This window comes from Marmota monax, unplaced genomic scaffold (assembly GCF_021218885.2).
Source record: "Marmota monax isolate L192 unplaced genomic scaffold, Marmota_monax_Labrador192_F-V1.1 WCK01_AAM20220418_F8-fsc00014, whole genome shotgun sequence".
Classification (NCBI taxonomy): domain Eukaryota; kingdom Metazoa; phylum Chordata; class Mammalia; order Rodentia; family Sciuridae; genus Marmota; species Marmota monax.
Genome location: NW_026695222.1, coordinates 15527331 through 15629270, shown reverse-complemented (window position 1 = coordinate 15629270; position 101940 = coordinate 15527331). Strand labels below are relative to the sequence as shown.

At 40.0% G+C, this 101940-nt stretch overlaps 2 protein-coding genes and 1 non-coding gene across 5 annotated transcripts; 1 reads left to right on the top strand and 2 right to left on the bottom strand.

The window, feature by feature from the left end:
- The first annotated feature begins 8651 nt into the window (after window positions 1–8651).
- Window positions 8652–99580, top strand: Pigu (phosphatidylinositol glycan anchor biosynthesis class U). 3 transcript variants are annotated; one of them, XM_058575453.1, is made up of 13 exons: window positions 8652–8795; window positions 21017–21081; window positions 25012–25071; window positions 26460–26522; window positions 31984–32093; window positions 34411–34511; window positions 49387–49484; window positions 62773–62844; window positions 73999–74153; window positions 76803–76946; window positions 78707–78831; window positions 85262–85404; window positions 99146–99580. In XM_058575453.1, exons 1-13 carry the CDS (start codon window positions 8666–8668, stop codon window positions 99257–99259), a joined length of 1380 nt encoding a protein of 459 aa, XP_058431436.1. In that variant the 5' UTR covers window positions 8652–8665; the 3' UTR covers window positions 99260–99580. The 3 variants fall into 3 exon arrangements, with proteins under 3 accessions (XP_058431436.1, XP_058431437.1, XP_046289271.1); XM_058575454.1 differs by lacking the exon at window positions 99146–99580 and adding an exon at window positions 95935–95961; XM_046433315.2 differs by lacking the exon at window positions 62773–62844.
- On the bottom strand, window positions 36767–36885 carry LOC124086015 (small Cajal body-specific RNA 21). Its single transcript, XR_006849688.1, has one exon. It is a non-coding gene; the product is annotated as a small Cajal body-specific RNA 21 (non-coding RNA).
- A 200-nt stretch (window positions 99581–99780) lies between the features above and the next one.
- Map1lc3a (microtubule associated protein 1 light chain 3 alpha) lies at window positions 99781–101368 on the bottom strand. Its single transcript, XM_046433316.1, has 5 exons — window positions 101156–101368; window positions 100804–100859; window positions 100620–100726; window positions 100209–100378; window positions 99781–99949 (listed from the first exon to the last, which is right to left on the bottom strand). Exons 1-4 carry the CDS (start codon window positions 101193–101195, stop codon window positions 100216–100218), a joined length of 366 nt encoding a protein of 121 aa, XP_046289272.1. The 5' UTR covers window positions 101196–101368; the 3' UTR covers window positions 99781–99949; window positions 100209–100215.
- Window positions 101369–101940: the final 572 nt, after the last annotated feature.

Genomic DNA, 101940 nt, shown 5'->3' with positions numbered 1-101940 from the left:
CACTCAGCTTGTTCTTGTGTTTCTTGTGCTGATTTTCTCAGGTTCTATCCTTTTCATCCAAACCATATCTGGCAAGTTTAGGTTTGAGTTGATTTCTGGAAATAAACATAATTTAAAGAGTACATTTTATCAAAGCTTGTTTTGCCACCACCAAAGTAGGTTCAAATCTAATGATCACTCTAACCACCCTGCTTCTGTTTTCTATCTGTCCCCACCTTCCCAGCTGGGCCCTCAGACCAAACCAGGCATCTTGTTCATGGAAGGTATGTGGCTTGGTCTCACTCTGTCTTTCCCAACTGCTCTAGACCTCTGAGTACACTATCAAAACAACAACAAACCTGAAGACAAAGCTAATTTCCAGTGTGTTCTTATAAATATTGATTAGTCTTTCTTAAATTTCTGGCTAGATTCTATTGCCTTCCAAGAATAAAGGTATATGGTCATATACGGTTTTAAGCCTAGTTTGTATCTTAGTCTTGTTCTTCTAAAGGATGGCTTTTGCTGTGGTTGGAATGTCATGAACTTCCTCACCTAGCTATTTATTTATGTCATTCACAATGTTGGCTAGTCACCAGGCAGCCTGGGGAAAAAAAAAGCCTCCATTTGTGTTTAAAGATTTTATATACTCATCAGTCTGAAATTTTTGCTTTAACTTGCTGTCTTTCAAATTTTTATTAATGAAAGTCACAGAGAAGGGCTGTGACTTTCCCAATCTTTTCAATCCCTAACACCTCAAAAGCAAAATAAAAATCTAAGTTGTGATCATGTTCCAATTCTACTTGGAACCTTTCAGTGGTCTTCCCATTGATTTTAGAATAAGAATTCAACTTAGTATCATGATTTATAAAGTTCATCTGGCTCCTGCCTAGTTTCTTTGTACCTCTTGCTCACATCACTAAAATGACATTGGCCTCTCACTGCAAGCTCCTCCTCATACATACCACTGCCAACTCTTGTTTTTTTGGGGGGCGGGTGGTACTGGGGATTGAACTTAGGGGCACTTGACCACTGAACCACATCTCCAGCCCTATTTTGTATTTTATTTAGAGACAGGGTCTCACTGAGTTGCTTAGTGCCTCACTTTTGTGGAGGCTGGCTTTGAACTCGTGATCTTCCTGCCTCAGTCTCCCAAACTGCTGGGATTATAGGTGTGCACAAACTGTGCCAGGTTCATTGCCAACTCTTGTCAATGTCAATGACTACTTCTCATCTCTTAGGCCTCAGGTTAAATATTACCTCCTTAAACAGGCTTTCCTTGACCACCTAATCTATAGGAAGTCTTCATTATACTTGTTCCTAGTCTGTTGCCTGCATAGGTCTAATAACAAACTCTAATAATTTGATTTGTCTGCTTACTTCTATTTAGTGTGACTCACTGCTAGACTATTAACTCTAATATGGGAGGAACTGTATCTCTTCCTTACCACCATTATTGTGTTTGCCTGAGGCAGGAGGATTGAGAGTTTAAGGCCAACCCCAGTAATTTAGCCCTGTCTCAAAATAAAAAATAAAAAGGGCTGGGGATTTGGCTCAGTAGTTAAGTACCCATGGGTTTAATCCCCAGTACCAAAAGAAAAAAAAATTGCCTTCACTGAATTGACTGCCCAGTTGCTTTTGAAGTATGTCATCTTGAGGCAAGCATGGTATATTTACTATCTAACTTCTTATTATAGATCCCTTTCTCTTGTCACCCTACACACAGGTCAGAAGGCAGGTACAGGACCTAATCTCAATCAATCTTATGCTTTCTCTTTTCTTCTTTTTTTTTTTTTTTTGTAGTAATGATGATTGAACTTAGGAGTATTTTACCACTGAGCTACATCCTTAGCCCTTTTTATTTTGAGATAGGTTCCTGCTAAATTGCTCCAAGTTGCCTTGAACTTGTGATCCTCCTGCCTCAACCTCTTGAGTAGCTGAGATTACAGGTGTGCACCACATTGCTTGGCAATCTCATGCTCTTTCCAAGAACACTGACTCTTTTTTTTTTTTGTACTGGGGATTGAACTCAGGGGCATTCGACCACTGAACCATATCCCCAGCCCGATTTTGTATCAGAGGATTTCACTGAGTTACTTAGCGCCTTGCTTTTGCTGAGGTTGCCTTTGAACTCAGGATCCTCCTATCTCAGCCTCCTGAGCCACTGGGATTACAGGCAATGTGCCACCATGCCTGGCTGAACATTGACTCTCGAATAGCATGATGCAAGTGCATTAAAACTGGTTGAAGTTCATTCATTCTGGTGGTGGAATGATTAACCTGATAGGTGGTCTCTAACAGCCCTGTGTTGATTCCTACCCCAATCTTCTCTTGACCCTGTGAGCTTCCTAATAGCCTTCTAGTTAACTGCTCTTATGTTAAAAACAGCCAGAATCAGTTTGGTATTTGGAATCAATGAAATATACTGGATAAGACCATTCATAGCTTAGCATAGAATCTGGAAATTGGTTCTCTGGTACTCAATGAATAGTTAGAAAAAATTACCCCAGTCCCAGGCGTGTGGCTTACAGTTGTTCACTTAATATCTCAGAGTCTCTTCTATTTCTTCTTCTTTAGATAACCCACAAATCACCTGGGACCTTTGGTTTCTCAGGAGAGAATTACCTTGCTTGCTCTGTCTCCTTTCTAATCTCTACCCTCCATCCTCAACTAAAACAAAACAATCCAACCCATGGGGCTGGGGATGTGGCTCAAGTGGTAGCATGCTCGCCTAGCATGCGTGAGGCACTGGGTTCGATTCTCAGCACCACATTAAAACAAATTGAAGATACTGTGTTCACCTAAAACTAAAAAATTAATATTAAAAAAAAAACCCAATCCAACTCAAATTCCTTTCATTTTCTCAGGCAGGGCAACTTAACCACAATATATGGAGTTTACCTACAGATCCTGGTTCTGGCACTGGCCATGTAATCTTAGATAAATTACTAAAACTCTTTGTTCCTCTGTTTTCTCATGTGCATGTAGTGATAGGGAAATAATAATTAATAGTACCTATAATAGTCCATGTATATGTGAAGCACTTAACATAGTACTTAACACATTGTAAAAACTCAATACTTGCTATCTCTCTTTTTTTTTTTTTTGCCAGTAGGGGTGGGTACCGGGGATTGAACTCAGGGGCACTTGACCACTGAGCCACATCCCTATCCCTATTTTGTATTTTATTTAGAGAAAGGGTCTCACTGAGTTGCTTAGTGCCTCACAGTTGCTGAGGCTGGCTTTGAACTTGCAGTCCTCCTGTCTCAGCCTCCTGAGCTGCTGGAATTACAGGCGTGTGCCACCATGCCCGGTACTTGCTATCTTATTACTATATTCATCTTTTTGTTGCTTAAGCTACAGAATACCTATATCTTCAGGGTCATGTTTTTCAAGATATGGCTTCTGAATCACTAACATCAGAATTACCCAGAGATTCAACAGAAGAATGGATAAAGAAAATGTGGTATATATACACAATGGAATATTACTCAGCCTTAAAGAATGAAATTATGGCATTTGGCAATAAATGGACGGAGCTAGAGAATATTATACTAAGTGAAATAAGCCAATTCAAAGAACCAAAGGCCGAATGTTTTCTCTGATATGTGGATGCTAGTTCACAATACGGCCGGGGTTGCGGGGAGTCTAGGGAAGAATAGAGGTATTTGGATTACACAGAGAGGGAAGAATAGAGAATGAATTAAACATTATTAACCTTTGTGCATATATGATTACATGATTAGTGTAATTCTACATCACGTACAACCAGAAGAATGAGAAGTTATAGTCCATTTATGTATGATATGTCAAAATGCATTCACTGTCATGTATAACTAATTAGAAAATTTTTTTTTAAAAAAGAATTACCTGGAAAGATAAAGAAAGAAGTTTTCTGGGAATAGTCATAGTCTCTAGGACAGAAAAAGGAAGTTTACATTTAAAAAATACATCTCCTGAGCTAGAGATGGTAGCACACACTTGTAATCCCAGGTACTAGAGAGTCTAAGGCAAGAGGATTCCAAGTTCCTTGGCAGTTTAGGGAAACATTATCTAAACAAACAAACAAACAAACAAACAGGGGCTGGGGTTGTGGCTCAGTGGTAGAGCACTTGCCTCACATATGTGAGGCACTGGGTTCGATTCTCAGCACCACATATAAATAAATGAATAAAATAAAGGTCCATCAACAACTAAAAATATATTAAAAAACAAACAAACAAACAAAAAACAGAGGGAAGGAAAAGGGGAAATTAAATAGAAACAAGGAACAACAAACCCATTTCCAGCTAAGCACAGTGGCACTTTCCTATAGACTCAGCTACTTGGGAGGCTGGGCTGGAAGATCACTGGAATCCAGGAGTTCTGTGGTTAACATAATAAGACCCCTTCTCAAAATAAAAATGACAACAACAAAAATACATCTGCCAACTGATTCTGATGCTATTTTAAAAAAATGATATTGATGATATAATACACATCATAAAATTAATGAATTTAAGGTGTATAATTCAATGTTTTTGAGTATATTGACTGAAAAATTCAACCATCCAGATCTAATTTTAAAACACATTCAGCAGTTCAAAAAGAAACTCTGGGCCAGGCATGGTGACCTATTCCTGTAATCCCAGTGGCTCAGGAGGCTAAAACAGGAGGACTGCAAGTTCAAAGCCAGCTTCAGCAATTTAGAGGCCCTAAGTAACTTAGCGAGACCTGTCTGAAAATAAAAATAAAAGGACTGGGGATGTGGCTCAGTGGTTAAGTGCTTCTGGGTTCAAGCCTCAGTACCTAAAAAAACCAAATAACCCCTCTATAACCAGTAGCAGTCATTTCCCATTTTCTATTCCCCTAACCGCCTCCAGCCTTAGGCAATCACTAATCTATTTTCTCTTCTATAGATCTGTCTATTCTGTACATTTTACATAAATGAAATCATATAATTAGTGGTGTGTGGCTTATTTCACTTAGCATCATGTTTTCAAATTTCATGCATGTTGTAGCATGTATCAGTACTTCTGTTTAAGTTTTTTTTTTTTTTTTTTTTTTGGGAGGGAGGAGGTGGCAATGCCGGGGATTGAACCAAAGGCTTCATGTATGTTAGGTGAGTGCTGTATCATTGAACCACATCCCCAGCTCTATGTTTAACAATTTTTATAGAACTTTTTGTAGTTGTAGATGGACAGAATGAATGCCTTTATTTTATTTTTTATATGGTGCTTAGGATCGAACTCAGTGTCTCACACATGCTAGGCAAGTGCTTTGCCACCAAGTGCTTTGCCACTGAGCTACAGCCCCAGCCCCTATGTTTAACATTTTAAGGGACTTCGAAACCATTTCCAAAGGAATTATAGTACTTTATGTCCTACATGCAGTGTAAGAGGATTCCAATTTCTCCACTTCCTTGTTATCATATTATTATTTATTATACCTATCATAGAGAGTATGAAGTGATATTTTGTGGTTTTGATTTGCATTTTGCCACTTTTCAATGACGTTGAACATCTTTTCATGTGTTTTTAATTTTTAGTTGTAGATGGACATACCTTTATTTTATTCATTTATTTTTATGTGGTGCTGAGGATTGAACCCAGGGCCTCACATGTGTTGGCAAGCACTCTACCACTGAGCTACAGCCCCAGTCCTTCTTCTCTATGTTTATGGGTCATTTGTTTATCTTGTTTGCTGATGGGTCTATTCAAATCCTTTGCTCATTTGGGTATTTGTCTTTTTACAACTGAGTTGTCAGAGTTCTTTATATATTTGAATAAGTCCTAATATATAATTTGCAGATATTGTCTCCCATTCTGTGTGCACTCTTATTTTTTGGTGTTGTCCTTTGGAGCCCAAGTTTTCAATTTTGATGAAGTTCCAATTTATTTATTTCTTCATTTTTTGCCTGTACATTTAGTGTTGTATCTAAGAAACCATTGCCTATTTCAGAGTTATTAAGATTTACTTGTTTTTTTTTCAATATTTATTTTTTAGTTGTAGTTGAACACAATACCTTTATTTTATTTATTCATTTTTATGTGGTGCTGAGGATCGAACCCAGGGCCTCACACATGCTAGGCAAGAATTCTCCCACTGAACCACAACCCCAGCCCCAAGATTTACTTGTTTTCTTGTATGAGTTTTATAATTTAACTCTTACATTTAGGTCTCATTTTTAAAAGGTCTCATTTTTAAAATATTGAGATACAACACACTCATATTTGGGAACTGCTGGCTTGATGGACATTCTGTGTACACTTAAGACTGGGAACTGGTGGTTTGGGTCTCACCTGCAATGGCCAATCACTGTTTTTCCCAAACAGAGATAATACTACAAGAATTTTTAAGCCATCTGTTAGGATGATCTAATGTATATGGAGCCCTGGGTATGTGCTAAGCATTTTACATTGCATAATCTTGTTCTATCTTCCCTTTGAGGATGGTGTTTTAATCACTTCTGCTTCTCATGATGTAATACATATATCTTCCCCTTTTAAGTAACATTTACATCTTTAGGAAGGAATGTGTACAGATTAAATAAATTTATGTGCATTAAGAGTACAGTATAGCTGGTATGGTGGCGCACACCTGTAATTACACCTGTAATCAGCCCATCTAGGGAGGCTGAGGCAGGAGGATTGCAAGTTTGAGACCAATCTCAGCAAATTAGCCAGGACTTAAGCAACTTAATGAGTCTTTATCTCAAAATAAAAAATGAAATGGTTAAGGGATATGGTTCATTGTTTGAGTGCTGCTGGGTTCAATTCCGGCGGGACGGGGGGGAAAAGAAAAGGAAAGGAAAAATCTGTGGTATGCTTGGCACTTTTGAGCAAGGGCTCAAATAGTAGTTATATACATATATATTCCTTCATAATCCCTTCCCCCAAAGGGGGCCTGTTCCTCTCAGTGGTTCAGAAAGGCCAATATTTTCCTTCTCCTAGTATCCTGCTTCCCTACTTTCTCTCTCTTCATTCATGGCTTGTAATTTTACTTTTATTTCTTATTCTTTTTTTAATATTTTATTTTAGTTGTAGTTGGACACAATACCTTTATTTTATTTTTATATGGTGCTGAGGATCGAACCCAGAGTCTGGCACGCGCTAGATGAGCGCTCTATAACCGAGCCACAACTCCAGCCCCTTATTTGTTATTCTTAAGATTCTCATATCTTTCAACTACTCCCCAAGCTCCATAAAGGCAGGAGTGCAAATTTTGTCACTATAATAATCTCCAACATCCCAAGGTTTGGAGAAACAAAGATATTTTAAAATGTATACCTGACCATAGTTATTCCCCATCATGCTTTGTTTCTTTTTTAAAATATATTTTTGTTTTTATTTGACACATAGTAATTTACATATTTATGAATTAGAATGACAACTCAATACATGTACCCAATGTTATGATCAAATCATGGCAAATGGCAAATCCATTACCTCAGACATTTATTATTTCTTTATGTTAGAAACATTCAAAATTCTACTAGTTATTTTGAAATATTCAACCACAATTACCCAATGATGCAGTTTCATTTTCTTCACAGATCTGAAATTTCCTCACATACTTATTTAATATTAGGTATAAAGTTAATATTTAAGCACTTATCATAGCACTTTTCATACATTAATTAATGAAGTGGTAAGCTGTTAATGCTTATCAATGTGCTCTTCAAATCTCAAATCCCTGATTTGTAGTATTTGCTGATTTCCTTGGTGTAAACACTCCCACCTGGAGGGATTTCAAACTAACAACCTGAAGTAACTCACCTGATTTGAGAAGAGTAGTAGCACTTCACTATAGCACCCATACAGTAGTGTTAAGTAACCTCAAGAACATCAACGAGGTTGGAGGTTTTGGCTCAGTGGTAGAGCTCTTGTCTTGCACGTGTGAGGCAGTGGATTTGATACCCAGCACCATATAAAAATAAATCAATAAAATAAAGTTTTGTGTCCATCTATAACTAAAATAAAAAAATCTTGAAAAAGAACGCGGATGAAAAAGTATGTAGTAAAAACTATTCGGAAGTAACGAGTTAAGACTATTTATTCCCTTGTTTTCAATGTGATTTAGTTTACTAAGTTTATACCATTTCATTTTCAATAATGGCTGTGTTTTAAAAAGCAACTGGCAAATTTTCTAAACATTCTTCAGCCGTCTCTAGTGAGCCTACAACCAGCAGAGTTTTCAGATGAGGGTTCTGAGGCACAGAAAGGTGAAGCAAGGTCGTGCAGAATGTTGTCCGCTACTATCAATGCTACTACTCATACAGCGACTGGCTGATAGCTGGCGTTCAATAAGCAATTGCAGAATAAGTAAAATAAATTTTAACATTCTTGTAAAACAAAAAAAGTAGATGTTTTAACATGAAAACATACACACAAGGGTAAAATTAACATCTCTTCAAAACTTGTTCACAATCCCAGGACGATAACTTTCCCTTTGGCCTGCGAAGTTTTACAATTCACCTGTGATCGTAGGGAGTCGGTCAAACACTTGCTCCAAATTTGATACGCCCCGCTGTCCGTCGCCCGGCCCTTCCCACCGCAGGGCTTCCTGGGAGTCGTAGTTCCTAGGTCTGGACGCTCCCGCAGAAGCAGCGGCGCGCTCCCAATCGCGGAACTACAGACGGTGGTGCGCAGATCGCCAGGCTCTTCCGCCCCTCCTTTTCCTTCCCGCCTGCGCGCCCGCCCCAGATATCATGGCGGCTCCCTTGGCCCTGGTGCTGGTGGTGGCCGTGACTGTGCGGGCGGCCTTGTTCCGCTCCAGTCTGGCCGAGTTCATTTCCGAGCGGGTGGAGGTGGTATCCCCACTGAGCTCTTGGAAGAGAGGTGAGACCGCCGGCTCGAATGGGCGGCCAGACCCGGCCCGAGCTTATCACGGCCTCTGTGAATGGGAGGCGGGTGGGAAGTGGCCGCACGGTTCTCAGGAAATTGACCTGCTCAGGGGGTCTTTGGAGATGTGAGGGCGCTCCTGAGGAGCGGAGGGGATGTGCAGGAGGTGGTATAAGGTTTGGGCTCAAGAGGCTGGACCACCCTAGAGGTGGGTATCTGAGGGGGCGTGCCCTACTCGCTGTTCTGAGCCCAAGGACGTGATCCGTAGAAGGGTTGGGATAAGAGAAGAGGATTCTGTGTGGAGCATAATTTGTGAAAAGCGTCCGAGTTTGGAGCAGGATCACTAGTAGTGACCCAGTGTAGCGGAGGGGACGGGGGACCCGAATGAGGGGACCAGTCTCTTAGTGGGAAGAGCGTCTGTAGATGTCCTTAGTCGTCTCTGACCAGTCAAGGACCTTAGTGCAGTTTTTCCTACTGTTTCTTCTTATTTCTGTAAGTTATTCATCAAACTTTGTTTTATACTAGTGGCTACAAGGAGACTCAGAAATTGGGCTGAAGGAGCCACAGGCAAAGTGTTCATCCTGTGTCTTCCCATTTCTTTACTTAGTGTTCTAGCCTTGAATAAACTGCCCCTCCTTTTCCAATTTCCTAAGGATGGAGGATTTGCGTTGACTCTTGAAGGACGTAGGGTTTGCCAAAGATTAGAGAAAAAGAGAGTTCCAGGTAGCAGAATTTAAACAAAATCAAGAAATGTTCAAGGATGTGAAATGTCCAAAATGGGAAAGTAAGAGGGGAAAGTAAGTAAGAAAGTAAGTAAGGTTGGGTCCAGAGTTTGATAATTAAAAAGGTAAAGATTTTTTTTTTTTAACTAAAGTAAAATAAACATACAGCATACAAATTATAAGTGTAGATAGAGCTCAGTGAATTTTTATGACCGTGTACAGCATGTAGCCAGCACTCCAGAATTCCCTTCCTCTCCTAGAATTTTATTTTTTTAAAATTTTTTTCTTATATTTATTTTTTAGGTGTAGATGGACACAACACAATGCCTTTATTTTTATGTGGTGCTGAGGATCGAACTGGTTCTTGCCGGTGCTAGGCAAGCGCTCTACCGCCGAGCCACAATCTCAGCCGCAATGCCTTTATTTTATTTGTTGATTTTTATGTGATGCTGAGGATTGAACCCAGTGCCTCATGCATGCTAGGCAAGTGCTCTGCTGCTGAGCTACAGCCCCAGCCCTAGAATTTTAAGATATAGAGTTTTGATGTTTTGATGTTACACCATAGACATTTTGGAATGGAGAATGGTAAAATGAACCAGTGTTTTAGGAATAGCATTGAAGTTCCTAAAAATACTTAGTATGTATCAAGGACTATGGTAAGCCTTTTATGTGCCTTTTCTCATTTAGTCTTCACAGTAATTCTATGGTGTAGATGGTATTATTTCCCCCATTTACATACGAGGAAACTTGAAATTGAAAGAAGTAATCTGCCTAAGTTTCCCAGTCGGTGAATGGTGATAAAGATGGTTATAGTTCATACCTGAGATGGAAAAAACTTGGGTTTGTTATCTTTGCATGTAATTTTTGTTGAACTGAATTGAATCCTGCTTTCTTGTGGATACCAGACACTCTTCTTCTGCAATCTTTTTTTTTTTTTTTAATATTTATTTTTTAGGTGAAGATGGACACAACACAATGCCTTTTATTTTTATGTGGTGCTGAGGATCGAACCCGGGTCCCTGCCCGTGCTAGGGAGCACTCTACTGCTGAGCCACAATCCCAGCCCCTCTTCTGCAATCTTAACCCTTTAGACATATTCTTATTAAGAGTATTTCTCATCTTATGTTATAATTATTTGTTTCTTTTTGATTTTTCCCTCCACTGTGAGCTTCTTCAACGACATTGTTTTATTCCTGCCTAAGTTCATTGGTGTCTGGCCTAGAGCAGGTGCATAGTTAATGTTGAATAAGTATGGAAGAAAAGATAGCATTAAATTTGTTATTTTATAGGATAGGCAGATTAAAGGATCCAAAGATGAGGCATTGTTGTGTGGTGCTTAAAAGCATAGGTTCTGAAATCTCGGGAAGGGTCTTTCTCTGGCTTGCCACTTACTAGCCATGTGATTTCCTTCTTTTCCTGTCTCTCCTTCCTTCCTTCCTTCCTTCCTGGGGGTTGAACCCAGAGGTGCTATACCACTGAACCATATCCCCAGCTCTTTTTATATATTTTTAAAAAATTTGAAACAGGATTTAAGTTGCCCAGGCTATCCTGGTTTTTCCTACATTGGTCTCTTGAGTAGCTGGGTTTATAGGCATCGGTCACCACACCCCAACTAGCTCTATAAAATAGGAAATTAAATGAAATAATCCATGTTGAAATTCAGCATGATGATGAAAGCCAAAAAGTTTAATTCTGAGCTTTTAAGTTTAGATACTATGAAGAATCAGTGCTGACACTGGCAGAAAGGAAAGAGCAGTTAAGTGTTTGATGTGTAAAATTCAGAGGTTAGGTCTGGAGCTTGTGGCCAGTGGCAGGGCTAGAGGACGAAAGATTTAGTAATCACCCATCATTTAGATCTGATTAAGTCAGGATTATTATTTGTCTTATTTTAGGGGAGGGTACAATATCTGTAAGTATCATTTGTCTTCAAAGTATACTTTAAATGGGATAGCTTAAGCCCTAAAAGGCAGGCATTTCAAAATACCAAAGCCCTTTCGGTTTCACCATGTCTTTGACCAGTTCTTTGAAAGGGCCTTGGATCCAAATAGATTTTGGTTGGCTGTAATATGGGCTAATTTTTTAAAATGAGAACAAGTGAGAAGTTGTATACTTGGAGGGGATGATTGTTATCTTTAAGTCAGTATATTATTAATTCTTTCACATGCAGATGACAGAATCCCAACGCAAACTGGCCAGATTGCAATAAAAAAGGAATTTATTGGCCTTCATAACTGAACAGCCCAAGGATAGACCTGACTTCAGGCCTAACTGGATCCAGCATTGGCTACATTCAGACAGGTTCTTCCAAGGTGTTGGCAAGAGTGGCCACTGACTTTATATCCTCTCAGTTTCAAGTCAAGTGAAAAGAGAGTGACTCTTCATTGAACACAACAAAAGCCTTGGAATTAAATCGCATTGAACTGATTTGGGTCATATACCCATCCTTCAACCAGTTGCTGTGGTCAGCCTGATTCATGGAAAGGAGGCAGTGCTGGCAGCTGGTACACCCAAAACAGGGAGTACCCTATAAGGAAAATTAGGGTGCTGTTTCCAGAAGAGGGGAAAATTGAGACTAGGCAGGCAAAGATAACAGATATTTATTAAAATAGAAAAGAGATCTTTTCTCTTACCCATTTCTATAAACTCATCAGTTTGATAGTATAACTAAACAAAAAATGTATATATGAATTTCCTTTTTTATGAAATATAAGCACTAGCTTCTCAGTCTAATACAAATAATAAAGATTTACATTGATATAATGCCTCCTGCATGTCAGGCAGTGTTCTAAGCATGTTAGTTATATTAATAAACAACTCTAAAATCGCCCATGATGCCAATACTGTTATTCAGCCCATTTTATAGATGAGAAAATTTATTTATTTTTAATATTTATTGGCGGACACAGCATCTTTGTTTTTGTATGTGGTGCTGAGGATCGAACCCGGGCCGCATGCATGCCAGGCAAGTGTGCTTCCACTTGAGCCACATCCCCAGTCCTAGATGAGAAAATTTAGGCACAGATTAAATCACTCGCCTAAGATCATATAGCTAATAATATGTGCCCCCATCACCAGCCCCCACAACTGTTATTGAACCCAGGGGTGCTTTACCACTGAGCCACATCCTTAACCCTTTCTATTTTGGGGGGTGTGTGGGGGGAGGATACTGGGGATTGAACTCAGGGGCACTTTACCACTGAGCCACATCCCCAGCCCTATTTTGTATTTTATTTTGCTACAGGGTCTCACTGAGTTGCTTAGCGCCTCGCTTTTGCTGAGGCTGGCTTTGAACTTGTGATCCTCCTGCCTCAGCCTCCTGAGCCACTAGGATTACAGGCGTGCACTATCATGCCCAGCTATCCTTTCTATTTTTTTTTTTTTTTTAAGAAAATATTGAAAATTTATTTAGGTTAAAGAAGACCTGTGTCAATGAAAAGTTGCACATGTTCACACATCAAAATGATAATAATATCGAGGAAATAATACCACATATACCCATAGATTCAAGTCATTTCATACCAAAATGTGCATACTTACAGTCAGTTGATTTTGACAAGTATCCCAGGACAATTCAGTCAGGGAAAGAGGTATCTTCCAGACATGGTGCTGGGACAAGGGAGCACTGATAGGCATACAAATGAAATGGGGCCACTTCATTATAACATACAGAAAGATTGTTTCAAAATGCACCATAGTCCTAAATGTGAAGCTAAAAATAAACCTTTGTTGTAAAATGAAAGGGTAAATACTCTTCATTGTGGGTTTGACAGACTACTTAGACATCCCAGGGCTTAAGTAACAAAGGAAATAATGTGGCTATCATCAAAATTAAACAATTTTGAGTCACAAATCCTACACTGAGAAAATGAAAATATAACCTCCAAAATTAGAGTAAATATTTGCAAATTGTATACCCAATAAGGAAATTAGAATATATTTAAATATATAATTAAAATATAAATAAAGACCTGTTATAAATCAATAATAAAAGATAACTCAGATGAAAATTTGGCAATGAGTCTACATTGACAATATTCCAAAGAAAATTAAAAAGTAGCCAATTAACATGAAAAATACTCAAATCCAATAGCAAATCAAATCACAACAAGATACTACTTTAAGTCAAAGTGAACAGTTATAATCAAGAAGAAATTGAATCTCAAGTGTTGGTGAGGATGCTGAAAAATTAAAACCCTGATACCTTACTGGTTGAAACGAGAGAATGCAATCATACTGGAAAACAGTCTATCAATTTCTCAAAATGTTAATCAAAGTAACGATGTCTTCCAAGTATTACAACCTTCTATACCTAAGAGAAATGGAAGCATATAATCCACATACACAAAAAATATCTTGTACACAAATCTTCAGGGTTATCTTACTCTTAGTGGTCAGGATTGTGTACCCAATTGATGAATTAGTGAAAAAAAATACAGCATATATATATCAATGGGCTTTGAATCAGCCATATAAAGGAATGTAGTACATGTACATGATACAACATGTATGAACCTTGAAAATATACTAGGTGAGGGGAGCCAGTGATCAAAAAACATAATGTACAATTCTCTCTTTATTTGAAGCGTTCAGACCAAGAAATCCATAGACACAGAAAGTAGCCTAGTGGGTGTGGTATTTTCTTTTAGGATACCCTTTCTATTTTTTAAAATATTTTTTTTTGGTTGTTAATGGACCTTTATTTTATTCATTTTATTTATATGTGATGCTGAGAATTGAACCCAGTGCCTCACATATGCTAGGCAAGTACTTTACCACTGAGCCACAACCCCAGTCCTCTGTTTTTTATTTTGAGACAGAATCTTGTTAAGTTGCTGAGTTTGACCTCAAACTTATTCCTCTTGGGCTGGGGATGTGGCTCAAGCGGTAACGCGCTTGCCTGGCATGTGCGGGGCGCTGGGTTTGATCCTCAGCACCACATAAAATAAAGATGTTGTGTCCACTGAAAACTGAAAAATAAATATTAAAAAATTAAAAAACAAAAACACTTACTCCTCTTGCCTCAACCTCCTGAGGTGCTTGGATTATAGGCATCTGCTGCTGCACCTGACAAAGGTTTCTTTCTCATTTATTTATTCAGTCATTCTTCATTAGTATGGACCTATGGATGTTTATTTTATAATCCATACCATTTTTATTTTATCATTTAAATTGTTTTGGTTTTGGCCTTTGGGATCTCTTTCAGATTGGCTACTTTGTCCTTTTGACATATTTCCCTCTCACTTTTTTAAATACATCATTACTTTCTAGAGCCAGAAGATGCTCCAAATTTAGCTTGTCTTTTTCTTAGTCTACTTCTGGAATTGGCTGCTTCTCCAAGGAACCCTGGCTCCTTTTATTGGAAATTTTTTTGTGTGTGTGGTGCTGGGGATTGAACTCAGGACCTGTGCATGCAAAACACTCTAGAAACTGAGTTATATCCCCATCCCTGGAAATTTTTTTTTTTAAAAAAACAAGATCTGGGGCTGGGGTTGTGGCTCAGTGGTAGAGTGCTCGCCTAGCATGTGCGAGGCCCTGGGTTCGATCCTCAGCACCACATAAAAACAAATAAAATAAAGGTATTGTGTCCAACTACAACTAAAAATAAACATTAAAAAGAAACCAAAACAACAAGATCTGGATGATAGTTGTGTTCATTGCTACTGGAACGACTGCTTCTTTAATACCCTCTCAGCTAGGAGTATAAGAATACCACTGCTTTAGAACAAGCTCAGTGTTTGCTCTTGATAGGGGAAACTCAGATATAATGTTTGAATAATTCTAAATGATATACTTTAGTTGTTATCTGTAGGAAAATTACATAAGTATATCGAGTTACTAAATAAGAATTCATGCTTCATGGGATTATTATCAGGTAAGAGTTGAGAGTCAGGGCTGGGGTTGTAGCTCAGCGGTAGTGGTACAGTGCTTGCCTAACGTGTGAGGCACTGAATTCAATCCTCAGCACTATATAAAAATAAATAAATAAAATAGAGGTATTGTATCTATCTAAAAGAAAAAAACCAAACCAAAATATTTTTTTAAAAAAGTCGAGAGTCTATCAAAAACGCAACTTTTTGAAAATAATTGGCCGTCATTAATTAGCTCTTATGGTCAACTATCCTAGTAATAATTGGATAATAATTCCATGAAGCCAGAAATGTTAGCAGTTACTCTGGTGAACTTTTCTCAGGTTTTATTTTTGGAATGTACTCCAGGAAAAAGAGTGGCTTAAAGATATGAGTTCTTGGGCTGGGGATGTGGCTCAAGCGGTAGCGCGCTCGCCTGGCATGCGTGCGGCCCGGGTTCGATCCTCAGCACCACATACAAACAAAGATGTTGTATCTGCCGAAAACTGAAAAATAAATATTAAAAAAATTCTTTCTCTCTCGCTGTCTCCCTCTCTCACTCTCTCTTTAAAAAAAAAAAAAAGGGATAAGAGTTCTTTGGGGTTTTTATTGAGTTTTTGTGTTTTTTCACAAAAAAGCTTTTTGTCAAACTGACTTTAAAATGTTCCTAGCATAATATCAGTGGAACATAGTTAAATGTGTTAGAACTTGGGAGTCCCAGTTATTCTTTTAAACGTAGAATAGATGCACTCTTATATTCTAAAGAGGATTTTGTCACTCTTTATCTCAGACCATGTCAGGGTTTTCATTCATATGCACCAAGATAAGAAAAATGACAGTGTAGGAAGCTAAATGTATTAAAAGTATTTTGAGTTTTTGCTCTTCCTGTACTTTTTTTTTTTACATAATATCTTTATTTTTTATTTTTACATGTTTCCAGGGATCGAACCCAGTGCCTCACGCATGCTAGGCAAACGCTATACCACAGAGCCACAACATCGGCCCCTACTTTTTAATATTTTAGTAAATTGTAGTGTTTTTTAACGTGTTTTTTACATGAGATTGACTCTTCCCCCCAGATGACTTATCTGTGAGTCAATTTGATGGTATATTTAATCATCAAGAGAGCTGAGCCACATTCTTTCTAGGCACTTTCTGGATAATACATTAGCAAATTTACTGATGTACAATATCTAGCAAAAGCACTGAAAGAAAAATTACATTGAGATAATTGCCTGAAAATTGTGAAGTCCTCTGGGTACATACTTGGAAATTTCCCTCTGGATTAAACAAGAATAGTAATGTTTTCAGACAACCTTATACTGGTCCCCTAAACAGTTGCTTTTACTGCTGAGTAGAAAGAAGCCATTGGCTTAGGTTGAGAGATGCCTCATGAGGTGGCCTGATGAATCATCTCCTTGGGTGTCTAGTAAAGCTGCTGGTGATTGGTTTAATACCTGTGTTACATAGCAGCCTCTTTATGTGACTCCTTAAGGGATGTTTCTTTCTGGTCCTAGCGTAGAGTACCATTTGCAATTGTCTCAAACAAAAGGCTTTGTTTTTGTTATAGGGTCACCATGAATTGTGTAACTGATTAAGTTTACTTATTTAGGGTAGGCTATAAAGTTTAAGTTGCATATGTAGCCTACTCATTACAAATATATAGTTTCTTTTTTTATAGAACCAGCTCTGTAATCTCGACTTTATTTATTTAATATTTATTCTTAAGTTTTAGGTGGACACAATATCTTTATTTTACATTTATGTGGTGCTGAGGATCGAACCCAGTGCCTCTTGCATGCTAGGCAAGCACTCTACCACTGAGCCACAACACCAGCCCCTCATTTATTTGTTTTTGAATAGGTAATTCAATCACTTGGTTCAAAAATCCCAGTTGCAAAAGGCTACATGATTAAAAGTCATCTTTCTACCACTTTCTTTTTTCTTTTCTTCCTTTCCTTGAGAGCTTGTTTAGAGGTTCCAGTAGTGAAGCACAGCTACTCATACATCCTTGACTGAAGGATAGTCCTACTGGGGAAGGTTGTCTTCTTTCACTGAGTGCACAGCTTTAGTGATCAGTACATTGAGGGATGAGGGAGGAAGGGAATACCTGCTTAGTTGACTAGATTAGCCAAACCAACCCCAGAAACCAGTGGGGTAGCAGAGGTCACAGCCAAATTGCCCTCACATCCTCTTCCTTTCCTTGAGATAGGGATCTCACTATGTTGCCCAAGCTGGTCTAGGACTACGGGCATAGGTTGCCATGCCTGGTTGTACCACTTTCTCATAGCTATTAAGTTTCATTCCTTGGAGGCAACCATTGTTATTGGCTTTTTATGTATCCTTCTGAGATATTTTATACATTTATAAGCCTATCCACTTTATAGACTTTTATAGCTCCATTTTATGTCTTTTTTAAATCTTTTGTCCCCTATTTTAAAAATGATTTTTTTTTTTTTTTTTAATTCTCTCTCTCTCCCTCCCTCTCTCACTCTATCTTTTTTTTTTTTTTTTTTTTAAGAGAGAGTGAGAGATGGATGGAGAGAGAGAGAGAGAGAATTTTTTTTTTTTTAATATTTATTTTTTAGTTTTTCGGCGGACACAACATTTTTTGTCTGTATGTGGTGCTGAGGATCGAACCCGGGCCGCACGCATGCCAGGCGAGCGCGCTACCGCTTGAGCCACATCCCCAGCCCCTTAAAAATGATTTTTCTTGATTCTTTTTAAAAATTATAAAATACTTCATGTGTATTACTGATTCAGAAAGATGAAGAAAGGATAAAAGAAACTAAACATTTTCTGTAATCTTATCATCCAAAGATCATTATTGTTAACATTTTAATATTTATTTTTCCAGACATTTCTCATCAAATATGTATTCATTCTCTCAAATAATGAAATGAATGAATGCTTATAAAAGTTTAAAATAAAAATTGTATTATATTTTACGTGCTGTTTTATGACCTACTCTTCATTTAAGACTATTCCATGGACAGCGCTCCTTCAGTAAATTTAGATCTATACTTTGTTTTTTAATTTTAACTTTTTTTTAAAACATTTTTTTTAGTTGTAGATGGACACAATATCTTTATTTATTTTTATGTGGTGCTGAGGATCAAACCCAGTGCCTCACACATGCACGGCGGGCGCCCTACCACTGAGCCCCAGCCCTTAATTTTAACTTTTAACTTTGAAATAATTTTAGATTTTTAAAACATTGGAGAAATAGTACATATGGGGCTGTTTTGTAGCTCAGTGGTAGAGCCTTTTGGCAAAGTGCACATATGAGGCACTGGGTTCAATCCTCAGCACCACATAAAAATAAATAAATAAAATAAAGGTATTGTGTCCTTTTGTAACTAAAAAAACAAAAGTATATAGACTTTCTGTTTATCCTTCACCCAGCTTCTGATGTTAACATCCTATACTGCTGTAATAAAGTGCCTACAACAAAAGTTTAACATTGATTCAGTGCTATTAACTAAAGCACAGACCTTATTACCACTTCCCTGTGAATGTTCTTTTTCTGCTACTATTCAATCTGTAATCTTATTTTGCATTTAGTTGTTTTTTCTTTAGTCTATTCCAATGTGGGACACCTGCTCAAACTTACATTTTTAAGAGTATTGACTAGTTATTTTTTTTCTCTTAATTTGGATTTGTTTGATGTTTTCTCATGAAGAAATTGGAGAAATATTTTTTTGGCATGGGTACCACATTTTTGGGATGAGGACCATATATATCTCAGTGAATCATATTAGGAAGAACTTGGTGTTAATATGGTTAACCTATTATTAATGATGTTTAACTTGGTCACATAATTAAGGAAGTGAATGTCAGGTTTATCTGTGTAAAATTATTTTTCCCTTTGCATATGCTGGTTTTTATCATATTTTTTACCCACTGATTGTAGTATCCACTGATGACAGTTATTACCCTTTAGAATTATTTCAGTGGGTCAAATAGTGATTTTTTTCTTCTGTCTTTCCTTCTACACTTGATGCTTAGAATTCTCTGTAAGGATAGCTTTCCTTTTTTGTTCCATTTATTTATTTATTTATTTATTTATTTATTTTTAAAGAGAGAGAGAGGTAGAGAGAATTTTTTTTAATATTTATTTTTTAGTTATCGGCGGGCACAACATCTTTGTTTGTATGTGGTGCTGAGGATCGAACCTGGGCCGCACGCACACCAGGCGAGTGGGCTACCGCTTGAGCCACATCCCCAGCCCCTGTTCCACTTATTATTTAAGTATTTATAACTGAAGTTTTGGGGGAGGGGGCACCAGGAATTGAACCCAGGGTCACTCGACCACTGAGCCACATCCCTATCCCTATTTTGTATTTTATTTAGATGCAGGGTCTCACTGAGTTGCTTACTTTTGTTGATGATGCCGGCTTATTGTTGTTGATGCTGGCTTTGAACTCTTGGTCCTCCTGCGTCAGCCTCCTGAGCTGCTGGGATTATAGGAGTGTGCCACTGCGCCTGGCTATAACTGCAATTTCTAAGTCTCCCATCATAAAAACATATATCAATGTATTTAGATAAATTTATATTGATAGGCATTGAGATTATTACCCAATTTTTCAGTGCTCTTGAACACTATACTGAACATATCTCTTTGGGCACTTGCCCAATATTTCCTTAGGAGAAACTGTCCTAAGAACTGTCGTCTTAGAATCAAAAGGCATATACCTAAAAGATACATATTGCCCTGTAGAAAAGCTGATAACAAATGTCACACAGTCAAGCAGAATATGAGAATGACTGCCCATTTCCCCACTCTACGGACATTTCTAATCAGCTTCTGATATGTTCTGCCCCGTTCCCCAAAACATAACAAATGTAAATGAAATAGTTTTTAGAGTGTGTGGAAGTTACAAAGAGGTAGAAGGAAATGTATAGTTTAATATAAAACCTTCTCCTAAACTAGGGGCACTGGCACACCCCTATAATCCCCGTAATTCTGGAGGCTGAGGCAGGAGGATTGTAAATTTAAGGTCAGCCTTAGCAATTTAGCAAAAACCTAAGCAACTTAGGAAGACCCTGTCTCAAAAAATAAAAAGGGCAGGGGTTGTGGCCCAATGGTAGAGTATTTGCCTAGCATGTCTGAGGCACTGGGTTTGATCATCAATACCACATAAAAATAAATAAACTAGAGATATTATGTCCGTCTAAACTAAATTTTTTTTTTTTTTTTTTTTTTTTTTAGTTTTCAGCGGACACAACATCTTTGTTTGTATGTGGTGCTGAGGATCGAACCCGGGTCGCACACATGCCAGGCGAGCGCGCTACCGCTTGAGCCACATCCCCAGCCCCTAAACTAAAAATTTTAAAATAAGTAAATAAATAAAAAGGGCTGGGAATGTGGCTAAGTGGTTGAGCACCCCTGGATTCAGTCCCCAGTAACAAGCAAAAACTTTCTCCTAACGAGTGTTGCCCCACAATGGAAAGGGATGCTGTGTATGGAAGAGAGTTCCTCATTCTCAGAAATGTTCAACTAAAAATTTGCAAACGCTTTCTGGGGATTAGATGAAAGGGATTAGATAAACTCTTAGGCCCTTCTTGGTCCCGGACATATCTAACATTTCAGTTTATGATCATCTGCTGTCTGTGAAGTCTGAGTGAACGTGGATGTCTTGCTTTTCAGTGGTCGAAGGCCTCTCACTGTTAGACTTGGGAGTATCTCCGTATTCTGGAGCAATATTTCATGAAGTAAGTGTTCTTGTTTTCTTTTCGGGGTACTAAGAGTGGTTTACCGTCATAGATACCAAAGCCTAACCTTTGTTTTGTACAAACATTTAAAAGGATCTATTTTTGAAAATCCTATTTAGAAACAACCCTTTTTTAGATGTCCTCTGGATAAAAAGGTAGTTTCATAGTTACTGTTGAAATGATCCAGATTAAGATTGTAACTTGGAGAAACAGGTGAGATTTCTGTAGAAGTGACTTTTAAATGGCAAATAAATTGTAACCATGGATAGTTGGTGTGCTGAGTAGCATGTAATTGGTTCTTTGAAACATGCTTTTCCATGAAAACTTAACATCAATGTTAGTTTCTTAAAAAGCCCACTAAAGCTTATTTAACCCATAAAATTAGTTTTTAAGATTAGTAAAAACAGTGGGCTGGGGTTGTGGCTCAGTGGTAGAGTGCTTATCTCATATGTGAGGGGCACTGTGGTCAATCCTCATCACCACATAAATAAATAAAATACAAGTATTGTGTCCATTTACAACCAAAAAAAAAAAAAGTCCTTAAAAAAAAAAAGATTAGTAAAAACACTCTTAATTAGGTCACCATAATCTCTTGTTTGGGTTACTCCAATAGCTTCCTGACAAGTCTTTCTCAGTTCAGTCTTGCTCATTTCTTCTTCTTTTTTTTTTGGCACAGTACTGGGTATTGGACTGAGTGCCTCTCTCCACTAAACTGAATTCCTAGCCCCTTTTTTACTTTTTTGTTTTGAGACAGGGTCTTGGTAAGTTTCTGAGATTTGCCTCAAACTTGTCAATCCTCCTGCCTCAGCCTGTTGGAGTAGCTTGAGATTATAGGCATGTACCACTGAGCCCAGCTTCATTTACTTTTCTTTTTCTTTTTTTTTTTTAGTTGTAAATGGACATAATACATTTATTTTATTTGGTGCTGAGAATCAAACTCAGTACCTTACACATGCTAGGCAAGCGCTCAGCCATTGAGCTATACAACCTTAGCCCCTTCACTTACTCTTTTTTTATTATTATTTTTTTTAGTTGTATATGGACACAATATCTATATTTTTATTTTTTACGTGGTGCTGAGGATTGAACCCAGTGTTTCACACATGCGAGGCAAGCACTTTGCCACTGAGCTACAGCCCCAGCCCCTACTCTCTCTTTTTTTTTTAATATTTTTTAGTTGTAAATGGATCTTTATTTATTTATTTATTTATTTATTTATATGCGGTGCTAAGGATTGAACCCAGGGCCTCACACATGCCAGGCAAGTGCTTTACCACTGAGCCACAACTCCAGCCTCTCATTTACTCTTTATTGTGCTTTCAGGGCCATTTTTCTAAAATGTAAATCTGATTTTGTCACTGTGTTACTCAGCTCCTTTAAATCCTTAACCATTGACCTCAGGATAAAATCCAAATACCTTCAAGGAGCATACAAAACCCTGTAGACCCTCCTTACTACATTAACCACATTTTTTTTCCAATATTTTTTCTATTTTTTTTGTCCATTTATTTTTTTCTTAATTTTTTTTATAGTTATAGATGGACAGAATGCCTTTATTTTATTTTTTAATTTTTATGTGGTGCTGAGGATCAAAACCAATGTCTCATGCATGCTAGGCAAGTGCTTTGCCACTGAGTTATAGCCCCAGCCCTGTCCATTTTTTTTAATTATTATTATTATTTTATTATTGTTCAAAACATTACAAAGCTCTTGACATATCATATTTCATACATTTGATTCACGCAGATTATGAACTCTCATTTTTACCCCGTATACAAATTGCAGATTCACATCAGTTACACATCCACTTTTTTACATACCATTTATTTTTAATTGGGATATTATAGTTACAAATAATGGTGGCATCGGTTGTTATATATTTGTACATGCACACAATATAATAATATATTTTGGCCAGTATCATTCCCCAGTATTTCCTATTCTATTCTTTTTTATATATATATATATATATATATATATATATATATATATATATATATATATATATATATATATATATAATTTTTTTTTTTAAGTTGTAGCTGGACACAATACTTTTATTTTTATTTATTTATTTTTATGTGGTGCTGAGGATCGAACCCGGTGCCTCACACATGCTAGGCAAGCACTGCATCACTGAGCCACACTCCAGCCCCAATTCTATTCTTTTTTTTTTTAAATAAAAAATATTTATTTTTTAGTTGTAGTTGGACACAATACCTTTATTTTAATGTGGTGCTGAGGATCGAGCCTAGGTGAGCGTTGTGCTCTACCGCTGAGCCACAACGCCAGCCTTACTATTCTATTCTTTAGCAATCATTTCTTTTTTTTTTTTTTTTTCTTTTTTCTTCTGATACCAGGTATTGAACCTGGAGCATTTAACCACTGAGCCACATCTCCAGCCCTGTTTTAGAATTACAGGCATGCACCACTGGGCCTGACTTCCCTGAGATTAATTCTAACATATATATGTTACAGAATATGATACTGTATCATATTCTCTGTTACTTGATGGTCTTTGTTCATGCTGTTGTCTCTCTATAAAGGGCCACTCTTCCCTTTTGGGGGAGTTGGCTCTACTATTCAGATATTAGCTTAGGCTTTAATGCCTCCAAAAGTCATCCTTCATCACCTTAGACCAGGCCTTGGGTTCAATTGCCTAAAACACACGCGCGCGCACACACACACACACACAAATACACCCATGCACACACACATGCACACACACATATATTTATGTGAAGAAAGCTTCCAAACATTTTGAAATTGAACATTGTACTTTTTTTGTGTGTGTGTGTGCTGGAAATTGAACCCAGGGTGTCACACATGCTAAGCATGTGCTCTACAACTGGCCTGCATCTCCAGTCTATACATTTTAAAGTAGTCTCAAAGAAGAAATGTCAGTGGAAATTAGATTATATTTTCAACTGAATAATATTGAAAAGCAAACAGCCTATCAAAAGTTGTGGACTGAGGCTATATAGCTTAGTGGCAGAGTGCTTGCCTGGCATGTGTGAGGCACTGGGTTTGATCCTTAGTACCACATAAAAATAAATAAAATAAAAGCATCCTGTTCATCTACAACTACAAAAAATAATAAAAAAAACTTGTGTGATACAGCTAAAGCCATAATCAGAAGAAAATTTATTGCCTTAAATAATAAAAACTAAAATATTATGAACAACTTTATGTCAATGAGATGAAAATATAGATGAAATGGACAGATCCTTAGAAAAACACAATTTATACTGACATAGTAAATTGGAATATTGTTTTATCTGTGAAGGAAATTAAATCTGTAACTTAAATTTCTTAAAGAACACTTGGGCAAAAATGAGTGGATTTTTTTCTCAATTTTTATGGAGGAAATAACATTTTAACACGAACTTCTCAGAGAATAGGAGGAGGAAAAGATTTCCCAGTTAATTTTGTAAGTTTAGTAATCTTGGTCCTCTAGAGTTCCCCTTGGCTGTTAGATGTGTCTTAGAACACGATTTTCATGATAACCGTAGTGTGTTATCAGTTTCTAAACAGATATTACATACTTATTTATTTTTTGAGACAGGGTTACATTACATTGCCCAGGCTGGCCTTGAAGCCCTGTGCCAGGCAGTCCTCCTGACTCAGTTTCTGTGTACTTGGGACTATAGTTGCATACCATCATGCCAAGCTAAACAGATATTTAACACATCAAAATTTTTTATTCTCTTTTGTGAAGTCAAAAAATAGTTCCAGTGGTACGAAAGGTTCAGGGTACTAAATTATTTGCTCTTATATGTACATCAGCCAATTATAATAGTACAATATTCCAAGAAGGAAACAGATAAACAGATTTTTGCTGAAGAAGTTTTTCCCCCAACTCAGGAAACTGTTATTTCATAGTGAGATTTAACTTAATTTTTTATTTGTATGTTTGTTTTTCTCCTGCAGACTCCATTAATAATATACCTCTTTCATTTCCTAATTGACTATGCTGAATTGGTATTTATGGTAAGTAGTCTTTCAGATAAATTCTATCAATCATTTATCTAATTTTGCAGTCTGTTTTTGTTTTGGTACGGGGGATTGAACCAGGGGCACTTGACCACTGAGCCATATTCCCAGCCCTGTTTTGTATTTTATTTAGTATTTTGTTTAGACTGGCTTAGAATTTGTGATCTTCCTGCTGGGATTACAGGCATGTGCCACCATGCCTGGCACAGTTTGTTATTTTTAAGGAAAAAATCTGCCTTACAAGCTTGGGAGTTTCTCAGAAATAAAAGTAAAATTTTATATTTTTAATTTGAAATCATTGAAGTGTGGCAGAATTATGGAAGTGTGAGAAGCAATCTCTGACTTCTGACTTGCTCCAATTCGTTATTCTTCTTTAGAGCTTGGTTTCTAGATTATGCAGTCTTGAATTTTCTAGCTACAAGATTCTGTGATTGGCTTTAATTGTTCCAGTATGGGGGAAATCCTAAGTGTCCTGACTGTTCTGCCAAGAGATTCTGTGAAGAGGACATAGGCCTTGATGGGACTTTTAGGAGGCAAGAATCTTGAATACTGAAATGACAGGACTGTGGTTGTTTTTTGTTTTTAAATATTTTTTAGTTGTAGATGGACATAATACCTTTATTTTATGTATTTATTATTTATGTGGTACCAAGAATCAAACCCAGTGCCTCACATGTGCTAGGCAGGTGCTCTACCACTGAGCCACAACCCTGGCCCAGGACTATGTTTTGAGAGCATAGCAGTTTGAAACATTTGTCTAGTTTAGGGTTGAAAAATCTGGGTCAACAAATTCCTCTGGAGCTGGGGGTGTGTTTCAGTGGTAGAGCAAGCCTGGCATGGGTGAGGCCCTGGGTTTGATTCCCAGTACTAAGGAAAAAAAAAAAAAAGGAAATAATACATAGGAAGTCTACTGAGGTCTTTTTTTTTGTGTGTGTGTGTGTGTGTGTGTGTTGCTGGGGATTGAACCCATGGCCTTCTGCATGCCAGCCAGGTAATCTATCAACTGAGCTAAATCCCCAGCCCTACTGAGGTCTTCTTTAATAATTATATTGGTTCCTATTTATTGAGGACTTTTATTATGTGCTAGGCACTTACATACATGAGGCTTGCAAAGCAGTGGGTATTGTTCCAATTTTGTAGAAAACTTAAGTAACTTGTACTTTTAGAGCAGACACAGTGATTCACAAGACTTAAGTGGGCCTAGATGGGTTCTAATCTTCAGGGTTTTCCAGTTAGATCTCCCTGACTGGGTCTTACCTTTTAGTAATCAGAATGAGGGTTGACATTCTGCCTGACTGATCCACCAGAACTCTAGGGCCTGGCAGTATTCCAGTATCCCTGCATAACTGAGTTTTATATTTCCTTTTATTCTTCTTTCTTGACAGATAACTGATGCACTCACTGCTGTTGCCCTGTATTTTGCAATCCAGGACTTCAATAAAGTTGTGGTAAGTAATTAGCAGATAGGAAAAACTGGTGGAATTTGGTAACCTTCTGGTCTTTGTTATTACAAAGATTCAAAGGTCCTATACTTAAGCATCTAGCTGCTTTATAAACTAAGAAGTGGAAGTGAAGCTTCTGGTTGGTTCAGCTGTACTTGGAACGACAAACCCAAATCTATGAAAGTGTTTTACTAATACATCCAGAAAGTTCAGTCTTAATCTATGTAGCTTGTTATTATCCACACACCTGTGCAAATTGAGATTTTTTAGAACAGAGTTTTGCATGACAGTTATATTAGTGAGGCCCCTAAAAAATATTCCATTCTTTTTCACCAGTTTTTCTTTTCAAAGGAAAGTGAATTCTGCTTTTAACTCACTGTTAGGACTACTGAGGTAAAATTGGATTCTAGGATTCTATTTTATTTTTTGTGGTGCTGAGAATAGAACCTGGGGCCTTGAGCATGCTAGGCAAGTGCTTTACCACTGAATCATACCACCAGCCCCCAAAGAGTAGACTTTTTTGTACTGGAGATTGAACCCAAGGGTGCTTAACCACTGAGCTTCATCCCAAGCCCTTTTTTTAAAAATTTTGAGACAAGGTCTCACTAAATTGCTTGGGGTCTTGCTTAGTTGCTGAGGCTGGTTGCAAACTTGCCATCCTCCTGCCTCAGCCTCCTGAGCCACTGGGATTATAGGTATGTGTCATACCAAGCCCCAAAGAGTAATCTTAATCAGAAAATTTAGCATGTATTAAGTGCCTCTTAAAAGTATTTTTTTTTAATATTTATTTTTTTAGGTGTAGATGGACACAACACAATGCCTTTATTTTTATGTGGTGCTGAGGATCGAACCCGGGTCCCGCCTGTGCCCGGTGAGCGCTCTAAAGCTGAGCCACAATCCCAGCCCCTATTAAAAGTATTGATGTAAACTTTAGTTTTAATCCTTATTTAATAGCCAGGAGGAATTGCATAGTAGAGACATTTTCCTTTTTCCTGGGTTCTGAGAGAGTTAACAGGTTAATCATGTATACTATCCATGTAATTACATATTTTTAAAAAGTTGGCTATAGCCTTTCTTGATTGGCTGGGAGCCATTGAGAGGATTTAGGCTGGGGTGAGATAAGGCTGCATTTCATTGGCATTGCCTGCTTGTGGTTCATTTTCACTTCTGTTAACAAGTAGTAGAACCAGAAATAGCAATTTGCCTTTCTGTGGCAATGGTCATCAGTAACAGGAAGCTGATAAATTCTAGAATTTTAGACCTCAGATTTTTAAAATATCTAGACCGAGGGTTTTTAATTTGGAGTCCATTTATAGGCTTAATAGGCCTATAAAATGCTTGAAATAGTATGAAAAATTGTATGTGTATGTGCATGTCTGATCTTTTCCGAGAGTCTGTGGCAGTTAATTGTTGCTCAGAGTTTTTGACTTCTGCTAAAGGATTAAGAACTACATTTTAGAGACTTAGTATCACTAAGGCTAATAGAGCATAACTTAAAAATTCTATAGGCTGAGCTGAAATGTGCTAACAGAATTCTCTTGAGGGTTACAGATGAAATAGCTGGGCATGAAGTTCATAAGCTGAGAAATTCAGAGATAAATTAGCACTGGCTATTTTTTTTCTCCAAGATAGGTTATATATGTACACTCCAGTCTTTATTTGAGGTTAAAAAAATGCTAAAGTCAAGTGGCATGTTATCTGTAGCTTACTTTCAAATGGTTTGATAAGAAAAAAAATTATGCCTGTGTGTATGTGTGGAGATAAAAGAAATATGGCGAAATGTTAAGCAACTGGTAGATCTAGGTTTATTATTTGTTATTATGTTTATTATTTGATACTGGGGATTAAACTCAGGGGAGTTTTTCCACTGAGCTACATCCCCAGCTCTTTTTTAACTTTTTATTTTGAGATAGGACCTTGCTAAGTTGCTGAGTCTGGCCTTGAACTTGCAATCATCCTGCCTTAGCTTCTGGAGTCATGGGGGTTACAGTCATGCACCACCATACTCAGTGGTAGCTTTCATTTAAAAGTACAATCAGCCAGATCGTTTGTTGTTGTTGTTGTTACTAGGGATTGAACCCAGGGCGCTTAACTACTGAGCCACATCTCCAGCCTGCACCCCACCCTTCCTTGTTTTTGGAGACAGGACAGGAACTCACCAAGTTGCTTAGGGCCTCAATAAATTGCTGAGGCTGGCTTGGAACTTGTGATCCTCCTGCCTCATCCTCCTGATCCACTTGGATTATAGGCGTATGCCATGCACCCAGCCAAATCTTTTCAACCAAATGTAAAACTGAAATGTGTTTTAATGAAACTTGATTAGAGATGGTAGTGTCATATGTTTATTCCTTGTTTTTCTCCCCTGTTCAACTATCATAAGAATACTACCTATTCCAATTAAAATAGGGCTTGGTGTGTGTGTTTGTGTATTTTGTGGAGTTGGGAATAGAACCCAAAGACTTATACATACTAGGCAAGCATTCTACCACTGTGAGCTATACCTCCAGCCTTCAAAACAGTTTTAATGGGGCAGGGGGAGCTTTATGGAGAAAAATAAAGTATGTTTCAGTTAGTTCCTAACAACCTGACTTCAGGTTGAGAACCTTTCATTTTAGAGTGCCAATTTTAATTACTTTGTTGTATCTCAGCTTATGTAGAGACCTAGAGTTTTTTTTTCTTTTCTTTCCATAATTTAAAAGAAAGAAAAGCAAATGAGTAATTGTCAGTATCTGTATTTTGATGCACAAAGATGTACTACTGTCATCGAGACTGAATTAAAATTTAGATTTTTTTTCCTTCATTCTGCGGCAAACAAACAAACAAACAAACAAAGGTATTATGTCCAACTACAATTACAGGAGAGATTAAAAGTAATCTGCAGGGTGGTAACCTGGGTGTGTTACCTTTGTGGTCATTAATCAGTTTGTATGCAGCTTTCCATTATCTATATATTTTTTGTGTGGTGGAGGATCAAACCCAGGGCCTCGTGCTGAGCCGTAACCCCAGCCCCTATAATTGTTTTCAGTCTCATCATTGTCAACTCTGCTGAATTGTTATAGAAATATTTGTCTTTGATTTTAAATTATACTCCCTCATTTATTTTTATATTTCTGATTTTCTTAGGGTTATATGTGCATGTATGTGTATATAATTATAAATTTCCTTAGATTCTAGCCACTTTCCTTTCTCCAGCTGAATGCAATGGAGATTTTTAAAAAAGGTGTTTTGCCTATGCTTGGGAGTCTGATAATTGGACCTCTGGGGCCAGCTATAATGGTGACCGTGGTTATGAGACTGAGGAAGAAAGTAAAGAGGGAGTGGACAACATAGGAACTATTCATCCCTCCTGGAGACTCGCATTTCAGAAGATTTTTCTGCTTTAAAGTACTGTCCTTGAGAAGATTGCATTTACAAGTCAGTCCTGCTGGCCCACCATCCCCGTTGCCCAAGGATCTACACATTCTTGGTAACTTCCATCTCTCAGTGCAGCCATGCTGGCTGGCTTCCAACCTGGGAATGGGTCTGCAGTCCCACTTGCCTCTCTGTCTGCCCCTAAATGAACTCCTATTCCTGTTCCTTCTTAATAGTTGCTTTTGTTGATCTCATCCTCTCCATGTTGTCTTCTTGCAGCAGAATGCTAGAGCTCTTAGTGGGCCTCCTTCCTTCTACACTTTTGCAGCTGTCCTCACTAAGTGCTTGGATTGCTGAGCCAACCCCCTTCTCTGATAAAAGCATATTAGTTTAAATTTTGTCCTTTTAATTAAACAACCCCAGCTGTGAATAGCACCATAAATATTATTGATGATTATCCCCACTATTTAACTTGAACTCTTGCCATAGTGAGAACAGGGAGATGATCAAAGGGATTTTTTTTGCAGGTTTTCCAACTAAGCCTTTACCTAAACCTGGGCAAGAAATATGGGGCTACCTGTATTCCTGAGATATTCTCTTGATTTTCTTTGGAATTGAAATATTTTCTTCTAAATTTTTAAAAGATTTTTAAAAAATTCTGACACATGGGGCTGGAGTTGTGGCTCAGGGGCAGAGTGCTTGCCCCTCACATGTGAGGCACTGGGTTTGATCCTCAGCACTGCATAAAAATAAATATACAAAATAAAGATATTGTGCGCATGTGTAACTAATATATATATAATATATATGTCACACACACACACATATATTCTGACACATACTTGTGAACCTATTTTCAGCTTGAAGAAAAATTATGCCTGCAGTTAGTTACCTTTCCTATCTTCATCTTCTTATTTTCCCCTTTGACATAGCATGCCCAGTAATCATTGACAACCTTGTGGTTGTCATTCCTGCACACAGCCTTAACTTTTACAACTTTTATAAACATCCCTGAATAATGTATGGTCTTATTTTACATAGTTTTAACTTTATGTAATTGGTACTATGTACTATATAGTCTATTGTGATATGCTTATTTCATCATTAAATCTTTAACCATTCTCACACAGATAGTTAAGTGCTTGCTCTTCTGAAATACTCTAATAGGTTTCAGCATTAGTTTTACTGTTTAATGATTCTCTGATCATTAAATCATCAGGGCTACCCATCTGTGGTTCAGAGATTTTTTTAATCTATATTCTGACCTGTGTTTACTTATAAGGTTGCCTGTTGTTTTTTCATTCTGGAACACACCCATGAACTTGTTGTGACACGTCAGGAAGGCAAGAGCTTTCCACCCCCATCCCATCTTAACTCACTAGCTGCCCAGCCACATCCAGCTCTCCTCTTTCTCTTCATTGTGACCTTTTCACACCTCCTCTATGGAAGTTAAAAAAAAAATGAAATAGGAGAATGAGGAAGAAAACATAAGATACTGAGACATTTGGGATCATTCCACCTGGCTTAAACATAACTGCTTTGCTGATAAAATTTTTTTTTGAGTTTTTACACCACTGATGATAACTCTTCAAAATGGCTAAAAACTGGTTTTCCATTCATTCATTCATTCAGCCATTCAACAGATCTTTATTGTTCTCCCCCTGTGCCAGCTCGTAGGCATATATGGTGATAAAATAACATGGTCCCTACCCTCATGGAACTTATACTCTAGGGAGGGAGCCAGCATTAGTCAGTTACATAAATAAATGAAATAGTTATAACTTTGAAGAATGCTGTGAAAGAATGTGTACCATAGGGTTTTTTGGTTTTTTTTTTTCTTTTCTCTGAGGAACTGATGATTTAACTGGCCTCTAAAGGCTGTGTGGGAGTTATGTAGGGAAAGAGAAGAGGTCCAATGCAAAGACTTAAGGGCAGGAGAAGTGGTGACATGTTCATGGTGCTAGGAAGTAGGGAGAATGTGTATGAAATTAGCCTGGAGAGTGGGTCCAGACCAGGCAGTGTCCTATAGGCCATGGCAAGGACTTCTTGTCTTCATCCTAAAAGCAGTGGGAAGTCATTTGTTTCATGTGTTTTGTCTTTTTTTTCCCCCCCCTAGTTTAAAAAGCAGAAACTCCTCTTAGAACTGGACCAGTATGCCCCAGATGTGGCTGAACTCATCCGAACCCCTATGGAAATGCGTTATATCCCTCTGAAAGTGGCCCTGTTGTAAGTATTCCCTGATAAATCAGGGCTCAGTGCCAGTGAATGTGAGGAAAATCTGATGAGACTTTCCCATGTTGTTTGTTGTATTTTTGGAGATTTGCAGTCTTAGTCATCAAGTATTTGCTTTAGTTCTATTGCACAACTGGGGTTCTGGCCAGCAAAAGAGACAGAGCCATTTTGTCTTTGTTGGGACAAAGACTCACACAGGGACATACACAATCAAACCCTTCACAAATGCTTTCTGATTTGGTGCTGATCTGGGCTCTAGCTTACTTGTGACCAGTGTTTCTTAAAGCGGGGGAAAAAGTTCTTTAATTGTGATGTATGAGTTGAATAAAATTCTGGTCTTTATGTGGTTATTGTTTCAAGCAGCTCCTATGTATAATTTTGTCCCCCATTTGTGGTTCAGAAAACTGAAGTAAAATGTCAAGTAAACCTTGTGCTCTACATGTGTAATATGAAATGAATTCATTCTGCCATCATGTATAACGAATTAGAATAAATAAATAATTTTTAAAAATGTCCATCCCAGTTGTGTCACTAGTGTGGAGGAGTGGAACTTATTGAGAGGCTTTATGAAAGAATTTTCTAGGAGTATTCAGTGCTGCCAGTAAGTTTAATTCTTTCATCTATTCTTATTTTCCTGAAATAGGCAAATGTGAATTATCATTCAGTCAACTAATAGTTGTCTTTTTTGGGGGGTACTTGTGATTAAACTTAAGGGTGCTTTACCACTGAGCTATATCCCCAGCCCTTTTAATTTGTTATTTGGAGTCAGGATCTTGCTAAGTTGCTGAGGCTGTCCTAGAACTTGTGATCTTCCTGCCTCAGTCTCCCAAGTCACAGTGGTGACACTATGTGCCACTACACCTGGCAACTAATAGTCATTGAATATCAATAATTGCTAGTTTCTAGGAATACACAGTAAACAAAACAGACAAGTTTCTTCATGGAAAAATCATGCCCTTAGAACTCTTCAGAATTAGAAGGGAACTTATGAGGAGATTTTACTCAACCCTCTGCTCTGTGTGAATTTCCTGTTTCATATAGGTGTCTTGATAGCTCCTTCTTGAACATCACCTGCTATTCAGAAATGACTTGATTTTCCTCCCACTGAACAATTTTGGAGTATTCAGGTCACATCTCTATATTTGAGAAATATTGTTGGGAACTCCTTTAGTAGAACCAGAGATTTAGCAACATTATGAGTCCTTATAGACTCTTGTCTCCTTGGGGTAGTTTTGTAATAGCAGCAGCCATTTGTTTAAAGGTTGTGTAACAAGCCTATCTGTAGTTGCTGGAAAAAAAAAAAAAAAACTAACAATTTCTAGGCCTTTGGCTTTAGAACTGCTAATCTTACAGTACTGGGAGGTATTGGATTTAAGGTCTTTATTTGTGAATAATAATTATAATCTCTCCCCAAGACACTGGTATGTTTCTTCCTCTCTGATAATCAGAATTATGTAACTGGCCTCCCTTTTACTTTTTCTGCCAGGAAAATCAGCCAGATTTGAAGCTGATTATTAAAATGCTTTAGAAGACCATTGGTCTTCTTTCCCTTGCTTTGTTTTCTCCTTTTATTTTTTTCCTCTGGTCTTGATCATGGCTATTTTTATTTTACTACTATTTTTGTTATCTGTTTTCATTTAGCTGCTGCAAATCCTTTGTATAAGCGGGATAGAAATATATACAAATAATGCATTATGACTGTACAAAATTTCTCAACTCACACGCATTTCAGATTAGTTTCCACAGTCCTTTCCTTCCCACCTCAGGAAAAGAATAAGTGTTTTGGCTCCCTCCCAGTGGAAGGTTAGGATGTCCTATGAAATCAGATGGCAACTGGCTTGTTGAATTCAGTGGGTACTTAATTCTCTCTTTGGAGTCTGCCTCAGTGGGAACTGCTTGACTACTAAGAAGAACGTAGTAGAAAGAACTTTGGCTTTTAAGGGCTTTGAAGCCAAAGAGACCTAATTTTGAATGTACATACTAACTTGTAAAACCTTGGACAAGTTACACATAACCACGGAATCTCACTTCCTCATTTGCAAAACGGGAGTAATGTTATTGCTTGTTTATAGGATCTCTGTAATGATTAAATATAACTGTTTTCCACATTGTACATAGCATAATTTTCTTTTTGCTTATTGACCCCTAACCTCCACTCGATTCTATTTACTTGTGAGAACACATTTCAAAGAAGTTGCCTTCCTTTTAGTGTGCTTTAAGTACACTTCTTAAACTTCCTGGCTGTGGTAGCCAGGACTCCCTGGTCCATTGACCAGGATTACTAATGCTAAATATGTGTGTTCTTCCCCAGCTATCTCTTAAATCCCTACACGATCTTGTCTTGTGTTGCCAAGTCTACCTGCGCCATCAACAACACCCTCATTGCTTTCTTCATTTTGACCACGATAAAAGGTAAGGCCCTAAAGGAGAGTATGTAAAGCTCAGTTCCTGATTTATGCAAAGCAACACTTAATATTTTTAAAAATTACGTATTTAATACAAGATTATTATAGAAAATTTATATAAACCAAGAGGAAAAAAATAATTTAGATGTCCTGAAAAGTCTACCTAAGAGGCACGCTATAAACATAGTTGTTTAAAAAAAAATTAAAAAGTTGTGGGCTAGGGATATAGCTCAGTTGGTAGAGTGCTTGCCTTGCATGCACAAAGTCCCTGGGTTTGATCCCCAGCACCAAAAAAAAAAAAAAAAAAAAGGCTTATAATGAAAATAGTAGTCTTCTGTCATTCTCCTCTCATCCCCCACCCCCCATCTTGTTGAAGCAACTGCTTTCTGATAATATTTACTTTCATATTTCTGAGTGAAAACTTATATTGCTATTTCATGTATTATAAATTTTAGACATTATTGCATTCCTGTTATAGGAAATAGTTAGTTCTATTGTACCAAAATCCCTACTTCTCTTTTGCCTGATTTTCCAACTATAGTTATATCACAGTTTTGATTAAATGAGTAGCCAGTTGCTAGAGGTGTAGTTCAGTGGTTGAGTGCCTGCTTAGCATGCACAAGGCCCTGGGTTTGATCCCCAGTGCACGTGTGAACATACACACACACACACACACACACACACACAAATCTGTAGTTAGTAACTGGTGTTTTATGATACTTTATGATACTATATATCTATGTATTTTTTTTTCACTATTGGGCAAAGTAGCAACTATGATTACTTTCTCCTTGTTATACAACCTTTTATTTTAACCTAGGATTAATGATTGTCTTTTAGTTCTTGTTCAGTTTCTTTCTTTCTTTTTTTTTTTTAACCAATCATTGTTTTTTTCCTTCTAAATCTGTCAAGTACCTACCAGTGTTTTTTTAGAACACTTAAATACATCAAGCAGTCTGTCAGTTTCATTATTTTTCTGGAGACCTCTCTCACATATCCTCCCAGTCTGGCCTGGTTATTCTCTAGTTCGGGTACAAAGCTGTCATACTGGAATTTCCCTTCATAATTCTGTGTTATATCCTTCTTTTCTGGGTTCACTTTTTCCTTTATTGTTTTGTTCCTCTGTTTTGCTGACTTGCATCCAGTAGTAGTAGTCTAAGAAAATGTGTATGAGACAGATGTTTGGAGTCATTCTGTATCTGAAAAATATATTTTTTCTAGTTTAGCACCAAATTAATAGTTGGGTAGGATAAGAATGTTAGACTGGAATAACTTTTTCTTCAGAATTTAATTTTTAAGTTTACTTTAATTTCTTTCTTTCTTTTTTTTTTTTTAACCCCTATCTAGTACTAGGGATTTAAACTAGGGCTTCACACATGCTAGGCACGTGCTGTATCACTATGCTACATCCCATCCCTTCCTTCAGAATTTTGAACACATTGCTTTACTATCTTCTAGAATCTTGATTGCTATTGGGCATTTTGATGGTATTACATATGGTCCAGTTTTTCTTTCTGAAAGATTTAGAATATTCTTTTTAACTATGGTGTTTTGAAATTTTGAGATGCTGTATCTTAATGTGAGTCTGTTTTCTTTCATTATGCCTGGGTATTTGGTTGGCCCTTTCAGTATGGAAACTAGTGTTTTTTAGTTCTATAAAGTCTTCCTGTGCTTTTTTTTTTTTTTTTTTCCAGTGGTGCCTTGAATTGAACCCAGGGCCTTGTGCATGTGAGGCAAGCACTCTACCAATTGAGCTATATCCCCAGCTGTACACTTTCTGTACACGTTCACTTCCTGTGCTGTTTTTTAAATTCTTCCCACTCTGTTTTCTCTGTCTTTTTTGTTTTGAACATCTGTGGGATGTTGGACTTTGTTGCTTGATCAAATATTCATAATTTATTTTTTCCACATTCTTTTTTCTGGGATATTTTCTTGTTTTTATCTTTCAACTCTTTTGTTGAATTTTTATTTTTGGGGGGTGGGTACTGGGGATTGAACTCAGGGGCACTCGACCACTAAGCCACATCCCTAGCCCTATTTTCTATTTTATTTAGAGACAAGATCTCACTGAGTTGTTTAGTGCCTCGTTTTTGCTGAGGCTGGCTTTGAACTTGCAATCCTCCTGCCTCAGCCTCCCGAGCTGCTGGGATTACAGGCATGCACCACTGTGCCTGGTTCTTCTGTTGAATTATTATTTTTTTCCCATTAGTCAGTTATTCATCCTTTCCACCAGCTCCTCCTGCCAGGTTATCATGGCTAAGTAAATGTGAGGCTAGGCCAGCACAGGCAAGGCTACTTCCTCAGATATCTCTTCCATGAGGGTGGGTGCCTGACCCCTCTACTCTAGGCTCAGCTGAGGGGAACTGGAGTAGGCTGAGCCCTTCTGTTGAATTTTTAATGTTATTTATTACACTTTTAAGTTTTTCTTGGTCTCTAGTTGTTTCTTTGAAACATCCTATGTTTACTTTATCATTGTAATATCTTCTTATCTCTCTGAGTATTATATATTATCTGAGTATATTTTTTAAGTTTTTGAGAATAGTTTTTCTTTCTTTCTCATGGGAGGATTTTCTCTTATGCCCAGGGATTTGGCTACTTATATTTAAGAATGAAGTAGTGACCTTTTGACTAGAGACTGTGCTTGGGCAGGGATTGTTAGATCGTTTTCACTGTATGGAGTCAGGCAGTGGGTTGACTTTGTTGTTTTATTGTTGGAGGCATCCTTTAAAGTTGTTGTCAATGGGTTTTATTTTCTCTGAAACTATCCATTTTTTCAGAGAACTCCTCCAGTTTCCTGCCTGAGGGTAGCAGAGTTGGGGTTGGGGTAGTGTAGAGGGTACATGTGACTGGCTGCTGAACCTAAGAGAGCAGAAACAAGGAGGGTGATTGATTTGAGTCTGTACACTTTCATGTAATGTTGCTTTTTTTTTTCAGCTCATACTTCTCAGTCCTTTACTGTACTGTGCGTAGTATTCCATAGACCTTCACTTTTTAAATTTCTCTATAACTGTGGCAGGTGGAATATGAAGAGGGGTGAGATATGTGAGAGTATTCACCTGGCTGCACACCTTAGTATGAGACCTATCATTTTTACTACTCAGTGCCCAAACATTAAGCATAATTTTCCCCCATTTTTTCCTTTTGTTTTATTTTTGGTGTTGCAGATTGAACCCACAGCCTTGATCCTGCTAAGCATACACTCTGAGCTACATTCCTCAGCCTTGATTTCCATCTGTGTACTTTTTTCCCACCTTTCATAATACCTGATACATTCAAGTGCTGAATGTCGTAGAAATTAAGTGGGGGTGGGACTGAGGTTGCATCTCAGTGGTAGAGCACTTGCCTCGCACATGTGAGGCCCTGGGTTCGATCTCTAACACCACATAAAAATAAATAAATAAATAAACAGGCAAACAAATAAATAAAGATTAAAAAGAATTATGTGGAGTAAATTAGCCTTATTTTAATGTGCTGCAGTTTCTTCCATATTGCTAAGTTCTTTTTCTCTCTTTCCCCTGCTTTGTATTTTCTACTGCTGTATTAAAATGTTTTTGCTATAATCTCTTCTGTTCATTGTGGTTTAATGCTAGTTTTATTCCTTTATTGTCATTCAATGAGGTTTTGGTGGGGAGAGAGGTGATCAATCTACCATTTTAAATGGAAGTCCCTCCATTATCATAATTTGGGATATATTTCCAGAATTCTGTCTCCTCCACCCCATTTTCTTCCAGACTTATAAATTTTCTATCAGTTAGCTTATGCCACAAAAATTCTATTTAATAAACCACTCCAAAAACCAAAGGCTTAAAACAGCAACAAGCATTTACTTAACTCATACCTGTAAATCAGCTGTGGATCAGCTGATCTAGGTTGGATGTTGCTAGTCAATTGGCCAGTGTCATTGGAGCCCATTCATGCATCAGTCACTGGCTGGACTTATCTAATCTAGACTGGGCTCTGCTCCATATCTCTGTCATCTTCCTGGACCAGGGGTCTAACTTAAGCATGTTCTTCTTGCAGTGATGGCAGAGGCACAATAGTGAGTAAGCCTAATCAGGCATGTGCTTTTTGTTTCTGGTTGTATCACATGCACTAATATCCCATTTACCAAAACATAAGCCGAATCCAGGGAAGATTTCTATCTTGTCCACAGTGGAAAGGCCTACAGTGTACATGGGAGGGAGAATTGGGGCCAGTAATACAGTCTGCTGTATATGATCAATAAATATCTAGTCTGTCATTTTAATGTCTGCATGCTATTCCATTGCAGTGGATAAATGTATAGAAATTCTTTAATCAATTTCATTCATGAAATACTTAGATGATTTTCTAGTTTTCAGCTATTTACATAATACTACAATTAACTTTCTAACATACAATAATTTTAATGTCTACTCTCAGTTATTTTCTTACAATAAAGTCTAGAAATAGAATTATTTTGCTACTAAATGTGTACTTTCTTTAGGATTTTTGGAATTCATCCTTAAATTTGTACTCCTATAAGAAGATTGTAGAAGTTCTTATTTCTGTTCACTGTTGCTAATTAGTTTGCCAACTCAGGAAATAGAGTCAAAGTTGTACATAGAACCTTTTACTTAAATATGTTACTTAAGAATGACTTAGGTCTTCATAAGACATTGTTTCTCCTGGATTGGTTATGGGTGGTCTTTCTATAGGTCCTTTAGTGTAACTTATCAGGTTACTTAAAATGACCAGATATTACATTACATAAATTATCTTATTCTTAAGGTTATGGTCATTATTTCAGAAACAACTCTGAAGTAGTGAAATTGCTTGGCTATCAGAGTATTCCCCATCTCCATAGTGTCAGGTCAGATACACTGTTCATCAAGGTGCTTGGCATTGTTAAAATAAGAATATAAGGTTGGGGTTGTGGCTCAGTGGTAGAGTGCTTGCTTAGTATATGTGAGGCACTGGGTTCTATCAGCACCATATAAAAATAAATCAGTAAAATAAAGGTATTGTGTCCATCTTCAACTAAAAAGAATATTTAAAAAAATAGGAATATATGCCACAGTGTGGCAGAAGGTACTGAGGATTTATGTTTGGAAATGTCATTTTTAGATTTTTGTTTGTTTGTTTGTTTTGGTGGGGGAAATTGTTGCTGGGGTTGAACCCAAGGCCTTGTGCATGCTAGGTAAGCACTCTACCAACTGAACTATATCCCCAGTTTCTTTCCCCCCACACACCTTTTTCAAAGGCAGAGGTCTCACTGTGTTGCCCAGGCTGTCCTTAATCTCCTGCCTCAGCATCCAAAGTAGCTGGTAGTGGGTATGTGCCACTATAACTGGCATTGGAAATTTCACTTCTTTTTTTTTTTTAATTTCATTTTCAACATTTTTTTTTTAGTTGTTGATAGATCTTTATTTTATTTATTTATATGTGGAGTTGAGAATCAAACCCAGTGCCTTACATATGCCAGCCAAGTGTGCTACTGCTGAGCCACAGCCCCATCCCCTTGGAAATATCACTTCTAATTTTTTTTTTTTTTTTTGGTACCAGGGGTTAAGCTAGGGGTGCTTAACTACTGAGCCACATCCCCAGCTCTTTTTATTTTTTAATTTTGAGACAGGGTCTCGCTGAGTTGCTCAGGGACTCACTCAGTTGCTGAGGCTGGCTTTGAACTTGTGATCCTACTGCCTCAGCCTCCTGATCTGCTAGGATTACAGGCATGCACTACTGCACCCATCATAAATGTCACTTTAATAGAACTGAGTGCAAAAATAAACTGAGGTGGGGCTGGGGTTGTGGTTTAGCTGTAGAGTGCTCGCCTAGCATGTGTGAGGCCCTGGGTTCGATCCTCAGCACCACATAAAACATAAATAAATAAAATAAAAAAGATATTAAAAATAATTTAAAAAAAATAAAATAAACTGAAGATATGCTCTCTGAGAGTACACATAATAGGAGTCTTACACAAAAGTGTGAAGAGTGACATTTAAAAATTTTTTTTTTTTAATTCCCTTTTGACTTGATAGAAAGGCTTTATTTTTGAGGGGAAAATATATAAATAAGTTACATGAATCTCTTTAAAAGTCACATTGTTTTCATTTCATAGAGCAATTTTTTTAATTCAAAAATTTATTTTTTAGAAGTAGTTGGACACAATACCTTAATTTTGTTTATTTATTTTTATATGTTGCTGAAGTTCGAACCCAGGGTCTTGGACGTGCTAGTCAAGCCCTCTACCCCTGAGCCACAATCCCAGCCCCCACAAAGAGCAATTTTTTTTTAAATATCTTTTTTTTGAGAGAGAGAGAGAGAATTTTTTTTTTAATATTTATTTTTCAGTTTTCGGCGGACACAACATCTTTGTTTGTATGTGGTGCTGAGGATCGAACCCGGGCCTCACGCATGCCAGGCTAGTGCGCTACCGCTTGAGCCACATCCCCAGCCAAAGAGCAATTTAAAAAAAAAAATTTATTATGTGACTCTAGATTTTGGTTGAATGAATTCATAGACATTTTTATATAATATTGTACATACAGTTTTGTTTTACTTTTTAACATTTATTTTGTATAAATAATGTTTGACATTGGATGACATGTATTTTCATTTTCTTTAAATTTAGTTTTTTTTTTCCCAAAATAAGTAGTTCAAGTACTTAGTAAAATAAAAGAAATTAAATATATCAAATGAAAAGTAATAGTCTCCTTACTGTACCTCACTTCTACCTGAGACGGTGGCTCCATTTCTCATGCACATTTGTCCTAGAGTCCCAGCTCTTTCCTTTTACTGAACATTTGTTTTCCATTGTTGGCTACTATAAATAGAGACTATCACAAACAACGTTCCTAATCTGTTAAAATATTTGAAGAGTTCTATTTTAGCTGGAACTCTGAACCACTCTGGCCTTTTGAGTTTATTAATAATTCCTACTAACAGTATATATAGTAAAACTAGTTCATTTACAAATTCTACAAATCAGATTTCTGTATTTCACATTTGTGCTTTCTCACTGGATATTTAATAAAATTAACAGAGGAATAGTTCACTATATTAAAAAGAAAACAATTGGGAAGATTCACAAGAGAAGGAATATAAAAATAACTAAAAAAAATCCTGAAAAATTTTTCAACTTCATAGAAAAGTAATAGAGAAAAGCAAATTGAAATATATATGACTTTTTTTTTTTTTCTTATGGTGCTGAGGATTGAACCCAGAGCCTCACACATGCTTAATCAAGCTCAGCCTGAACTATGCCCCTCACCTACAGGTGACTCTAAAAAAATTTTATTTTATTTTATTATTTTTTTTAATGATATACTGTAATTATTTTTTAATACCTTTATTTTTATGTATTTATTTTTATGTGGTGCTGAGGATCGAACCCAGAGCCTCACACGTGCTAGACGAGCGCTAAGCCACAATCCCAGCCCCAAAATTTTATTTTTGACCTTTGAAATTGGCAGAGATTTTAGAAGATAATTCTATCAGCTGGCAGAGGTTCTATCAAATAGGCATTCTCCCACTTGGTACATTGACTGATAAATTTGTATAACCCTCTTTGGAAGCAGTTTGGCAGTAATCTTAAAATGCTTGTACTTTTGATTTGTTATTTCTACTTTTAAGAGCCTATCCTACATTAATCCAGAAATATGTGTAAAACTTTATGGTACAAAGTCATTAGTCGACAATTATTTATGATTGAAAAAACCATAAAGTACTTCAAAGTAGAGGAATTCCTGTTTAAGTAAAATATAATTGTTTTATCCATGTAATGGGTACATAATATTAATAAATTAATTAAAATTAATTAATTAATTTTTTGGTGCTAGAGATCAATCCCAGGACCTCACACATGGTAGCCAAACACTTTACCACCAAGCCACTTCTCCAGCTCAGTGAATATTTTCAAATAATTGTAAATTGGTTGAGGCAGAGAATCACAATTTCAAGGCCAGCCTGAGCAACTTAGACCTTGTCTCAGAAGAGAATTTAGCTAGGCTGGTGGTTCATGCCTGTAATCCCAGTGACCCAGGAAGCAAAGATTGAAGGGTAGAGGCTGAGATTGTGGCTCAGTGGTAGAGTGCTTGCCTTGCGTGAGATACTGTGTTCAATCCTGGGAACCACATAAAAATAAACAAATAAAATAAATGTATTTTTAAAAAAAGATTGAAGGCTGGGGTTGTAGCTCAGCTGTAGAGTGCTCGCCTAGTATGTGTGAGGCCCTGAGTTCGATCCTCAGCACTACATAAAAATATATAAATAAAATAAAGGTATTGTAGCTAAAAGATTGAAGGATAGCAAGTTCAAAGCCTACTTAGCAACTTAGGGAGACTCTCTCAAAATAAAAAAAGATTGGTATTATAACTCAGTAGTAAAACACTCCAGGTTCAATCCCTAGTATCTTAAAAATAAACTAAGAAATAAAATTTAAAGGCTGACACAATGACACACACCTATAATCCCAGCTACTTGGGAGGCTAAGGCAGAAAGATGATAAGTTCAAGGCCAGCCTCAACAACTAAATGAAACCCTGTCTCAAAAATTAAAAGGGTTGAGGGTATAATGCAGTGGTGAAGGGCCTCAGTTTCAATCCCCAGTACCATAAAAGAAAAAAAAAAAAATTAGGACTTGGAGTGTAGTGGTAGAGTGTTTACTTAGCATGCATGAGGCTCTGGATTCAATCCCAGTATTACCAAAAAAAATTTGTGAAAATACATTTGTAGTTTAAGCAGAATACAGAGTCATATATTGTAATTAACTTCAACTATATTAAAATGATAATAAAAATACAAAATAGACCCCCAAAAGATAATAGTTGTCTTTTTTAAAAATATTTTTTTAGTTGTCAATGGACCTTTATTTAATGAATGTATTTATATGTGGTGTTGAGAATCAAATCAAAAGAGGTTCTGGGTTAGGACTTGCTTGTTAAGAAAACAGAAGGATGTACTATCAGAAGGCACACAGGTAATTAAGAACTCAGGCTGCTCTTATGTTAGACTGATCTGGTAGCTAATTGTAGCTCCATGCTAGGCGAGCACTTTACCACTGAGCCACAATCCCCAGCCCCAATACTTGTCTTTGTAAAGTAAGTTTTTAGTGGATTTTTCATTACTATTTTATTCCAAAGTTTCTTAAGTGAGCACATAATTAAAAATAAGTTAAATTTACTTGAGTGATAAGAAGATAGGAACAGTAGAAGTCCCTAGACTTCCATGAAGTAGGTGCTACACAGAAGGGAATGACCTTATTTGTTATGTCCTCTTGAATTTTACCTACTCTTCCTTGACTTACTTTGTAGTAGCCCAGGATCACCTGGGACACACAGAGAAATGAAGTCCAAGCCAAGCTCAGGCCACTGTATTATGATGTCCTTATCAGAGTGTTGGCAGGGAAACATAGGTCTGTGGGAAGGGCTGATGTTAGTTTTAGTGGAGCAGCTTGGATTTCACTTTGAAGACTGTTGCTTTGGTCAGAAAGTATTCTGCCTTTCAGTGAGCTAATTAAAATACTCCATTCCTGTGCAGAAGTCTTCATTCAGCTTTAAAAAGGAAAATACATCTTAATGGGTGCTGCTGCTTGTTCACCATTGGTGTTTTTCAACAATGAGATATTCCAGACTAGAAATTCTTAGTTTGCCACCTGAAGATCCTTTCATCTTCCCTTATTCCACCAAAAGAGGTTCTGGGTTAGGACTTGGCTTGTTAAGAAAACAGAAGGATCAGGATGTACTATCAGAAGGCAGACAGGTGATTAAGAACTCAGACTGCTCTTATGTTAGACTGATCTGATAGCTAATTGTAGCTCCACTGATTCCAAGGCTATAACACCTTGGGCAAGTCACTTTATAGTTGTGGTCCTCAGTTTCCTTATGTGTACCATGGGGATTGAAATAGCCTCTATCTACTGAGTGAATGTAAAGAATGATTCAGTCACCAGTACCACCCATCCACCCACACAAAATGAATGAGATGGTGCATGCTTTGCAAGTAGTGGCAATAGTTGGTGATATTATTGTCACTTTCTAAAGACTCTTTGAGATCTATAAAGGGTCTCAGGAAAGATAAGGAAGAAAATTAGAAGGAGAGCTTCTCTTGTTAGAGTGCAATCTTGATGATCCTGAAGCCTGTCGATCCTATCACTTCCATTTGGGATTCTTGTAGAGGAAAACCCTGCAGTGGAGTCCTAGAAGACTCAAGGACCCAAAAGAGAAGCAGCCCAAGATCAGGTTTGTCAGATTGACCGAATTTCGAAGTCTGCTTATTCTAATTACCATCTCTGTAGTCTTGTGCAGATAATGCAGCCTCAGGACTTTCCATTTGATTAAGAGATCTACTTCCTAGAGTGAGAGAAGGAGTACATGAGAAACTTGAAATGCTCAGCCTCTCTGCTTAGCAGAATCCATTCAACAAATAGTTGTTTTGTGTATTGTAATTTTTCAAAAATATTTTCAGTTATAGATGGATACAATATCTTTATTTTATTTTAATGTGGTGCTAAAGATCGAACCCAGTGCCTCACATGTGCTAGGCAAGCACTCTACCACTGAGCCACAACTCTAGCCCCTGTGTATTATAATTTTTATGGTTCAGTCAGAGATTGAAATCCAGAGGGTGGTGTAGTGATGTAGTTAAGGAATGTGAGTTCTTGCGTGAGACAATCTGGGTTCAGATCCTATTCCTGTTGTTCAGTAGCTTTGTGACCCTGGGCAAACAATTTCTGTCCTTCAGTTTCCTCATCTATAAGATGAGAATAGTAATAAGACCTAATTCCTGTAGTAATGGAAAGACTAAATGACTTAAGACATGTGAAGTGCTGACAGTTGTGGCTGGAACAGAACACCTTCATCATCAGTAGTGTGGATGGGCTTCCCTGAGAGATCCTGTTCTGTTAGAAAAGCACACTTGGCAAGGGATGTAGTACACTGGGCCCTGCCCCTGGCATCACCTCGTACTCTTGGGAAGTCTTGCTTGTTGCCTCAGACCCTGGTGCAACTTCCTTTTCTGATAGTCCTGTGGGACCTTAGCCCTTTTGATCATATTCCAGTCTGTCCCACTGCCTGCTCTGGGATGGGTCACTGGTGTTACTCAGTCTCTGATTCTCCTCTCACTCTCCTTGAAGTCCATGTCCTGAAGAGTCCCCATGGCCCTCCTTGGCTGCATTCTTGCTCTGCCCTGCAACTGTACTACCAATCCAGGCCAGATCAAGGTGCCAACTGTAGAGGTACATCGTTATCCCAGGGCTTGCTGAGGCTTGTCCTGGCCCCCATCCTAATACAGAGAGTTAGAAAACATATTAAGATCTAGATTGCGTAGATAATGACATTCCTTGATACCACAGCCAATGCACATACCCCCCTTGACTGATTTACCCTAATGTTCCTGTGGTCAGGCTAAAGGCCAAGCCTTGTTCAAAACCTACTGCCTGAACATCTGGGCTGCAGTAACAGACAATGGTAAATTGTATCATTTTTGGGTAAAACTCATAACCCTGTTGGCACAGTTCCTTCCTCACAAGGCTCCTTCTCAGGCATTATTTCGAAAGTTCTGTCTGGGCCTGTAGATAGATATTTTTGGATGATTGTGCAAACTAAGCTCTCCATGATCTGACCCCTGTCTGCTTACTGAGACTTTTTGGATGCAACTTTTTATTGAAGTATAACATTATATAGAAAATGTCCAAATCATTAGTGTAGAGGTAAATGAATTTTTACAAAATGATGAATTCCAACATTCAGATTAAGAGGCAGAATGTTACCAGCACCCACAGGATCGGATCCCCTTTTGGATCCGCTTCCAATCACTCCTCTTAGCTCTCCTTGTTTAGCCATGCTGATCTAGTTACCATTTCACCCACCCGCAGCATACCATTCTCTCTCATGCTCCTGCCCCTACACATGCTGTTTCCTTGGATGCCAGGCCTCGCCTCCTCACTGCTCAAAACTCAGGTGTCAACTTCCCCTGATGGGCTAGGTCTGCTTCCTGTACTTTCCTCCCATGTTTTGTAATTGTTTACTGGGAGATCCCTGAAGTCAGAGACTGAGTCACCAGTCTCCCTGGCACTCAGCACATGCTTGCCATAGAGCAAACTCCAGCAGTGTTTTCTTATTATACAGTTTTTCTAAAATATTTGAAGTCATATTTTACTTTTCTTTTTTATCTTCCCTGTCCCTACCTCGAGCACATGCCATTCCAACTTTCTGCCTTCCTAACCATCCTTCTTGCCTCTTCTGGCTTATCTGAAAACATATTAACTCTTTCTTTCTTAGTTGTTGTTGTTTTGAGCCAGGGACTGAACCCAGAATGAGAGAAGGAGCTACATCCCCAGCCCTTTTCATTTTTTCTTTTGAGACAGGTCTCACGAAGTTGTTGAGGCTGACCTTGAACTTGTGATCCTCGTGCCTTAGCCTCCCAAGTTACTGGGATTACAGATGTGTGCCACTATCTCCAATGAATTGTGATTTCTATCTCAGAAAAGCTGTTACAAGAAAATGAACCAAAAAAGTAAAGGTTTACCAATGTTGTGATGTTTCCTGAGGGGCTTTTTTTTTTGAGGGCACATAAGACTTTATTCAAATTTTGGTATATGAACGCAAACAAAGAGAATGACTTCAGGAGAAAAGGAAACTACATAAGAACAAACAAGAGGGCTGGGGATGTGGCTCAAGCGGTAGCACGCTCGCCTGGCATGCGTGCGGCCCGGGTTCGATCCTCAGCACCACATACAAAGATGTTGTGTCTGCCGAGAACTAAAATAAATAAATAAATAAATATTTAAAAAAAAAAAAAAAGAACAAACAAGATGCAGGCTGGAGGCATAGCTTGGTGTTAGGTTCAATTTTTTTTTTAAACATGCAAAATGTATTAACACAGACATACACATTCTGCCTCTTAATTTTATGTCAGCATAACTATAAATCTGATTTTGAATGTGTTTGCAAAAGCCATATTGCCATTTCTGCATAAATATTGACCTAGATATGCAAAATAATAATAATAATACAGAGCTTTGTGATTAATCTCTAGATGCCTTTCATTTTGTTTAGAAAATAAGATATAATGGCATGGCATGATAATTAATATAAAGCAATCAATGTTGAGTGGAGTCTAACACATTTTTGTTGTAGAGGGTTCAATACAGTGTCTAGAACCCACTAAGTGAGCAATAAATGTTAGTTGTAGTGACTGTTACCACCTTTGCTTGGGCTCATAAAGGAAGAGTCATTTCAAGTGACCATTGAAAGATGGGTTTCTGATAGAAGGAGGACAGGGAAGGACAGCTCAGCAGAGCTCTAAACCCTTCTAGAAAGATCCTTCTGGTTGGGGCTGGGATTGTGGCTCAAGGGGTAGAGCGCTTGCCTAGCATGCGTGAGGCACTGGGTTCGACCCTCAGCACCACATAAAAATAAAATAAAGGTATTGTGTCCATCTACAACAAAAAATAAATATTTAGGAAAAAATGACTGACCACAAGTTTATCTCTAATTCACACATTGATTTAAAAAAAAAAAGGATCCTTCTGGTGCTTCCTCCTTTTTCTTCCATCTTTCTACTTTCTATCTACCAGGATTGTTTCTAGCTGTCATGTTTCCTTGGTTTGAAGGATTTAATGCTCAAAGTTTTTTCATTCCCTTTTCTATGAAGTTATCAGATTCATAACCCTCTTTCTCCCAAGGTGGCTTTTAGATGTTTCAAATATATAGACCACTTTGGTGGGCAAAAGCGCCTTTTGTTTGTCCCTAGAGTGAGTTGGGAAAGGGATAAAACTCCTTGGACTGAATAGCTTGTTTTTATGAAACATCATTGAAGAAGATGTCTGTTATTTTCAGTGAACAGTAGGCCCTTTATTTATATGTGGTGCTGAGAATCGAACCCAGTGTCTCACACAAGCCAGGCAAGTGCGCTACCGCTGAGCTACAGCCCCAGCCCTGGATATTGTCATTTTTATGAAACATCATCATTATAAGACACCAACCTTGAACCATCAGTTATAACAAATGATTTCTGGGCTGCTTTGAAATCCCCCTTGTAAACTCAAACTCTCTAGCCTTGATTTTTGTGTGCCCTGATGTCTTAAACCATTTGAAAGGGAAAAGCTGATTTTTGATTTTTTTTTTTTTTTAAAGAGAAATCAGTTGTTTTCCTAGACAAAAACAAAGCAGTTCATTTTAGAAAGTTTTAAAGTATTTAGAGAAGCAAAGAAAGGAAAATCATTTATAATTTCACCACCATCCAGAGTTAATTATTTTGAACTTCAAGGTCTATTTTTTTTTTTTAAGGAACACAGAATTTACCTCTTTTAGAACCTTCACTTAATAGGAAGGTTAAATATCTTTTCATATCATTACAGATTCTTTTGTATCATATTGAATGATTTCATAGCAGTATATTTTATGTAGGAAATGGGGACATTATTAGTAAAATTTATTATATTTTAATTTAGAAAAAAGAAACTCATGATCTGAAGATAGTACATAAAGAAGGAGTGTTGTAAAGAGTGATGGGATGTTGTGAAATCTAAAGGGATAGTTTCACAGTCTGAATACCATAAGCAATCATTGCAGGCTTAATAAATTGGTACATTAAGTAGGATGTTAATAGACTCAATCTCTTTATACATCTTTGGGCTAAAGTTTTGTAGAATCATTTTGGGTCTGAAAATTTCACAAGAAATATGCTTGTGGTATCCCAGGTTGCTAAAGGTAGATGGTTTTGACTTCCTTGGTTTCCTTTTATGGGAAATCAAGCCACGAAGCTCTCACTCTGTGTGAGTTTCAAGAGCACCTTGTGCACCAGGAAGCGTGTCAGGTGATTATTTGAACAGTTATGAAAGTTTCATGTTGATAAAGACTTGCTGAGTCTAATCTTGATTGATGAAGCTGGATTATTCCATACGCTTATTTCTTTTTACAGGCAGTGCTTTCCTCAGTGCTATTTTTCTTGCCTTAGCAACATACCAGTCTCTGTATCCAATCACCTTGTTTGTCCCAGGACTCCTCTATCTCCTCCAGGTAAGCACTTGCTGGTTAGAAACCAGTGCTCAAGTGATGTTTAATACATAGCCTGGTCCCTGCTGGGAGGAAGGAAGGGAATGGATTAATAAAGGCAATGGGACTGGGGCCCCCAACTAATATCTGCTTGCTTCTACTTGAAAAGACAAAGAAACTTGACTAACTTTAAAGAAAGTAGACTAAGTGATCTTTAGTTCTGTGTTTTGTCTTTGCAAATGTGAAACTGCTTTTCATTTTACATAATTGTATTTGGGATCTATCAACCATCTTGTATTCTTCTCTCACCTAATGTACATAGATTCCTCTGAGCTCATTTCTTTTTAAGTTTTTTTCTTTCTTTCTTCTTCTTTTTTTTTTTTTTTTAATAATAGCACTCACCAGTTGTAGCTCAGTGGTAGAGCACTTGCCTAGCATGTGTGAGGCACTGGGTTCAATTCTCAGCACTGATATAAATAAATAAAATACAGGCCCATCAACAACTAAAAAAATATATATTAAAAATAGCACTTATTTTCTAAAGTTCTTTAAAAAAATTAAATGTAATGGGTACACTTGTTGCAATGACAGGAACATCCTAGGTGATCAATAAATATGATAGTAATTCAGGCACTATACTAAGCACTGCAGGCATCATCTCACTTCAGCCCCATATGGATTTTGTGGGACAGGTCATATTATTTGCAATAGGTTTGTTTGGTATTATACATATTAGGCACATGAATTAAAACAGAATGTTGGGAGGTTAAATCATTTACCTAAGGTCACATGGCTGGCAAGAAGCATGCAGGAGGTAACACCAAGATTCAAAAATCCAGAAGTGTCTTGATTTCAGAGTCTTCATTCTTAACACTCTTACTAAAGCTAATAATATGCATCCTCTTGTGCAAAAAGAACAATTGCTTGTCAGTATAGGTGACTTTGTAATATATCTTTTGGTGTATATAGTGATACATGATTAGGTTGGTCTTTCTTTTATTTGGGGGAATTTGAGATATGGTCTTCAGTAAATAGCACTGGATATTTGGGCAGGGTATAGTATAGAAATTTGGTTTTCTCTAAGTAATTTTCTTAAGTTATATTTCTCCAGATGATTCACTGGATCTAAGACTAAAAAGTTATATATTCTTATTATGCAAGATCAAATTGTTCTCCACAGAAAAAGCCAGTTGTAGTGCCACCATCAGTATCTACAAAGAAGTGAACCAGCTACCTCCCAGTCTGCCAGCACTGGCTTTTCAAGTTGGATTTATAATCGCTAGTTCAATTAGATGTGTCACCATGCAATGAATTATTTTGTTTTGATTTTCTTTCTATATTCATGTTGATCCAATCATTTTCCATATAATAATATACTATGTATATTTTCTTTATATATATATAAATATTTAGTTGTTGATGGACCTTTATTTTATTCATTTATTTATATGTGGTACTGAGAATCAAACCCAGTGCCTCACACATGCTAGGCGAGTGCTCTACCATTGAGCCACAACCCCAGTCCTTATATTTTCTTAATACTGTGCAGTTTATTCTTTAGAAAGTCTGAGCCTTAAAGAGAATGCATGCAATCAGAACTTTTATGCAACTAGATATAAAATAAATAATATAGAAAAAAGGACTAGGGGTATAGCTAAGTGGTAGAGTACTTCCCTAGCATGCATGAGGCCCTAGGTAGTATTACCAATAAACAGACCAACAAAAACACTTGGGCTGACCTAAACTTTCCAAATAATTTGTTAGTCCATTTCTAAATACTGCTTTATATAAAATGACTTTTGTTTAAAACTCAAGGAAATTTCCTCCTGAGAACAGTGGACAATAAAACTGTGTCATGAGGTTAGGCAACTCAGCTAGTCAATTTATTTAGTCTCCCTGCCCGAATATCCAGTGCTATTTATTAAGCACTCAATATCTCTGAGTCTGCAGAGATAAAGCAGGTACAGTTGCCAAGCAAGGAGTATTCCAGGAAGACTGCTGTGCTAGTAACCTATGGGGTGGTTGAGCATAGAAGACACTGAAATTGGGAAGGTTAGACCATTGTCAGAGGAAATTGAGAGGTGAGGGTCTGGATGCAGGGGATTTTTAGGTGGTGGAATCAGCTGGCAGCAGTCTGTATCTGGGAAACAGGAATAGGAAGAGTTTTGAGATGAATTTCAGGACCGCATTTGTGTAGAAATTAAAATTCCACCTCTAACTATTTTTTTATTTAAGAATGTAAAGTGGCTTGTAGGTCAGTAGGGCCTTCTGAGTCATGATAGAGTATTTGGAAAATTAATTCAGTCACTTCCAGGAAACAAACACACCTGTTTAAATATGAGAGCGAGAACAGAAGAGGAAATTATCTTTTAGAACTGAGTTCCTCCTAAACCATTAAGTGGACCCATTAGGCCTGAGTTCACAGAAATCCAAAGGCTCGAAAGAGAGAAATTAGAACTAATGAGCTCAGTGAAAGGCAGCCCTGTGACAGAATGGGATGTTCCAAGTGAGGTAAGCTCCCTGTGAATCAGTTTTTAGGCCAGTGGAAAATGGCACTTATTAGGGAGTCCTAGCAATGTTGTAAGTATCATCACAGGTGGTTGGATGATCCCAAATGTTCTTCCAACTTCCAACTTAGAATGGTTTAAATAACCACAAACCCACGATGGATCTGCTCTTGACATTCTGGTTTTCTCAGTTTCTAGAAGCCCTCTGCGGGCACACATTTCTTCCTGGAATGATTGTATAAGATACTATAGAAAAGCACAAGCTTGATGGGGATGTCTTGTTAAGATGGAAAGCAGAGTAGTCTCATACGTTAACAGGGTGATGTCAGAACTCTGAAACCAACTCAAAGAACCCTTACTGGCCAAATTTGGGATATTTTGAGCACCAAAAGAATAAAGATTATAAGGGATTATAGAACGTTGAATAAATTAAAATCCATGTGTTCATAATGAAGTTCAGAAGAGAGTTGATTAGAGAAAAAAATTGGATATACCATCATTGTTCCCAATTTCTTTTCTTTTTTTTTTTTTAAAAAAGAGAGAGAGAGAGAGAGAATTTTTTAATATTTATTTTTTAGTTTTCGGCGGACACAACATCTTTGTTTGTATGTGGTGCTGAGGATCAAACCTGGGCCGCACGCATGCCAGGCGAGCGCGCTACCGCTTGAGCCACATCCACAGCCCCCAGTTTCTTACATTGAAAATAACTGAAAGGAAAGAACTACCCAGGTACAATAGCTTATACCTATAATCCCAGCTACTCAATAAGCTGAGGCAGGAGGATTGCAAGTTCAAAGCCTGGACAACTTAGTGAGACCCACCCTCAAACTAAAATAAAAAGTGCTAGTACTGTAGCCCAGTGGTAGAGTTCTTGCCTAACATGCATGAGACCATTGGGTGGGTGGGTGGGGCTGCTGCCTTATACTGAGCTTATTAGTTTTAGCTTCCCCAGTTGAATAAAGAGACTGCTTCTAAATAGATGAAAGCCAATTTATAAATGTAGAAATGATAGAATAGCAAATCGCCAATGAAATTATTGAACCTAGCAAAGATCATCAATGGATGCTAAAATCAAGTGAATAGTTTTTAGAGAATGTATATAATTTTGAATGGTGCCAAAATTTTATCACCCCCACTTTCCACCCTCTAAATTATTTATTAATAACAAAGGAGCCGGTGTGGTTGCAATCCCAGTGGCCTGGGAGGCTGAGAGATGAGGATCACAAGTTCAAAGCCAGCTTCAGCAATTTAGCAAGGCCTTAGGCAACTTGGCAAGACCCGTCTCTAAATAAAATATTTTAAAAAGGGTCAAAGATGTTGCTCAGTGGTTAAGGCCCCTGGTTCAATCCCTGGTACCCAAAAAAAAAAAAAAAAAGGAAATCACATCTGTACAAAGGAGTGTTCTGGAAGTCTCAGGTCAAACACATGATCCTACTCAAATTGTTTACAGTGGAACAATTGAAAAAATGCATTTCTTTTTTTGTTTTGTGTTGTCTTTTGGTACTGGGGATTTAACACAGGGGTGCTTAACCACAGAGCCATGTCCTCAACCTCTATTTATTTTTTTTTTGAGACCTGTCTCACTAAGTTGCTGAGGCTGCCTTTGAACTTGCAGTCTTCCTGCCTCAGCCTCCCAAACTGCTGAGATTACAGGCATGTGCCCATGTACCTTGCTAAGATGTGCTTCTTGGTGTGATGCAATCTGTGTACATAGCATTAACTTTCAAATATTCTTACCTAAGAAGTTGACTTTAATTAAGCCTTTAGATCTGTTTACTAGTTTTTAGAAAATGAAAGAACAGAGGAATAATTTAAATGATACTATAGGGAGTAATAGAACACACCAAAATGGTCTGTAAGACAGTTGATCTGGTTCTCTTCAAATTGTCAAGGTCATGCTGGGCTTAGTGCCATAGCCCCTAATCTCAGCAACTCAGGACGCTGAGGCAGGAGGATCACAAGTTTGAGGCCGGTCTTGGCAATTTAGCAGAATCCTGTCTCAAGATAAAAATAAAAAAGAGTGGGGATGTACCTTAGTAGTAGAGCACCAGTGGGTTCTATCCCAGTGCCATTAAAAAAGAAAAGAAAACAAAAAAAAAGAAAGACAAAGTCAATGTCATGTTTCAAGTTTCAAGACTAGAGAGACACAAAAACCAAATGGAGGACTGGGGGCTGTGGCTCAGTGGTAGAATGCTCGCCTAGCATGCATGAGGCACTGGGCTTGATCTTCAGCACCACATAAAAATAAAATAATAAAATAAAGATATTGTGCCCACCTATAACTAAAAAATAAATATTAAAAAAAAAGCCAAATGGAATGAGAGGTTCTTGATTGAATTCTGGTGTGGAAAAAAGATATAGAGTTGTTTTAGGGGTTGTTAGAAAAATTTGAAGATAAATAAAAATATTAGGTGCTTTTAGAGAACTATTATTAACTTCTTGTGCTATGAAGGAGAATATCCTTATTTTTATGAGCTGCATGCACAAGTGTTTTGGGGAGAAGTATCATGATATGTACAATTTTTAGGTACTTCAGCAAAAATCAATTTGTATACTTAGAAATAACATGGCAAAGTGGTAATCTTTAATCTAGTGACATAAAGTTGATTATTTTATTTTTTTGTTTTGTTTTTTGAAACAAGGTCTCGCTAAGTTGCTCTGGGTAGCCTTGTGATCCTCCTGCTTTATCCTCCTTAGTGGCTGGGATGCACGTGTACACCATCACACAACTTGATATTATATTATTTCAGATTTTCTGCATGTTTTAAAAAATTTATGTTACGGTATAGGAAAATAGAATACAGTTTCTGACATCTCGATTAGGATATTTATTAGCTCTGTGACTCTGGAGCAGTTACTGTTTAAGTTCTTTCTCCCTTGGTTTCTTTATTTACAACGTTGGATAATAGTACTTGGGCTGGAGATATAGCTTAGTGGTAGAGCCCTTGCCTAGCATGTGTGAGGCCCTGGGTTTGATCCTCAGCACCACCAAAAAAATATATATATATATATATATTTATATATAAAAATTAATACTGCAAAGGATTAAGATATGTCTAGTATCCAGAACAGTGTCTGCTCTCAGTGGATCATAGGAGTAGTAATTAGCATTCAGATGTTCATGGAAAGGACCTGGCTACCAGTCTATAGCTACATAAGGTAATGAAGGGAAAGGATAATTATTTCTTTTCTGGAGCCAGAGGAACTGTAAATTAGTTTGTATTTCCACCTTTGACACTATAAACCTGCCTCCATTCTGCTGAGTTTCTATATACTGTAAAAGGTAGATAATGGATAAGCTAGTGAGTGTCTCATCAGTGCCAGAGTCAAAGCTATTTTTCTCTTCCCTCTTGAGGCCCAGGATCAAAGGCAGGGGTGCTGCATCTGGCTCCCTGGTGAATCACTGGTAGTTTGAGCCCATCTGTTCCCCTCCCCCAACTTTGTTCTTCCTCTGACCTTGGCTTGGAGCCTAGTTTCCAAATTAGAGAGAAGCTTACAGTGTTATGATCTGATCACATGCAGAATAAAATAGTCCTAACATGCACAGGATCTGGAGGCTACAGTGAAGGAAAAACCAAGTGCATCAAGAGGCTGAGGAAGACTAGGGGAGGTTTGCTGAGATGCTCATGGTGAAGTCCAGGAAGTTTCTAGTTCCTGCTTTCCTTTTGCTTGGGATTCCTACAGCCTTGGACCCCTGTGGTTTGTTTGAGGTTCTGTTTTCTTTCAAGGACAATAATAGACACTAGGGGAAAATACCTTGTGAGTGCTCCTTTGGTTTTTGCTTTAATCCAGTATGAGCTTTTCTTGTCTTTGAACTGAAAAAATGAATCCTGTAACTTACTTTCTGGTGCTTGGGCAGGTTTCATGATAATAGCTCAAACTAAAGGAGGCAACCCCACTCAGGTCTTTCTTGATATCTGGGTCCTTCCCCAGCCCTTCTCTGAGGCCTTATTTAGAATTTTCACACTCTGCTCTTTCTTTCTCCAGCAGCTTTTTGTTGTCTCTGCTGCTTCCTGGAGGGTGCCAGAGCAGAGGTGACAATGCTGTTAACTTCTTTTCTTTTTAGAAAAGGTAAAAATGAGGGTAAGAACTTGGTCATACATTTAGGATTCATTTTTTTACCTGTCTTGTAAAATATCTCTCCTGGGTCTCTTCAGATTCCAAAAGTTTAGGTATAAAAACTTTGTTAGGTTCCAACTTGCTTTAAAGAGTTTATTCTGAAAATTGATCTTTTCCTTCTCACACCATGAAAGAAAATGGTTTCTTATAGAAAATGTTGTTCTCCCTCCTGTTTTATGTAGATAAAGGGAGGGAGGTACATTTTTCTCCTTTTGAGGGCTGGTGATATAGCTCAGTGGTAGAATCTTGCTTAGCATGCTCAAAGCCCTGGGTTCCATCCCTAGGACAGAAAGAAAAAAATTATTTTCTACCTTTCCTTTGTATAGTTTGACTTTTTCTGAAACAGTTTGAGAAATCTGTTCTCTAAATATTTTTATATATTAATAACAATGTATCTTATGGGATAACTCCTAGTTAAATTTTTCAGGTTGAGGGTACACGTAACCCATGGACCAAATCTGACCCACAGATGGATTTCATTTCACCCTAGTGTTTAATTTTGTTTTGAATTCGTTGTCACTATTTTAAAAAATTATGTTAAAATTTTGAATTTCCAGCTTCTTTTGAGGATTTTTGCCTTTACATAGAGCATACTCTCTTTACCATAGTCCCATGTGTCATCTCTATCACATTAACTCATTTATTACCTTCTTGGCTCCTGTAAGTATTTGAGAGAGAGTAAGTGTGTTCATTTGTTCACCAAAAGGTATGGAAACAATGACCAACCCATTATCTGCAATCGTCTTAGTACCCAGATTGTGATCTCAAACCACCATTTGTCCACTAAAAGAAACTGAGTTTTCTTAGAGAAGTGGTCGATTCCATTTTCAGGGCAGGAAATGTACAGGATGATCCTGGAATGTTGTGGTACCAGACAGTGGTAGAGCACATGCCTTAAATATATAAGGCAGTGGGTTCAATCCTCAGCACTACATAAAAATAAATAAATATATTGTGTCCATGTAAAACTTAAATTTTTTTTTTTTTAAAACAGGACTCAGGATATGACTTGAAGTTCCCAGTGACTAAAGGTGGATAATTTGAATTTCAATAGGATAAGATTTACAGTAGATTAAAACTTATAAATATACTTAAATCAAGAGATTCATAATGATACCAAAAGGAAACCTAATTGGTTAAGTTAGGAGAATTCACAGGAAACCAATTTATTATTTTGAAAACTAGATAAAGGAAAAAAATAAGTACATGTCTTACCTTTCTTATATTAGTAGGTACCATATAGTAGATGAGGGGAAACATCTTTATAAAATTATTCTAACTTACAAATGAAGACAGAGTGATAGGATAACATCATATTGCAACCCCTATTGGTCTAGGCATTAAGCATCAATAACAACTGACATAAAAACCAAAAATTAGTCTGAGGATGTGATTTAAGGGTTCAGTAGTTGCCTAACATGTGTAAGCCCTAGGGTTTGGTCCCCAGCACTGCAAAAACAAACCAAATTATGCCTCCTCTCAAGAGAATATATTACCAGCAAAGTTTTGCCAAAGGGATCAAATCCAAAATTGATCAAGCCTCTGCAACCAGCTGCAGTTTCCAAGAAATGTTGAAGAAAAGGTGTATAGTTGGAAAAACCAGATTGTGTGAAGTTCTGTAGGTAAAATTCCCTGGGTTCTTGAACAGGTGACTTATAAGAAGGGTGAGGGGAGACATGGGCAGGAGTAGCTGTAAATTAAAAGAGAGACTTAAAAATTGTATTATTTTTTTAAAAAATCTAAATATAGTGTGAAGGGATGCATAGGTAAGTGAAAAACCATAAAATAATACAAGGAAGTAATTACTGTAAAAACCAGGTTCATCATCACTTTAGAAGGAATAGTGGATTCTGGTTGGGTCTGGGAGCATGGAAGACCTTGGGGAATGGATAGAAAGTTTTTTTGAGCTGGGTCATGGCTACAAGGACATTTGCTTCATAATCAGTCACCAAGATTTCTATTTACTTTGTGCAGTTTTATAATAAAACAGTTTAAAGTTGATTTAGGTTGGGCTGAAGATGTGTTTTAGTAGGAGAGGGGTTGTCTAGCATGCTTGAGATCTTGGGTTTGATCCCCAGCACCACAAAAAAATAAATAAAAAATATAAGGTATCATTTTTCTAGCATTTCTTATGTACATTTACTTTTATCTACACATTTTAAGTCAGTATTTGCTGTGTAGCCAAAAAGGAGACTTATAAGAAGGGTAGGGGGAGACATGGACAGGAGTAGCTGTAAATTAAAAAAGAAGGTTCACCTGTCCACTGGGAAATTTTCAGTGTGATCCCTTAGGTTAAAGTTGGCTGCAGGGTTTATAAACAGCAAGCTATCAAAGGATTGCTGAAGTTTCTTTTTTAAGAATTCCAGGTATGCCTCACTGTGTAACAGGAGTAGTCCTGAAAGATTAAGTGCAGCCTCGATTTTTATAAATAGACCCAGTAAATGCTCTACTCTATCATTTCAGGACACTATTCCTCAAGGCAAATCTAAGACCATGTCTTAAAACAAAGTGTGTAACTGATGTGATTCTGCAATCTGTATATGGGGTAAAAATGGGAGCTCATAACCCAATTGAATCAAAATGTGAAATATGATATATCAAGAACTATGTAATGTTTTGAACAGCCAACAATAAAAAATTAAAAAAAAAAGTGATACCTGAAATACATTTTAAGCACAAGAAAAAAGAATCATTTTCTACTCAGACATCAACAGTAACACATTAGCTTGAATCAATCACTGCGAGCAGAGAAGCAAACTGAAACCTGGGGGCTGCTAACAAGATTTGCAGAGTAAATCCTCATCTCCTGGGTATGTGTTTAGGGCTCCCCTAAGAGAGTGGCTTTTAATAGTCTACTTGGTTCAGTTCTTCAAGACCATCTTTTTCTACTTCCTGGCTTATTTCTTGTTAAATGCTATCAGCAGGGAGGAGTAGGAGATAAAACTTTATTTTTGAGGTTCTTTTCCCACTTTCCTGGTTTATGGTTTCCTTCCTTTCTTCTTTTCTGAATGGCAGTATTATTCAGGGAGAAGAGATCAAAAATGATCAAATGAACTCAGAACCTGAGTGTTTTCTTCAAATTTTCAAATTTATGTATGGATGTCTCTTCATTGTTATTTCCCATTCCCAGAAATGTATAATTCTCATGAAACTTCATTCCTTTAGAGTAGTATTGTCCAGTAGAACTTTTTGTGATGACTGAAGCGTTCTATGTCTTGCATTGTCAGTAGTCACAAGCCACAGGTGGCCATGGAACACTTGAAATTTACTAGGAACCTGAGGAATTGAATTGTTAAGTTTAATTAATTTCCCATTAATTTAAATAGCCATATGTGGCTTAGGGACAGCACAGTTTTAAAGAGAGATAAGAGTAGAACTATGTGTATGGAAGCTTATTAAGGAGCCATAGGGGAGATCAGGTTCCTTTTCCCTAACATCTGTTAACAGTAATGCTATCTTCAGCTTAAAATTTTTCACTCTTTATCATGGTGTTATAGTATCTAAAATTCAAGCTGGGTGTGATAGTACATGCCAGTAATCCCAGTGACTCAGGAGACTGAGGCAGGAGGATTGCAAGTTTGAGACCAGCCTCAGAAATTTACTGAGTCCCTAAGCAACTTAGTGAGACCCTGTCTCAAAATTAAAAGGCTAGGGTGTAACTCAGTGGTAAAGCACCCCTGGGTTCAATCTCTAGTACCAAAAGCTAAAAACATCACCTTTGTTAATTTGCATAGTGAATGTCAGAATTGGATTGGATTTTTATTGGTAAGATGGATATCTTACTAATTAGCAAAATGAACATTAGAAGGTGCTCATTGGTGATATTAAAATATTCAAAAGGTGCTCTTTTTTATATATATTTTTTAGTTTTAGGTGGATACAGTATCTTTATTTTTTTTTAATGTGGTGCTGGGGATTGAACCCATTGCCTCACACAGGCTGGACCACTTGAACCACAACCCCAGCCCAAAAGGTTCTCATTTTTTAAATTAAAGTACTCAAAGGAAGTAAATTGGCTGAAATATTTTAGATTATCTTTTAAAAAATATATATGTATATATTTTATATACACATATATATACATATACATACATACATATATATATATATATGTATATATATATATATTTAGTTAGTTGTAAATGGACACAGTACCTTTATTTTATTTATTTTTATGTGGTGCTAAGGATTGAACCCAGTGCCTCACATATGCTAGGTAAGTTTCCACCACTGAGCCACAAACCCCGCCCTAGATTCTCTGTCTTTTGTTCCTCCTTCCATCTCTCTTTCTCTTTTGATTAAACCCAGGACCTTGCACTAGCTAAGGGCATACTCTACCACTTAGCTACACCCCAAGCCCCTACAGATACTTTCTACACTTGCATAAAGAGGGGCTGACAATCTAGGAAATCCTGTGAATTCCCTTAGAGATGTTGCCTGAGGCCTAATTCCTAAATGCTCCTTTGTCTCACCTTTGGTTAGAAGAATTTCTTGTTGCCTAATGTGAAACTAAGGGCAACAGAACTTTTTTCCAAGGATTGGCGGCACAGCTCAGTGGTAGAACATATGCCTAGCATGCTGAAGGCCCTGAGTTCAATCTCCCATACCACACCTGCCAAAGCAAAAAGCTTTTTTTCAAGATAACTGATAAAGAACCTTTGAGTTGGTCGGGAATGGTTGTGCACACCTGTAATCTCAGCAACTCTGGGAGCCTGAGGCAGGAGGATCATAAGTTCAAGCCTAGCCTGGGTAATTTAGGGAGACCTGTCTCAAAACAAATAAAAAAGGACTTTGGATGTAGCTCAGTGGTGGAATGCTTGCCTAGCATATGTGAGACCCTGAGTTTAATTCCCAATATCACGAGAGAGAGAGAGAGAGAGAGAGAGAGAGAGAGAGAGAGAGAGAGAGAGAGAAAAGAACCTATGAATTGTACATGACCAAAGCATAGGCATGATTTAGCTTGCACCCTATCTAGGCTCCTCTTGAACCCCTCCCCCCTTATACCTCAGATCATAACGGCTTTCTCTATTCTTCCAGTATGTTCCTTCACACATCAGGACCCATTTGATCGCTGGTAGTTCACCTGGCCTGAATACTCTTCTTCATTTTTAAAATCTCTTTTTGCCTCATAATAATAATTTTACATATATGTGTATGTGTTTGTGTATGTAAATTCTTCACATAATTTAAAGAATAATAAACACCTGTGTTTATACTACCCTACTTAAGAAATAGAGCATTTGTCATACTTTTGAAGCCCCTTAGATTCCTCTTCCACATTATAATCATTCTTTCTACCTCAGAGGTTATGACCATCATGATTTTTGTGCTGTTCTTAAGAGTTTACCACTATGTGGATCACTTAACAATATATTGATTTTTAAATTTTCTCACCAACATCTAATAATGAAACATTCCAAAGAGAACAAATATGAACCTTTATTATATCTACCTCCCAACATTGTACCATTAATAATTTAGTATGCTTGCTTTATCACATACTCACCTATTCATCAGTTAATGTTATGTTTGATGTATTTCAAAATTGAAGATATCATACATGTCCCCCTAAATAGTTCAACATAAGCGTCAACTAGAGTTCACTGTGTATTTATAAACTTTTTAAACTTGAAGTTAAATTTACATACCATGAAGTGCACAAATCTTAAATGTATGTTCACAGAGTTTTGACAAATGCATACCTTTATGTATCCCAGATTCCTATCAAGATATAGAAAGTTCCCTCAAGCCCCTTCCCAATCAGTTCCTACCCCTATACTTAAGGGGCAATTGTTGTGAAAAAAATTTTTGAGCTATATACTAGTTTTGCCTACTCTAGAACTTTATATAAATGAAATAAAATATGACACTTGGATAAAGTTTTTTTTCAGTCAGCTTGTTTCTGAGATGAACCTATGTTTTTGCATGCATTATTTTTTCTTGTTGGATGCTTTTTGTGTATATGTATATATACACTACATTTTATTTATTAATTTTCCTCCTAATGGAAACTTGGCCTATTTTCAATTTTTGTCTGTTATGAAAGAAGCTGCTATGAACATTTTTGTACAAATCTTTTTGTGGACTTAAGTTTTCATTTCTCCTGGGTAATACCTAGGAATACAACTGCTGGGACATTGAACAAGTATATATTTAGTTTTACTGGAAACTACTAGACTTTTTTTTTTTTTTCAAAATGTGTCATTTTATACCCCTACCAGCCAAATGTGAGTATAGTTGCAACCTTCACCAACACAAGGGAGTGTCAGTCTTTTCAATATTAGCTATTCTGCTGGGTGTATAGTGAAATCTTTTTATGAAGTTCTGCTTATTAATGTTTATTTTGAGAATTCAAACTTCTGTTTGACTAGTAAGATTTTTTTTTCTTCTTAAGGATTTTTTTTTCTTAACGTGGTGCTGGGGACAAACTCAGGGCCTTGTACATGCTAATTACATACTTTACCACCACTACAACCCTAGCCCCAAGATTTCTTTTTAGTTGTAGATGGACACAGTACCTTTATTTTATTTATATGTTTTTATGTGTTTCTGAGGATTATGAGGATGTGCCTCACACCTTCTAGGCAAGCCCTCTGCCACTGAGCTACAACCCCATCCCCCCAAAATATCTTTTTTTTTTTTTTTGAGAGAGAGAGAGAAAATTTTTAATATTTATTTTTTTTTAGTTTTCGGCGGACACAACATCTTTCTTTGTGAATGTGGTGCTGAGGATCGAACCCGGGCCACAGGCATGCCAGGCGAGTACGCTACCGCTTGAGCCACATCCCCAGCCCCCAAAATATCTTTAAAATAGAGAAAACACAGATGGAGATAGGTAGAAGAAAAATTGATAAATCAACACCGTAGAGTTTTAGCATATCCATTAAAGTAATTAGATTAAGTGCCAAAAATAAATAACTTATATAGACTATTTGAACATTACTTTTAACAAGCTTGATTTAATGAAGGTTAGAGGCAGAGAGCAGTCTTCCATACTAAGCCCTATAGAACTCTCTAATTTTTAAAATTAATTTTTAGCCAACCCTGTAACAGATGGTTTTATCTCCATTTTTTTTAAAGTTTTATTTTAAATTAATTTTAGACTTACAGAAACATTGCAAAAATAATTTCCTTATATCCCTCACCCCACTTCTTCTAATGTTAATGTTTTTTATAACTGAGTACAGTTATCAAGAACAAAAAATTAACACATAATATGATTAAGTAAACTATAGACCTTACTAGAATTTTGTATTTTTCTTTTCCTTTTTTCGATGTGGGGCTGGAGATTGAACGTAGGGTCATGCATTTGTTAGGTATGTGCTTTGCCACTATGCCCCCAGTAATAGAATTGTACACTTTTCTATTAAGGAAGTTTTTTTTCATTTCAGGATCATGTCCAGAATTTCACATTGTATTTAGTTGTTGTATCTCCTTGGTTTTCTCCAAGGAAGTTCCGCAGTTTTCTCATTCAGGACTTTTGAAGTTATTTTTGTTGAATGTATTTTAAATTGGATTCTTTTATTTTCTCATGATTAGGCTAAAATTATGCATTTTTGGCAGAAATGCATGTTATTCATGATGTTGCTCTTATTCTAACTCTAACCCTAATGGTATTTTATCTTCATCTCATGGTTAAGTTTGTGTCTACCAGCATTCTCTACTATATAATTTTTTTTTTAAGTCTTCTCTTTTGTAGTTAGTGTCTTGAGGAAGGTACTTTGAGATTATATAAGTCTGTTTCTCTTCAGATTTTCACTTTTGCATCCTTCAGTACATCATATCTGCAGTAATTACTACCCAGGGTTGATTCTGTTTCCCGCCTTATTTTTCCACTTATTACTTAGAATTCTAATTGAGGAAGAACTGTTATATCTTCTCCTTGATTTATTTATTTGATTATTTTTTATTAGTATGAACTCATAAATATGAATTTTATTTTGTGTGTTGAAATCCAATACACTGGCCAAGTGATTTTTGACAAGAGTACCAAGACCATTCAAGAAAAAAGAATAATCTCAGCTAGGTGTGATCACACACGCTTGTAATCCCATTGACTTGGGAGGCTGAGGCAGGACGATTGCAAGTTGGAGGCCAGCCTGGACAATTTAGCGAGAACCCTGTCTCAAAATAAACAATAAAAAGGGCTGGAGCTGGGTATGGTGGCACATGCCTGTAATCCCAGTGGCTCAGGAGACTGAGGCAGGAGAATCACAAGTTCAAAGCCAGCTTCAGCAACTTAGCAAGGTCTTAAAACTCAGTGAGACCCTGTCTCTAAATAAAATACAAAAAAGGGCTAGGAATGTCACTCAGTGGTTAAACACCACTGGGTTCAATCCTTGGTACAGAAAGGAGGGGGGGGGCTGGAGGTGTGGCTTAGTAGTAGAGTACCTCTGGATTCAATCCCCAGTACTGAAAAAGAACAGCACTTATCAACTGATCTATATTCCCAGCCCTGTCTTTATTTTTTAAAATTTAAATTTGTATTGTTTTTGAGAGTCTCTGTATTGCCCAGGCTGGCCTCAAAACTCAATTCTCCTGCGTCAGCCTCTGAATAGTTGAGATTTTGGGACAAATGATTTGGGGACAACTGAATAACTACATGAAAGAATGAAGTTGGATTCCTACCTCACTCCCCATGGTCAAAAATTAATTCAAAATGGATCTATAACTTAAACATAGAAGCTAAAACTGTTAGGAGAAAATGGGTAAATCTTCGTGACCTAGGTTTGGTGTAGTGCATTCTTAGATTTGCGTCAAATCAAAACAAGAGCAAGAAAAGAAAAAAAAAAGTTTAATTGAACTCCATGAAAATTTAAAATGTTTGAACTTTAGGGAACACCACTAAGAAAGAGAAAACCCAAATATTGTCAGATCATGTTTAATAAGGGATGAGTATCAGAGAATGTAAAGAACTTTTAAATTTAAACCACAAAGGACAACAAAATTTAAAAATGGTCAAGGGGCGGGGCTTGTAGCACAGTGGTAAAGCACTTGCAGGTCGTGCACTAGGATCATGCATCAGTTTGATTATCTTCACTGAAAAGAAAGAAAGTCAAAAGGGCCCAAATAGAGATTTTTCCAAAGAAGATTATATAGATGGTCAATAAGCATATGAAACTGGGGATATAGCTTAGTGGTAGATCACTTGCTTAGTATGCACAAAGTCCTGGGTTTGATCCCCAGCACCGAAAAAAAAAAGTATATGAAAATATGCTCAACATCATTGGTTATTAAGGATGTGTGAATCCAATCCACAATGGGATACCAGTAGGATAACAGTAGTAATAACAACACAAAGAACAATAGAACTCTCTTACATTGCTGGTGAGAATGTAAAATGGTATAGCCACAGTAGAAAACAGTTTGGCAGTTACTTGAAGAGTTAAGCATAAAATTACTGTTATGGCTCAGTAATTCCACTCCTATACACCCAACAGAACTGAAAGGTACATAAACAAACACCTGTTAAAATGGTCATAGCAGTACTATTTACAGTAGCCAAGAGGTGGAAACAACCCAAATGATCATCAACTGATAAGTGGAGAAACAAATTGTAGTATATCCTTATAATGGAATATTACTCAACCACCAAAAGGAATTAAGTACAGATAATATGCTACAACTTGAACGAGCCTCAAAAACATTAGGTGCAAAAAGCCAGACACTAAAGGTTACGTATTATGTGATTCCTTTTGTGTGAAATACCCAGAATAGGCATATCCATAGAGAAAGAAAACAAATCAGTGGCTGCCAGAGAGTTGGAGATGGAGGAATATCGGATAATTAACGGACACTGGATATTCTTTCTTGAGTGATGAAAAGATATGAAGCTAGAGAGAGATGGTACTTGTACAACATTGTGAATGTACTAAATGTAAATGAATTATATATTTTAATTTGGTTGAATATATGTTATGTGAATTTGACTCAAAAAAATATATATCTGATACTATCATTAGCTTGTTACTCAAATTTTTTCCAGATTTGACCATTAGGTGCTTCTTCAAGTATTCTTTTTTTTTTTTTTTTAAGTTATAGATGGGCACAATACTTTATTTATTTATGCGGTGCTGAGGATCAAAGCCAGTGCCTAACGCATGCGAGACAAGCGCTCTATCACTGAGCCACAACCCCAGCCCTCAAGTGTTCTTTTAACAAGCCTCCATCTATTTTTTGTTTGTTTGTTAAGTTTTATTATTATTGTTGTGCTAGGGAAACCAAGGTCTCAGACATGCCAGGCAAGCACCCTACCACTGAGCCATACTCCAACCCTTACATGGTTATTTAGATTCTTGTCTTGTTAGCTAATAGTCTTTTGAACCAGTTATGCCATACTTTTCTGTGGTTTTTTTTTTTTTGGGAGGGGGTGCTAGGGATTGAACCCAGGGCCTTGTGCATGCTAGGGAAGCACTTATCAACTGATCTATATTCCCAGCCCTTTCTGTATTTTTTAAAATTTAAATTTGTATTGTTTTTGAGAATCTCTATATTGCCCAGGCTGGCCTCAAAACTCAATTCTCCTGCGTCAGCCTCTGAATAGTTGAGATTATGGGCATGCGCCACTGCGTCAGGTATGCTGCTACCATATCCAGCTCTCCCCCATCTAGTTTTAAGTGTTTCATTTCTGGTATCACAAAATGTTCTAGGTTCATTTGTATTTTCTCATTTTCTCTGTCTCAGCTCTGAAATGATTTACTTCTCCAAAGATTCCTGGTTTCTTTTATTGGAGAATGCTGTTGAGAAATCAAGGTCTAGAGTCAGTCACAGTGTTATATACCTGTAACCCCAGCAACTTGAGAGACTGAGACAGAAGGATCACAAGTTTGAGACCAACTTAGACAATTTAGGGAGACCCTGTCTCAAAAAGATAAAAAGGTCTGGGGATGTAACAGTGATAGAGCCCTCCTGGAGGCGGGGTATTGCATGCCACCCCCCAAAAAAAATGAAAGAAAAAAAGAAAGAGAAGGAAAATTTTAAAAAAGGAAACCAAGATATGGGCATTGGTGTGCTTATTATTACTAGAATATCATTGTGCTTGGGCTCACTTAGCAGACTGAGCTGTGAAGTATCTGTATGTATACCACCCAACCTTTATGTTTTTTTATATTCCTGCTTATACTTTAAAGTCCAACACCACAAGGCTTACTTCAGTCTCTCCCTTTTCCTCATTTAAACCTTATATCTCTACGGTTGAGAAACCCAACTTTTGTTACCTTCAGTTTGCTTATTTGTTTAATTCTGGTATGCCCATAGTTTCAGAATGTGAAAAATATCCCTGTAAGAAATACATTTACTCGGGCAGCAGTTGTAGCTCAGTGGTAGTGCACTTGCCTTGCATATATGAGACGCTGGGTTTGATCCTCAGCACCGTTAAAAAATAAATAAATAAATAAAATAAAGGTATTGTGTTCATCTACAACTAAAAAGAAAATTTAAAAAATACATTTACTGACTTGATTATAACACTTATAGATATTTCTTTTTAGCCTTAGAATATTTTGTCAGATTGATGTTTCATAGTTAAATGGGGCTAATTCAGTTTTTCATCCATGTGGTGTTTTTCATGTGGGGCTTCAGCATTTGCTGAGTCTGGCTTTGAACTTGCAATCCTCCTACTTCAGCTTCCCAAGCCGATGGGATTACAGACTTTTGCCACTACACCCAGCAACTGCAGAATATTTTTATCATCAAAAAGAAGCCCAGTACTGATCAGCTGTCACTCTCTATTTTCTCACAACACCCACTCCCCTATCCCTAGGCAAGCAGGATTCTACATTTTTGTCTTTATAGGTGTTCTTTTTCTGTAGTGGGGCTTGAACCCAGTGGGGCTTACCCCACCCCTTTGTTATACTTTATTTAGAGACAGGGTCTCACTGAGTTGCTCAGGGTCTCACTAAATTGCTGAAACTGGCTTTGAATTTGCGATCCTAGATGTGTGCTACCAAGCCGGACTCTTCTTTTTTTTTAATAGATGTTCTTATTAAGGGCATTTCTCATAAATGGAATCATATATGCTCTTTTATGGCTAGCTTCTCTCACTTTGTATGATGTTTTCAAGGTTTTTCCCAGCTTTATAATGTACAGGTTGAACATAATTTATCCAAAATGCTTGGTTGGGACCAGAAATCTTTCAGATTTTAGATTTTTTCAGATTTTGGAATATTTGCAGCATTAGTCCAAAAATCTGATGTTCAGATTTCAGGACATTTCTGATTTTGGATTTTCAGATGAGAGAGGTTCCATCCGTATTATTTCTTCCTTCCTTTTTCTTATTTTTTTAAAATATTTAGTTTTTAGTTTTAGGTGGACACAATATCTTTGTTTTATTTTCACATGGTGCTGAAAATCGAACCCAGGGCCTCACGCATGCTAGGCGAGCACGCTACCACTTGAGTCACATCCCCAGCCCTTCTTATTTTTTTAATCAAATATAAACTTGCTGTATTTTATTTGTCAGTTCACCAGTTTATAGGCATTTGTTTTTTCTTTCTATTGTGATTTAATGTTGATATGAACATTCATGTACAAGTTTTGTGAGGACATATTTTAATTTTGTTTATGGTGTATTTGTCATTTGATATTTCTTGTTTTTATGTAATTATATCTAATCAGTGTTGGGTTCTGAACTTTTCCATAGGTGAAGGTTAAGAATGAATTCACCATGTTTTCCTCTAGTACTTATGGTTTCATTTAAAAAAAATTAGATTCTTAATCTATTTGAAATCTGATTTTGTGAATGGTCTGAGGTGCTGGTATGATTTTATCTTTTCCAATGGTTTTGTAGCTGTCCTGGCACCAATCATTAAAAAGTCTGTATCACAGTGATGTACTACTTTCATCTTATACCAAGTTGCCATATGTTTTGGTCTAATGCTGGACTACCCATTTTATTCTGCTAGTCTATTTGTCTATTAATGTGCCAGTAATAGACTGTATACACTGATACACGCTTTAATATTAGAGGTTTTATAGTACCTTTTTTGGGGGGAGGGGGGTGAGGCTGGGAATTGAAGCATACTAGGTAAGCACTCTACCACTGAGCTATATCTCTAGCCCATAGTACTTAAATGTCTGATGGTCATAATTTTTCCTTATCAGTATTTTCTTTCTGGGAAAGAAAAAGGGATTGAACCCAGGGGTACTTTATCATCCCCAGTCATATTTTAAAATTTTTGTTTTGAGTCAGGGTCCTACTAAATTGACTGGGGCTGGCCTTGAATCTTCCTGTCTCTGCCTCCTGAGTGAGTCTCAGGGATTATAGGCATGTGCCACCACATGTAGCTCAATGTTTTCTTAACTGTTTTTGTATATATTTGTTTTTCCATATGAACCTTACTATCTGGTGTGACTACATAAAATGGCATGTTGACATTTTGATAGGGATTGAATTATTGCATTGACTTTTTAAAAATTAATTTAGGCATAACTGACACCTGTATAGCATTGAATTATCCTGAACATCATCAGAGGATACCTTTCCATTGTTCAAACCTACTTTAGTGTTTTGGTCTAATGCTTAAAATTTTTTTGTATAGCTTTGCACATTTAAAATTTTAAAAATTTTTCTTATATAGCTTTGTACATTTCTTGTGTTGTAAATTTTAATTTTCCTTGTTGTTTTATATGTGATCTTCTGTATAATTGTTGCCTTTAATAGTTTAACATTTATATATATATAAAAGCTATTCATATGTTAATTTTATATTCAGTTACTTCCCTGAATTCTTTTATTGTGTATTTTATTATGAGTATTTATTGGATTTAGTTATTTTTTCTACATATATCAAAGTATTAATATAATTTCTTCAAGGTGTTTGAGATATTTTTTATAAAATTGTGTGTGTGTGTGTGTGTAACTACTTATAAAATAAGTAACTTTTCTTATGTTGAACTAACCTTGCATTTTTAGAGTATACCCATCCTGGCCATAACCTGAGTTTATCATGATCTTTTTCATGTTTTACTGAATTATATTAGATAAATTTCATTTGGCATTGTTACATTTGTGTTGGTAAGTAGTTTTGATATCATGTTTATAGTACCTGCTATGAAAAAATTAATGAACAATTAGAATCATCTACTTCTTCAGTATTGGTAGAACTTGCCTATAAGTCTGGCTGGGTCTACTCTTTTGTTTGTGGGAAATTTTCTTATTACTAATTGAACTTGTTTAATGATTATAGGACCATTTAAAATTTCTATCTTCCCCCTCCCTCCCTCCCTCCCTTCCTTCCTTCCTCCCTCCCTCCCTTCCTTCCTTCCTTCCTTCTGTATTAGAGATTGAAGCCAGGGATGCTTTACCACTTAGCTACACCCCAGCCCCAACCCCTTTTATTTTTTATTTTGAGACAGGGTTTCACTAAGTTGCTTAGGCTAGCCTCAAATTTACGATCCTCTTGGCTCAGCCTCCTAAGTAGCTGGGGTTACAGGCATACGCCACCACACTTGGTCTCTATTTCTTCTTGAGCTAATTTTTTTTTTTTGGGTTGTAGATGGACACAATACCTTTATTTTGTTTATATATTTATTTTTTTATGTGGTGCCAGGATCGAACCCAGTACCTCACACATGCTTGGCAAGCGCTCTACCACTGAACCACAACCCTGGCCCATTGAGTTAATTTTTTCCCTAATTTTTATCTAATTTTAATCTTTTCAAAAATATTCTTCAATTATCATTTTGCTACATTATCGATAGATAAAATTCCCTTTCCTTCTTCTCCTCTTTTCTTCCCTCCCTCCCTGAATTATTTTCAGGGAAGCTAAAAACAAAAAACATCTACCCTAATTCAGCAAGTAACTCTTAAAAGAGTAGGGTATTCTCAGGGGCTGCGGATATAGCTCAGTTGGTGGAGTGCTTGCCTCTTATACTTAAGACCCTGGGTTCAATCCCCAGCACCACACAACAATAACAACAAGAATAGGGTATTCTCTACATGACCACAATACTATTGTCACCTTCAAGAAGCTTAACCTTGATAAAATAACATCATCTAACATATGCTTTCCAAATGCAAATTCTTTAATTTACACATATGACCTTTATAGGATTTGAGGGGAAGGAATGGGGTTCAAGATTTAATCAAGGGTCTTGTATTACATTTTGTTATCATCTTTGATCTTCACCTGCCCCCTTCCTGTGATGCAGGGAATGAAACCCAGGACCTCCAGCATGCTAGGCAATTGTTCTATCACTGAGTTATATCCTTATCCCTACATTGCCATTTGGATTGAATCTTTTATATTTTTCCATGAAATGTTTCCATTTCACCTCCATTTTTAAACATGTTGGTGTAAGGTTTTGTTTGCAGCACTAGGGATTGAAGCCAGGGGTGCTTTACTACTGCCTTTTGTGTTTCTTATTTTGAGACAGTGTTTCCCTAAGTTGCCCAGGTTATTCTCCAACTTGCATACTCCTTCCTCTGCCTCCTGAGTAGCTTTATGTCACTGCTTCTGGCTGGCATAAGTTTTTTTTTTTTGTATTTTATTTTTGGCCCTGATATATCTATAATTATGTGCCCTTTTACATTTCTAATACTATTTGTTTATTCTTCTCTCTTTCTTTTTATATCAGACTTATGAGAGTCACATCAATCACAAGTCATTTCTAAGAACTAGCTTTGTTGATTCCTCATAACTGTTTTCTGTTTAACCCAATTCTGATCTTACCTTTAAAATGTCTTTTCTTTAAGGGTTTATTCTGTTGGTATAATATCTTAAAATTGGTATTTAATGTATTTTCAGTCTTTCTTCTATTCCAGAATAAATTTTTAAAAAATATTTATTTTTTAGTTGTAGTTGCACACAATATGTATATTTATTATTTTTTTTTTTAATGTGGTGCTGAGGATCAAACCCAGGACCTCGCATGTGCTAGGCAAGTACTCTACCACTGAGCCACAACTCTAGCCCCTTATTCCAGAATAAATTTTTAAAGCTTTACTTTTTCCTCAGCGTACGATTTTATCTTCGTTACAAAATTGTCATGTATTTTCTTAACTTTTATGTACTTATTAATAGTTTTTTTTATATCCATGTTTTATTTATTTATTTGTTTGTTTGCTTATTTATTTATTTTATTTGGTGCTGAGGATCAAACTCAGTGCTTCACGCATGCGAGGCAAGTGCTCAACCACTGGGCTACAACCCCAGCCCCATCCATGAATACAAATGTATTATTAGGTTCATACAAGTTTAGAATTGCTACATTTTTCTGGTGAATTGACCTTTTATTATTATAGGCCATCTTTATCTCTGTAATACATTTTTGCATTAAAGTCTATTTTATCTGATAATAGAATAGATATCCTAGTTTCCTTTTTGGTTACTGTTTACCTAATATATCTCTTTCAGTCCTTTAGTTTTGAACTCTTCTGTCTTATATTTTAAGGTCTCTGTCTTATAAACAGTATGTAGCAGTATAACTGATTTCTTTCCTTTACGATATGATTTTCCTTACAGTTTGGTCCATTTGAATTGATTGATGTTTGAATTCATTTCTATTTTGTGCTTTCTTTTCCCATTTTTTTTATTTATGTTTCTTCTTTTTCTTTTTATGGGGGGGTGGGTGGGGGAGAATTGTAGTGAAGGGAAAAAATACAGAAAATAGTACAAAGCCATATGCCTACTACCCAGAGTAAACAAATATTAAATTTTTTACCTTTTTTGGGGGGTGGGTAACAGAGATTAAGCCCAGAGGCATTTAACCACTGAGCTACATCCCCAACCTTTTTTATTTTTTTATTTTGAGACAGGGTCTTGCTAAGTTACCTAGGTCCTTACTGAGTTGCTGATGCTGGCTTTGAACTTGTGGTCCTGCTGCCTCAGCCTTCTGAGTTGCTGGAATAGCAGGTGTGCACCACTGCACTTAACTCATAATTGCTTTTGACAAATTTAATAAAATATTATAAGATAAAGTCATGTTTTCCTTTCTCCTTTCTGGGAGGCTAATGCTAAATGACTTTGGTATATGTCCTTCTATTATATGGTATATGTCCTTCTATTAAACTTTTATAGATAATGTTCCTGTATATCTAAAAATAATACATAGTATTGTTTAGTATAATCTCAAAATAGTTATGTTTTCATTTTACAAGCATTGTTTGGTGACTTTCTGTGATAATTAACCTCCTGTTTTTAAGATTTGTCTATGTTGACATATATAGATGTGGCTTTTTCATTAAACCTGCTAAATAATGTATCATATGCCATTTTATCACTATTTATTTGTTCATTGAAGGACTCCTGGTGCAGTGAATATTCTTTCATTTATATCTTTTGCAACATATTTTCAGGATGCATACCTAGAATGGTGTTATTAGGTCCCAGGTCAGAGGATGCACACTTAATTCCTTTTTATAATAATAATTATTAATAATAACTAAAAATATAATAATAAACAATATATTTTTATGTATTAGAGATTGAACCCAGAGGTGCTTTACCACTGAGCCATCCTCAGTTCCTTTTATATTTATTTATTTATTGAGTTAGGGCTTTGCTAAGTTGCTGAAACTGGCCTTGAACTTGTGATCCTCCTGCCTCAGCCTCTCAAATTGCTGGGGTTACAGATGTGTCAACACCTTTTTTTTTTTTTAAAGAATTTTTTTTCTTTGTTTTTTAGTTGTTGTTGGACACAATACCTTTATTTTATTTATTTATTTTATGTGGTGCTGAGGATCGAACCCAGGGCCTCACACACGCTAGGCGAACGCTCTACCGCTGAGCCACAACCCCAGCCCTCAACACTTTTTTAAATGTATATGTCTTTCTTGTTTAATTAAAGACCCAGTAAAATTGTAAACCTGTTCGTCATGGCATGGTTTTGCAGAAGGGATCTTTAGGTTTAGGCTGGTAGCTTCTTCTCTTTTCTTGGCATTCCTAAATGTCCTGTTCTGCCCTTTCTCCTAGCGGCAGTACATACCTGTGAAAGTGAAGAGCAAAGCCTTCTGGATCTTCTCTTGGGAGTATGCCATGATGTATGTGGGAAGCCTAGTGGTAATCGTTTGCCTCTCCTTCTTCCTTCTCAGCTCCTGGGATTTCATCCCTGCTGTCTATGGCTTCATGTAAGTAAAGACCATATTAGAAAATTCAGTAGGTTAGTTTTATTTTCATAGCTCCTCCTGAAATCAGACTGAGGCAATATCTATAGCAGGTGTCCTCAAACTTTAAGGTGCCTCAGAGTCTCTGCAGGGCTTGTTTAACCCAGATTGCTGGCCCAGTCCCAGAGGTCCTGATTTAGTAGGTCTCAGGTAGGGACCGAGAATTTGCATTTCCCAAGTTTTCAGGTGACGTTGCTACTGATAATCCAGGAACATATTTTGAGAACCACTGCTGTAGAGCACATCTTTTTTTTTTGAGAGAGAGAGAGAGAATTTTTAATATTTATTTTTTAGTTTTCAGCGGACACAACATCTTTTTTTTTTTTTTTTTTTGTATGTGGTGCTGAGGATTGAACCCGGGCCACACGCATGCCAGGAGAGCATGCTACTGCTTGAGCCACATCCCCAGCCCCTAGAGCACATCTTTTTTCTGATGGGATTAAAGAACACTCCCTAAAAACATCCACAGCAATTGTTAGCCTCTAACTGGGAGGTTTGGGTTCAAGCAAGATTGGATATATTCTTCTACTGCCAGAAGATCCATGATAGTTTCAGCATAAAGCTACCTGCTATGTGTGAGACCTTTAGAGGAAACCCAGATGGGTTTGCAGTACTGCAGGCTTGCTCAAGTGTGTTTTCATGAAAATGCCCTCTGTGTGAGTGCTGAGGGGCCAGGCACTGCTCAAGCCTTTAAGAGCTCATAGTCTAGTGGGTGAGGGACACTTAAATCTGTTTGGATTGGGAAGGGATCTGGAGTGGTAGAACTTCCATTTGGGACTCTCCTTCTTTTGTTAAATCCTGACTGAGCATAACAATGACTTATTCACTTTTAGCGCTTCCTTGGATGGGAGTTCAGGATGCCTGGTGAAGAGCTTTTCCTGGCTTTCTGCTAGGTCACAGATTCTGTTTTGTTCTTTTAGAAAATTTTTTATTCAGGCAAATGTTGTGCTTATCAGGGCAAATAGTTATCTATACACAGTGATAGGGTGCTCACAAGGATTAAAAGACTATCAGGGCAACAGATAGCTCATTAAGGCTTCTGTCAAGCCCCTTGCATCTTTGTGTCTACCAGTACAAAACTGTGTCACAAATTTTGCCCAGTTAAAACTGGTGAGTTTTTTTTTTTTTAATTTAAGTAGGTGTATATGACAGCAGAATGCATTTTGAATGATTGCACACAATTACAGCACAACTTTTCATTTCTCTGGTTGCACACAATGTAGCATCACACCATATATGCAGTCATACATGTACATAGGCTAATGATGTCCATCACATTCCACCATCTTTTCTGCTCACATATCCCCTCCCTTCCTCTCTGCCCTTGTTCTTTACTTCATTTCACAGAGACGGAAATATAGTTGCCACAAGAGGCAAAGTCTTACCCTGGGTAGAGGCTTCTGTCAGGGAAGCCTGTCTCTCTCTTTCTGGTCCCCATTTGTTTCCTTTCTAAATTGTGAATTGAGATCACTTTCAACTCTGTTTTTTTTTTTTTTTAAGAGAGAGTGGGGGAGAGAGAGAGAGAGAGAGAATTTTTTAATATTTATTTTTTAGTTCTCGGCGGACACAACATCTTTGTTTGTATGTGGTGCTGAGGATCAAACCCTGGCCGCACGCATGCCAGGCGAGCGCGCTACCGCTTGAGCCACATCCCCAGCCCTACTTTTTTTTTTTTTTTTTAACATTTAGTTTTTAGTTATAGGTGGACACAATATCTTTATTTCATTTTTATGTGGTGCTGAGGATCGAACCCAGTGCCTCTGACATGCTAGGCGAGCACGCTACCACTGAGCCACAACCCCAGCCCCTCAACTCTGTTATTTTTCAAAATAAAAATATAATGAGCTGTGGTTAATGTCTGTAATCCCAGAGACTTGGGAGGATGAAGCAATAGGATCTCAAGTTTGAGGCCAGCCTCAGCAGTTTAGCAAGACCCTGTGTCAAAAAAGTAAAAAGGTGTGTGTGTGTATAAATTGTAAACTTTCAGAAAAGTTAGAATTTCAACAAATTTTTATATGATTTAACCAGATAAAAATATCTTCTAGTTAAACCTTAATTTCTCAAATGAGCTCTTGGACACTGAGTATTCTAGCAGAGCCTGATGATGGTTCCTGGAGCCCCTAGAATTCTCACTGCAGGTCCAGGCACTGAGTCTTCAGGTTCCTGCTGTGGGAATGTAGAACAAGAATGGGGAGCAGCAGGACCTTTGAACTTCTTCCTTTGGGCAGGTCTTTGGAATGCCCAAAATAGATATTGTTTATTTAAATCTCCTTCCTCCTTGTTACGTACTGGGAAGCTCCTGACTAAATGGACCTGAGCAGTAAAAGAGGGGCTGCTTTCTTGATTTCTAGGATAAATCCCTGCCTCATTTTAGATTTTGTTTTGCTAAACTAATATTTATTATGGCTTATCATTCAGTGTGTCTCTGGCCCTTGTTTTTGTTAATCACCTATATCGGGGAACCTACAGAACCATCACACCCTGTTCTCTACAAGGAGGAAGTTGTCCTTGGCTGGCTAGCAGTGACCCAAGTCTTCAGGAGGAAACAAGGGCACAGCAGACCATGTGTAACTCTGCTCTCTTTTTTCTCTCCCTGTGTTTTCTTAATTCCAGACTTTCTGTTCCAGATCTCACTCCAAACATTGGTCTTTTCTGGTACTTCTTTGCAGAGATGTTTGAGCACTTCAGCCTCTTCTTTGTCTGCGTGTTTCAGATCAACGTCTTCTTCTACACTGTCCCCTTAGCCATCAAGCTAAAGTAAGTGGGGGGACCTGCTGCTTCTTTATTCCCCTCCTTCTCCCCCCATGGCCTCATGGGTACCCTTCATATAAGGAGCCCCTGCCATCAGGTTGATGTCATCTTTGCTCAGGGAACCCTGTCCTTGGTCTCTTCATGTGCCAGTGGCCAGAGCCAGCAGTTGCGTATCATGCATGAGCACAGGCTGCAGGGAGGGCTTTGGAGCCCTGGATGTTCCCTGGACTCACTTTGAGGTGCCTGCACCCACATTGCTGCTGAACCTATTCACCATTTTGGACATCAGGAGTTGTGTTAAGGGGGTTTCTTTGGGAAAAGTGGTTCTGTTTGGATATCCTCCATTAACTGCCCAGTGACTGTCCATGGGGACTCAGGATGGATTCCTTAGGAGGCTAACCGCCTGAGCTCTCTTTAATCTTCTGATTTATATCCCTCAGAAGGGTTTGTCTGCAGTGTAAGAGGACTAATCTATTTGAGCTCTCCCCATCCCAGGCGCCTTTCTAGGCTCTCTGAAACATAGTCATACCTAACTCAGCAACTCGAGGAGATAGCGTGATCTTATTATTGTCACTCCTATTTTATAGTTGGGGAAATTGATGCTCAGAAAGGTGGAATGGTTTTCCCAGAATCACACAGCTAGTAAGCAGTGGAACTAGAATTCCAGTTTATCTGGCTCCAGAATCTGTGCTCATGCCCTGGCACTTTTCTAAGCTTCTGAGGAAGAGCACTGCAGTAGCCCTGGAAATGGTTTATTATCCTGGCTTCCAAGAAGCTGACCTCAAGCATACAGGGTCTGTGCAAAAATGGCCACATGTGTGCATGTAGGTATTGCTGAGGAGGATTTCCACCTGGCTCTTCTGTTCACTTCCCTTCAGCTCTTAGACTGCTCTTGAGGAGCACTGGAAGTTGAACTCTGTCCCTACCTCCTGACCAGGGCTGTGAGGCATCAGAAGCACTAAGAACAGCATGGTGGTGGTTAGAAGCTCTGGAGACAGCTTCATCACTTACTGATATTTGGTCAACCACTTCACTTCTCTGAACCTCAATTTCCTCATCTGTGAAGGCCAATGGACAGGACTGCCTATCTTGAGGGGTGGTTGTAGTTTGTGAGGGTCACTTGAGGTGATGCAGAAGACTTGAGCACATAGTGCGGATTTCAGGAGATGGTAACCATTGTCATCCCTTATTACTAGTTTGAAATCACAGTTTAAACTGTTATTAGTTTAAGGTAACAAGAACTCCAGTTTCAGCCCTTCAGAGCTGTTGAAAAACTGCATCTAGCTTTCAGTTATCTTTCTGGACACTGAGGCTCTACTGACCTCACTGACCATATTGTCATTGAACAGAGCATTATCTTGGAGGCCTTTCTTGCCCTGGGGCCTGTTGTCACAGCAGCCTCTGGCAAGGGAGGGTGCCTGATGACCCTGACAAGCAGTCATTTAAGCCTGCTAATAAGGAGCTGACTTCATTTGTTTTCATCCTCCTTGGCTTCTGGGAGAAGGCCTGGAGCTGGTAGAGGCAGTGGTGGCTATTGTTGGGAAATGTCTCTGTGGACTAGTTCTTAATGTTTGCCAGGCCTTCCTCACCACCTCTGGGCATTTTTGGGTCCCTGTAGTTTTCTGCTGTGCTACCCGGGTCTGGCCCATTCAATCCAGCCCCTGCCCAGAGTCTTCTGGGAGCATTTTTGGTTCAAGGGGTGGGTCTAGGGTCTCTGGGATAAACTTGGTCCCTGGCTGATCTCTGTCCTCTCCATCCTGCCCTAGGGAGCACCCTATCTTCTTCATGTTTATCCAGATTGCCATCATCTCCATCTTCAAGTCCTACCCAACTGTGGGGGACGTGGCGCTCTACATGGCCTTCTTTCCTGTGTGGAACCACCTCTACAGATGTGAGTACTCCTACTGACTCCAATCTGCTGGTGGCAGATTTGTGTCATTCTAGCTCCTGGATGAAATGCCAGGGAGAGAGGAATTGATAGGCATTTACTGGGCCCCTTGCTGGTGCAGACAGCACTGGGAGAGAGGTTACAGCCTCAGGCAACCCTGGCACCCTATACCATGATCAGAGATGTTAATAAACATAACCACCATTTGTAGAGCTCTTATTGAGAACCTAGCCACTGTGACTCTAAAAGAGTGTTACATCCATAAGCTCATTATATCTTCACACCAGCCTTTGAGGTAAGTATCCCCATTTTGCTGATGAGAAAATTGAGGTACAGAATAGTAGAGGCACTTGTGTGAGATCACATGATTACTAAGTGGAAAAGCTGGGACTAGAATCCAGAGTCCCTGCCCAATGTTGTCCTATAGGACTTTAATTTACATTCAAATTTAAGAAGCCACATGTGACTAGGTTGCCATATTGGATAGTGTAATTCTGGCCTCAAGTTCTAAACCATTATCCAGTGCTGCATCCAGAGATTCCTAGAAAGCTGCTGGATGACACCAGATTTTCTGCCTCCTGTGAAGACCCTTCTCAATTCTTTACTCCTCCCCTTCTCAGAAGATGGCTCAGTGGTGACCTGTGTGTGTTCCCGAGGCCTGCAGTGCTGTAATGCTCCAGTGCTCCCCTCAGTTGGGCTCTTCACCCTCTCTTTTCAATGTTTGGGAGCTCCCTTAGGGCAGATGCCTCTCTGTCTCCAGCACCCAGGAGGAAACCTGATACAGAGAAGTATTGGCAAATGTGTATGGAGAGGGCTTTTTAAGCCTCCCTAAGGAGGTGGTATCAGTTACCCTCCTGATTCTCTATAGTAAAACTGGGAAGGGAGCCCTTGAACTTTCCTTACCCTCTGTGGGTGCACAACAGAATGTCAGGAATGAACTTGGGTGCAGGCTTCAAAGGAAGTGAGTTTCCTTGTTGTTTTGATTTGTCTGGGTGTCAACCAGGAAGTGAAACTGACCAGCTGCCAGTAGGAGTGAGGTAAACAGCTGAGTGGGCGGGCTAAGCCTGCAGGTGAGGGCCTGCTGGGGTTGTGACCACTCTGGGCTGACTGGGAACAGGAAGCAGCATCTTCTGCCTGTGACATCCTCATTGCACAGATAAGAATCACCTAGTCCAGCAAGCTTAGAATTAGTTTGGGGCCCTTTGACAGAGTGGCCGGTGACAAATCACAAGGCCACCAAAACATAGGGACATGCCCCATCTATAACAGGGTAGATCTTGGGGACATGGTCGTCTTTCCCCAAAAGTAGATCATTTTCTTTAGCTGCCTGTCCCACAGAGATAGTGTCTTCAATACCACATTGCTGAACTCGTCTGTGGATAGATGACTTGAGTCTACATCCTGGCTTTCCCATTACTGGCTATGTGTTTTCATGTAAATCATTTAACCTTTCTGAACTAATTTTTTTCCTCCATCAAATATGGACAGTATCTTTCAGAGGTGTTTTAAGTTTTGAGAAAGAAAATGTTAATAGAACTGCAGTTACCAACATCAGTGATAATCATATAGGACACACACACACCCCGCCACATTCCCTTATTAGAGCTTCAGGCTTGGTAGCCAGAGACATTGAAATAAACCTGTTTTTTCAAAACTTGAAATAAGCTGTTTTATGCCTTCTGGGATGATGAGGCATAAAGAAGAAAGATGGGATTTCCAAAACCTGAATGATTTAATAGATGCTGTTGCTGGCTGGTTGGGTAAGGAGTTTACAGGCTCAGCTTGTCCAAGGCTTCTACAGAAAACAGTGACCCCCACATTTCACTCACTGCACCTGCAGCAGGGAGTACTCATGTTTGGAGTACCTGTTTGGGACTTGAAACCATGACTCATTATACTCATCCACGAATGTCTTCAGCCCTGGGCTAAAGGACCTCTGACCTCTGAGTAGAGACTGAGAAATTTTAAGGCCTAAATCAATGTATTTAATGTTGTTGGGAATCTAATTTAAATACTGGTTGCCAGTGCTAACATGTCTGCCCCCAAATCACATCACTGCGCAGTGGAGAAGAGAGGATCAGAGCCCTATCCTGAGTGAAGGGCTCTGGATGCTGGCCTCTGTGGAGCCTGGGGCCAGGATGAGTCAGGCAGATGCACACTTGCAGTGTTAGGGAGCAGCCTGCTGGTGGAGCCGATGTCAGCCTGCAGTGGTCCAGCTGAAGAGCCACCTACCAGAGGGCTGGAGTTGACTGCATGTGTTTGTCTTGTTTTTATTAACTATTAGACTGAGATGAACTAATATTGATAAATACAAATTATAAAGAGTAGTTACATAGTAAGTTCATGTGCCTAACCTAGCACATGTTAAGAAAGGAGCATCACCTTGACCTTTGAAGCCCCTTAATCCCCTTGTGACCCTCCTAATGGGACTGAATTTTTGAAGCGAAATTTTGTTTCTGAATGCCTGAGGCTCAAAGAGAGAAAGTGACTTGCCAGAAGTTCAAGTTCACCAGTAGTGGTGCCAGAGATTGGATAAGCTGCCTGTGAATGCAGTGGGGAACCTGACTCCATCTGGCCAAGCAGGTCTGATGAAGGGTGAGCCCTTTCATCTTGTTAGGTCCTGGTCATCTCTGACGCCTCCTGGTGCCTGGAACAAGCTGTCCTGTGCCTCAGGTCCCCAGTTCCATCTGCTCTGGCATATAGCTTTAATCTTCTGGCCTGGCAGCTAGCAAGAATGAGTAGCAGCTCCCTGTTCCTGCAAAGGTCACCACAGGCCAGAAGCCAACTGGGTGCTGGTAACAGTCCTCCAAGCACATGGAAATGTCTCTGTGCAGCCCAGAAGCTGCATATGAGCCTTTCTCATCTGTGTGCTCAGTCTCCTTCCCATCTGAAACCTCAGGTTTTGGCTGGAGGCATAGGACCAAGGACCACCTGGGCTGTCAGTCCCCAAGAATTTTATTTGAGAATAATGTATATTCTTTTCCTTTATTTATTTTTATGTGGTGCTGAGGATGGAACCCAGGGCGCACACATGCTAGGTGAGCGCTCTACCGCTCAGCTACAACCCCAGCCCCATGTATGTTCTTTTCAGTAAGATAATTTTAGGGGATAAGAAAGAAAATTAGGATGGTGGAGTACAGGAGGGGAGGCTGATTTGTTCTCCTTTCTTGAGGTTATAAAATTGCTTAATAATAATAATGCTCAGTACAAACATCCCTTTTCTCTGGTTCCACACTCCTTAGAGTAGATGCGGCAGAGGCTGCCCTGGGAGATCTCAGGAGGCCTGAGTCAGGACATTGGCCTCTCAGCTTTGACAACCCCAAATCATGGAAATTTCAGGTTAGGAAAGAGTACCTTGCAGGCCCTCCAGGCCAGTGTCCACTTTGTGGGATTTCAGACCACCAACATTTCAAAAAACTGGTGACCAGAGTTGCTAACTTTTATTTTTCTGAAGGCATTAAAATAATCAACTACCAGCTATTTTCCCCCATTTCATAGAAGAAAGAACTTTTTAAAATCAAGAACAAAATGGCTCTTATTGTTTCCGATAAAGAATGAACTATATGTTAACAACATTTGGCTTTAGAAAGAATTTTAAACTACATATATCCCCTACTATATTCCCCCTTCCATTGATCAGTGGCATCTCTGTGGCAGACTCCTGACAAGGGTCTCATACTTGGCTGTGTATTGAAATCAGCTGGGAAGCCTATGAAATTTCCTGTGGATGCCTGGGCCCCACTTTACAGACTCCCAATTTCATCTTGGTGTGGTTCCCCTGAAATTTCATTTTTCATCTTGAATTGCTTCTCATCTGTATTATTCCAACCCCTTCTAATACACAAGCTCTGGTACAGCATCTCTACCCAGTTATTGTACAACTGAGACAAGCAGCCTAACCTTTTGGGAGTTTCCCCATACCTTGAATCTCCTAAAACTCTGACTTGGAGAAGGGATTTTCTGCAGATTAGAATCAGAAAGGAGATAGGAACTGAGATGGGAGCTTTTTGGTTCAAGGGGTGGGTCTTTGGGATATATTTGGCTGATCTCTTATCTTCTCCACCCTGCCCTAGGGAGTGCCCTATCTTCTTCATGTTCATTAAGTGCCTGTTAGGAATCAGGCCCAGTTCAGAGTTCTTTCTAAAAAAACATTCTTTTAATTAGTTTATTTTAAAGAATATTTACTAGTTGTTTTTTTTTTTTTTTAATACAATAAAGTAGCTGGGCGTGGTGGCACACATCTGTAATCCTGGCAGCTCAGGAAGCTTACACAGGAGGATTGCAAGTTCAAAGCCAGCCTCAGCAATTTAGTGAGGCCCTAAGAACTCAGTGAGACCTTGTCTCTAAATAAAATACAAGGGGCTGTGGTTGTGGCTCAGTGGTAGATCACTTTTCTGGCATGCATGAGGCCCTGGGTTCGATCCTCAGCAGTGCATATCAATAAATAAATAAAATAAAGGATCCATTTACAACTAAAAAATTTTTTTTAAATAAATAAAATACAAAATAGAGCTAGGGATGTAGCTCAATGGTCAAGCAACCCTGAATTCAATCCCCAGTACCCCCCCCCCAAAAAAAATACACACACACACACACACATACATACACACGCACACACACACAATAAGGTATAAAGAGAAATAATAATATATAATGCTACTGTTGGATACTCCCTATTGAATTAAAGGAAAAAAAGGATACCATGTGTGGGCAGAAAAATTCCCCTCCTTATCACTCCCAAAGAGATCCACATCATAATTTCTAGAACATATGAATAAGTTACCTTGAATAGTCAAAAAGGGACTTTACTTTTTTTTATTTTTTAAAAATATTTATTTATTTATTTATTTTAGTTCTCGGCGGACACAACATCTTTGTTTGTATGTGGTGCTGAGGATCGAACCCGGGCCGCACGCATGCCAGGCGAGCGCGCTACTGCTTGAGCCACATCCCCAGCCCAAAAAGGGACTTTAAATTAAGAACCTTAAAGGAATATTATCTGGTGGGCCCAGTATTATCATAAGAATCCCCAAAAGTAGAAGAGCTATGTGGTGGCCAGGCAATATGGGAAATTTCTCTTCTACTCAGTTTTGTTATGAACCTAAAATGGCTCTGTGGCTCTAAAAAGTAAAGTTTGTTTGAAAAACAACAGAAGCTGGGCGTAGTGGCGCACACCTGTAATCCCAGTAGCTTGGTAGGCTGAGACAGGAGGATCTTGAGTTCAAAGCCAGCCTCAGCAATTCAGTGAGACCCTGTCTCTAAATAAAATACAAAAAATGGCTAAGGATGTGGCTCAGTGGTTAAATGCCCCTGGGTTCCATCCCCAGTGCCAAAACAACAATAGTGGAAGAGGAGGTCAGAGTGACACACTGTGAAAAAGCCTCAGTCTACCATTGCTGGTTCTGAAGCTGCAAGGAGGTTGTGAGCCAGGGACTAAAGGAAAAGGCAAGCCAGGTGGGTTCTCTCTCAGGTCCTCCAGAGGGAACAGAGCCCTGCCCAAACCTTGATTGCAGCCTGTGAGCCCATCCTGGATTTCTAACTTCCAGAACTGTATGATAATAAGTTGTATTATTTGAACCACTATTATTTGTTATAGCAGGAATAAAAAACTGATATATACACCTGGGCCAGGTTTTTTACATATTTTATTTAATTCACAGAACATTCCCTATGAAGGAGGCATTTTAACCCTATTTTAGAGATCTACACGCTGAGGCTTAGAGAGACTTACTAATAAATGACTGCAGGATTTTAACCCAGGTCTCTCCAGAGGCCAAGTCTACCCAGCCACCTAGCTGGACTCTGCATGCCTGCTCAAGGACAACCCTGTGTAACAGACTAAGGGAGTGATCATTCAGAGATGGGGGGGCTTCAAAGGAAGATTTTTAAGTTATCATCTAAGGAAAAGGAAGGGACATTGGAAGAGCAATGCAGGAACCTGATTAAGGGGAAAGAAAAACCTGTTCCTAAGATGGCAGGCTGGTACCATGGGACCCATTCTGTGCTGTAATCTGCCTGGTTCGTGCTGTAGTTCACCCTCCATCCCATTATCCCACATGACCAGACAGCATCTGTGTGGGGTGAGGGGAGGTTGGACACTCTGAGGTTGGGACTGGAGGGCCAGAGTCTTCCTGGAATGGCTTCTCTGTAGAGCCCAGAGGCATTCATGGCATCGCTAACTGTAGCTGGTTTTCAGCCAGTCAATACCACAACGAGAAGAAGGACTCCAAATTTAGGAGCTCCTGCCAGCTGTGGGAGTGGGGAACCATTGATTCAGGGGCCTAAGGTTTGCCTTTTGGCCACCCCAGTGCCTTTGGTGGTGCTCTGCCTTTGAACCATGGAGCCTCCCTAGCCTCTGCCCTGTGGGATTACCCCAGTAAGAAGAAAGTGCTGGAGAGAGTGCTGGGCTAACTGTGACCATCTGTCTTTGCAGTCCTGCGGAATATTTTCGTGCTTGCCTGCATCATCATCGTCTGTTCCCTGCTCTTCCCCGTCCTGTGGCACCTCTGGATTTATGCAGGAAGTGCCAACTCTAATTTCTTTTATGCCATCACACTGACCTTCAACGTTGGTCAGGTAAGAATCAAAGACGGCATGGGATCAGGGTTTCATTTTGTAAACTCAGGCATTTGACCAAGGTCCTAGGTGTCCCATCCTAGGGATTTAAACATGAAGAAAGGATGGTTTTCTCCTCCAGTAGCTCACAGAGGGGAAGGGAAATGAAAGCAAAGTAACTCGGAATCTGGCACCCAGTTTCTGGGCACATGGAATCTTCACAGCAAGCCTGTGAAACAGCTAGTGATTTTTAGTGTACAAAAGAGGAGCTGAGGCTTTCTGAACATTGTCTGTTGCCCAAGGTCAGTGAAGGAGCCAAGAACCAAATTCAGGTACTTCTGAGGTACCTTCTTTCTGTAATGGTGCCTGGGTGGCCCCTGAAGTGGGTATATCAGGTTAGGCGGGGAGAAGCTTTCTGGTCTCTGAGGACAACAGGAGCAAAGGCAGGGGGCTGTGGAATGGGATGGCCAGGCTATTGGGCAAGTCTAGTGCAAGTTGTGTGGCTGAGTGTAGTGGGGAGGGGGCAGGAGCTCAGCCCTTCCTCTGTGTTCCCCAGGGAAACTTGTTGAAAATGCAGATTCCCTGGGCAGCCGCCACAGTTAAATGGCTCTGATTGTTCTTTTAAAAGAAAGCAAATTCTCTGGTTCCACTCCTAGAGGTGTTCATTCAGTTTAAGAAACAAAGGTCAGAGATTTGTATTTTTAGCAAATACAATTTTTACTCCCTTGAAGTCATCCACCCTTCCTGGGGTTTCCTGGTCCACTCTGCTGCCCTCTTTCAGGTCATTGTTGAGTTCTTAGGAGAATCAGTAGGATGGTGTACCATTTCAGTGCCATTGCCCTAGCCAAGCATTTTCTCTTCATAGTGGTCAGGATGGAGGCAGGGCTGGCTGGAAAGGCTGATGATGCAAGGGAGTTCTTGCCTCTAAGGTTAGCTATCAGAAGAGGAATGGGTGATGGGACTGGTGTTTCCTGCATGGACTTTTCTGGAGGATTTATGTCCAGCCCAACCACTTCTCTTGGTTTGTGAACAGTGGGAAAGAGATGGAGAAGTAAAGCCTGGGTGGCAGTTATTGGTGGTGAATAGGCAGCATCTTCTGTTTATGTCCCGCATATGCAGAAATCTGCAGGATTCAACTTCAGATCTAAAGGATCCTGAAGGCTGCCCTGGCTCTTCTGTCACTCTGGAATCCCCTGCTTTTCCCCATATTCTCATGGTTAGATATGAGGGTGCTGGGCCTACCCTGGGCCTCTGGAGAGTTGCTGAGTTCCACAGAAATAGTCCGCAGCCTGTTGGCTTGACTTGAGCCTCTAGTTTTAGTTAGGAAGTTCGGTTGCAGTGATTATGAAGCATCTGTGGAACTTTCCAGGTGACAACTTTCTCCCCTGTGGCTGTCTCTTCAGAGAAGGGTCTCTGAATGGTGAGGGGAATGTTTACAAGTGGTCAAATGCTATGGAAGGCTAGAGAAACTGAATTATTGGAAAAGAAGGATTGGGCTGTGCTGGAAACCAAAGGGCAGAAGCATTAAGTGCTTTAGTAGCTGAACTACCGAGAAAAACCAGCTGAATTCTTGGCATTGCTTCTTGTGTTTTTAAAAAATCTTTTTAAAATGCATTTTAAATCACATAAGCAATACTTCACACAAATAATAATTCATCATTGTTGGGGGGAAGAAGTCAAAAATAGTGGAATAATGTGGAATGAAAGGTAAAGATATGTGCTGAATGTGATCCAACTGGGCATGGTGGCACACATCTCTAATCCCAGTGACTGGGGAGACTGAGGCCTGAGGATGACAAGTTTGAGGCCAATTTCAGCAACTTAGCAAGACCCTGTCTTAAAATAAAAAGGGTGGAGGGTATAGCTCAATAGGCCTTAGGATTCATCCCCAGTACCACAAAAATAAAATAAAATGTAGTGAAGCACGGTAGTGCATGCCTGTAATCCCAGCAACTTGGGAGACTGAAGCAAGAGGATTGCAAGTTCAAGGCCAGCCTCAGCTAATTAGTGAGGCCCTATCTCAAAATAAAAAGGCTGAGAATAGAGCTCAGTGGTAAGGCACCTCCAGGTTCAATCCCAGTACAGAAAAAAGTAAAAATCCACAGTGGGTATGAGGCCCTGGGTTCCATCCCTAACACTGCCAAAAAGAAAGAAAGGGGCTGGGGTTGTGGCTCAGTGGCAGAGCGCTTGCCTAGCATGCGTGAGGCCCTGAGTTCGATCCCTAGCACCCCATAAAAATAAAAACAAAATAAAGGTATTGTGTCCATCTACAACTAAAAAGAAAAAACTTAAAAAAAAAAGAAGAAGAAGAAGAAGAAAAAGCCACCTAACATCCATTGTCACAGAAAACAGATGTGGTCCTTGGGTCAGTTCAGTTTGTGTCTTGGCAGACTTTGTGCATTTATTGATAGCTATACGAACGCATACATTAAAGCACTTTCTGACTTATGTAATTATATGGCCTCCTATTCTATGAGCAGTTCTTTTCACTAATGCTGTCATCTTGAGATCAGTTTTTTTTAATTTTTATTTTTTTAGTTGTTGATAGAACTTTTTTTTTTTAAATATGTGGTGCTGAGAATCGAACCCTGTGCCTCACACATGCTAGACAATTGTGCTACTGCTGAGCCACTTGAGATCAGTTTTTAAATGTCTCCATATCCCATGGTTAGGATGTACCATGATTTATTTGAACAGGTAAACCCTTGCAGAGGATGTTGACATTGCTTCGTTATTTTGCTACTTGAAATGGAAGAGCCTTGCATATGCTGCCACATATTCTTTCTCTCTCTCTCTCTCTCTCTCTCTCTCTCTCTCTCTCTCTCTCTCTCTTCTTCTTTCTTTTTTTTTTTTCCATACCCAGGGGTGCTTTACCACAAAGTTATGTCTCCAACCCTTTTTATTTATTTTGAGACCGGGCCTCATTAAGTTACTGAGGCTGACCTCGAATTTGCAATCCTCTTGCTTTAGCCTCCCAAGTTGCTCTGATTATAGGCATGTACCACCATGCCCAGTGCCTCCATATAGTCTTATACACACATGCCTGTATTTTTTAGGATAGATTCTTAAGTGGTAGGATTAGCTGGGTCAGAGGGCATATGTATTTTCTGTCTTTGGATGATAGCACCAAGTTGCCCTTTGACAAGCTGTACCAACTGATAGGTGTCCCAGCAGCGGTCGGGTTCCCTTTAAACCTGCAGATCTCCAAGGCCTCAGGCACACCTGTGTCATTGGTCTACTAGAGTCTGGGCTCTGTGAGTCCAAGCTACAGACAGCTCTGTTGGGTCAGTGCTTCCAGGGGCTGCTGATCTTGTCTTTGTTGCTGCTGCTACCAGATCACTAAAGGGAAGTGCCAGGTATGGGGCTCTTGCTCACCAGGCAGACACTCAGATGATAGGTAGAAGAGTCCCCATCAGGATGGTTATACTACCCCCCCCTCAGGCCTCTTGGAGCCACAAAATGCAAATATGGAACATCTACAACTTTATTAAGAATCCAGTGTTACCACTGGGCGTGGTGGCACATGCCTGAAGTCCCAGCAGCTCAGGAGACTGAGGCTGGAGGATCACAGGTTCAAAGCCAGGCTCAGCAACTTAATGAGGTCCTAAGCTACTCAGTGAGACCCTAAATAAAATATAAAAAAAGGGCTGGGGATGTGGCTCAGGGGGCTCACTGCTCCCCTCCCCGAAAAAAAAAAAGTTTAGTGTCACCTCACAGAAGCCTTCCGTGAAGTCCTCCTGCCCTGTTGTCTTTCTCAGCCCCTAGTTGTTTCCTTCATAGAACTTAACAAGTCCATCTGTAACTTGTTCTGCTCTCTTTTGCCCCCACTAGCCTGGGAGCTTCAAGCATCAAGGATCTGGCTGTCCTCCCGTTGCAGGGTGCCCCTCCCTGTCATACCAATGCTTGGCAGGGAGCATTTGCTAGCAAGTGTTTGTTGAATGAATAAATGAACCAACAGCTAAGAAAAATATCATGTCATTCTTGACCAGATGTGCAGGGTAACTGCTAGAAGAATCCAGCAGGTGTAGAATAAGCTTTCATGTTGAGTGGTCAGGGAAAGCCAAAGGGACAAGGGATAAGAAGAGCTGGGCCTTTCAGACTTGTAGAGCAAGAATGGAAGGGGACATGAGGGCCAAATCACACTCCTGGCAAGAATCAGGAGTTCTGTCTCCACTGATTTTTGGCCTCTGTGAACCCAGTCTGTGTGTGTACTACATAGCCAATCCCAGTTCTGCTTCCTTGTGACCCAGTCAGTGGTTCCATTCCGTTGTATGGCATTTGGGGACATCTGTTTGTCCCACAGCCTGCTCTTATGAACTCTTCAGGCTGGGAAGTCGTCCTATATTCCTCTGGCCTCATTTTCCCCTTCCTGGGAAAGTCAGGTCAGAGCTGTCCTGAGAACCAGATAACCACAGATTTTAAGCAGTACCTGAACCATCATTGCCAAAAACCAGGAGATTTGTTTGTTTGTTTGTTTTGGTACTGGGAATTGAACCCAGGGGCGCTTTACCACCATGCTACCTCTCCAGCCCCTTTAAAAATTTTTTTGAGACAGGGTGTAACTAAGTTGCTGAGGCTGGCCTTTAACTTGTGGTCCTCCTGCCTCATCCTCCTGAGTTGCTGGGATTACCCGAGTAGTGTGCACCATACCCAGCTCCTAGGAGCTTTATTTATGTAGAATGTAGCAAATACTTTGGCCTAAAGTCCTGTTTTGAGTTGGTCAATGCTATACATATCCTGTTAGAGAATAAATTGTGTGTTTATTATTAGCTACACCAGCAGGCATACTAGTGACTGAGGCCTCGTCCTCTCCCCTGGGGGTCATTAATGTTTTTTAGATGTGGCACATATCATTTGCTAATTACTGTTGTACCTCAGAGTCAGTAACAGGAAATGACAACAGTAAACCATCCATGGGTGTCTGTGTGTGTGTGTGTGTTGTGTGTGCGTGTGTGTGTGTAAGTGTACAAGTGTGCATGAGTGTGAGAGTGAAGCCAGGATTGAGATTGAGTGATTGCTTGAGGTCCTCCTCCACTTCCTCACTGTGTGACCTTCAGCAAGTGATTCAACTTCTCTGGGTTAGTTTCCCAGTCTTAAAATCCAGGGTGACAATCCTCACTTTGTAGGGTGTTTAGTGGGTTGAACATAACATGTGGATCCTACTGCCATTGATCATGTGTTGACAGGGGAAATAGCAAAAGTAGCATGCTCTTCAGATACCCAGAGCGAACTTGGAGTAGCATCCAGTCCATAAACCAGGAGAAAACAATCTCCCACCTCTTTTTTTTTTTTTTTCTTTTAACTTTTTTTGTATGGGTCAGTGAACAGTGGAAGAAAAATATTGATCAAGGATTTAATATGAACTTGCTTAAGTTTAGCCTTTTATTTAAATATTTATTTTTTAGTTGTACACAACACCTTTATTTTGTTTATTTATTTTTATATGGTGCTGAGGATCGAACCGAGGGCCTCACACGTGCTAGACAAGCGCTCTACCGCTGAGCCACAACCCCAGCCCCAAATTTAGCCTTTTTGAAAGAATGCAGTCAAGTGTTCCAGTCACCTTAAATAAATTTAGAAACAGGGAACATAAGGAAATCTTCCCTTAAAGTTATAATTAATAGGGGCTCATGTTTAAGGAGGGTTTACTACAGTTTGGCCCCATCTGATCCCTTTAATCTTCTGAATCATGTGCTCACGGGGCCTCCTGGACCTTCTCTGTGCACTTGTAAAAATACTCATGTGCTCCTGGAGAAAGAGTGTGTGTTTGAGTGTCAGTAGCATCATGATGAATGTAGGACCTTTTCTTTCTTTTAATAAAATGCCTGGGTCATCTTCCCTTGCTCACGGATGAGCAGAGCCTCTGCTTTGCTGAAGTCCTGCAGTCGTGCTGTGTGAGCTCACCATGTCATGCCATCTAACTGCTCCCCTCTGACAGCCCCTTAGGTTTGTTTCCCTTTTTTTCTTGTTACAAGGAGTCCCTTTAATCTTCATTATAGCCCTTTGAGTGAAGCACTCTTTGCATCTCATGACACAAATGAGGAAGCTGAGGCTTGGGAGGGTGAGACTCAGCCTGAGCCACAGAACTGGAAAGGGGTGTATTGTTCGTGGTCTTGTTTATCACATCCTCTTAGTAAACTGCAGGTTCTAGTAGGACAGGCCCTGTGTCCATTTGGTTCGTGGCTTGTACTGCCAGCATATCGCCAGCACCAAGGAGAGACATTCAGTGATGAATTGTCAATACCCTGAATGGTAGGAGCGGGGGTCAAAAGCCATATTCTATGCGCAGTGATCACACGTGGTGCTCTGCACACTAACCTCCCAGTTCCAGCCTGTGTTTCCATCAGGGCCAGGCCTGTGCCTGTCCTACTGGATTCCACGAGGTTTCGAGCCAGGTCCCCTTCCCCATTTATCCTGATGGCTATGTCTGTGTCCAAACTAGATTCCTTGCCCATCCTACATCTGCCCTGCCAGGCAGGGTGTGGAAATCTGGAACGTTGTTCTACAAGCAGTTTGTCATGAGGGACTAGCCCCAACCCTTCCCTGCCTGACAGACCCTGCAGATACTAGGCTGACCCTGACTTGGCCGTCTGCTTTCTGCTGCTGGGGATGCCTGGAGCCCTGAGACCTGGGTACCAACCTTCCAGCACAAATGAAACCTGACCTGCCTTCTAGAATCATATCTCAGTTGGCCTGTGGTGCCATTCTGGGAATGGGACCAGTGAAGAAATGTTAGGAGACATGTTAAGTGGATCATCCATGGCTGGACAGTGTATAGTCCCCATTTCAGGTTTCTTCCTGGGGGCTGTACATGGCCCCGCCTGTAGGATGCTAGGTGTGTGGGGAAGATCAGCATCTCCTGACAGCCCTTGTCCTCCTCAGCGGGCACGGTTTTCACTTTGTGTCTTTGACTGGTAGCAGTTTGTCAGTGTCTTAGTTTGTTCCTTTGTCCCTCCAATACAAGCATCCCAAGCTTTTCTCTCACAGGCCCTCCTCGGCTGTCCTTCCCTACAGCCAGAGTGATAAGAAAAGGCCAGGCTGAGCACAGCGGGCACAGCCAGCAGGAAGACCTGGGCTTTGGAAGTCCCAGTGCCGCAGTGACTCCCAGCTCCGTCTCTCCTGGCTCACTGGCCTTAGGCAAGTCACATAGCTCCTTGGAGGCTAATTTATTTATTACAAATATTTATTACCTCCTATGAGCCAAGCACTCTGCTAAGGGTGGATGAGATACAGCCCTGTTTCCAAGGAGCACAGTCTGTGGACAGAAAGAAAAAGAGGCAAGACAGGGCAGTGTGGAGGTCAGCATGGCTGGGGGCTCACAGCTGGGGATGAGGAAGCTTCTTGGGGAGGTCATTTCTAAGGGGGTCCTGAGGGACTAGTGGCATCTAACCAGGTTCCAGGTAGGGAAGACCTGGAGGAGAGAGAAGGAGGGAGGGAGGGACGCTGTGTGCTGCCAGAGGCTGTGTAGGACTGGCCACATCACTTGATAAGAAACCAGAACATTTCAGGGCAGTGACCCTGGGGGCCTATACTGAGGCCTGCACTGAGCCTTTGGTTTTATGTTCAGGACAAATATGATTAGGTTCCTGGTTTAAAAACCCCACTCTGAAAGGAGGTCAGAGGTGAGGGGTGGAGCCAAGAATCCAGGGTGTCAGAGGAGGCTGCTGTAGTCTGGTAAGAGGTGGTGGTAGCCTTGGTTTCCTCACCTGGAAGGGAGGTTGTGAGGGCTCTATGGAGTTGGATGGGAAATCTTTTGAGAATTGGAAAGGGCCACATAAGTGTCAGTTGCTGCTGTGGCCCCAGTCTGCAGTCTGCCTGGTGACCTTGTAGCTGAAACAGGTCCAAGTGGAGGGAGGAGCTTTTTGCCATCCCCTCCCTCACTGTGCCCCTTCGGGGCTGAGTTGGCTGGTCATGCCAAAGCTCCATCCAGCTGCACAGTCGCCGCCAGTCTACTGTGGCCCCCACTTCCCTAGACTCCAGGCAGGTGGCCAGAGGCTGCACTTTGCCAACTGTAGCAACAGTGAGTGTCCCCATGAAGGTCAGCGTCTCTAACAGAAGGAAGAGGCTGACCACAAAAGCTTCTCCAGGAAGCTGCAGCCCCAAGGCTTGGTCAAGGCTGCCGTCCCGACACGCTGGATTAACCACCTCCACTGCCTCTTTGCCTTTTCCAAAAAGAATCTCTTTCTTCCTGGCTGAATGACAGAGTGTAAACTAGGAGAGCTGCCTGATGGGTGGAGAGCCGGGGGGCTGTGGGGAAATGGGAAAACTCGGGTTTGGCCTCGGACTGGCGGGAATGGCAGAGTAGCCTGGTTCTTCACTTAACTGCCACGTGGCCTGGATAGGACCCGTGACTAAGCCTGGCTTGGGGATTAGAGACCCCAGATGGGAATGTCATCACATTTAGTCACCCAGGCATGTCTTGGTTCCTCAGATCTCTTGCTTCTGTGGGAGACACATCATTCCTGGGGACTCTTGTGGTTGCCACTGTCCATTGAGTATGTTTTTGTTGTTAAAGGGCTGAGCTCAGAGCATATTCTGAGAAACTGTTTATTCCCCTTCTCTCACCATGTAGTGGAGCATGTTTTGACGGTCTCATTCCACTTCAGGTTTGGCCCGCTCTGTCCCTGGCCACCGTACCCCAAAGTGGAGCAGCCTGGAGCCCTCATGGCTGCCAGTGCAAGGACTGTGGTTTGACTGAGCTGTCCCTGGAGGGCAGTGCTGAGACCAGCACATGGTGCCAGAGAACTTCAGTCCTGTGCCAGTTCTGGGGCCCCAGAGGTGGAGCAGATGCCATCCCATTTGGTCACATAACAAAGCATGGAGTTAGGGAAGTCTTCTGGTGATGCCTCTTGGGGACAAGCAGGAGCATCAGGGCTTATGGGGTAGGTAGGCATGGTTCAGAGGGCAGCAACTGCCACTGAGCTGGCCAATGCAGAGCTTGTGTGTGTGTGTGTGTGTGTGTGTGCATGTGTATGCATGCGTGTGTGTGAGAGAGAGAGAATCCCTCTGGGTCTGGGGAGATGAGGCCTCCCTGCAGAGGTGGCTGTGGTGGGAAACTGGAGCTGCTTAGGAAGTGTGTGTGGTCCTGGGGACTGATGGGAGGAAGAGGCAGGGCCCTCAGCCACTACAGGTGGGGTAGCTTCCAGGAACAGACTTCAGGCATCTGAAAGCACGGAGGGACAGATAGCCCACCATTGTGTGCAGTAAACACACAATGCTCATGTTTCACAGATGAGGGAAATGAAGTTTAGGAAAAGGAAGTGACTCACTGGAGTCATATAGCCACTTACGGACCCATGCTGTTTCTGCTGCCCCTTACCCACCTTGGCTATGCTCAGAATGGGCAAAGCGGCTGTGGATCTGCAGTTGCAATGTAGGCTGATTTGCAGGGTCTCTGGGAAATCCCATTTCCTCACAGTCAAAAGAGGTTGTCTTAGCCAGCCTGCCAGCAGCCCCAGGTTTCCCCTCAAAAGAGCCAAACTCCAGGCCAGCCTGGCATCCTCTCCCTGGATGCAGGGCACCCACCTAGGACTGATGACACTGAGGACAGCCCATCCTGGGACATTACCAGGAAATAAGTATTCCCTTCAAAAAAATGCCAAACAGTATACGCAGAATAGCCCTCTAAGGGGTGCAGCTTAGTTCTTGCCCACTCCCCTGTCCCCCAGGGTGGGCTAGACTTAGGGACTCTTTCTTGCTTGGGAGCAAGGAAAGGGAAAAGGGTCATTCTGTGCCCAAGGGCTCCACCGATAACATGCTGATATTCTTGCTCAGTCACAATATTCAACCCTCAACCCATCTTATTTTTTGGGGAGTGGGTACCAGGGATTTGAACTCAGGGGCACTTGGCCACTGAGCCTCATCCCCAGCCCCTATTTTGTATTTTATTAGAGACAGGGTCTCACTGAGTTGCTTAGAGCCTTGCCATTGCTGAAGCTGGCTTTGAACCCATCTTAATTTTTAACTTTATTTCAAATTGGAGTTCAGACATCAGTATATTTGCTACTGAATGTCAGCATGTATATCATTAACTAGAGTTCAGTATTTATAATTTACATTTTGCTTATGAAGAATTGACATACAGTAAAAAATGCAAATATTATATGTGCATTTGCCAAAGCTGCCTTTCACTTACCAGGATATTTTTAAGGTTCATCTACGTTGTTAAATGTAACAATAGTTTATTGTGTCTTTAGATAAACTTTTTTTATTTTAGAATCATTTTAGAGTCATAGGAAAGTTGCAAAAAGTACAGAGAGGTCAGCCATGCATCATGCTACTTTCCTCTGTTGTTAACATCTTAAATGAGGGGCTGGGGATGTGGCTCAAGGGTAGCGCGCTCGCCTGGCATGCGTGCGGCCCGGGTTCGATCCTCAGCACCACATACAAACAAAGATGTTGTGTCCGCCGAAAACTAAAAAATAAATATTAAAAATTCTCTCTCTCTCTCTCTCTCTCTCCCCCCCTCCCTCCCTCTCTCACTCTATCTTTAAAACAAACAAACAAACAAACAAAACATCTTAAATGACATGGTATGTTTGTCAAAATAAGAACTTACTCTAGAGTGGGCATGGTGGTGCATGCTTCTATTCCCAGGGACTCAGGAGGCTGGGCAGGAGGATGGCAATTCAAAGCCAGCCTGAGCAACTTAGTGAGGCCCTAAGCAAAGAGATTCTGACTCAAATTTAAAAATAAAAAGGGCCTGAGATATGGCTCATCAGTAGAGTGCACCTGAGTTTAATCTCCAGGGGAAAAAAAAAAAAAAAACCTATCCTGGGATATTACCAGGATTGATTGGGACTTTTCCACTTTTGTCTGCTTCTAATCCAAGGATGCAAGCCAGGGAGGTACACTGCACTTGAGGCCATTTCTCTCTGGGGTCCTCCTCTGCTCTGTTCCTCACTTGTTCCTTATGAGGAGTTCCTTATTTTTCATGACCTTGATAGTCTTGAGGAGCACGGCCAGGTATCTCGTGGAATGTTCCCTCAGGTTAGGTTCGTCTGAGGTTAATTAGACCGGGGTTTGGATTTTTGGAAAGAATGGGCAAGGCATCCTTGCATCCCGTGGGGTACAGGGTAGCCCTGTGACCTCAAGCTGATGTCAACCTTCAGCACTTGGTTAAGGTGGTGTTTGCCAGGTTTCTCCACTGAAGAATGACCCTTTTCCCTTTCTTTGCTCCCAAGCAGGAAAGAGTCCCTAAGTCTAGCCCACCCTGGGGGCAGGGGAGTGGGCAAGAACTAAGCTGTACCCCTTAGAGGGCTATTTTGTATATATTGTTTGGCATTTTTCTTAAGGGAATACTTGTTTCTTTTCCCCTAACTGTTGTTTCAATCATTTATTGGCTGATTATTTTTTTCGATTTTTTTTTTTTTTTTTTTTTTTTGGTACCAGGGATTGAACTCAGGGGCACACAACCACTGAGTCACATCCCCAGCCCTATTTTGTTTTTTATTTAGAGACAGGGCCTCCTTGAGTTACTTGGTGTCTCACTTCTGCTGAGGTTGGCTTGGAACTCACAATCCTCCTACTTCAGCCTCCCAAGCCACTGGGATTACAGGCTTGTACCACTGTGCCAACTGGCTGATTTTTTTTTTTTTTTAATCAAGGAAATACATGTACATAGTTTATAAAGTTAAGGTCATAAGGAAGAAGTAGCTTGGTAAGGTCTTTAACTTGTTCTAGTACTTTTGAATAGTAATGCTTACTCTACTATTTGTATTTTTTGTCCTCCAATTTTATGTTACATTATAGGATATGAAATTGCCAATATTCAAACATTTTTAATCTGCAAAAATAGCTGTTTCATGTGTCAGCCTAATTACCTAATGGTTTGACCATACTTTGCCTTAGCCAGTTAATTTTGTGACACTTGAGGGTTTTTTGTTGTTGTTGTTGTTGGTTGGTTGTGAATTATTTGCATCTGCCTCTTATCTAGCTGGCTTAGAGATCAGGCTCCCCTTTCCCAGGCAGGGCATCTTGGGGCCTGGGTGAGAAAGGAGACCCCAAAGTATGATGTTGGCCTTTGCTGTAGTCATTGCTGCTATCACTGAGCTGGGTAGCTGTGGGCAAGTCCTCACTGCCTGGCATGTCTGCTCGGCTGATCCGTTTGGTAGACTGGGCCCAGGCACATGGACACTAGTTCAGCTCTCCAGGTGTACCCTTAGGCCAACTGTTTGAACCCCCCAGAGTTTCAATTTCCCCATTAATGGGGATTTTAAATCTTTCCAGGGAGTTCCTGAGGTGATGGGATAGTAGTACAGTCCAGAGACTCAGTGCTATCAGCCTCTCCCAGCTCTCCTTAGCTGTTCCCGAGTTATCTTCAGGTAAATGCGAAGCTGCCCAGGACAGTGTTCTCAGGTCTTGAGGCCTAGATACCAGGCTCAGCTCAAACTATGACTTGCCTCAGGATCCTGGCCAAATGCCTTCCTTGTTCCAGACCTCAGTCTGTCTGTCTGTGCCAAGAAGCAATTGATATTGACTTTCTGAAAGGCCTCTAAGTACCTGAGAACCACAGTGTCCACAGCAGTGAGCCCTTATTCCCTCATCCTTCAAAACTCCAGGGGTACCAAGGTCCTGGGCAGCTTGGGCTGAATGGAATTAGAAGACTTCACGGTCTAGTGTGCAGGGAGCTTGGTAAATCTTTGTTCTTCTCTGGGCCTTGTTGAGGGCCACAGTGGGCTAAGCTGCTGTACTGCTTTTGATTCTGTGGCCCAATATGGAAACTGAGCTGGGCACAGAGATTTTAGTAGCACAACCACTCGGGGCCTTGTCCTGATGGAGCTAGTCAAACAGCTGAATGTAAATTGCAATTTGAGTGATTTGTGCTAGCAAATAAGAGGTTAATGGGGCCAGGCCCTAATCTGAAGGGTAAGTGACCCTTCCTGAGGCCTGAAGGGCAAATAGCTGTTGACTAGATGAAAGCGAGAGAAACACTTTCCTCTAAACAGCAAAGATCCTGCAGCGGAGTGAGGTGGTACAGGGAGAGGGTGATGCATGTGTGCAGGAAGGGACCGGCTATAAGACCTCAGAGCCCCAGAGGCTGATCTTCACTTAAAAGCCTGGGCAGCCTTTAGAGGAATTTAAGCTGGGCAGTAACATGATCAGATTTGTGTTTTCCAAAGTTCCCTCTGGCTGCCAGGGAGCACAGTACGAAGACAGGTTAGGCAGCAGGGAATCCAGGGACAAGGCTTTGTTGATGTCTAGGAGATGACTGACAGATGCCTTGTCCAGGGTAGTGGCTGTGAGGATGGATAAGAATGGTGGATCTAAGGTGCAGGAGGTAGAACTGTCAGGCCTTGGTGTCTTGGCGTATGGGAGAAGTGCCAAGTGAATTTGTGGCCTGAACTCCTGGATTGGGGGATGGAGACACAGGTACCCAGTAGGAGGAGCAGGTTTGCCCAGGGAATGTGAGGAGTGTGATGGGGACCTGGTGGGGTGAATGTACCTGTGGGCACCAAGAGGGGGCCACTGGTTTCATATATACTGGTCTGGAATCTAGAGGCCAAATTTTGGGATAGAGGGATGAACTGGAAGGGGAGCAGGTAGCAGAGTATACACAATTGCTGAGGGGCCCAGAAAGATCTTTCAGGTCAAGTGTGGCTTCCCTAGGCAGGGCCTTGGTTCTTGGTCCAGGGACAGGCTGGGATTTTGACAGGAAATGCCAGGCAGGTGCTCCCATGTCTCTCAACAGCTGTTCAACCCCACAGGAGCCCTGATTCAGGGAGATGTCCCACAGCTTGTCACACCCTCTTTCTCCTCCCAGATCCTGCTCATTTCTGATTACTTCTATGCCTTCCTGCGGCGGGAGTACTACCTCACACACGGTCTCTACTTGACGGCCAAGGACGGCACAGAGGCCATGCTTGTGCTCAAGTAGGCCTGGTGGGGCACAGTGCTGCACAGAGACTTCAACAAGAAAGGGCCAGAAGCTGGGCCAGGCTCCATATCCAGAGGTGCCAGCAGGCAAGTCCTCTAGCAAAAGAGGTTCGAGTCCAGGGACCCAAATCACTGGCATCAAAGAGGGCCCATGGCTGGCAGCAAGGCCTGTGGGGAACAGCTGGAAGTATCCCCACTTGGACCCCTACTTTGTGGCCCTGCACACCAAGGAGTCCCCTCCCAGGCAGGAAGGGGGAAAAAGGTGAGCAGTGCTTGATAGGTTGTGGCTACTTAATAAATAAAATGTTTTGTTATAAAGATATTTACCCTGGGACCACATCCATATCACACTTAGGTGAGGAGATGGGAGAGTTGGCCTCTAATATTGCTGCGGAGCACTACATACAGGTGTGGGCTTCTAAAAGAAACAGGAAGTCCACAGAGCACAAGTGTGCCTGGGGGCTGATTGGTGTGCCACCCAGCAGCCCTCCCTAATCCCAAGCAAACAGCTGGAGGCAAAGGGCCAGGCAGGCCTGAGCAATCTTTATTCTGCAGAGGGACAATGACCACAGATCCATACACCATGAGGAGATGGGGGGAGCCAAGGGCCAGTCTTTCAGGGGTGGACAGGTCCAGGCAGGGGGGCAGAGCCACAAGTGGGTGAGGGGCAGGTGGGCAGACTGGCAGGGGCCTAAAAAAAAAAGACAAACCACACAGCAGGGGTGCTGGGGGCCACTCCCCACCCTCCCCCAACCCAGCCAGCACCCAGGGGGTCAACCCTAACATGACTGGCCCTGAGCCTACCCAGGGCAGAGCTGGTTGGTGCCCCCTAACTAGGGGCCACACCCCTGCCCAGCCCCCCAGGGGCAGAGGCAGCTCAGTTCAGGAGTCAGGAGCTCCCTGGGCAGAGCCTGACCCGGGCCCCCCACTCCCAGGCCATTCCCCCCTACTGCTGGCTCAGAAGCCGAAGGTTTCCTGGGAGGCGTAGACCATGTAGAGGAATCCATCCTCATCCTTCTCCTGCTCGTAGATGTCCGCGATGGGTGTGGACACGCTCACCATGCTGTGCTGGTTCACCAGCAGGAAGAAGGCCTGCGTGGGGTTCAGCTGCAGGCGGCGCCTGAGGGAGCAGGAGGGCATGCCTGTGATGGCCAAACCCTTTCTTTCCAATGATCCAAGTCCCCAGCTTCCCACCCATTCAGGCCCTCCTACTGGCTTTCACCTAGCGCCGACCTTGACCGTTCCCAGTTTTCCAGCGCAGGGGCCCAGCTCCCTGCCCGAGACCCTGACCCCACTTATATCCCTGGTCTGCCCAGCCCCGAGCCCCCAAGCAAGTGCCCTTCTGGCCGCTGCCCACACACCGGATGATCTTGACCAACTCGCTCATGTTGACATGGTCTGGGACCAGGAACTTGGTCTTGTCCAGGACAGGCAGCTGCTTCTCTCCCTTGTAGCGCTCAATGATCACCTGGGGGTGGGGCGGGCGGGGACGCGTGAGCCCGGGGCGGGGCTTGGGCGGGGCGGGGCCGGGGGCGCGGGACTCACCGGGATCTTGCTGGGGTGCTGGTCGCGGATCTGCTGCACCTCCTTACAGCGGTCGGCTGCGGACGGCGGTCAGCGTGAGGCCGGACGGGCCTAGGCCCTCCTCGCGGCTCCGCCCCGTCGGTCCCCAAGGGGCGGCTCCGGGCCCGCCCCAGCACCCTCCCCCGGGGCCGTCGGCCCCGCAGCCCCGTGGCAAGGGACTCGCGGGGTAGAGAGGCACTCCCGCCCGGCAGAGTGACCTCCCAACCCGGGGTCTAGCCAGAGCCTGACGTCACGGGGCTGACGTCACCTGCGGCAGTCGGGGTCGGTTGGGCCGGCCGCCTTCCCCCCTCACAGGTCGCCCACAGGGCCTCACCGAAGCTCCGCCGCTGCTTGAAAGGCCGGTCCGAGGGCATCGCGCGGGCCCGGCGGGGCGCGCAGCTGGAGATCCGGGGCGCTCTGCTTAGGGATGTGGCTGCGGTTCGGGGCTCCGGGGGCTCCGGGGCTCGCGCTCAAGGGCTCCGGGGCTCGCGCTGAGCCCGGCGGCGGCGGCTGCGGGAGGTAACTCGCCCGGGTGACGTCAGGTCACAACATTCCTTAAAGGGGAGGCCGGCGCGCAGCTCCCATTGGGCCGACGCAAAACCCGCCCGCCCGGATCCGTGACGTCACGGCGCAGAGAGCCTGGATTCTCGGCGCGGGACGCGAAGGGGCGGATCTCCAGGGCGCGTCACAGTCCCGTGACGTCACGGCCGGCGCGAGCAGCTACCCTGGCCCAAACTGAAGTGAGCCCCGCAGCGGAGCGCGCGAGGAGCTGCTTTCTGCCTCCCACCGAATTCTTTTCTGGGCCTCTGAGATCCTGGAGTGGGCCTCAGCAGCCTTCACCTTCACCAGCTACCCTTCACCTTCACCAAGCTTAGCAATAGGGAACGAAAAGGGGCAGTAGACCTGCAGAAAGAGCAGGACTCCAGAAAAGAACACCAGGCTTTAAAAGAATTCTAGAATAGAGCCATAGAAATCCACATCTCAAGGAGTGAAGTAAGAAAGTGGATCCAACACGGCAGAAGAGAAGAATCACTGAACTGGAGGCCAGATCCACTTCTCCAGAGAGGAAAGGTGATGGAGAATAAGCAAGAGAAGTGGCAGGATTAAAAAGGAGGTCCC

Excerpts from the sequence above, each read along its gene's own strand:
- Pigu (XM_058575453.1), top strand. The coding sequence starts at position 8,666 with ATGGCGGCTCCCTTGGCCCTGGTGCTGGTGGTGGCCGTGACTGTGCGG. Across the intron at positions 8,796-21,016 it reads ACTGAGCTCTTGGAAGAGAG|TGGTCGAAGGCCTCTCACTG; the intron begins GTGAGACCGCCG and ends CTTGCTTTTCAG. Across the intron at positions 34,512-49,386 it reads CATTTTGACCACGATAAAAG|GCAGTGCTTTCCTCAGTGCT; the intron begins GTAAGGCCCTAA and ends TTCTTTTTACAG.
- Map1lc3a (XM_046433316.1), bottom strand. The coding sequence starts at position 101,195 with ATGCCCTCGGACCGGCCTTTCAAGCAGCGGCGGAGCTTCG. Across the intron at positions 100,860-101,155 it reads CAAGCAGCGGCGGAGCTTCG|CCGACCGCTGTAAGGAGGTG; the intron begins GTGAGGCCCTGT and ends CGCCGTCCGCAG. Across the intron at positions 100,727-100,803 it reads AGCACCCCAGCAAGATCCCG|GTGATCATTGAGCGCTACAA; the intron begins GTGAGTCCCGCG and ends CCCCACCCCCAG.